The following is a 122,998-nucleotide window of genomic DNA, read 5'->3' as shown; positions in this document are numbered from 1 at the left end:
CCTAGTGCACGCATGCATAGAGCTGCCAGTAGGCAAGAGCAGCTAAAGCAAAAAGGACGACTCGGGAGTAAGGCCAGGAGATGATTGGCCCCTCCCATAAGGCTTACAAGAGCACCAAAGGCTCTTGGGCTCTTTGTAGGAAAGCAATGCTGCTAAATCTGTTTTCCAGTCGGCGTCTCTTGTTTCTGAACTTGGTGGGGCTTTGCCAAGAAAGGCCTTTGGCAGGGTGCCAAAGAAGATAAAGTTTGGTGATAAGCCCGAAGGACTTTTTCTGAAGGACTTGTTTTGGAATTAATTTGGACTGAGCTGGGAATGAAGTAATTCTTAGCTGTTATAATAAAATAATTTTGTTTGAGACTAATTGTGTCCTGTAATGACTAAGTGAGCCTAGGTCACAACAAACAGCACCCCCCCCCCAAATATAAGGATGGCATCCTCTCTCCTAGGGTTCTGGAAAGCTTTGAAAACCTGACTCTGAGGGGTGATGTTTATTATCTGTTTAAAGTCCCTGCTTTATTCTGTTGGTTTTGGTTTTTTTTTTTCATATTTAATTGTTTTAGTCTAGGCTGTCCATCTAATTTAATGTTCTTGGCTGTTTTTGTGAGGGTTTTTTTTCTAGTTTGACACGTTGTGCTAAGTCCACTGAAGTTGGGAAGCTGGTATATTTAAATAAATAAATAATAAATTAATAAATGATAAGCACAACATTCCAAGGAAAAATCATAAAATCACAGAAATGGAGAGTTGAAGGCACATGGATCATCCAGCCTAACTCCCTGCAATTAAACCATCCATGAAAGGTGGCTATCCAATCTCTTTAAAAAAATAAATTAAAAAAAATTGAAGAATAAAGATAAAGTCCTAGTGCAGTGATGACTAATGTTTTCTGGACCGAGTGCCCAAAGTGAACCCCCAAAATGCAATGTGCGCGTGGCGCCATACATGCACCCCAGCCCCCGCACATGCGCGCATGGCCTCTTGCATGCACCCCAGGCTCCACACATGTGCACGTGCCCCCGCACGTGCCCCACACCCCCGTGCATGCATGCACGCCCCTGTGCATGCACCCTGCCCCTGCACATGTGTGGCAGAGATCTGAAGACCAGCTCGCTGGTGGGAGGTGTGCGCATAGGTGCAGCGGAGCTGAACTGGGATGACGGCTCATGTGCCATCAGAGAGGGCGCTGAGTGCCACCTCTGGCATGCGTGTCATAGGTTCACTATCAAGGTCCTAGTGCATTTAGGAGAGGTGTATTGTTTTCAAACACCTTGGGAAAAATACAGCTTTCAAAACTTTCAAGTGATGAAATCCAAGAAGCAGATTAATATTCAGAAGAGTTATAAACTATAATTATTGTAGCAGCACTCTACACGCCACTTCAGCAGTTCTAAATTGGAATGCAGGTAAGGGTTTGGCTGTTCATACTTGCAGACAAACATGTGATATTTGATTCTTTTTATTGATACGTCTTGCAGCAATTTGATAAGCAATCCTCATTAGCTTTGACCCAAAGAACAGCTAAATTTTCTGAATTCCTTTGAGTAGAGTCCTCTAGTCTGTGCTTTGCTCAAAGATGGGACATGAAGAATCAGGAAAAATGACCACAATTGAAAAAGATGACCAGTTTGTTTATCAAGAACTGCCATTTTCTTTTTTCTTTTTGTGAGATATTTTGCCATTCATTTTGAAACCAAGACGTTTCTTTCCTTCTCCAGACCCGTCTTCCTACACACTGCAGGTTTCCAGACGGGCAGCTTTGGAATGGAGCTAGGTGGCACAATGGGGAAGGCTGAAGCAGATACACACCTTCTGTGAAGCTTTGCCAGCATGCACACCCAGGCATTAATGGAATGACAGCCAACCCACTCTAAAATCTGCTGGTCCAGTTCCAAGATCAGCAGCTGCTGAATAACCAGAGAAGACATGCTTAGGATTGTATTCAACTGCGCTAATGTGGTCATAGACCTGCAACCACAAACCTGTGTAGGCAAATCCACCAACCCGGTCAAAAGTTGGCTATGTCTCCACTCAAGAAATTAACTTTCTCTGGAGCAACGATTCCTCAGGGTTTCAAGATTTATTAATTAACCAGAGCCTGAGAAAATTGATTAATGTTAAAAAATATCTTCAATAGTTAAGCAGAGACTTTGAATGCATATGGAAGATGCAGACACAAAGGGTGCTCAAATAGCTGAATTGTGGGACGGTCTTGAAAATTCCAAATAGCGAGGTAAAATTAAGTATTCCTTCTTTCCAGAGAAGTAAGTAAGAAGTAACTATTCCCTTTTTTCCCCAGAAAGCACAAATCCCTTGGAAGAATGTTTCTGATGTTTCTGTTCATGGAGATCAGTGCAGGGTGTGGTAAAGGGCTGAACAGCTCTTGTTTCATGATAAGATGCAACTTTGGTTGGGTGCCAATACCATCTAATTATGAACTACATTGTAGTTTTAGTGCCAAACTCCATATTTTTTATATTTCTCTGATAAGCAAGTCTATCCCACTTGAAAAATCTAGTTTATTAACCCAGTTTCCCAGATTATTTCATTCCCTGCTCTTTTTTAAATAAATGTTTATGAACAACCTTAAGTGAAATAATAAAAGAAAGTGCAAACTAAAAATAAGAAAACTGGAATAAAAAGCTCAAGAAAGCAAAAAGCAAAAAAAAAAAAAAAGAAAAATAGAAAGAGGAAAAAAGAAAGGGAAAAAACTACGAAAGCAACTTCCCACCCTTATTACAAGAAGTATAAACAATGTCCCTATTTCTTCACCTCCTCTTAGTCTTACAATTAACAGTTATCCAGCTTAGTCTGCATAGGCTCTTTAGAGTCAAATGAGAAGGGAGATGAAAAGCATTAAACTATTGCTTGCATGTGATACTTCTAGGAATGATAAAAAGAAACAGCAAAGAGGGAAGAGCTTTTCATGAAAAAACTCTTGAACAGGAAAAGAGAAAAGATTTAAGAAGCCAATCCTTGTACTCATTTTCCACTTCAAAATTACAACTTCCAGAAGTGCATTGTGGGAAAGATGGTAAAAAAAAAAATTAAAAGAAATATCACAGAACAAAAATTAAGCTAGAATCAGCAAGCAGTTTGGGCAAGGAATTGTATTTTAAGTTAGAAGTAGGAGGAATTCTTACAAATGGATACAATGGCATTGGAAAGGGTGAGGGGTTGCTATAAAAATTGAAACTGGCAAAGTAACACCCAGAGGTTCCCAGGCTAGGAAGAACCATTATGTAATGCTGTCTCAGTCTTTCTACTTCGTAGTAGGCAATCAACTGTTGCATTTAGGGCTTTAGTTTTGTTTCCAATAAAGATTCTAGTCTGGTTGGTCATGTCTGAATTTTCTGCCAAGTCAAGCCCAGCTGGATTAAGTGTCTGGAGAGCAGTGATTTACTATCAAGCTCTAGTGTGAAGCCCAATTATGGCCTAGGCAAAATGGTTCCCAGAGTAGCCCCAATCCATACTAAAATACCCATTTACAGAAGATAACTAGAGAAATTGCTCGTACTTCACAATTAGATTTGTTTTTCTAACTAATTCCTATTTTAAAAAATAGGAATAACTATCAGATATCTTTGGGATATCTGTTTCTGGGCAAAATTTGGCACGTTCCTCATACAACGAAGTATTTATTTCAATTTATTTTATTGGTTAAATGCCACCCATCTCCCCTGCAAGGTGACTCTGGGTGTCTTATTTCAATTGATTTCCCATTTGGTCAGGAGGGGGTACAATGGCCAACAACAGGAGACAAATGGGAGATCATGAGTACAAATCCCACTTTAGCCATGAAAGCCATGAGTGACTTTGTGCCAGCCATTCTCTCTAAGTCCAACTCACCTCACAAGATTTGTGTTGTAGGGAAAATAGGAGGAAGAAGGTCTGTTTGCTGCCCTGAGTTACTTGTAAAACTAACAAAGGTAGGATAGAAATTAATAAATAAAATAAAATATGGCTGTGCAAACGCTGTTATCGTCATAGCAGTGCAACCTCATCCAGAACTAAAGATGGCAAATTCCCAGTATCAGGAAGTTCTTTCCCACACAGCAACACAGTCTTGTTAGGTTGAAACCTATTCTTCTCCATCCAGACTTCCGCAGCCTTTGGAGGCATCACTTGGTCAGCACGGAGCAAAGTATCTGAGTATCATCAGCACACTGATGTTACTAAGTGTTAAATAGGAGCTGGGATAATATTGAGCATTGAGAAACCCCATAGAAAAGTTTGTTATTTTTGACAGTCTCTTTTCACATTCATTCATCCTTAATGGTTTCTTTAAATTTGTTCTATAATTCCACTGATTCCACTGATAGCAATGATATTCAGGATTTCAAAGCCATTTCTGAAGTTCTCCTTGAAAATGGGAGTAGATATTCAAGGTCATGGCATGGAAACTGGGTCCCTTTCAGTGGTGGGTTGCCCCCGGTTTGGACCGGTTTGCAAGAACTGGTAGTAAAACTGGCAGGAGGCCCCGCCCACCACCCTGGATGTCGTCATCGGCGATCTGCGCATGCGCAGAAGCTTCGCAACATGATCCAGGTTCGCAATGCGATCCCGTTGCGAACAGGTAATAAAGATAAGTAGAACCCACCCCTGGTCTCTTTCTTCTTTAGCTTAACTTGGACCTTGCAGTTGAGCAAGCTCATGATCTGTTCTGCAGGCAGTGCCTGGCTCTGTACTGTATGTCTTTGATGCTACTATTTTGCTCCTCCTCCTCATTTTTGCTGTTCTACTTAACTAGAGCCTGTGCTGGTGTTGCTTATTACAGGAGGGCATGGCTCCTCGTGAGGAACCTTGCAGAACACCTTTACCCTGCTCTCTTCTCTACCTGGCGAGCCCTTTTGCTGGGTGGAGGCTGCAGTTCAGACTCCTCATCTTCGAAGACTGAAAGTAGCTACTCCTGTTGATTACTGGATGGCCCCACCTCAACTGCCTCCAAGTCCTCAGGCGGCGGTTCATCTGGTAACTCTAGAGCAGGCTGCTCCGTTGTCAATCTCCTCATCTGAGTCTGAGCTTGCCATGACAATAATAATAAAACCTTGGAAACCTGTCAGTTTCGAAGCGGCTGACAGTTTCTCTCCCCTCCATCTGAACCCAAACAAAGTTAAGTTTCTTTGAGTTTCTTTCTAGTGCTATAATTTTTCCTCAGGCCTGAGAATTTTTTTTTCTGAACCTCCTCCCCCTTAATAATTTACTCATCCTTTTTCTATTCCCAAGCTTTGGTTTACATTGCCATCATTGGCTTGGAACTGTCACACATTAATTAATTAGTTAATTAGTTAGTTAATACAGGCAACACCACTTATCAGCCTCATTGCTGAGGCCCGCTAAAGCAGAGGCCTCAGTGAGAGCACAATTTATATCAATGTACTTTTCAGCCAACTCAGGAACAGGAGGAATACAGAGTATAGAATAACAGAATAACCTTGGAGGTTTTCTAGTCCAATCCCCTGCTCAAGCAGGAGACCCTATACCATTCCAGACAAATGGCTGTCCAAGCTCTTCTTAAAATCTTCCAGCGTTGGAGCATCCCCAAACCATTTTACTGATTAATTGTTCTTATTGATAGGAAATTTCTCCTTAATTCTAGGTTGGATCTCTATTTGTGAAGCTTTCATCTGTTACTTCTTGTCTTGCCCTCAGGTGCTTTGGAGAATAGGTTGACCCCTCTCCTCTCTGTCACAGCCCTTAAATAGTGGAAGATTGCTATCATGCCACTTCTTTTCATTAGACTAGATATTTCCAGTTTCTACAAACGTTGATCATATGGCTTAGCTTCCAGTCCCCTAATCATTTTCACTGCTCTTCTCTGCACTCTTTCTAGCATCTCAACATCTTTTGTTGTATCATGGTAATTAAAACTGGACTCAGTGGTCCAAGTGTGGTCTTATCAGCGCAGTTCAAGTAGTCCTCAACTTACGACCACAACCGAGTCCAAAATTTCTGTTGTTAAGTGAAACATTTGTTAAATGAATATTGCCCCATTTAACGACCTTTCTTGCCGCAGCTGTTAAGGGAATCACTACAGTTGTTTATTTATTTATTTATTATTATTTATTAATTCAATTTGTATGCCGCCCCTCTCCGAAGACTCAGGGCATCTCACAATGCATTTAAAATCATTATAAAAAACATTTAAGAATTAAAAACATTAAAAACATTAAAACTCATTCACACCATTCATGGCCGGATCTCGCTGGATCGCAAGGGCGAGATCAACGGTCCCATGCCTGCCGGAAAAGCCAGGTCTTCACCGCTTTTTGCAAGGCCAATAGGGTGGGGATGGTCCGGACCTCAGGAGGTAACTGGTTCCAGAGAGCTGGGGCAGCCACAGAGAAGGCCCTCCCCCGCGGGCCCGCCAGCTGGCATTGTTTAGCTGACGGGACCTGGAGGAGACCAACTCTATGGGATCTTACCGGTCATTGGGAGTTATGCGATAGAAGGCGGTCTCAAAGATACCCTGGCCTTGAGCCATGTAGGGCTTTAAAGGTAATAACCAACACCTTGAATTGTGACCGGAGACCAATAGGGAGCCAGTGCAGCTCGCGGAGAATTGGTGTAATGTGGGTGTACCTAGGTGCATCCACGACAGCTTGCGCGGCTGCATTCTGGACCAACTGTAGTCTCTGAACACTTTTCAAGGGTAGCCCCATGTAGAACGGGTTGCAATAATCTAACCGTGAGGTGACAAGGGCATGAGTGACTGTGAAGAGAACCTCCTGATCCAAGTAGGGTTGCAATTGGTGCACCAGGCAATCCTGTGCAAAGGTCCCCTTAGCCACAGCTGTCAGATGTTGCTCTAATCTTAGCTATGAGTCTAAGAGGACACCCAAATTGTGAACCTGTTCTGAGGGGGCCAATTTCTCCCCCGCCTAGAACCAAGGATGGACAGTCAACATAGTCTTTAGGAGGCAATACCCACAGCCACTCAATCTTGTCTGGGTTAAGTCTGAGCCTGTTGACTCCCATCCAGACCCTCACCGCCTCCAGGCACCAGCCCATCACATCCACCGCATCACTGAATTGATGTGGGGTAGAGATATACAGCTGGGTATCATCAGCGTATTGCTGATACCTCACCCTGTATCGTCGGATGATCTCACCCAGCGGCTTCATGTAGATGTTAAATAGGAGGGGAGAGAGGACCGAGCCCTGAGGCACCCCACAAATGAGGGGCCTAGGGGTCGACCTCTGTCCTCCTACCAACACCGACTGTGATCGAGCAGAGAGATAGGAGGAGAACCACCGTAACATAGTGCCTCCCACTCCCAGCTCCCTTAGTCGTCCCAGAAGGATACCATGGTCAATGGTATCGAAAGCCCTGAGAGGTCAAGTAGCACCAAGATGGAGGAGTGACCCCCCATCTCGGGCTTGCCAGAGATCATCCATCATTGTGACCAAAGCAGTTTCCATGCTGTAGCCTGAAACTACAGGCCTGAAACTGAGGCCTGAAGCCAGACTGAAAAGGGTCTAGATAATCTGTTTCCTCCAATGACCGCAGGAGCTGAAGTGCCATCATTTCTCTACAACCTTTCCCATAAAGGGTAGTTGGAGACCTATGGATGAAAGTTCTTTAATTCTGCTGGATCCAGGGAAGGCCACTTGAGGAGGGGACATACAACCGCCTCCTTTAATGGTTGCGGGAAGGCCCCTTCCCTCAAGGACACATTAACTAAAGCCTGGAGCCAGCCTCGTGTCACCTCCCTGCTGGCCAAAACCAGCCAGGAGGGGCACGGGTCCAACAAACAAGTGGAGGAACTCATTGCTCCTACAGCATTGTCCACTTCCTCAGGAGTCACAGGCTCAAACTCATCCCACACAATAGGACTAAGACCTGCCCCCGTCATCTCGGTCGGAATTGCCCAATCAGAGTCCAGGTCCATCCAAATCTGAGCGACTTTATCCGACAGGAACTGCACAAACTCCTCAGCTCTACCCTGCAAGGGCTTCTCCACTCCCCCTAAATTAAGGAGGGAGTGAGTCACCCTGAATAGGGCGGCTGGGCACGAATCCGCGGATGCAATAAGTGCGGAAAAATGCTGATCCCGACGACGAGGAGGCTGGTGTGGTGTCGCTCCAGCAGCCTGTACAGCCAGCGCTCGAGTCGGACAGCGAGGAGGCTGAAGAGATGTAGTGCCAGAGGCAGGGATTCAACCAGGGCCTTCAGAACCTCCAGAGGATGAAATGGAGGAGCCTCTTCTCAATGCACAGGCACGCAGAGCTGCCAAAAGGCAGGAGTGGTTACTCAGGAGGAGGTCTCCTCGAGAGTAAGGCTTGGGGCTAATTGGCCACTCCCTTAGCCTATTTAAATTTGCACACAGCTTGTAAAAAGCTGCAGAAAACAACGTTCATTCATTCGCTGATCATTGAGTTTGGATTTTCTCTGCAAACCTGGCTTCTGGGCTTTCTGCCAACTCTTGTAAGACTCTATCTTATCTGTGGAATTTCTGGCAGGTTGTTAAGAACGTTTTATTAAGAGCCTGCATTTGCAAAAGACTGTGTTTTGAAGTAAACTGAGTTTTGTTCGGAGTTTGTGTGTGCTACATTCTTTGGGATCCGTAGCTGGGGCAGAACAGATTGATGTCACCCGAAGGGTGGAGGTTCCTAGGGATTTATGTTTAGGGTTTTATTTCTGTAAGCTGCCTGGAATCACCATGGCAGAGTTGGATGGCCATATACAGTTCCTTCATAAATAAATAAAATAAAAATTATTTATGTCACATTCCATGTGGACTCATGGAGCACATTTAAAATGTGAACGCACTTTGAATGCTGAGTTACTTCATTTCAAGCTGGTTCATTATCTTTAGTTTTTTTAATATTTCCAGCTGTGGCACAGTGCCCTGAAATCCTGGGAGATGTAAAGGTAATTAAATAAAACCCTCCAATGGAAGGATTTAATGCATACTGCCCTACTTCTGATCCCTGTTTTTCTTATTCTTTTCTCTTTCCCCACTTGAAACTGGTGCCTAGGAGTACAGCACAGGCCTCTGATTATATGAGCGGGCCACACCCTGCTTGCTCCCATGGGGGCTGTGATGGCAGAATATTTGGGGGAATCCAGCTGTTTGTTCTTCTTTGATGCCATTTGTTCCTGGAAATTAGAGCAAGATTTCTTTTGCCTTCTAAATTAGTTCCATTTTATAGCACTCTTTAACTACTTCCTGAGGAAATTTCAACAGGCATCTTGGCAGGCATTGATTCCAGGCAGAACCTCATCTCATCAGGAAGCTTAAAAGGTAAGGAAGCATTGTAATTATCTCTCTAGTGAGTTGGCAAGCTGGTGAGAGGCACGCCACCATCTAAACGGCACACTGAAGTTGTAATAACAGCTAATGCTCTAATTGATGCAGTTACGGGTTTTAAAACATTTTCATTGCAATTAGGAGTCTGGGGCCCAAAGATGTTTCTATAGCATTTGCGAAACACACGATCAAGGGGAGCAGCCATTAAATGCCCTGTTCACCCCAGTGCTCTCAGCAATGGAATTAGGCAATTAAATGTTGAAGTTGGATTCCTCTAAGCTTAGGTTTATGAAGCATGGCGTATGCTAGCAGAATTTTACAGTGTAGAAAGAAAATGTTTAAAGAATACATTTTCCTTATTTTTATTAAAACATAAAAGCAAAGCAATGTATATTGTGACTATCAATAAAAAAGAAAAGGGAGACTTACAAATTACCTTTCCACTTGTGCCTCCTTTTTATAGTTCCAGGCTTGATTTTTCTCCAAAACGCTCTGGTTTTTTCTTAATATACCCACTTTTCCCTCTCCAATTCAACATTATTTAAACTGAGGTTGGTCAATCATTATGGAACTTTTTGGAAAAGATGGATTAGTAATACAATTTCTGCATGTGTGATGCTGCTCTCTCATCTCTCTTAGTGGCCTGTTTCAGTTTCAGTTCTCTTGATGTTCACTGTTATTATATTGATGTGGATAAGTAAAGAATTCTCTTTCAAATATAGAGAAAATCAAGGGTGCAATACAATTCTATGTGTAAAGTGAATTAATATCACCATCAACCTTAAGAAAAACGAATTGCTTGAACTATTTTAACTTCCTTTTCCTCCTGTCATAATTTAAGATTTGGGTGAAAAAGTGTTTTCAGAATTTCATGGTTTGTTTCCTTACTAGCAATGTGATCTTTTTTTAAAAAAAAAAAACACCTTATACTTTGGACATCTGGATTCAGTAATATTTCTGATTAAGCTTTTCTAAACTAAAACATAAGCATATAAATATTTTGAAAAATTCCTTCAAATTTTTACAGTAATATTGGTTTATCAGTAGCAATTTGGTGGTAAAATTATTTACTCTATATTGGAATTAAATATAGAAAACTAATTACGTTTCTAATGTTTGAACCAGATCAGACTTACCAGGCACTACTGAGACTATATGGCTTCACCCATCCTTCTCCACAATTCATCCATAGCAGCCATACGGTGATGAGCAGGAGGCCTTTTCAAACTATATTTGACATAGCGGCCTGCCTACCGGTCTCCATTTTAGTTTCCACCAATGCAGAGCCTGATAACATTGTCAAGGATTGAATTTCAGATAAACTAACACATAGCAGGCAACCAAAGCATTGCTTTTGGACTTCTTTCAAAAGATTCCTTTTCTCCACAAGAACTGCAGTGAAGTTGAGGTGGCAGGCCAGGTGGTGGTTGATGGAGTGATGTAAGAGAATATGGGGGTAATACCTGATAGGGACAGCTTAATCAGCACCATACTGGAATTGTAATATAGGCTGTGTCAGACTTAAATTGGACGTACCAACGTGGAATGTCCACGTGCCTGATTCCAGCTTTGCCCAATCTCAATTTGCTTCGGTTTGGAAGCTCCAATGGAAGAATGCCACCCAGTTTTCACTATCTGTTTGCAACATATGACGGATTTCAGGTTTCAATCTGGGTGTTCATTTAATGGGCATTAGCATTTTAAAGTTTGCACGCTGATTCTTCAGCATTCACAGCCCATCAGCCTGCCAAGATCAAACACATCGTAAAAAGTCATATGAGATTACTCTCTTGTTTAAATATGAGAGCTAGGTATAGACTAGGTCAGCTTTATTACAGCCATAGGCCAGTGGCTAGATATAAGCTGAAAGACATCTCCCTGCATTTAATCATTAACATTAAATTTACTGAGGAATATTCATTATTTATCTTTTGGAAACTTTTGGCATATATGCACCAAAGAAAAGGCTTGCAAATAGGATTTGAAGCTGCAGTGTCAACAGAAACACAAATCCAACAATATTTATGAATATTTTGCTTTTTGTCCTATAAAGCCTAACAATATTTTCCAAGCAGTGTCCTGATAAATAAGGCTTTGGAAACAAGACAAGAACAACGAGTACCTTAATTTGCTGTCCCTTGGTCCCTGAGAAAAAGAGAAAAAAAATAGGATGTGATGCAATCTGGATGCCATTTTGGTATTTTCTCCCTCTTTACAGAAACTCCCGTCACCTTGTACTCCGTGTTAGTTATGATACCAAGTGGAAGTGTGCACGGCGTTCTCCTTGGGATACAAGAGATTACTGTAGGCTGCCATATAGTCCTCCTTTGCATTTTGTTTTGTTTTGGGTTTTTTGTTTCACTTTCCTTATCTCAGGAGAGTGACAACTGTTGCTCATTAAAAAGGAAGAAAAAAAATAAGTAGGGGCTGGTGATTACCAGCAGAAGACTATTTATAAACTCTTGAACAATAGCTGACCTTGGCAGCTTCAAATGCTTGGACAGCCTAGCATTCTCACTGCCTTGGAGTATCGTGTTCCCACCCAACTGCCTGGGGCTGGCTTTCCCACTTGTGGTTGCCAAGATGCTGCCTGTGGGTGGAGGCACAAGAAGAAAGCATAAACCATACAAGGAGGTTAAGGCAAGGAGCTTGTGTTTTCTGTAGTGAGTTCAGGAAACATTTTATTTGCCTTCTCCCTGGAGTGTAAAAATATTGGCCACTGCTCTTTTTCAGATCCTTAATTGTTAGTGTTGGGCTCTTTGTTCCTATTTAAAGTAATAAATGCATGGTTTCTACTTTTGACCTAGTCTGTTTTCTGTTTATGCATTTCGTTTTGCTACTTTCAGTTTAAAGCCACTACCACCACCACATGTGCAACAAATCATAAAGGTATTAGCACTGCTTTTTCTTCTCTCTTCCTCCCTCTTGTGTGCTCATGACCCACACCCATCCGCACACACTTTTAACTCTCAAAAAAGCAGGAGACAAATTATGCAAAATTTGTTTGTCGCAGCTTCTAGTTACATTACACTTGTTTATTTGTTGCACATATCACGCACAAACATGTACGGGCATATTTCTACATATATTCTTAAATGCATAAGGAATGCATGTGGTAACGTTAGAACTGTTGCTTTGGGGAGGCTGATGTCTGTTTCTTTTAATGATGATGCTGTGTCGTTGGCCAAAAATCTTAATGATTTGCAGTTAGGAAAGGAGCATGTGGAAATGATTTGTTCTTTTAGAGAGAATGGGAAGAATTGAATCGTGAAACAAAACAATATATGAAGGAAAAGTGAATGGGATCCAGAGGAAGAGAAAGACTGAAAAACAAACTGTGATTGGAAGGACTGGATGAAATCCTAAAAAGAAAGAGATGAAAAGTTTAAGGAACAAAAGACAATGAATTGGTGAATAAAGGTGTAGAAAAAGTACAGAAAGATATGACTGCTATTTATATAAATTAGATTTAGCTATATTTTCTTTTTTTTCTTGTTTATTTAATTAATGTATATATCGAACTTCTTAACAGCCTATCTCCCTCATAGAGGGACTCCGGCTGATGGACAATTTAATCAATATAATAAAATATTAAAAATGGGATAATTTAAAATAATTAGTAATTTTATATAAGAGTAGTGTAATAGCTGTGTATATATATCTCACATTTCCTTCAGGCTATATGAATATCCCAAAAGAAAACCTTACTCCTTTTCTCTGACTTCTCACTCTGATATCGCTTACATTGGTTAATCCAATCTATTGATAATCTAAATCTATTGGTAATGCTGATTCCTTCAGTGACCACTAGATGGATTCCTTGGTTTTTGCTGTAGAAAATAGACAAATAAGGTAGTAAGAATTTCATTTTATCTGGGAGTATCTATATCTGCTGTTTTAATGGCACACTTCTTTTTTGCTGGGAAGGGTCTGAGAAGTGTTCACCAATTATAAAAAGAATGGGTTAACATGTTTGTACTAAGATGTTTTAAGAAACATATTTAAAAACAATGCTCAGTTCAGTTTCCATTTTCTTTCCATTCGCAGCTGTTCTGATCATTTGGCTTCCATGAGGCCCAAGTAGAATCATAATATATTATGTATGTTTTCAACCAATTATCTAATCATTGTAGATGCTGTTGCAAATGATCCCCTAAGCCACAGTGGAAAGAAGTGTGTGAGAGTGAGAAATTGTATTCAAAGGAGAGTCTGTGAAATGGAAGAAGCCACTTTTATCGATAAAAAAATTGTTTCAGTGCTCACATCATATTGTTTTTGCAAGGGAATAGCCCAAATATTAGTAAATTATTAATTAATTAATTTAATTAATTAAATTAGTAAACTCTATGAATACTTTAGGTTTAATATATAAGAAAAATTTACAGAGTGGCATATGTAACAATAGTTTTAAATTACATCTGAATTTAATCTTGTGGTAGGTATGGTAATTTCTTTTTTCCTAACTCATGATCCTGAAAGATGGGTTTAGCCATTGTAGCTCAGTAGAATTTGATATTTATTTCTTTGTTTTGTTGTTCATATTATTGGTGTAGGCTGTTACATATGCAACTCTGTAAATTATTCTTTTGATCTAATAGAATAGAATGTAACCTAAACTTATAGCCACATTTATAAATAACAGGAAATCTATGCTTAGGTATTTTAACACTGTGACATCTTAACATGTATACTATGTAAATGTATTTCAAATTCAGATGATAATGTGTTGTTTTTAGTTTTGTTTCTAAATTCAAAAATATGATCTTCCATGTCAAAAGAGCCCAATTCTCTACCCACTTTGAGGCTCAGCTGAGAATATTTCTTTCAGCACTGCTCTATGAAGTAAGGCTGGTTCTCCATTCCAATCTTCTCTATGTGATCATCTAGTTAGTTACTGTAGTTGCATGCCTGCATGAAGACTGTTGGTGTAAATCAATCTTTCTGTATTCTAGAATGTGGAGATGGCATCACAATTGATAGAAATGGAGATTTTTTTTGTTTCTTCACTGGTGGTTCCTCCAGGACTTCCATTAGTCATCTACTGTTCAGGTTGATTTATATTTTTAACTAAATAGTTAACTGTACCTTAATGTTACTTTTATCTTTATCCTGCTGATTGTGTATCAACAATGTAGGCATTGTTTTTCCCCCCCATACAGATAATAATAGAGCAGAGAGGAATGGAATGGAATGGAATGGAATGGAATGGAATAGAATAGAATAGAATAGAATAGAATAGAATAGAATAGAATAGAATAGAATAGAATAGAATAGAATAGAATAGAATAGTTGGAAGGGACCTTGGAGGTCTTCAACCCCCTGCTCAGGCAGGAAACTCTATACCAATCTTTTCTTAAAAACTTCCTCAGCTAATAATCATTCATTTAGTGACTGTTTGAAGTTACAATGATGTTATAAAAAGTGACTTACCACCAACTTATGATTGTTGCAGCATCCCAGGATTACATGATCACCATTTATGATTTTCCCATCCAAGCAAAGATAATGGGAGGAGTTGGATTTCCTTAGCAATGTGATTCACTTAGAACTGCAGCAAAAATTGGGAGCGATTCATTTAATGACCTCATTGCTTAGAAGTGAAGTTCCAATCCTAACTATGGACATACTGTAAATTGAGGACTACCTGTAATTTATTATCTGTGAAGTCCTACTGTTCCAGAAGATTATGTGAAAAAAAGAGCAATGGTTGTCAAAATTACCTTTTTTTTCATCTTCTCATGATCAGTTACATTAGTTGGCATCCCTTCTTATACCCATCTATTGACATTACTAAAGTCTTGTGTTCATTTGTATCTCCTCCTGGGGCTACTCTGTCAAAAGGGGAGGGTAGAAACCAAAGTGGAAAGATGCAATTACTAGTTTAAAAGAAGGAAACAATTATCTATTTAAGAGAATAGTCTTAAGAAGAGCCTGCCTGCCCTCAAAATTAAACCTATAAATATAGATGATTTGGCAGATATAAACATCTCTCATTTTCTCAGCTTATGTAGTGAGGAAAAACTTAAGGAAAAACTTCAAGGATATATTAACTTGGAAAATAACATCAATGTGAGTTTGAATTTATATTCATAATAACTGTGTTTTCACAATAAAAGAAAGGGAAGAGATGGTTCCCTTTGCTTTGTGTTTAGATAAACTTCCTGTTCATTTCAGACATTTTGAAACAAGAAGAACAAATGCATTTGAATTCTGGTTTGGACATGGAAATTGGCTGCCTGAGAGCAAGCAGAGAAGATACCCTACTTCCCAATCCAGTTGTATAGAACCCAAAAACAGGTTTGGCACACAAGGTAGAAATTTGCACAAAAACAGCAACAGATGAAATGTTATAACTTTTCTTTGCCCGTTCATGATATTCAGCCCAGAGTCTAGACATTCAATGTGGATGTATGTGCAGTCAAGGATGGTCCATTTCAGTAGCTTTCAGTGGTATCATATAAATGATATCACTCTTAAGTTCTATTCTTATTCATGTTATTAGAATATAGGTAGACGTTGAGTTACAAATGTAATGGAAACTGCCCATTATAGTCGGAAGTTGAAATGGTTGTAAAGTGGGTTGGTCACACGATCAACCCAGTTTTATGACTTTTTCTTGCAGTGGACATTAATTGAAAACAGTGGTCATTAAGCAAACCCATTGTTCGCTATGGTACAGTTTTGCTGAATATTGGAAATAAGTACCAGTTTTGGGTAAACCAACGTAAAACAGAGTCACATGACTGCCGGACGCTCAAAACAGCCATAAATGTGATTGTATTGCTGAGTGCCCAAAGGGCAGTCACATGACCATGGAGTGGGGTGACTATCAGAACTTCAGAACTTGGTCATAAGTCCCCTTTTTCAGGTAGGTCATAACTTTGACTGGTTGCTAAGTGAATGGTCATAATTAAAGAACTACTTATAAGGCTGATATTGAAAATGCTACTCTTAAGAGGCTGATCACTGAAGATGGTAAGAAAAGCTATTGAATTGATGGAAATCTTGCCCATAGAGAAGGGGTGTCAAACTCAAGGCCTGTGGGCCAGATTTGGCCTGTGGGGTGCTTAGATCTGGCCCGCTGGGCCACCCTGGAAATAGCGAAGGATCGGCCCACAGTGCCTCTGCCAGCAAAAACAGAGATTGGGAGCAGAGTCTTAGCACTGCTCTAGCCCTCAATGTATTTCCAGATGAATATTAGAAAGAATTGAGAGTAATTAATACAAAGATATATTGAAGGAGTTAGAGACTAAAATGTTGATATTTTAATAATTAAAATTGGGACTTATTTTTCTCATTAAAACAAATGCTACTATGTCTAAAATCAGATTGCATTTGTGATACAATTGCTTTGTGGTTGAAACTGGAGGTACCCTTGTTGTTTCTTCTGGGAAACATCTTGTAATTGCATTTAGAACATTCAATGTACAATTCATCATGAACTTTATTTTGCTTGATTGTTTTTGCAGGAACATAGATTTTTAGCCCTGTGATTACCGCAGCTTTTTTTTTTTTAGATAAATAAGCTTTTAGACCTTGTATAATGTTTTTGTTGATTTTTTTAAAAAAATACAGCCTGCAGTGCAGTGTGCAGCTTAAAAACCGAGATATAAAATCAGAGTTAGAAAAAACCATTGAGGCGATCATGTCCAGCACCCTGCTTGGTTCAGGAATCAAAATCACAGCATCCCAGGCAGATGTCTGTCTAGCCTCTGCTTGATAGCATACAACCAAGTAGAACCTACCAAGTTTTATGGGGTAACTCATTTCATTGTAGAACAGTGGTTCTCAACCTTCCTAATGCCGCGACCCTTTAATACAGTTCCTCATGTTGTGATGACCCCCAACCAGGGATGGGTTCTAAATTTTTTTACTACCGGTTCTGTGGGCGTGGCTTATTTTGTGGGCGTGGCTTGGAGGTCATGTGACTGGGTGGGCATGGCTATGTGTATAGGGACTACTCAGAGGGCTGAAAAAAGTCATTTCTGACAAGTCCTCGGACTTTTGACTGGTCCTCACACTTATGACCATCCTCACATTTATGCCTGTGCAGCATTCTTAACAACCATGTCACTCATTTCACAACTGCTTCTCTTCAACATGGTATAAGATAGGGCAAAAAATGTAAAATGTGAGGACAGTCGTAAATTCGAGGACTGGTCAAAAGTGCGAGGACCAGTCAAAAATAACTTTTTCAGCCCTCTGAGTAGTCCCTGTGCACAAAAGGACTAACCAGAGGGCTGAAAAATGTGATTTCTGGCAGGTCGTCGCACTTTTGACCGGTCTTCGCAGTTATGACTGGTCATCATTTATGCCCATTGTACCATTCTTAACAACCGTGTCACTCATTTCACAACTGCTTCTCTTCACCATGGTGACAAGATAGCGCAAAAACGTAAATTGTGAGGACAGTCGTAAGTTCGAGGACTGGTCAAAAGTGCGAGGACCAGTCAAAAATAACTTTCAGCACTCTGAGTAGTCCATATGCATAAAAGGATACAGCAATAGAGAGAGATGAAGGAAGGGAAGGGAAATTAGAGTAGGAGTGAAGGTAAGAGAGGGAGGAAGAGAGGAGGAGAAAGAGAAAGAAAGAGGAAGTAGGGAGAAGAAGAAGAGGGGGGAAGAGAAAGTAAGAAAGAAAGAAAAGACAGAGGTGGTAGGTTTGAGGAGAAAGATTGCTGTACAATAAAAAAGATGAAAGGGAAGAAAGCCAACCCCAAACAAATATTAAGATATTAAGATAAAGAATGAATTGTTAAACTTTAAAGAATAAAAGAGAACAAATAGCAATAAATAGCAATAATTAGAAACACACATACAAACATACAACGTATTTTCTTTGAACAGAGTATTTGGCCGGTTCACAAATTTAAACAGTTGTAGGAGGTTAGCACCCACCCCTTTCCTAGAAGAATGAAATATTTTGGGAAATATTAAAAAGGCAGAATATTATATTTCCCTACCTGGATGAGAAATGGAGAAGCATATTTTACAGACAAAGCAGCTCCCACCTTCCTGCCCCCCACCCTTTGTTAATTGGCCAGAGGTAGAAAGTCAATCCTTTGTCAAAGGACATTTGCAACACAATAGCAACAGAAACTAACACAATGGGCCCCATCAAGCCATGTGATCCTGTCCACCATTAAACCATCTTTCCAAGCAGTCTCCATGTTTCCAGTGTCTTTTTCCCCACTTGGAGCAGAACCCAGAAGGATATTTCTTCCAACACAGTATTTAGTCATTTCAATTAAATTTACAATTTCTATATTTCCTTTTTACCATATTTATTCCTCATCTATTTTTTTAAAAAAACAATATTACCCTTCATCCTCATCTCTAATCTTAATCAAATTCAATTTTTCCCTTCTATTCTATATTATACCCCTTCGCATTGTCATCTATTTTTATATCCATCTTCACATTGGTTAATTATGTAATTATGTAATACAGTTGTTTAATACAAATTCAACATTTTAATATAAATCAATTAGTTATATAACTATCTTTTTTGAATATTAATCAATATGAACATGAATATTCCAATTATTTCCATGCAATCCAATTTCTTACAAATCAATTAATTATATTTACCAATAATAATAATAAACCAAATAATTTCTCCCATATATTCCTCCAAACCACAACTTAACCAATTAATAGTATCTCAATTATTACAATTCCCTAGTTAAATAGAGCTTTTTTTCTTTTGTGTTTTAAAATCTTGAACTCTCCTCTTTTGCCCTAAATTTCCCATGTTTGCACCTACCTTTTTTGGTGAGGAAAAAGAAAAAGAAATCTGTCTCTGCCTCATTTTGTCACGTTGCAGCAAAGACCCTTCTTTACTTTCAATTTCACTTTTTCAGCATAGCTAGGGGGAAAAAATTTGCTCCAGGAATTTACCTCTTTGCAGCTAGCTCTTTGAAGCCCCGCGGCAAGAATTTAAACAGTTTTTTTCCCTCTAGCCATCAGCTGGGACTCCGGAGGCAGCAACAGATTGGGAGTGGGCGGGGTAAGCGAACGGTGACAGGGCGATCCAACAGAGGCAGAGAGTGAGGGTGAGTGAAGGCGTGGGGGGGGCGAGAGAGGGCTTTGGCGACCCCTGTGAAATGGCCATTCGACCCCAAAAGGGGTCGCGACCCCCAGGTTGAGAACCGCTGTTGTAGAATGTCTCTTACTGTTAGAGGTTTTTCCTAGCATTCAACCAAAACCTGCCTTGTATTATTTAAAACAGTTTTATATGAACATTCTGAAGATATCTTCTGAACGTAGGCACCTGGCTAAAAACTGGAAGACCGTGCATTTTAGTCCTGCTTAGCCATGAAAAACAGCAGGGTAACTTTGGGCCATCTCAACAGGGGATTCTGTTCAACAAGAATCTTGTGCGAATGTTCCAGGGACCTTCCTTCAGGAAAAGAGCTGCCGAGGTGTTGTTCAACAATGGAAAGAGTGTGACTCAGCTGTACTCATGCCATTGATTCTGCTTGTGAAGCAGCCATGGAAACTTCCAGCCATGGAACAAATGAGTGTTCAAGCTTATTGTAAGGTAAATTGTATTTGACCCTTCTTTTCACTTGGCCTCCAGGTATATTTCTTGCCTGAATGATGGCAAGAAAGTTGCCTTTAAATCAAGAATCTGAACCGTTTTTCCATCAGCATATTACCTATATTGCACTGCAATATTATTGCAGTAAATGGCTCTTGCTTTCTGATGGTTCTTCAGCGTTTTGGTATCAGAGAAATGTTGATCTTCACAGAGACTTGACAAAGAATGACTTCCTCCAATTTTTCTGCCCAGGCAGCTTTGAACTGCTTGTATTTTGTTAAAAAAATCCTTTATAGTTCCAATCTAAATTAACCAGCTATAGAACCTGCAGAGAAACAATCTCACTGAAATTAGGGCATAATCAATATAATCATAAAACAGAAACATAAAAGTACCAATACCATAGCCTTGTCTCCCTACCAGTTGTGTATTCGCAGTCAATATGGTCAATCTTTACAATAGATCTCATACAGAAGCTATGTAAAAAGCAAGGTTTGCTCCAAAGATGCTCATTAAGTCAAACATAGTTTAATGACCAGACCAGTAGATCATTAGCAGCAAACTGTAGCAAGTTAACTGTCCAAAGCCAAAGAACAAAAAAAGGTTAAGAACAAGTCACAGATACGACTAAAGATACAGTTATAAGCCAAAAGTTAGATAAGCCTCATTAGGCATGCCAAGTCAACCAGTATTCAAAATAGCAATCCTGGATAGCCCAAGTAAATTCATGATCTGTAATTGCTTTATTAACGAGACTGCCACTTGTTCAATGGGTCACCATTTAGTCCAAATACATTTAATCAGATGGATTTACAATGTCAGTCAGAAACCCACCTCCACAAACAACCAAGCTTCCAGCAACTCCAGTCACGCTAGTAAAAGTGACAATTGAGATTTGGAGATCACCATTCACCTGGAGAACAAAAGATTCCCCATCCTTAATTTAAAATGAACTCAAATCCCTATTCAGCCTTGGCTTCATTGGATAGTCTGGTATATTGCTGCCTTTTTACCTTACCAACACACTAGATCAGGGGTGTCAAACTCATGTCTTCATGGCGGCATCATGTGACGTATCGGGACTTTTTCCCCTTTTGCTAAACCGAGTGGGGGCAGGGCCAGCATGTGACGCATCTGGCACACAGGCCGCAAGTTTGACACCCTTGCACTAGATGATGATATGATTTGTGTGATTCTACTTACTGTTAAATCAACCATTTAGGTTTCTTCAACAAAGCATGATTATTACAAGCAACATTATGAATCAGAGTAAATCTAGCTAGTAATTTATGGGAGCAGATATACTGGAGAGAGCTTTGGACTTTATATGTAAAAGAAATCTTCATTGATATCCATGGGATTATTTCAAAGCACCATAACATATAGTCTAGAGACAATGTGATGACCTGACATTAAAAATGGATTAGGAAGATAATAATTTAAATCTAGTATGACATGAAACTCATTGGGTGACTTTCAGCTAGTCCTTCTTTTTTACCCTAATCAATGTCATTGTTATTATCTTGTATTACCATTAAGAAAGAGTAGGATTCAAATGTTAAACTTATGTGTTGTTCCCTTATTTCTATAAACATTCTCAGGACAAAACCAAAATGGGCCACTCAGAATTTCTACTGCAGCTATAATCAAAATTCCAGAACCCATTGTGCTTAGTTCTCTCAGCTTTCAATCTTTTTCCAGCAGTAAGGAAAAAATAAATATTTACTCAAGAATTACTCACACATGTGCTAGTTTCCCAGGTGGAAAAAATAGTTTCTCAGAATTGAACATAATGTGCAATACTGCTGAACCCATGTCACTTCTTGACATTATATACAAATTACAGCAATGATTCCCAAAAGGAAGGGGTGAAATTGAGCTGATAGCTTCTGAGTCAAATTTAGCCGGTTTTAGAATTAAGAGTGTTCAAGGGTTTTGTTTTTTTTAGCTTAATGTGAAACATCCCTTGTTCAGGAAATAAATTCAAGAAATAATGACCACATTAAAAAAAGATGCAAATGGGAACAAACTGCAAAGGAAGAGACTGGAATCTTTGATTTGTAGTAAATGGGAGGAAATTGTTTCTAAAATTACTAAGCTGAGCTCTGATGGCATTTCTAAGAAAAGTACCCCTATGATAATGGATAGATTTTAATAAACTTAGTAGGCCTCTATTAGATACTAGTTTAAACAAGCATGTTTTAACAAAGCCTTCCACAATTAACTCAAATATTTAAAATAAAGGAAGAGAGAAAGAGCCTTTAAGACTTCAAGAGTCTTTTGAAATTTGCCATGCACTAACCTTGCAGTTCAACGTCTGTTTATGTGGATTAGTTATCCATGTCGTACACAAAACCTCATGATAAATAATATCAAACAAATAAAGTAAATTAATGGAACAAATCAGAAATCTGTGCTTAAATCAAGATTTTAATTACATTTTTCTGAGACATACAAATCAGTTTCAGAAATTCATGAAATAGAGATAGAGGAGTCTCTGAAATGCTCCAGGAATATCTCCTTGGCATTTCAAAACTATCTTGCACTCTGAAATAAGGAAAACATATATACAGTGCAGGACTGATTTTTTTTCTTAACTAGCCTTGCCCTCAGTATTTAGTGCTTATTTACCCATCACCATCCAAAATAGTTTTGAAGCTGGGTGAAATGAATAAATAGAATTATCAGAGTTTTAAATGGCCTTAAAAATCATTCGGTGAAGACCTGCCCTCCAAGACCTCCACACAAAAATCATTCAAGTCCAGCAGAGTGTGATTTGATTCCAAAAAGATGGAAGATGTCATAAGCTGCTATAAACCTCATTGCTCTTAATGAGATGTTACAAATCCCATCCTCCAGTCATCCTACTTTCTCCATTAATACATTATCAGGCTTTAACTGAGCTAACATTTGTTAACCAGATTCCATTGAGGTAGACATCAAGGACTCTGGATACACTTTTTGTCATATACCAATAATACCCATCAGAAGGCCCCGAGAGCACAATTTACTGGCATTATAAGAATCTGATTTACTTGAAATAATCTCTCCCTCTGCACAATTCATCAAGCACATATCGATACACATGAAAGAAAAAGTAAAACTGGCCTGCTTGATCTTCAGGAATGATAGTGATGAAATTGTTCCTGTGGATATCTATACAGTACATACAAAATACAGGTAAAATTGATTTCTTCAATCCATTTTATAGCATTTCCAGTTTCAAACAGAAATCAAAATAAACTTACATCCCACAACAGGAACTTTAGACTTATAATTTTTAAAGTGATTAACACTGAATTAAATAGAAAGATAATATTTCATAGATATAAAGTTCAAAGGGGAAAGTTAATAGATTTGTCAGATTTCGCACATTGTAACACACATGAGCACTAGTTTAAACAGATGAGATCAAGACCAATGTCTCTGCTCCTTTTCATGACCTTCGTTTAACTTCCCAAAATAATCCAAGAGAATACACATTATCCCAATGAGTCAATTGTTAAAAAAATTATTTAAAGTGAATCATTCTGCCATCCAACATACATATTTTATCCCTTAGCCATTTTCTACCTCATCATTTCAGAAAATGGCAGGCCTGGCCCATTTCATTTTACAAGCTACTTCTTGCATTCGAACAAGAATGATTATCTACAGATGTGATGAGCCTGTCCAGAGGTAAATAATTTTACATTATGTAATTTAACATTATGTGTTTAAATGTTATTTAATATGCATTCATGACAAACATGGGAACTTGATTTATTTTTCTTTCAAAGGACTAAACTACCTACTTATTTTGCACACAGTTTTCTTAGCAACAACATTAAATGTACTTTCTTTTGGAAATCAATTTTGAAACTCATATTTTTGCATGGAAATAAAAGTGTTTTGTATAATAAACCTCTAACCACCAACGTCATAAATCATTGCAAGCCAGTCGAACAAAATGGCTGTTTTCATTCCTGAAAATAAGCTTTTAGGCTCTTGTCCACTGTGACAATTTACTAAAGAGGGTTTAGCAAACAAATGGTTGTAGGAGGAGGGTTAATTCCTCTCCCAAGAATTTTAAATTTATTATGACAACTGTTGTTCACATTTTGTTCTTGGATCTAATTGTGGGTTCTGCCACTGCTTTGAGTATAAAACAGTGAACTTTGTACCCTAGATAGCTTTTCTTCTAAGCTGAATAAGATCCTCCACAAAATATTGCCATTTCTCAGGTAAAATAAAAGTAGATTATAAATTTTTACAATCCATTGCAAGGATGGCTAGTCTTACTCTATGTTTGAACTCCAGCTTTTACTATTGTACACCTCTGGACATGTCAGTTAGGCTAATTTGGGGGGGACTTCAGCAAAACCTGGAGAATGCATATTTTCCAGCCATTGAACAAACAGAATCAGGGTCATGGTTTAAGCAGTGTAAACTATTTGACTTAATGGTGCAAGTTATCCAAAAAACCTACTCATAGACTCCACTTTTACTCCATTAACTACAAGCTTTGCTATATGAGGTTCATGAAATCTGGAGCTCAGTCATATTTGGAGAGTCCCAAAGATGCTTTTTTTCCAAGAGGCAACAGGACTTTCTTGTTTTTCTTTGAAGACATTTCGCTTCTCATCCAAGAAGCTTCTTCAGCTCTGACTGTATGATGAAGAATGGAAGGATTTATACTCCTTGCAGACAGCTGGTCATTTGCATTCTTTTAGGAGTTGTTAAGGCCACCTGGAGGTTTATCTATGTTGTCAAGGTCACCTGAGTGGTGCAAATGGATGGGGGGTCTTCTTGGAACTGTTGAAAGGACTATGTTGTAGACTGGAGATAGATTATGTCATATTTCTCCCCACCCTCTGTTGAGAGAGGGCTGTTCAATTTTGATATAGATGGCTTCTTTGACCCCTATTTCAAACCAGCAGTCCTCTCTGTGCAAAATGTGGACATTTTGCTGTCTTCAAAAGAGTGGCAGTTGTCTTTTAAATGCAGATAGACTGCTGAATCTAGCCCTGATGGATTTGTTCTCCTATGTTTTTGTTTTTGTTTTGTAATTTTTTTTTATTTTTTCAAACATAAATATAAATCCCCCCCCCAAAGAACTAAGTTGTGGTCTGGTCACAAATAGGTATACTAGTTTAACAACTAAAGACAAATATTTTTAATATAAATTCCAACATCTTAATTTAAATCTTTCTATTATCTCATCATACATCATAATTTCCTACTAAAGCAAAGCTCATTTTTATATTCAATTATAAATTCAATTATAAATCAAAATTCAATACCGCTCTATCTAAATTTTTCTCCATTGCTCCTTTTACACATCAACATTAAACACAAAAACAGTCTAATCTGTTAATCTATATATTTACCTTACAATCTTAAGTTCCAAATGTATACAACTCAATTTTTATTTCAATTTATTAATCAAAATTTCTTTCTATTTTTCTCATTTTCTAGACCCAATTCATCCAATCTTTTAATCTTAAACTTTTACACAGACATCTCAAAGTTTTTCATTTCATTTCAGTTATCGCCCAACATTTTCTTTTTCACCCCTTATTAATAATTATTCTTCAATGTATTCTCCTCTATACCTCCAATTATTATTTTGCTAATTTCCAGCATAGTTTATTTTAGCTAATTTCAGCATTCTCCTCCATCACTCCACCTATTGTTTGGCTGATTTCCAGCATAACATATTTTGGCTGAGTTTTCAGCATATTCTCTATAACTCCAACTATTATTTGGCTGGTTTCCAGCATTTTCTCTTATTTTGGCTGATTTCCAGCATGCTTTATTTTGGCTGATTTCCAGCATTCTCCTCCATAACTCCACCTATTATTTGGCTGATTTCCAGCATTACTTATTTTAGTTGAGTTTTCAGCATATTCTCCTCCATAACTCCAACTATTATTTGGCTGATTTCCAGCATTTTCCATTGTTTTGGCTGATTTCCAGCATGCTTTATTTTGGCTGATTACCAGCATTCTCCTCCATAACTCCACCTATTATTTGGCTGATTTCCAGCATTACGTTATTTTGGCTGAGTTTTCAGCATGTTCTCCTCCATAACTCCAACTATTATTCTGCTAAATTATTTTTAAATTTTCTTTTTCAGTATGTTGTCTATTAATCCACTGTTTCCAGCTATACTCTTCCAGGGTGTATCCCCATCTATTTCTTAATATTAATCATTTCCAACATGTGTTAAATTCAATCTCAGTTATTACTTCTATCTGTGTACCTTATTATATCATCTATAAACATTAACAATTGATCATAATTATCATCCACCACTTTGTTATCAAATTAAAACTAAAACATGTTACATCAAATTATGCTTTTATGAAGATATCACTTTTAATCACCTTAACTTCCCACTTCTATTTTAATTATCTTTTATCTTTTATTTTCTATTTTTATTATATCATAAGCACTTCTTGTTTTTATTTAAAGCTCACTTAAACTTTGAACCATTTAAACAATTAAGCATTCAAACATTGCTATCTGATTTATCTATTTTGCTTCTTCATTTGCTTATCTATCCATAAGCATTTCAATTCAAAGTCAATACTTCCATGCTTAAAACTCTGCATATCCTTTTTAAGGATTTCAATTGTAAAGACTTTCTATTGTAAAGTCTATTTCCAGTAAAATCCATCAGCTTCTCCACTTCTGTTCCTGCGCCAGACCTTTTGTTGCTGCGCCAGTTAGTTAAAAGTTTATTAGTTCCATTGTATTTCTTCTTTCTTTGTAAAGCCATTAGAAGACAGAATAGGAATCTCCAAAGTTCAAAAAACCATAGTTCTTTTCAAAGTAATCCACAATAACAAGTCAAATAGGTTCTTTTCAGGAAAAAACAAGTTTCCACAATCAACACTTTCACTTAGTCACAGCTTCAATCGCCATTTTGAAACATTTATGTAGCTGTCTGTTTAATCTCTTTGTCTGGCTTTTAAAGATGCCAAATCCTTAATTATTGCTTTTCTCTTTTCCAAAAGTCAAATCCATTTCAGTTTTAACAAGAAAGTTCGAATATCCAGCTCTATTTGGTTAATAAGCAACTCATTCCAATCAATCAGTGCTAAAGTAAATTTCTTAAAGGGTCTTTAACTCCTTTACTTATTTTGCAAAATCTTCAAGCCCCTCAGATCTTCAGCCACTAGGTAAGGCTGGAGGTCTTGTTTGTAAATATCCTTATTCACACATTGTTTCTCGCCTGGGTTGGTGTCACTCACCCGGCTCCGGAACACATCGTCCTTTCTTCCTTCCTCCTGCACATTTCTTGTCCCGATTTGTCGCGGCTTCGTGGCAGCCGCCATGGCTGTCGTCCCCCGCCGCTGACTCAGAGGGTTGCCTCCGGCCTCCGAGGAACTTGCCTGTTCCTCTTGGCTGCCCAAGGGGTCCCTCTCTTTCCCCTGTCCCTTCAGGACAGGATCGGTCTGCAGACCTGTCAACGGCGGTTTGCCAGTCGGGGTTTTTGCGGGGCTCATCAGAGCCCCGCTATTTTCCCGACTGCATTGTCGCGATGCCAAATCGGAAGTCCGATTTGTTCTCCTATGTTGTGCCATGCGTTTATGAAGTGGTTGTTTTGTTTCCTGAATGTACAAATCAGCACATGACTCACTGCATTGTACTGCATATTCCACGTTGCTCAGTTTGTGTCTGGGTGTTTTATCTTTGGAGTGGACAAGCTTCTGCCTTAGTGTATTCTTGGGTTTGAAGTGTGCACATATGTTGTATTGGCTGAAGATCCTCTTGAGTGTTTCCGATATTCCTATAATGTATGAAATGACAACGTTGCTTCATTTATTGTTCTCTTTGTGGTTTGTTATGGAGGAGTTCCCGTAGGGTCTTTTTTTTTAGATTTGATGAAGGCCCACTTGGGATAGGCATATATTCTGAGGGCTTCCTTGATGTGTTTTAGTTCTTTTTCTTTCTCATCTTTGTTGGTAGGCAGGCCTTCAGCTCAGTGGTGTAGGGTTCTGATGACTCCCATTTTTGCTCCAGTGGGTGATGGGAATCAAAATCCAAATATTGATCAGTGTGTGTGGGTTTTCTGTAAACTTCAGTGTTAAGACTTCTGTCTTCCTTAATGTGTACTGCACAGTCCAGGAAGGCTAGACTATTTTCCTTAACATCTTCCTGTGTGAATTTGATGTATCAGTCCACGGAGTTGATATGTTTGGTGAACACTTCCATTTCCTGTGTTTGGATCTTGACCCAAGTATCGTCCACATGCCTATACCAGTTAGTGGGTGAAATTCCTGTGAAGAAGTCTAGGGTTTTGGTTTCTACTTCTTCCATGTAGAGATCTCCCACAATGGGAGAAACAGGTGAACCCATGGCACAGCTGTGTTTTTGTCTGCAGAAACTTTCATTGTATTTAAAATAGGTAGTGGTCAAGCAGAGGTCCAACATGGCACATATGTGGTCTGGGCTGAGGTTGGTTCTGTCACCTAAGGTGCTATCTTGTAGCAGTTGTTTTTTTCACTACCATGACAGCTTCGGTTGAAGGCTCTCATTAGTGTGAGTATATCTAAACCAGATTATCATCAGGTCATTTTACTCCTGCCAAGAAAAATGTAATAAATGCTACAAATGACATGCCCATCCCATTCAGCCATAAAAGCAATGATGACATACTCACATTTTCTATCTTCAGGCTCCATACTTATTTTCCACAAACTAGGAAAATAAATAGCATATAACGCATGCTGTAAACTGTGTTCCCAATTTCTTATAGACAGACAGCACTTTTTTTTCCAGAAAAAGTGAAAGTGGAAACAGTTTACTTCCTTACTTCTGTCAGCACGTCAAGATGCTTTTATTTGAAGACAGCCTGAAAACCTGACAATTTCCTTTAATTGTTTCCTAACATAATCACAGCACAAAGAGGGATTGGGGACAGGGACATTTCAAGCACAGCCACTTTAAATTCATAACAATGAAATTAAAGAATATTCTAATATGAGCAGCAAAATGTGAAAAAGTTTGGGAGGCAATCTGTTCACATTGTTTTCTTACTTGGCCTCCCCGAGTTGGAGGATAATGGTCCATAGCCTTCTTTACAAAACAGTCAAGAAAACTGATTGTTGAGACTAGGAAAGATGACCTTGGCAGAAATATGCAGAAACAATTACATAGGCAAAAGGAGTTGAAGCACAAAAGTCCAGAGTTATGAGATAACATTCAGAGGTGGCTCGAGAAGGTGTCTCCCAAATTCACTGAATCATAAAAACCTCCATTTTATGACCCTGTAACTATAAAAAAGAACTAAAATATATACACTTTTATTGACATTTGAAAGAATCTATGATAAAGTGGAAATTTTGATTTTAATAAACAGATGGAACAATGTGGTTGAAATGATTGAAATTTACATTATGTTATAAACTTAAAAGAAAATTCTTATATGATAACATATAATTGGTATATGGCAATAGCACGTAGACTTATATACCACCCCATACTGCTTTACAGCCCTCTCTAAATGGTCTCCAAATGTCAGCATATTGCCCTCAATAATCTGTTACCAGATTATCTACAAAAGTACTTCGAATTTATGTAGAAAATGTGAACGAGAGGGTCATGCTTGCGGATGTGTAAAACTTCTGGATTCAAATGTACACACTGATTCAGAGTATTTTTAAAATTAATATACAATTGAGACCAAAGGTTATTCTTTAGGGATTGGTGAAGAAACAATTAGGAAAAAAAGTCATGGAATTTTGTTTTTGCACATGAAAACTGCAGCAAGATTATTGTATGCATAAAGATGGAAAGAATTGTCACTACCCACAATTGTTGAGTGGTTCATGAACCACTGTAAATATAGCTAACCAAAGCAAAGAACATTACAGAATATTATAAAGGTAAAAGATCCCAGAAACTAAGCTTGATTCCTGGTAAGTAAATGGGACCTGTGTTATTTTCTTGGCAGCCATATGGAAACAGTAATTCATTAGCCTTGCTCTGGTATCTTTTCTGACTTCCCAATTTGGCCCAGAGCTGTAAACATTTCAGGTGGGTCTTTTATCCAGGAACTTGTCCAATGCAATTTAGCTTTATCCAAGTTTAGCTAGCTGCTGCCATCTGCTGTGACAGTGAGTATTTTTATAATGCTATAATAAAATGCTGTCTGAATTCCCCAGTTTAATTCAAGTTCTTATAGAAAAGCAGTATTACAATCTCATGAAACAATCATAGTCTGAAATCAACTTGTATTGGGAACTGGCTTCCCTAGATAATGAAAAATATCCATGAACTGTCTAGTCAAGAATAATCTCTGTATATTTTATTTTTAATATTCAGAAGGTGAGCTTCTCAGCTTAAAAGAGTACAGTTAGGTGCTAAGTTATCTTTTGGAACAAGACTTTATTCTTCCTAACAATCAGTTGGTATACCTCAGATGTTCTGAACTGACCCCTTGCCAGAAATGTGAGATGATTGGAAATGGCCTGAAGTGACCACTCACTTTTCCTTTGAGCTTGACATTCTTCAGAAACTAGATTCTTATTATCTGCCTCCATTTCTATCATAAGAAAACTGCTGTTCATCAAAACACATCAGTCATATATTGATTATTCACAATCAAATACCAAATTTGGTATTTGGGGCCTGGTGGCGCAGCTGGCTAATAGCCTGTTATTAACATTCAGCTGCCTGCAGTTACTGCAAGTTCGAATCTCCCCAGGCTCAAGGTTGACTCAGCCTTCCATCCTTTCTAAGGTAGGTAAATTGAGGATCCAGTTTGTGGGGGCAATAAGCTGACTTTGTATAAATATACAAATGTATGAAGGCTATTGCTTAACGCATTGTAAGCCGCCCTGAGTCTCCGGAGAAGGATATAAATCAAATCAAATAAAAAAATATTCTAGGCATGTAAACGATTTGTGTCTTTTTCAGCAGAATGTATGTATGAATGACTAGTTTTACCTTTGCTTGACCTTTACTTTTTGTACTTTGAGGTCTTTCTTTCTTTCTTTCTTTCTTTCTTTCTTTCTTTCTTTCTTTCTTTTCCTTTCTTTCTTTCTTTTCCTTCCTTCCTTCCTTCCTTCCTTCCTTCCTTCCTTCCTTCCTTCCTTCCTTCCTTCCTTCCTTCCTCTCTGTTACATTGGGTGGCTTTTTTAAAAAGAATTTGGCTGCTCCTATAATTGCATGTTTAGTTACCAAGGGCTAAGACACCTTATGTACATATTCACCGATCATCTGCTGGACAATTTGAGACCCAGTCAAATCATACAAAGATGCTTTGCAAACTAGGGAAACAATATGCTGTGGTTGCTAGCCTTCATCGCTGATTTGTTGTCTATGGAATTTCAGTTAAAAGAGATTCCAGGCTTATTTGCTCACAAAAAACAACACTCAAACATAAAAGGAAGAAGAGGTCCTTAAAAACAATTTAAACATAAAATGAGAGCACCTACTAGAACACTTAAATATACAATGATATCAAGTTTAACAAATTGCAATTAAATGTTGACCATATGGATTTTATTTTTCTTCTTTATATTTCTAATATTTTTCTGCCTTATTTTCTGTTATTTTCAGGTGTGGTTTTTTTGTATTATTATTTATTTTTGGATGTTTATGAAAAATAAATGCATGTTACTGATAATACATAAATATTTTTAAATAAAAGAGTTCACCTAATGCTGTTTTGTCTATTATTATTTCTAGCTGCTTTTACTATGAATTTTTGTTGTCTGAATTTTGTGCCACCTCAGTCTAAATTACTGTAATACTTATGATACAAATATTGAAAATAGATGCTATCTTAAGGAAATAGAGTATTCTATATTTAGATAACAAATAAACGCAGTCTGCATATCTAAAAAAAAATCAATTTTTAATTTTAAAGCTTTGAAAATTGACTTTTAAAATATTTGAAATTTTACTGGCAACAATCTGGACAGTACAAAATAGTATTTCTAGCCATGCAAATCTTGTAAGGGGTAAGCAATATCAGATGTGTCATGATTTATGATGGAGAGTGTTGGTCTTTTAGGATCAGCTATCAACAGCTGTTAAGAAAAACACTATAGACTAGCACTAGAGTAAAAATAAGAAAGTAATGGCAAAAAAAGAGAAGAAGCCTGTGAATGGATTGGCTCCTTGGAACCAATGTCCCCAGTCATTTAACTAAAGTTCTCATCAAGCATCTTATTTATACTGTATATGTATATCTTACTGATATAGTTTGATACATCACATCACATCATACAGTACAGTACAGTACAGTATGATTCCTCGCCTCTTACAGTAAACTTAATCTTTCAAGTTGGGAAAGGATCAATCTATAACAGCCATTTAGGAAAAACAAGGAATTTCTCAGAAGAAGTGAAAATTGATTAGTAAGAACCTCAGCTGCAATGTATGAAACCCACAGTTCAATTTTCTCCCACATTTGAATGTCAACTTTTTGTTCAATTTAAAAAGAAGTGTGCAAATCTGAGTAAATTCTTATCTAGCAAATAAACAACATAGAGGCCCCTTAGGTAGCACTGAAAATTCATTATTGCTGCCTGGTCTGGGCTGGAGTTTTTAATTATTATTCTAATCAAGCTGGAGAAGATCTCAATATTTTACTGTGGGAACAGTGAAGCTATTGCAACTCACTAAGCAAGGTTGTGAGCAGTCTAGTTTGACAGCTCATAGTTTCTATGTTGTAATAGCCTGAGGCTAAAGTTCACTTGCCAATTCAGACTTGGTGTATATTTAAAACTTTCTCATCCTATTGTCCAGGGCATCTAATCACACTATGTGTGACGGGGAAATATTTGTAATGGACATTGGCACTCCGACCAAAGTAGAACTTATGATGGCCTATTTGTCTTTTCCAGGTTGAACCACTTCTTTCTAGGTTCCACCCTTCCCTCAGATTAGGAAGCCATCAAGTAGCAGCTTCTGAAGTCTAGTACCCCTACAGTTCTCTAATATCTCCTTTGTGCGGCTCACATGTCTCAACGTGCAAGTTAAATAGGAGCATAGGATTTTCATTTAGTTGTTTAATTAATGAATTTATACCCTGCCTTTCTATTGATATAAACATGTAAGTCAAACAAATGAAAAAGCCCAGAATATAACCCATAACAATTAAAATAACACAATTAAAATCAGTGAGTGAATTTGGGGTAGTGGTTAAAGCACAAGGCTAAAAACCAGGAGAGCATGAGTTTTAATCCTGCTTTGGCACAAAACCAACTGGGTCACGTTGGGCCAGTGAGCCTCTCTCAACCCTAAGACAGTGGCAAGGGTAAGCCACGTTGGAAAACGCTGCCACGAAATGTTGTCCTGGCAATTGCCAGGAGTCAAAAATTCACCCGAAAGCATAAATACATAAACAAACTAATAAAAGAAAAACACAGATTTAATTATGATACCATTATATTGATTCCTCACAAAAACCTGGGTGAAGGAGAATTTTGCCATTTTTCCAAAATAGACAGTGGAGACCAAACATATCTATCAATTTGCTTATTTGTTTATTAGATTTATTATTTCAAGGGCTGCCCCAAGACAGTAGAAGGCATTTCTTTTTCTAGGTAAAGTCATAATTACCATAATTGGCTGGTCATGGCTAAGTCTCTAATGGCCAAATGTCTGCCTATTTTTTCTGCAGGGCCATGGGTTCAGGAAGACTTTAAAATTACTGCTGTCCTTGGGGAGCACTGCCATATCAAGAGCCAAAGATGGTATAACCTGAGATTCACTGAGCTTCTGAATGAATCTGAGTCTGACCATGTTTTTCCCTAACAGCTTCAAGACATGAGGTCAGTACTTCCATTGCTTTTCTCATTCAGCTCAAAATAAAGAGATAAAGTTGAATGTCATCAGCCTGTTGATTGTTTGGTGAGATGATCTCTCTAAATGGCTTTAGATAGTTAAGTTCAAGTTCCTAAATCTTTATCTATTTGTATCCATTTCTATATTTTTATTTCTTATTGATAAATCTATACCAATAATCTATACATACTGTAGAGTCCTCTTATGAATTACTATATTTTGCGGAGTAAATAAGTGGGTGGAAAAATCTGTGCGTCTTATATAGCGAATATTGTGGAGGGGTGGAGGAGGGTTGGTGCGGCGCCGATCAGCTGTTCTAGAATGGGCCATGGTGGTGAATGGGTGGTGGTGATGAACAGGCTGTGGCGAACAGGCCATGGCGGCGGTGAATGGGCCACAGTGAATGGGCCACGGTGAATGGGCCATGGCGAACGAGCCATGGTGGTGAATGGGCCACAGTGAATGGGCGGCGGTGAACGGGCCGCAGTAAATGTGCTGTGGTGAACCGGCCTCATGAATACCGGATGGATGCTGGGAGGCAGAGGCAGATTTTTTTTCTTGTTTTCCTCCCCAAAAGCTAGGTATATCTTATTCTCAGGAGCATCTTATAGTTCGAAAAATACACTAGTTCCTTATTCCCTATTCCTTTTTCCAGCACATCTTTGCACTGCCCTTTCCTGAAACCCTCTAAACTTTAGACATAATGAGTAACTGAGTTAAAAGGTCATTTTCTGGCCATTTTAACTGCTGGATCTACTCTTGTGTTTCACCTCAACCATAACTTGTAAGCTAACGTTTTCATTGGTAGCAGCAGTGCTCTTAATAGAACTAGGTATCTACTTTACAAAATGACTTCCTTCTTTCCACATTAACCCCACACATATAATGTTTTTGCAGTAGATAAGACAAGATGTAACTAAGGAAGAAATAACTATTGGCTCAGGAAATATTGTTCATGTGTTCCTTGCTACTATCACCACCTCTGAATACAACACTACCTTGAGGAGCTTAAATTGAAAAAGTGTGATGGGTTTTGGAGAGTAGAAACTTTATTCATTCAACTGTTTCCTTACCATCAGCATTTAATTTCAGTTTCTTCTCCCTCATCATCCCATTAATGAGATTAAGCAGTATTTAAGAGCACAATATGCGATTAGATGATAAGGAGTGGTAGAATGTTTGTCAGCAGTATACATTGTATATCTAAACCTCCAAATGATCTCCCCCAGGAATTTCATCAAATTTGAAACCACATAAGAGACATCACAAATCAACAACATAGGAGTTGAACAGTATCTACCAGCATTACAGACATTACATATACTTTATGTTCTGACAGAAAGGACTGAAACCACCATAGTAGTAGTAGTATGTATCAACAACAGAATGTCAGATGAGATGGAATTTTTCTAGACTAATGCTACAAGAAACTGGGAGATATTTGCCACTGCTACAAGTTTTGTTTCTCTTTTCTGGCCTCTTCAGACCTAAAAGACAAATCAAGCTAAATCTAGGTATCTGCTAAAAATTGAAATATGTGAAAAATTTGTCTCACTTCAGTGGATTGGATTCCGATTTATTCTTCAAGAACCAAGAATAGAACTTAAAATAGTCCCATCTAACCTATCTCATTGATTTCAGTTGGTCTCACTAACTGTTAGTGCCAATTTATTATTATTATTATTTTATTCAATTTATATCCCGCCCTTCTCCAAGTGGACTCACATTATTATTATCCATTATTAAATGGATTTGTTTTCAGAGTACTATTATGCTTATTTTAAACTAGTTGAGAAACAATCCTAACTCTAATCAGAGAGACAGCTTGGGGTAGTGGTTAAGGCGCCAGGAGACCATGAGTACTAGTCCTGCCCTGGTCACAAATCTAACTAGGTGACCTTGGGCCAGTCACTATCTCTCATTCCAAGGAAACCCAGGGGTGCTTTTTTTTTCCCAAGAGGCAACTGGATTTTCTAGTTTTTCTTTGAAGAAGTTTTGCTTCTCATCCAAGAAGCTTCTTCAGCTTTGTAGGACCTGGATGACTGAGAATCTCCATAAACACCCCAAGGAAAGCAGCAAGAGCAAACTACTTCTGAAATCTTGCCAAGAACACTGCAGGGACTTGTCCAGGCAATCACTATGAGTCAACACTGACTTCAAAGCACACCCATAGATACACCCAAAAGCTGCTATACTAATTCCAGCCATAGTCTTAGACTCTGTTACCTGGTGGGCAGAGCTGGGGGAAGTTGACTCTCCCCTTTTCAGCTTCTCCATTATATATGTCAGGGAAGCACTTTGCATCCTGGATAAGTAGCAATTTATCTGACATTTTTAAAAGCCAGACCTTTAGTTTATAGGGGACAGCTAAGCTATCATCTATGTTTCTTTTATTAAACTGCAACTGAAAGAAAAAAAAGACCAGACATTATTGTATCATCTCCCAATTTGATTGTTTCTAAACTGCACATAGATATGGAGAATGGGACAACTTATAGCTTCACTACCTCTTTCTGCATGTTTGAGGAAACATGCATTGTGGCACAAAACTTTCTCCTTACATTCTTGAATGAGGTAGAAAAGGGCGTGACATCACAATGCACTTTTCAGGATTGGCAGGATCATTCAGAGGTTAAACGTAGGCATTAGCACAATGGGTTAAGGCTATCACAATAGCTTGCTGAATCAGATCAGTCAAGATTCTTTTCTCATCCTGACCAGCCAGCTGCTTGTAAATATGCAAAACCACTGTCCTACTTATGTCCCCAGAAACTTGCCTCACAAGATACATTGCTTCTTTTGACTAGCATTTAAATCACTTGATGAGCTAACCGAATGCTGGTTCTTTCTATACACAATGTACTGAATGTGTGTTGGTGTGTGTTTATATAAGAATTCCTTCTTTCCTTCCTTGTCTTTTGCACTGCTTACAGGCCAGGCAACAAATTATTTCCACTTAAAAGGACAGAATAGACAACTGATTCACCAAGTTTATTTTTGGAAAGTGAATACTTGATGACCCAATGTGGGTTTTCACTTGAGTCTTCTCATGGCCAAGAAGCGAAAGGAAATTGATTAGCATCAGACCTTGTTATGGAATGTGTTAACTCTCCCAACTGGCCATATTTCAACCATTTCCACTATTTGTACCTGGTGTCTCTTCCATGAACTCAAAACAGCATACACAGAACTTCCTCTGGCCCAAAGTCACCCAGAAAACATCTATGCTCCCAGAGTGGATTAAATAGTCTTACTTTATTGAAAAGGAGCGCAATGATTTCATGATCAGTAGTCACAAAGATGATTGTATTCTGAGCTGATAGAAGAATAAAGTTTAAGGCTTATTTCAAATATATAAATACTTGTTCCTTTTTCAAAAGTCCTTCTTTCAGTTCCCCATTTGCCTCCATAATAGCTGTGCACTGAATTTTGTCCTGCTAGATCTTTTTGTGGTTTCTTCAATCTGGATGAGGCAACAAGGCTTTTCATTCCAATTGTACAGCAAAGGGCTTTGGCAATCCTGCTTTTGGACAATAACCTTACCCAACTGGCTATTGCTATCCTGACATTCTTTGGCTCTTTAAAGGTCTATTTACCCATTTGTGCGTTTGTTTTCTCAATTACTTAATTGCACATCTGTTTCCGTTTCTTGGATTGCATAGAAAAAAAAATAGTCTCTAGTTCACTTATTTTTTGTGGAAGAAAGCTTAAGTAATTAAAACATGTAGAAGTAGCCGTAGAGTTCACAGTTTACCTTTATCTGTAATGAAAGAAATTTTGCTATACATTTTAGCTTAAGCTGACTGGTGTTAAAACTTCAGCTGAGGAGAAAGGTGTTTGAGTGTTTTCCAGGGGATGAAGAAGGAATTGGTGCATGGCTCAAATTACATGTCAAGATGAAGGATTCACTTTTACATATAGATAATGCCGGTTCATTTTCAATCAAGGAAAAGCAATTGGATATCACCGGATATTGGTATGCCACGGGGCTGCAATAATAAAGAAATGAGTCATCCTTCTATATTAGGTAAGGAAATCATTGTCCTGATCCATTCCTCTCTGGAGTTAAGAAAAAGTAATGTCAAACTGCACCTGGGGCTGGTTAGACAAGACTCAGGAGGACAGCATTCATATTTAGCAAGACAATAATTTTATTGCCTTAAAAAGGTTAAAAAAAAACTATTTGAGCCAAGCATTAGAAGAGATGCTGAAATTTGGGCCAAGGGACCTAAATATAAAAATGGGGCCACTGGCATTTATTTTGAGAAAATATGTCCCTCATGGTTACTATTTTTCACTCCGATTCATCTCATAAAGCTGTTGTTAGTGTAATATAAAGGGAAAATCTTGAGCTCTTTGTGATATAATTGTGATACTAATGAAATTATTTGACAAACCAGTAATTTTATTTCATGCTATAATTCCAAAGTTTCCCCCCAAAGTACAGAATGAATAATTCTCTAGATTTCTTTGAATTCTAATCACTATCAACCTCAAAGAGGGCCAGCCATTTATTAGAGATACAGGAACTTTGGAGCTAAACAATAACTGTAGAATCCGCAGATGTTTCCCCCTTATTCTAAATATATCAATACACCAAAATGAAGAGTGTGAAGTCTGTATGTGGAGTTTCTTCCCCTCACCAACCTCTTACTTTCCTAGTTTTCACATGTAAATTTACTTGCTTGAATTTGTCTACAGGTGAGCATGACTTCTGTGGGCCAAAACTTTCATAAGTACAAATTCAATTTCTTTTACTTGGATCAAGGTCTCCTGGTGATTTAGAGAAGAAAGTAATGGCTGTAGCTTCATTATTATAAAGACAATGGGGGTTGTCACATACCTCTAAGATAAAAATCTTTATGTCCTCAAACATGCTGGAATCATCTGTAATAATTATGAAGCATGCAACCAACCACATCCACATTGCCAAGAAAATTACATGGCTGTGTCCAAAGATCAAGTTTGACTTGCAAGAAATTTTACCTTATCTATCTATTTAAGTTTAAACTCAAATTTTATTACAGATTGATTGTTTACTCCAAGGTTTTTATGAAGGAGAACTCCATGGTTTCTTTCTTTCTTTTTTTAATGTGAGGGTGTATTTTTACATGTGGGAAGAACAAAGGGTATTAAAGTTAGAACCATATGTGTAAACCAAAGCTAATCAGCAGCACTGATCAAACTGTGGCTTGCATCATGCAAAGTTCCTAATTGTAACAGGAGAGAATATGTAGCTCAGAGTTGAACTGTGGAATCCTTGATGATCTCTGAGCTTGGTTGTTTTGCTTGCACTGATTATGTTAGTTTGGTTGTCTGCAGGCAAACAACCAAGTTCAGAGAGCGCTAAAAATTCCCTGATATCAACAATGAAGGATTAAAAAAAAAAAGTTAAAATGCAGAATTGCATGGAAGATTTTCAAAGCACCAGGAAGAAATTAAAAACCACAGATTCTTGCTTAAGAACTTGCTTATGGTTATCATACAGTATAAGATTATAGACCATCTTTCAGAAAGCTCATGTCAATATATGCAATACCTTGTACCTGCCAAAATGGCTTTGGACAACAGCCTCTCATATGACATTGCAAAAGCCTTTTGAATTCTAAATTTTAAAAAGGGTTGTTGTTTTTTTTTATCAGATCTGGAGATGGCACGCTATGAGAGAGAGCAGAAAGAAACCCAGATTTGGATTGTCACTGACAGAGCCACATTCAATTGACAAAATTCAAGTTTACTTTGCATAAAATATGTATATACAAATGTAATTCCAAGTTATTGCAATTGAGAAGAAAAGGGTATGATTATCATGATGAAGTTTCAGGCTTTCTTTTCATAACATAACTAGAGCTGAAAATTCAAACAATCCCTTGGAACTGCACAAAAAGGGTCATTGACATCCTCTACTACAGTCAATGGCAAAACTGTTATGAAACGTGTGTAAGATATGTAAGACGAAACCCATGAGTTGTGCATCATCATGTCATAATGCACATTCTGTCATTTTTCCCCTCTTGCCGCCCCTCCCCTCTCCAGACACCTATGAGAAAGGTCAAATTGTAGGAATGTGAAGATTGTGAGCCTCAAATCAGAAATAGAGATAGAATCTTAAACCCGGAGTTTATTCTACAGTATTTTTTTTTTTAAAAAAGAGTGCAATTTTAAAAAGAGCATTACAATTTAAAGAATCCTAATATGTAAAGATAAAGTAATAATTCTGCCAGTATACAGTAAACGTACATGAATGGGTCTCTTGACTCTATCCAAAAATATTCTTTGATAAAACTATATAGAAGCAAAATCCTATTGTTTGAACCTTACAAAAAATTGACCCTTCATTCCATTGGACTTGAGAACATTAAAATAGTTTAGGCTCTTGATCTCTAGCAATTGTTTTAGAAGTGAATATGAAAGCATAGTTTAAAGAATTGCAATTTGGTCTACAGAGAGATTATAGACAAACAAAATGGAAGCCAACCTGAGAATTATTTAGACTAAGAGTGCTCAATGTCTTCATATTCTACAGCTAAAGTCCAAATAAATCGTAGAAACCACTGAAAAAAAATAATTTATGGAAGAAATCTATTCACTGGAACAGAGCAAGGTTATATACATAAGATCTAAGGCACTGACACTAGCTAACAAGTTCCATCAGAAAACGCAAGAAAGCTGTTCCTTTGAGAACTAGGGCAACTTTTGTCCAGTGAAGTAGAAAGCATTGGGCTAAACAATTTAATGGGTGAGCTTAGCATATGACACCTGATTCTCTTCTTGATAGCACCTACAAATATTTGGGTTTTTTCTTTGCTTAAGCTCATATGACTTAAATAATTTTGGAATAAGTATTTCCTAAATTATCCGCTATTGAGGACAAAGTAATCTTATAAAGTGATGGGTGTGTCTGGCTGGGTCTTGGTATATGGCTTTTATTTTCTTTCTTTTATTTCACTTCAAAAAGAAGATAACCTCTGTATTAAGATACATTCCACCTACATGGTGGTGTTGTGTTCTGTTTAAATTTAGGCTTTGCTTTCCACAGTAAAAATTAACTGAACCCTTGATTGTGCTTGACATGTAGATTTGTTGTCACTTTACTGTTTCATCCTGGCTAACAATCTGGAATACACAGGAGCTGAAAAAAGAGAGGGGGGGGAAGCAGAAGCAGATTTAAAACACAAACCATGTTATTTGATCTCTGCACAGAAATTTGCACAAAAATTAAAATCAGTATTCAGCTATTGTCTCTGTTCCAGGCAAATTGATATTCCTGATGCAATAGATTGAAGCTCCCATAATTCTCTAACCGTAGACTATGTTGTTAAGAGCATGTAATGGGCTATGAAGATAACCTTGAGGGAGACAGGAGGAATTGCCCTGAGCCTAGACAACAGCCTGATAAACAAAATCTGAGTGAAAAGGAAAGCTGAAGATAGAATAAGTATGCTAGAAAGGACAACCCAACCCTCCCCCAGCCTAGCTATCTGGAATTTAAAAGGCAGGGAGGAAAGTACAGTCAGACTTACAAGATTCTGTTACTATAACCTTATAACAAAAGTAGTATTAGTATTTATAATGTGAGTTTCCTTGTCTGGACTACCTTGAAGAGTTAACAGGGTATATGGAGGTTGTAGGCTTGCAATAATTTGTTTTCTTTTAGTCTAGTTTGTCAACCGTCTACTTATTTGGAAAACTATTCAACTCTAATAACGTCCAATGATCAACAGAATGTTCACCGATCCACATCTTAGATCAGGTTTAGACATGGAGCAGAATTAGGAAGGAATAAAATGACAGAATCAATTATACTCACTACAAGTGCAAGTGGGGGAAATATGTTTTTTTAAAAAAAAGAAAATCTAAATGAGTTTAGAGTTGATTTCCTTGATGTGGTAGCTTTTAAACAGATTTTTAAATAGCAATGTCAGAATAATATACATGCTAAAGCATCTTGTCAATGCCTTTTTTTCAAACTAGGATGTTTATTTTATTTAATTATTGATAGTATTTATAATCTGCCCCAATCCCAAGACTCTGGGCAATGTTCTACAATGTCACAGGACAAGGTATCAAGTCAATAGGTATGATAAGAGCAATGGAAGCTTTGCTAAAATAATATAGCTTTTGTTTGTTTACTGAAAGCTTGTTTACTGATGCTTGGAAAGCAGAAAAGAGGTTTCCAAGAATGAGAGGCTGCTATCCTCTATGCTGCCTGTGAAGGTTGCTGTCCAATCCATCTTCTGTGTCCTTGTGGGCATGGGGAAGACATTGTGTGTGTGTTTATGTAAGAGAGAGAGTGTCTGTGGAGATTTTCCATTGCGCTGCTCCTCCAATCCATGGACGGGTAGCTTCTCCTTAGTTGCTGGGCAGAACTGAGTGCTAAACCTTCCCATTGTTAGGCCACGCCCACCTCAACCAATCAGCTTCAGTCTTTCTCACTCAGTTGCTGTGAGAACTTGGCAATTTGAGTGCTCTCTAATTAATTTACCTTCCTTGCTAATTAATTTATTTTAACTTATTATTTTCACATCTTTACTTTTACTAAGGAGCTGCCACGTGGGATTACTAATTGGCTGTGTGCCTTCGGCGTGCTTGGGGCTCCAAGCCGCCTGGCCTAGCCTCTTATCGATCGGGGCTGCAGCAGACCGGATTCCAACCCGGCTGGGTGGATCCGCGCTTCCGTTGGCCGCTGGCGAGGGACTAGCCTTTTGCTGAGGCGTTAGAGCTGCCCTCGCCTCAGCTCCGTCCTTCGAGCGGCTCCGGAGTGCCGGCCCTGTCATCGGGCGGCCTCCGATGTTGTAAATCAGCTGGCGAGCACTCAGAACGAGCGGGGATAGCGGAGACAAGCGCTATTTGGCGGACACCTCCCGCGCTGTTTTCTTCCAGCCTACATCGAGGCGCACATCGACCGGATCGTTGGGATTCGTCTCCTGAAGCACCTCTCCCAATCGGATACAGCAAGTATTCAGCCCTTGTGACGGCCGCCATTTTGTTTCGGGACTCTGTCAGCGTGGCGGCCGCCATTTTGGAGAGACAAAATTAAAAAAAAAAAAAGGATCTGGAGGCTTTTGCCGGCTAGCGCCTGGGTTGCCTTCGTTTATTAACCACCCTTACTGACTTTGGACCCTGATTTCTGACCAAGGCTTTATCCCTTCCTTGCCTGGTTTAGTTGGCTTTCTTTGTATTGGGGATTTGAGCTCAGCAGTTTCTGAGCCTAATTTGCCCCCTCCCCTGCTCATCTGGATCTGCACTGTGGGCAATTTTTTCCTTGGGGGAAAGCCTCGGTGCTGCTCTTTAGTGGACTTGGCCTACTATTTGCCCTCTTCTGCCTCATTCAGCATGGCAGACATTGCCTTATCTTCTGATTCAGAGGGCACCTGTGATTACCCTGCCACTCAGCATAAATCAGGCAGTAAGAAAGCTAAATCCAAGCCTCGCAAATCCAAGGCAACCTCTAGGCCCTCCACTACCAACAAGGCGGAGCAGAGGCGCCATGAAGCCTTAGAAAAGCAATTTGAGAGGGCCCAGCAACAACAGGCCTCCCTGTCCAGACAGATTACTGCTTCTGAGGACTGGGCCGACCATTCTGGTAATTTGCAAGCCGAATCTTCCACTGCAACCAGGCTCACTGCTTCCAACTTGCAACGCTCCAAAGGAGTGTCAATGTCATTGCCGGATGTGTCCAGCCAATCAGATGCTCCATTGGGCCGTAGACGTGTGCTGGAGGCTACCTTCACACCTACTGCGGCGGGGCTCCGCCCAGAGGTGCCTGACACTCCTGTGAGTTTCCAATCTATGTTGTCACATGCGCTAGCAAAGATCTTAGCTGCTGGCATACAACAGGAGGTGGCCCGGCCAGTTAACACCTGTCAACTTTCTTCAGCTCCGGCCCCCGTTGATGATGCAGTTCCGAGCACCAGTAGGCAACGTCCTGTAGTGTCTTCTTCTGAGGAGTCTGAGGAAGGAGAAATTTGTCCAGAGGATGTCGAATTCTCGGAGGATGAGGATCTCCCTCCCGAGAAGCCCTCCTTCACAAATTTGTTCAGACCTTCTGTCTTCAAATCTTTGCTTCATAAAGCCAAGGTCGCTACTAAGTTTGGTATTGCAGATGGGGCCGCTGAAAAGTCTTCTGATTCTCAACACCCACACGAGGCCCTATTCCACGTTTCTAAACAAGATCAGGACGTGATTCCTTGTCCTCCCTTGTTTTCCAATATCATCACATCTGCCTTTGGCCAACCGGGCTCACTGACTGCTCCGAGTGGCCTGGACAAACGTCTTTATTCTGCTGAGTCACACCTGGAGGAACTTCTTGCCGTCCCTTCAGTGGACTCCCCAGTCGCTGCTTTGTCAACTTCTTCAATGCTGACTTCGGATGTGGTAGATGGCCTCAAGGCGGAGGACCGCAGGATGGAACTGGGGTTCCGGAAAGCGCACCAAGCTGTGGCCTGGGCTATTAAGGCAGCCACTGCCACGTCGTTTTTCAACAGGGCTTCTCTAATCTGGCTCCGCCAGCTTCAGGAGAGGTTGCCCCCCACCGATACCAGGCTGCACCAGGACATTAATAAACTTGTGGCAGCAACGGAATACTCCGCGGATGCCTCCTTGACGGCGACAAAATTTGCTTCTCGAGCAATGGCGGCAACGGTGACCAACAGACGTCTTTTCTGGCTTCGGAACTGGCGCGCAGACAACAAGGCTAAGTGGAAATTGGCATCAGCACCATTTTCGGCCCTAGCACTATTTGGTCCTTGTCTGGAGCCAATCTTGATAGAAGATAAAGACAAGCGCAAAGTGCTACCGTCCTCCTTCCGTCGTGCAGAGCGGAGATATACGCCTTATACACAGCGCCAGTCCTTTCGGTCCTCCTCGATGCCGAGCGGGCAATACTACCAACGCTCTTATTCACAGATGTCTGACCGGACATCGGACAGACAGCCATTTCGTGACAGATCTAGAAACCAATACCAATCAAAGCGCCCCTTCAGAGGCTCCTCTTACCGTCCTCCACGCAGAGGAAAGTGACTTGTTGCTCCCAGGCCCTATCGGAGGTCGACTCCAGCAATTCTACCTCCAGTGGGACCTTGCGATGACCGACGCTTGGATCCGCATGACTATCCAACACGGGCTTCGCCTCGAGTTCCACACACTACCACCCAACACCTTTCGTCGCTGCCCCATCCCTCGGTGCAGAGTCCAGAGGAAGCTCATGGAAGCAGAGATCTCACACCTCCTCTCCATCAACGCCGTGGAGCCGGTGCCCCAAGGCCAGGAGAGAACTGGATTCTACGCTACCTTATTTCTGGTGCCCAAGTCATCGGGGGACCACAGGGGCATCTTGAACCTAAAGCGCCTCAATCAATATATCCTGTATCGCAGGTTCAAGATGCACTCCCTCAGGACAGTTTTGGCATCTATCAGGCAGGGGGACTATCTTCAATCTGTAGACCTCCGCGAGGCATACCTGCATGTCCCTATCCACCCGTTGCATCGTCGCTATCTTCGCTTCGAATACAACAACATGCATTTTCAATACCGGGCGATGCCTTTCGGTCTGTCCTCGGCTCCCAGGACCTTCACGAAGTTGGTGACGGTAGTCGCAGCTTCCATCCAATCGAGCTCTGTACGTCTCAGCTGCTATCTCGACGATTTGCTAGTGATGTCAACGTCCCTGTCGCAGGCGCGGAAAGACATAGATGTGGTCCTCCAGGCATTCCAGAACCACGGTTTCTCTATCAACTGGCAAAAGAGCCATCTGACGCCTACGACTCGGCTCCAACACCTGGGCGCAGTGATCGATTCCCAGCTGGGTCAGGTGTTTCTCTCCCCAGATCGCGTTCGCGACATCAGGTCTATGGTGAGGCGAGTCCAGTCCCAGAGGAAAGTGTCGCTGCTCCTGTTGAATCAATTGTTGGGGAAGTTAATATCCTGCATCCATGTTGTTCCGTGGGCACACAGACACTCCCGCCCACTTCAGTGGCTGTTGCTTCCCTTCCAGAGAGAGAAACACAGCTTGTCATCCCATCAGATTGTCTTAACCCCACAAGCTCGACTGTCACTCACGTGGTGGAGGTCCCCCGCACTGCAGAAAGGATGTGTCTTTCTCGAACCGGACCGAGTGGTTCTGGTTACCGATGCCAGCCTGTCGGGCTGGGGAGCCCATCTACAGAATGCAGTGATTCAAGGTCAGTGGTCTCCGGCGGAGCGGACGAACAGCATCAATTTGCTGGAGTTGAGAGCTGTTCGTCTCGCCTTGCGCCATTTTGTTCACACCTTGGAGGGACAACATGTGCTGGTCCGGACGGACAACATCACCACCAAGGCACACATAAATCGGGAGGGAGGCACACGCTCCAGGTCCCTGATGATGGAGTCGGAGAGTTTGTTGGCGTGGGCGGAAAAGCACACAGCATCTCTGGTGGCAGACCACATCTCGGGGCAGGACAACATCATGGCGGACTGGCTGAGCAGGGAGCACTTGGACCCTGCAGAGTGGTCTCTCAATCCTGCCCTCTTCGATCAGGTAGTACAACAATTTGGCCGTCCTCTAGTGGACCTCTTCGCCAGGCCCCAGAACGCCCAACTAACGAGGTTCTACACGCGTTACCCTACCATCGGTGCAGAGGGTTACGATGCTCTAAGCTGTCACTGGCCCCCAGGGCTTCTCTATGCCTTCCCTCCCTTGCCACTGATTCCAAGACTGATTCAGAAGGTGTTGTTGGAGAGGGCCGAGTTAATTCTGATAGCACCTCAGTGGCCTCGCCGGCCCTGGTATGCAGACCTAGTGGGATTGTCCGTTTCTCCTCCGTGGGTAATACCACTGGGGGAGGAGATGCTCAGCCAGGGGGCCATCTTCCATCCCGATCCAGGGTGGCTCCGATTGGCCGCTTGGCGCTTGAGCGGCTCCAGCTACAGAAGGACAGACTGTCTTCCGACGTCATAAAGGTGATACAAGCGGCCAGATGCCCTTCCACCACTAGGATTTATGAGTCTACGTGGCGTACATTTTCTTCCTGGTGTGTGGCCCATCACGAGGACCCGACCTCTGCAGATATCCCGGACGTTCTGGACTTCTTACATGATGGTTTGGCCAAAGGTCTTGCTCCTGCAACGCTTCGTCGCCAAGTAGCCGCCTTGTCCACGGTCATTCGGTGCGAAGAACACCGTATTCTTTTGCATAATCCTAGGATTAAGAGTTTCCTTCATGGTGCCACCAACATCTCACCTCCGGTGGTACATAGATACCCATCCTGGGATCTTCCGTTAGTCCTTCAAGCGCTTACAACATCGCCATTTGAGCCCTTGGCTTCAGTGTCTCTAAAATTTCTGACGCTTAAAGTCACCTTTCTTTTAGCCATTACGTCAGCTCGACGCGTATCGGAGCTCACTGCACTATCAGTCCACAAGGACCTTTGTATCTTTCATAGTGACAGAGTGATCCTGCGCTTGGATCCATCTTTCCTACCTAAGATAAACTCACGATTTCACCGCACTCAAGAGTTGGTGCTGCCTAACTTTTGTCCGAACCCTCGCCATCAGACTGAGTCCTTATGGCATACTTTGGATGTTAGACGAGCTCTCCAGCGTTATATCAAACGTACTGAGTCTTTTCGACAGACTGAATCTTTGTTTGTGTCTTTCACACCTTCCTCGATGGGGAAGAAGGTCTCATCTACCACAATTGCCAGGTGGATTAAAGCGTGCATCACAATGGCCTACGACGTACGGAAACGTCCCCGTCCAGCTAAGATCTACGCACATTCAACACGCAGTGCGGCCGCATCTGCAGCTTGGTCTACAAATGCCTCAGTGTCCGAAATCTGTAGAGCAGCCTCATGGGCTTCTGACTCTTCCTTTATCCGGCACTACAAAATTGATCAGTACGCCTCGTCCGATGCAGCGTTTGGACGTAGAGTTTTACAACAAGTGGCCACGCCTCAGGCTGAGGTTTCCAGTCAGCCTCCCGCCCTGAGCTCCTGAACTTGGGTATATCCCCGTCCATGGATTGGAGGAGCAGTGCAATGGAAAACGGACGTTGTGTTCCTGAACGTCCATTTTCGGGGCGCTGCGACTCCAATCCATACCCACCCATTCGGCTTCCTGTTTCTGTTGTTTCTCTTGATTAAAATTGTTGTGTTTTTCATAGTTGGCCTGGTTCCTGCGCCTTCGTGAGGAAAGACTGAAGCTGATTGGTTGAGGTGGGCGTGGCCTAACAATGGGAAGGTTTAGCACTCAGTTCTGCCCAGCAACTAAGGAGAAGCTACCCGTCCATGGATTGGAGTCGCAGCGCCCCGAAAATGGACGTTCAGGAACACAACGTCCGTTCTAAGTCATCCAGGTCATGGCTGTCCCAAAGGTGCTTTTTCAAGAGGCAATTGGACTTTCTGGTTTTTTCTTTTGAAGACATTTCACTTCTCATCCAGCTCTGAGCTGAAGAAGCTTCTTGGATGAGAAGTGAAACTTCTTCAAAAGAAAAAACCAGGAAGTCCAATTGCCTCTTGAAAAAGCACTTTTGGGTAAGAGAGAAAGGAGAAGAGTCCTTTAAGAAGAGCATTATATTAGCTTAGCTTTTATGGTTGTATTGCGTTTTCTGATTTAACAAAATTCTGAGCAGACTGAAGACTGCTAAACTCTTCCAAATAATAGTTTAAGAAAGATGTCAAGTAGCCATAGTCTGAAATAACATAATGCATTTTGCTATTTAACAATTCTACCCTTTCATTCAGGTGCATCGCTAAATCAAGTTTACTCTTAGGCTCTGGCAGACAAAAGAAACAAATTTGTTAAGAGTTTGGATAGGGAGAATCTCATCACTGAATGACAATGAAGATTACGACTAATGATTGAGTCATATAGACAATTGATTTATAGATATGATATTTGGCCTCAGGCAGTTATTTTCATTCTTTTCTTCATGATGGGGGATTCAAATTTTATTAGGAATCCTTTTATTCTTTCATCAGATGCTGTCTAACTAATCAGAGCAGGATTTTGGAAACAGCAGTGAATGAAAACCTGTCAGGTTATGTAATGTGGAGCTAATCGGTAGAGGTGAGAGAGGAAAGGATACTTAAATATAAACAAGTCTATTTTTATAAATTATGACAAACAACTCTTTTGAAACGTGGGTAATGCACTCTATATCTGCTGTCTTGGCACACTACAATCATTTGCAGTTTGGCTCAGATATTCATGCCAGTGTGATATGATCATGACTCATCTTTGCCTCATTTTCCCTTTGGGTATATTTGCCAAGTTGTATTTGACAAAAAGAGAATTAATAGTATATTGGCTCCTTAAAGCAGTTATACAACATAAGGTAATGCCGAGATTCTTAACAACTTTACTTCTTGCTGATTGCACCAGAGGCAAAAGTGTGTATGTATTCCTGTGTGTGTAAAGATTATGCAAGACTGTAAAGAAGATCCATGTTGAACCAGACTGAAGGTGAGTTTAGTCCAGCTTCTGTCTTCACAATGGCCAATTAAATAGCAATAGCAATATCACATAGACTTATATACCGTTTCACAGTGCTTTACAGCCCTTTTTAAGCTGCTTACAGAGTCAGCATATTGCCCCCAACAATCTGGGTCCTCATTTTACTGACCTCAGAAGGATGGAAGGCTGAGTCAACCTTGAGCCAATGAGAATCAAACTGCTGAACTGCTGGCAGCCAGCAGTCAGCAGAAGTAGCTTGCAGTACTTCATTCTAACCACTGCACCACCACGGCTCTTTCATGCAAAATAATGCCTCTGGCAAGAACATAAGTTGCATAAAATAGTACCGTCCTACTTATGTTTCCTAGCACATGAATTTGAGACCATTCAGCTCTGATAGAGTTATTGTTTTGCTTAGGCATCCATTCATTATCTTCCATCAGTTTACAAATTGAAATATAAAATCATCTCAATCAGTGCCCCTTCCTTCCTATATACACTCTTTATAAATACAGCTGAACTTTAGGCTACCGTGTGCCAATATGTCTCAGAAATTATTGCATATCTCAGTCTAAGGCTAATGAGGATTCAGTGAATGCTCTGGTGCTGTATACAGAAGGATTTATGCTGTTGCAGAGATAGCAACTTCGTAACACAGTGTTTCTCAGTGAGTTTTGTGAGCTAAAACCCATTCCAGTCATTTCTTAGAAGATTTCCATCTGGCTGCACAGTTAATGGCTATAAACATTGTTGTACAAATGATTGTAATACAAACTGTGATTATTTTTTAAAAAATGATAAAATGTGTGTTGAGGTATTGTGACATGTACCCCATTATAGCCATAAGTTTTTGTTTTGTTTTCACTTCAAAAACATAGATCCCCCCCCCCATTCCTCTGGGGATGCCTGTGCTTGTATATCCAAGAAGAAAATCCATAATCTTATTTCATATTATAAAAGTACATTTAAAGAAGCCAGAATATGTCACGTACCGAGCCGAGCATCCCTTAGCGAAATCTGTCAGGAACAAAAGAGAAAAACATCAGTGAAGAAATAAAGGTCCAAACCCAGAGAAAGCCAGGCAGCATCTGTGTGCCTTTCAAAGACATCATTTCTTGCTGTCCTCTTCACTCAACTCCAAAATAATTTCAGACTGTTAGGAAAATTTTCAGAGATGATCTGAGCTACACAGAGCTTCCATTAGAAAAGAATTCTTGCAGAAGCACAGAGCATCCAGGGGGATATTTTGGATTACAGGCTCCGTAGCTCTTGCAAGTGAGGTTGGAAAATATTTAATTGAAATTGTAGCCTGCTACAATCCAGCAATTCTCAGAAGTGTACTAACATAAAACATCCATGGCACAGTGAGTAATCAGTATATAATAAAGCAATTAAAAGGATTACAGGTTATCTCTAAAACCAGTTCCTGTAATATTCTTCAACCAACAAAGCTCTCTGAAATAATTTGCCTTAACTGGCCTCTGAAGGGCAGGAAATGGCCCAGTCAATCTGATTGCCCAAGGAAGACTTGGACACTACAAAGGCTCCACTCGACAAAAGTCCTTCCTCTCAGCCTCAGTCCCCCAATGTTGCAGGGGGGGGGATAGAAGCTGTCTCTCACGCCCAATTCATATCTTGGGGTTGTCACGGGGAAGACAGAAGGAGAAAGCATTATTGAGCCTGTGAAAAGTGAGATATAAATCTAGCAAAAGAGATGAATAGGCTGGATGGTTTTGTCAACAGCTACAGTGACCTTCTGATCTAATGAAGCCAGTTCACTTACAAGTTTAAGACTGAGATTGTAGGTAAAGACTAAAGCAGATAGGCACCAGGCTATATCTTAAACATGAAAGTTGACTGGATGTCTTTGGGCCAGTTGCTCTCTCCCAGCTCAGCCTACCTCATAGGTTTGTTGTTGTGGGGAAAACAAAAGGAGAAAGGATCATTTAGATATACTGAAGAATAATAATAAAGGTGGGAAATAAATAAATAAATAATCTCATTATAATTATAAATGTTAAGCCTGTTCAAGCAATCCTTTCTAGCCTAATTTTCTATATGCAGAAAGATTAAAACTAAATCTGGATTTTGCACAACTGTCTCTGATTCCCTCACAATGCATATGTGTTTGTGGGTTTGAGGGTGTATGTGTGGACACACAGAAGAGGGAATTGCATTTATTGGTTTTATCAAAAAACATGCCTTGATCAAATAACTATAACATCAAATGACAATTTTAGAAAAATGGCTATATGATGATTTAATCGCATTATATATACCTTGGATAATGCAGAAGCATGTTTGAAGATTTCCAGAGAAGGATCTGCAGGTTCATCACTTCTTTCATTATGCTTAGAAGCTGAAAGGACAACATTCAAATATATTTAGTTTAAAAAAAACCCTGTATTCTCTAATTCACAAAATAGAACTCTTTATTTTATTTTAATATTTTTGTTTGGAATTTGTGCAATATGCAGTGTTGACCAATACGTATTTTTACAATAAAATTAATGGAATCCAGCCAAAAAAAAATTTCAACAGTGCTGCTGGATTAGTACCCTGTCGGGGTTAGCAAATGCCGGGTTAGCAAAATTCTCCACACAGATTACATACTAGCTGCACCCTGATGTCCTCCTTTTAACAGTATTTCTGAGTCAGTCACTGGTCCACTCAGCAAGGCCTACCATAATAACAACTTGTTCCCAGGGTTTTAACTGGAAGTCTTATCCAGATGTATCCTGCCGATTTGGGACAGATAGAAAAGGCAGATAACTATTTCCTAACCTGATGCCTATGCTTCAGAGGAAGCTACAATTCCTTTAGTGTCAGCCTGCTAGCTGCAGAAAGTTGTAATCCCAATACCATAAAGTTGATTTTCATTAGTGCACATAAATATGATCACTCTCTGTTCAAGAATTTGCATTTTTTAGTCTACTTTTTCAACCAAATGAAAGGTTTGCAGCTGTACCCTCCAGCTTGATGAAGTATCAAAAGGTGCTGACAATTTTGAGGGCAGGAAAAGGGATTGTCACAAAGTAGATAAGAGTAACATTAGAGTTTGAATAGCAAATGATATTCTTTAGAAATTAACCTCTGATCTTTTGTTGCCCCTCTCCTCCATCGAACATGTACAGGACCCCAAATCAGTAGAGGTACATAACTAAAGCTACATTAGAATCCATCTAGAATAAGCTTCAAGCCAAGCAGAGAGCTTTCAAGAGAGAGTTGGTTAAAGGCCATTATCAAAACAGACGAAGTGTATAAAAGTGCTTTGGTAGAGAGGAGAATCACAGATAAACTGCATGGAATTGCTTTGTGTGATTCCCAGTAAAAGTGCCTGATCAAAGGAAAGGTTGCTCTTCCTTTTTATAATCAACTAATTTCTGTCTGGCAAGATTCTTTGTTTCAAATAAGGCTACAGGAATGGGTGCAGATAATGCATGTAACCAACTTAAGCAAATTGCTTGCTTGTAAACTTTGTATACACCCTGTGATCACAGTTCCATTCAAACAGTTTTAAAGCCCACTTCAGCTGTTGTTTTGCAGTTCATTGGTCTTAAGAAAAGGTTCCCTATGGTTGATTGTCCTTTTTGAAGAACAGTGGATGTAGCCAGTGGTGGGATTCTACTGGTTCGCAGTTTGGGCGAAACATTAATTCTGACTTTCAGCCATGAGCGGTTCACTCCGACTTTGAAGTGGGCCCATCCGCCCACCCCTGTGTTATACTCACCTATATTTCCATTTCTGAAGCCCAGTTGATCGGGGCGGCAGATTCGATTGCCACACTTCAGCTGTTTTTCTCGCCGGCTGCAATGTGGAAGGTGAATTTTCTCGAAATTGTACACGTGCTCAGTGAACCGGTTGTTAAATGAGTAGGATCCCACCACTGGAAATAGCTTCTGAGCAACTTTTGCGTGGGATTCTAGGCTCACGAGCTTCTGAATTTTGAAAGTCTTGTACTAGTCTCAACCTTACCACCCAACATATGACAGCAGAGACAGAATTCCATGAGTAAGGATGTTATTGTGAATTGCCACTCCGATTTTGGCATATTGTACTTCTGCCAGTGCCAAGTGCTGAATGGAAAAATGAAATAATTTCTGAACTATATGTAGAATCACTTTTTCCTCCTAAATATGTTCTTCTGATCCACATGAAAGAGATTCCAAGAAGCAGATACAACCTGCCCACATTCCACCATATCCAGCCTCTCCATCCAGTACTGACCTGGAGAATACCTCTGCACATCCACGGAAGAATGTACAATTGTTGTCAAAGGAAATGATTCACCATATTTTGTGAACCCGGTGTTCCCTTTTTCTTCCCAAAGCACCAAGAAGTTATTTATTATCTTGCTCTGAGAAAGCCAGCACACACTTTAAAATGCATATGCTTTATTTGCACGCCTTAAAAAAAAAAACACAGAAGCGCTAATGTTTCTCTGGAAGATGAGGAACACCTGCTTGTTTCCTTCTGCGCAGGAAGTGAACTTCCTTTCTACATAGAAATTCACTGGTGTTCTGTAATAATAGCGTGCCTTTAACTACTTATGGAAGAGAAGCAAATTTAGGGCAAAATGTGTTATGCTTGAACTCAAGCTGACCTACCTGGGGGTTGTAAGATATTATTGACTGCATAAATCACACCATTGGTGGCCATAATATCAGCTTCGGCAACAGGCATCTTGTTGACGTTTATTATGTGGTTTCTCTGAAGCAGAAAAAGTAGAGATAAATTGTCAAAACGTATGAAGAACTGAGATGAGAGAAGATAAACTAATTTGCAAAAATCTAATATAATATAGAAGTAAAGATTCTAATATTCATATGGGCAGGTTTTAAAAAAAATAAGGCTGCTTATGCTATTGACTGGTTTCAGATATTTTGGTCTCACAAATAAAAAATGTTTCAAAGACGTACAGTGTAAATTATATACGTGTTTTTTCTTTGCACAGATGCTGGGTGGGGCTGTGGAAGCTTGGCCGGAAGTAGGCACTCAGTAACAGAGCTCTCTGCGTAATTCTGGGCCAATCACAATCTACCATAGAGGAGAATATTTGTAGCTAGGAGTTGAAATGAGCTTCGTTGTTTTCTAGCAGATGTTTCACTACCCAGTCTTACCCATCAGTGCACTGGTAATGTTACTTAATTTGAGTAATGAAATGTCTGCAAGAAAACAATCACTTCAGAGAGCACCAGTGGTGGGATTCAGCCAGTTCGCACCACTTCGGGAGAACCGGTTGTTAACTTTCAGAGCAGTTTGGCAAACTGGTTTTTGGAAGAAATCATTCGGGCAGAGAACCGGTTGTTAAATTACTTGAATCCCACCAGTGGAGAGCACCAAGGACCTCTCAATGACAGTCTCTTAACCCAACTTAAGAAAATGAAAGAAAAATTTCACAGTTTTTGCCTTGAGCTCTAAAGGGAAAGATAAGGTAAAATACAGTAATAACACTGTCTCAAGAAAAGTTCTGCTTTGCCATACCATTATAAACCCATTCTGAAGCCCTAGCGTGAACTGAGAAATGGAGTAAATAGTGTTTATATAATGTGCATGCGCATGCGCGCGCACACACACACACACACACACACACACACACACACAAACCTTTACTGAGCTGTGGTACATGCTAATTATAACTCGTGGGTCTTTCTCTGTAAGGCAGATTCTGGCTTTCAAGCCTCTGTCTTTGGCTAGTCTGATGAACTAATTACATTTTTCAAGTAACACTATACCTTGATGTGTTTTCAGGCAAGGTTTTTATTGTTGTACTGCTCTTTCTCAAACACAGAATTTACAGAAACATTAAAAAGTGCAGCGCTGCTTAACGTCTTTGGATTAGTAGCACTAAAACTCAATTATCTGGAACTGTGTGGGAGAGTCTTATTGTTGTTCCATTCTCCATAACATACAAATAAAAGTTTGCCTAAACCTTAAGTAATTAATACAATACAAAAAATAGTTGTCATTCCCAACCATCCAGCAGGACTTGCTTTGAGACTATATGGCAGGAAGAATGAAACAGTGGAAGGGTAAATCAATGCTAATCTTCAATAATAAAGACAATGTCCACTGGGGAAAGAAAACAGATTTTCCCCTAACATTAGACTTTAATAGTTTTACTTCCTGAGGCTCCATCTGGCAACCTCCAGTCTGCTAAATCCTAGTGGCCTTTTAAAAAAAAAATTAAAGGTGATATAAATTTAGTAGCTGTTCTTTGAACTGCATTAGGACAGATTGAGCTACAATTTAAAAAAAAAAACTTTTTTATAAAAGGAAGGGAGAGATCATAAACTTACAGAGCTGACTTCCAGTTTATCACCCTGCAGAGACTTGATTCTTACAGCAGCACCAACTGCTCCACTCACTAAAATTTCATCCCCAATGTGGTAGTTCAGGATGTTGGCAAGTTCTTGTGCATTACCTAGGACAGGAAGGAAAGGCAAGAGGAGACCAATAATATTTCAGGGTTATAGCTTATTTTCCCATGTTCCATGGTAATTAAGAAAGAAAACAAAATATTATGCTGGCACTGTTCATAAGGAGAAGGGAAAAAAAAAAGATCAAAAGTGTTCCCTTTACATTAAACCAAGCAGCTGTTTCCCCATCTAGTATTTCTATCAAGATTCCCTAGACAATCATAGCAATTCCTTCCACCTAATAAACTGTTTCACACTCTGCAGCTGGAGCACTTTGTACAACAGCAGGAGGGATACAGCGTGAGTGCCCCAAACAGAAAGAAACACATTTCTTCATGTTAGCTGCAAAAAGTGCAAAAAGACTTGAATTTTGGGAAACCTATAAAAGGCCAAATTGTGCTCTCTTTTTTAAATTGAATGATGGCTTGCGTAGCACCTGCCTTGCCATTTTGTTTTTGTCACATTGAAATCACTGGCTGCTCTTTCCTGTTCCTTATATATTTTTTAAATAAAAGAGAATGGCAGCACATATTGACACTGAGTCCTTACATCTGGTGTATAAAATTGCTTTCTGGCAAAAGTTTCTAAATGTGGCCAAAAATAGCTGGAAGATTGAGAGCAAACACTATTCTTTTTTTTTTTAAGGTAAAACTGAATCTCAAATGGAAGTTGATAAAGTCAACTGGTAGACATGGAATTATATTTAGCATGAAAGAGCAGTATTCATCTTTGATCTCTGGGAAAATGTTGGACTCAGAAGTAATGATTGAATTATCTAATGTATAATTATTGAATTATTTGGGCACTGTGAATTTGAAGATATTGATGGTTCAGCTTTCCTGAAGATAAAATTTTGAGATCTTTAGATACAGAAGCAATAAGAGGCAGGTATTTTACAATACCATCTATATCACATTTACATTGCTAATATGTTTAGCTATGATTATCAAATTTTTGATACAGCCATACAAGTCAGTCAAAATCCAGTGGCCCCAACTCCACTCAAAGTATCACATGGACAGTCAGAAATCTGACATTCTATGGACCAGCTTGTTTCACAGAAACCTAACTGAATGTATAGGTAATTTGATCACTGATCTTATGTAGAATTATATAGGTAATCCTCGACTTACAATCACAATTAGCCCAAAATTTCTGTTACTAAGTGAGACAGTTGTTAAGTGAATTTTGCCCCATTTTACAACCTTTCTTGACACAGTTGTTAAGTGATTCACTGCAATTGTTAAGTTAGTAAGATGGTTGTTAAGTGAGTCTGGCTTCCCCCACTGACTTTGTTCATCAAAAGGTCGCAAAACGTGATGACATGACCTCAGGACACTGCAACTGTCATAAATATGAGTCAGTTGCCAAGCATCTGAATTTTGTTCATGTGATCATAGGGATGCTGCACTGGTAGTGAGTGTGAAAAATGATCATAAGTCACATTTTTCAGTGCTGTTGTAACTTCAAACAGTCACTGTAACTTTTCTCCCTCTTATACAAGTCTGTTTGTCTTCTGTATTTTCCTACCTATGACTGATCACTTTCAGAAAGAGTAAGCTAAACATTTGCTTATAAAGCACAAGAACATTTTGACTGTTCCTGGGATGTTTCAGCATCACAACTGCTTATAGTAGCTACAAATCAATTATAAAGTATTCTAAACAACAGAACAAATATGCAGAATGCTGTGCTAGGAATTTACAAGGGATAATCAGCGCTCATAAATTGATATCTGCTTTACTACGATGTCTCAAAACTAGTTTCAATAAATAAAGTATAAATTCATATTATTTCAAAGCCATATATTAGATATTCTCTGTACAAGCCTGAATGCTCCATTACTTGCGCAAAAGATGACGGCTTCATATTGATTATTTTCAAGTGACCATTTCAGCTAATATGTATGATATTACTATATTGAACATACATGTTTTTGACCATATTATTATTTCTGGAAAATATCTGGATAGTGACTAGAATTTTGGATGACTTCACAATCAGCTGGGCACGTATAGTCTATGCTTCAGTGGGTGAATCAGTTCTATTAATGGATGTGGACTGGTTGCAGGAAAATCTTACTAAATATATTCATGAGTAATCATAAAAATATAACTTTTCTAGGTCATTATTTTAGTGGAGTTAGTAAAAGTGCACTCTTTTCTTGTGAGAAAAAGATTTTATAAACTTAAATAAATAATAATGAAACAAAGACTAACAGAGTACCTTAACTTGTAAAAGCCTCTGCCTATGTTTTAGTCTAATAATATTTGTGAACACTATTTTTTCACTAGTATATCAAAGGGAAGCTGCGTATTTTTGAGGCTGAAACAAAATAAAATATTGGAAACTTACTGGAAGGCTAAGAATAGGTAGCATAAATATAATTGATCAATAAGATCTTGGGAAGTTACCCATAAGTCTGTTCAGCTCCCTCTGAGGCATGGCTAGAAAAGCTTCATTTGTCGGTGCAAACACTGTGAAGGATCTTGGCCTATTCAGTGTTTCGGTTAGGCCTGCAGATTGGATGGCAGCCACCAGGGTACTGTAAAAAAAACAAAACCACAAATGAACAGAAATCCTTGGTTAAGAATTACAAGTTTCCAAAGGCAGTATAAAATATCACAACTACAATTCAGTGGTCCCAATCTCTACATGAAGTTCCTGAGCAAGTGACTTCTTCATTCATTTTATTGTCAGAGTTCACAAACCTATAATAAATTGATGAACTGGACTTAAGCACTTAAACAAAGTGCTTAAGAAAAATTAGCAATGACTTTTAAGCTAAGACTTCCCTGCAGATTGGTTCTTTTATTTTTTGAGAAGCCTGATCTACAGAGACTTTTAGCTTTGCAGTTCCCAAACTACTTTCATTAGAACAAAAGCATCTAAGTGGCCTATCTAGCAAATTTGCTGGAGATGTCAGAGATTCAAAAAGTATTCAGTGAACATTCTTGGTTAACTCCAGGGAAATCTGTGTGAGGTTTCAATAATAATAATAATAATAATAATAATAATAATAATAATAATAATAATAATAAGGCAGTTGTGACTCCAATATCAAAGTCCTGTCTTTTTTTATGTACTGTATGTTGACGTACATAAAAAAATGATGGCTTTAGATCTTGTGGTTCTAACCACTATCTTGACTTCTTGACCGCTCTTAAAGATGTCACTGGTTGACTTCCTGTCTAAACACTGTGAAAATAGTTTTTTTTAAGGCTGAATGTAAATCTGTAAAACCACCAAATGTATTTTAAAAAGCAAAGTTTAAAAAGCAAAAAAGGAACCTCTAAGAGCCCCAACTTCTATGGATCTTCCCTTAGCATGGGTCTATGAACAGCTGATAGCACAACAGGGAGAAAGGAAAGGGGGAGTTATTGTATGTTTCATATTTCTATCCAGCTGCCCCCCGCCCCGCATGCATGCGTGCTCATGTATACACACTCACTCACACACAGACACTTATGAAAGCTAACTCCAGGGTCAAAGCTTCTTTATGTTAATCAGCTTGAAGAGGTGAGGCATAGGAAGATGTAGGAACTGTACACAGATATCCTATTCTCCTTTGCTGTCATAGGACACGGCTTGTATGTAAGTTTTAACAGGTAGCAACAGGCTTGGTAAGCTTACAGTTATCTTTCTGTAAATATCCGTCCTCAAATAAAGAAGGATTACAACTTTTGGTTGTAAGTTGTGTGCCAATATTTTAACACAACAAATGTCATTTAGGACTGCATTAGGTGCATTAGAAGAGATGAAACAGATTCCTCTCAGAAACTTTGGCGCGCCACTACCAGTCAATAGAGGCAATAATGAATCAGATGAGCCAGTAATCTTACACAGTTAAAAATAACTTATGTGGCCTGCTTTTTTTTTTTTTTAAATATATAAAAGGAACACACACAGGTAGTCCTCACCTTACAATTGTAATTGAGCCCAAAATTTCTATTGCTAAGTGAGACATTTTTTAAGTGAATTTTTCCCCATTTTACAACCTTCCTTGCCACATTTGTTAAGTGAATCACTGCAGTTGTTAAGTTAGTAACATGGTATTCAATGAATCTGGCTTCCCCATTAATTTTGCTTGTCCAAAGGTTGCAAAAGGTGATCACATGATCCCGGGACTTTGCAATTGTCATAAATATGAGTCAGTTGCCAAGCATCTGAATTTTGATCATGTGACCATGGGGATGCCGCAACAGTTGTAAGTGTGAAAAATGGTCATAAATCACTTTTTTCAGTGCCATTGTAATTTTGAACTATCACTAAATCGACTGTAAGTCAAGGACTATCTGTATTTAAAACATAAGTTATATGTTTTTACCAGAGGTGGATTTCAGCAGGTTCTGACCAGTTCTGGAGAACCGGTAGCGGAAATTTTGAGTAGTTTGGAGAACCGGTAGTAAAAAGAATAGATGCCCCTGCCCCCTTCTATTCTCTGCCTCCCAAGTCCCAGCTGATCAAGATGAAATGGGGATTTTGCAGTAACCTTCCCCTGGAGTGGGGAAGGAATGGAGATTTTGTAGTATCCTTCCCCTGCCATGCCCACCAAGCCACGCCCACCAAGCCATGCCACACCCATCAAGCCACGCCCACAGAACCGGTAGTAAAAAGATTTGAAACCCACCACTGGTTTGTACATACATATACATTTGTATGTTTTAAAATATAGAAACACTTAGCTTCTCTAAACAATCCTTACAGAAGCAAAACTGTTTTTCCTACTCTACTGCTTGTATAATAATAGTAAGAAGGAAAACTACTACCTGAAGCGATCATCTGCTTTGAGCACATCCATAACAGTTCCCATAGGGGGACTTAGCATCTTGTCCATCACAAATAAGGTACCAAATCTTCCTCTCTTGTCATGAGCAGCGATGCAGGCATTTTCTATGCAGAGATTCTACAAGAGAGATTGCATCATAATAAATGTGGAATTTGTGACATTTTACTAAGTTTGGTCCCTAATCAGGATCAAACACAACTGCCCCCTATTATTTATCTAAATCATATGAATACATGAAGATAAACATGCCCCCTCTACTTGCACTTTCACAATTTGCTGTGAGGAAGCCACAAACTTCTAGAAAAAATGACGAATGCTCCCCAAAAGTTACCATGAAACAATCAAAAGGAAGTGCGGTTAAGTCTCCTTAAGAAAGAGGTTTGATATACATTTGCTCCTGATTGCATTCTGCTGATCAATTCTACATTGTTTGAAATCCAATGAAAAGGAAAGATAAAAATAAGTAGCTCTTCTTTTCTGAATCAGGAACAGAATGTGTCTTCTACTACAGATAAATTATTGAAACTGGAATAAAGGTTGATATCAAAATCCTTGCTCTGCTACAAAATCCCTAGATGAAACCAATCTTTGAGAATTGTTGAGAAGATAAACAAAGAATATCTTTATATATGCTGCTAAGAGTTATTTGGGGGAAAGTTGTAATCTGTAGGCTGCAGACATATTATAGCATGAAACATAATAGTGATCTCTCAGTTGGGTATTGTATATGTTTAAAAAATATTGTAAAATATATGACTTAAATATCAAACTAGCAGTAATTATTAAAGAGAAACATACATTGCGGTACACAAATACTCTCAGTTCTTTGCCACCCAAAGTTTCTAGCTTCTGTCCATGGAAAAGGTATTTAGAAGAAAGATGCTCTTTGATTATATGATTTTGGAGCAAATTTCTGTTTGCTGAAGGACTATGATCTGCCGAAAAAAAAATAAAACCATTATTCATACATTCAGATCAGCACACAGTCAATTGCTTTCATTTTAAAATACTTCCAGGCAGAAGCATCTGTAGGAGATGACAAAGGGAGCAAATCATAAAACCCATGCTACAATGTAAACTCTGCCCTTTTGCACATGCATCGAGATTTTGCACACACATATCAAAGGGCATATGTTGTGACATTGCAATAATGCTTTCATCATTTTGACCAATCCTGTGGATGCCACTGCATGAAAAGGTCATAGAAACAGAATCAGCATTTCCTCCAACTTTCTCTCTCCCTCCTTTTCTGCAATATTCTAAGCAATGAACAACAGTTGCATTTTTCAGCCTATTTACAGCAGAAATCTCACAATTTTCCATCTTCTCCTCCCCACCCACTTTCAGTTTCTCCTATGCTATTACCAGATAGATATTCTAAAAAAAGAAAAAGAAAAATTACTCTGGGTTTTGGTGGGCGTGGTGATGGTGGTATGAAAATCCAAATACTAGAGGACTTTCCATTATGATGATCTCCAGATATGTTGAACTGACATTCTCCAATCTACCACTCAATTTATTTACTATATTTATTGTTTACTTATAGTACTTTGATACTACTCAATTTGATCATGAAAGCTTACAGTTTATGCTAATAGCTTAGAACATATCTATTCTATCTGGAAGTGTTTGCCATCATGTAAATTTGCATGCACTCAAACCCACTTTGATATGATATAATTATATGCTGAGGATATTTAGCATGCTGTATACACTATTTTATCCTCTTTCCCCCAGTTTTCTGCCCCACTGCTCCAACAATTGATCAGCAATCTGTTTTTAGCATGATAGATCTATACTGGGTCATTTTTAAATCTTTAACAATTTAAGTTTAATATTTTGACTCTCTTATGGATATATGACCTCGTTTTAGCTAGCTAAGACTCAGCTTTAGGAAAATGTGTGTGTATGTGATTTAGAACTATTATAAATCCTGAATTCCAGCAAAGAAGAGTGGGATTGAATATGGTTTTGTAATGCAATCCTACTAATTAAAAATTATTCTTAGCAGTTAATTCAAGCAGAAGGCACATCCAACGGCACAATTCCAGGCACAGGCAGGGGGGATGTGCTTTCCTCCTCTCCCTCCATTTCAGCTTGTTGATTGGACATGAGGCACTAATGACAAACAGATCCCACTGTATAAGAGTTCAAGTATACAAACCTTTGTAGAAAGAATTGATGGGAGCCAGGACTGTCAAACGCTCATTCCCAGTAAGATGTGAACCAAGACCAACTTGTCTAAAAAGGTCAATAGATGTTGAAACATCGGATTCCTTCCCCAACTCCAGCAGAGTTTTAGCTTCAATTAAAATAACAACAACAGATGTCAAAGTGGATTTCATAATTATTATACATATTAAAAGAGCACCTGATAAAGGAGCAGAATTGTATTTGTTAAAACTAAAAAAAATTAATCATACTTAAACGCGCTTAGTGAATTCAACAGGGCATTGCTTTTCATTTATTTGTTTGTTTATTCAATTTCTATGGCTGCCCCTCTCAATCAATGAGTCTGGATAGCTTACAATTCAGAAAATACTACATTACAATTAAAAATTCTAAAAAAAAATTAAAGCACTAAAAATATCCCAATACATGGGAGCAAGATATTTGGCCAGTTAGCAATACAGACAAGAAACACACATTCAGCAATCCAGGCAAGGGGACATAGCCAGGTTTTTAGGGCCTTATAAAAGACTAAGGTTGGGGCCACTCTAATCTCCAAAGGGGAGATATTCCATAGAGCAGGTGTCACTATGGAAAAAGCTCATTTTTTGGTCCCTGTCAGCTGACCCTCTTTGGCTGACAATATTTGCAACATGCCCATTCTACTTGATCTCGTTGGGTGGGTAGAGATTCTTGGAAAAAGGCAATCCCTCAAGGGCTCCCATGACTAATTTGTCATGACTAATTCCACTGGTTTCAATGAGTGTAATCTAGGCTTAATTAAATTTAGATCAAAACAGTTTCAAAATTATTCAAAGGCAAATAATTCTTCACTTTTGTAGTTTCTTCCATGTTTCGTTTAAACAGAAAGAATTACCTTTGCTATTCCCTATTTTCCCGATTTTTAACTTCATTTTAGAAGTTGAAAATGATTTTTGTTTTAATGAAGAAAAACATCTTCCTAATCATACACAACTCTTGTCAGAGATAAAATATCTAGTTTTAGCCTGATTGTCTCTTGCCCATTTTCATAGTTGTGTCTGCCTAAAAGGTAATTTGCAATTTTTTTAAACAATACCAATCACTTCTCAAAAGTAGTAAGGATGTAAGGATCAAAAGAACATGTAAGGATCAGAATCCCTATGAACAAGGAAGCATACATTATAGCATGGGCATGGGCTATGTGCAATTTCCATTTTCCCATTTCACACATTGATTTTAAATGGGCAAAAATGACTAGTTCCATAAACCATGTTGGAGGAGGAGGAGGAGGAGGAGGAGGAGGAGGAGATTGTTGTTGTTGTTTACCAGAGTCTGGGATGAGAAGCTCATTGACCATGTGTATCACTCCATTTGTGGCCATTACATCCTTGTCAGCAATGATGGACTTTCCATTGAGAATCATCTGATTGCCAACACAGCTTACTTCCAACATATTACCCTCTAGGGTTTCCATGGATAAACCGGCAATAATAGCTTCAGCACACATAGCTGTTTTTAAGATGTGGTTGTTCAATAGTGCTATAGGGGGAATAGAAGACAGTAAGTGGAATTTTTTTTAAGTAGCTTGTACATCTTTTCTAGTGATTCATAAGCCATGGAGTGAAAATTAAATAGTATTTCAGAACAATGGCAAGCTGACGTGCGTAACACTTTTGTCTATAAATAGGCAAAATAGTCAAGCTAAAACAAATCCTGCAAATTGCTCAGTGCAGCTTTCTCCAATCTGATGCCCTCCTGATATGTTGAGTCTACAACTCCTAGAATTATATCTGGAGGATAGGCTGAGGAAGGTGGGCTCATTGTTTTAGTTCATTGAATATATAAAAAAAGAGATGCTTGTAGCCTCCAGCCTGCCTGGTCATATAGGCAAATCAATTGTAAATACAATACTTAAGGATAAGGAAGGAGTTATACCAGTCTGAGCAAAGAGGAATCAGTTGCTTGTTCCAAGCCCAACCTTCTTATCATCATCATCATCATCATCATCATCATCATCATCAATCATCCATAAATGGGGGATTATTATTTGCAGAGAATAGTCATATTCTGTAGCCATATGTCTAAGAGAACCCTGCCCAGTAGAGGTGAAATTCCATTGTTGGAACAATTACTGGGACTATTGGAACAAGAATAGTGAGGGACAGAAACTTGTATATTGTAATAATATCATTATGTAGCCAGAGGCTCCAATACAGGCAGTCTCCAAGTTAAGAACATCTGACTTATGAACAACCCATACTTACTAATGGGCTGCCTATCACTAAAAATGGCAGACAGTGTTGTCCTTCCTTGAGTCAATGAACCATTGACGCTGCACAATGTTTTTATAAACTCCTGTAGCTGTGCATTTTTTAATATGCTGCCTGTTTTCATGAGTTTTCAGCATTTCATGTAAACGCTGCATAGCATCAGCAGTTTGTCGGCTGAAGGAAGGAAAACGCCATCTGTCATTTTTAGTAATAGACAGTCTATTCATAAATATGAGTTCCAACTTACATACAATTTCAAATTAAAGACAGGCTTAGGAACAGAACCCATTCTTAACCCAGGAACTGCCTGTAGTCTTCCAATTCATTCTAAGCCTTCCTTACAATTTACAAAAATATTTGCTAAAAAAGTGCTTCTATAGTATAGTATAGTTTATTATTTATTATTTATTTATTAATCAAGTTTCTATACCGCCCTACTCCCGAAGGACTCAGGGCGGTGAACAGCCAAGATAAAATACAGATAATACAAATATTAAAAAATCCCTTAAAATTATTAAATATATCGGCCAAAACACAGATTAAAACACCCAATTTGAAAAATCACGAATTAAAAAATTTAAAAATTTAAAAGATGGGAGTTAGGCCAGGCCAGCTTGCTGAAATAGAAAAGTTTTGAGAGCACGGCGAAATGTGCGCAGGTCCGGGATCTTCCGTATCTCTGGGGGGAGCTCGTTCCAGATGGTAGGTGCCCCCACAGAGAAGGCTCTCCCCCTGGGGGCCGCCAGTCGACACTGTTTGGCCGACGGCACCCTGAGGAGCCCTCTCTATGGGAGCATACTGGTCGGTGAGAGGCTATTGGTAGCAGAAGGCGGTCTCGTAGATACCCCGGTCCGATGCCATGGAGCGCTCTAAAGGTGGTAACCAAAACCTTGAAGCGCACCCGGAAGACCACCGGGAGCCAGTGCAGCTCGCGCAGGAGGGGGGTCACATGGGAGTGCCACGTCGCTCCCATAACCACCCGCGCGGCTGCATTCTGGACCAGCTGGAGCCTCCGGGTGCTCCTCAAGGGGAGCCCCATGTAGAAAGCATTGCAGTAGTCCAAGCGGGAAGTAACGAGAGCATGAGTGACCGTATTTAATGAGTCCCGATCCAGAAAGGGACGCAACTGGTGAATCAGGCAGACCTGATAAAAAGTCCCCCTGGCCACGGCCGTCATGTGCTCTTCTAAAGACAGCCGTGAGTCCAGGAGGACACCCAAGTTGCGAACCCTCTCCGTGGGGGCCAGTGACTCGCCCCCAATAGTCAGTGATGGCACCAACTGACTATATCGGGATGTCGGAAACCACAGCCACTCGGTCTTGGATGGGTTGAGCCTGAGTCTGTTTCTCCCCATCCAGATCCGCACGGCCTCCAGGCACCGGGACATCACTTCAAGGGCATCATTGGGGTGGTCCGGGGTGGAGATGTACAGCTGAGTATCATTAGCGTACTGGTGGTACTTCACCCCGAAACCACGGATGATCTCACCCAGCGGCTTCACATAAATGTTGAACAGAAGGGGCGAGAGGACCGACCCTTGTGGCACCCCACATACAAGGGGCCTCAGGGTCGACCTCTGCCCCCCTGTCAACACAGACTGCGACCGGTCAGAGAGAAAGGAGGAGAACCACCGTAGGACAGTGCCCCCCACCCCTAACTCCTCTAGCCGGTGCAGTATGATACCATGGTCGATGGTATCAAAAGCCGCTGAGAGGTCTAATAGGACCAGGACAGAGGAACAACCCCTGTCCCGAGCCCTCCAGAGATCATCAACCAACGCGACCAATGCCGTTTCCGTGCTGTACCCAGGCCTGAAGCCCGACTGGAACGGATCCAGATACGACGATTCATCCAGGTACTGGGGGAGCTGTCGCGCTACCACACTCTCAACAACCAAAGTTTACATATACAAAATCAGGTACATTTATTTCCTAAAGATAAGATGCTTCTCAACTCTGACTGAACGCATATGTTCAGATCCTTGGCAAAACTGAGGATTGTTTCCCCATTTAAAAGCACAGACAACTGGTCTAACTATACTGTGCTTTGGCTTTAGAAATGAATGAGTATTGTTTATTTTAAAAAATATATAAAAAGAACACAACTTGCTATCACAGAGGTTTATGAGGCCCATCTAGTGTCATCAAATACATCATTCAACATGCTGATTGCTATTGTTCATCTCCACACACATCCCACCCCCCATAGAAAATGCTGACCAGCTTGCCCAGTTCCCCCTGCATCTGCCTTCTTGGTAATGAGTCAATGCTGACACAGCTTTCTCATGGTTTCCTCTCTCCATTTCTGCCTTAAAGTCAGCACAAGGTTGAAGAAAGCTCATCGCCAAAGCAGTGACTCATGTAAACACCGTATACCAAAACAGGAAAAAGAGTTTGGAAGAGCCACCACTGTAGTAAGGAGATATGCAAACACGGCAAACTATTACTCCAGTCAGCTTCCCTTCTATTCATATATAATTTGTTAATACAGCAATCGAACAGAGAGAAAAAGGGGCAACATTATCAAAACTTTTTGCCTTTATTAGCTCTAGATGGTGAGAACAGACATCATGATTAGAGTTTTATTAGATTTCAAAATAGGTGGCCCAATTCTTTATTTAGAACCACTAGTTAAAACCCAAAGGCAGTTTCATTTGTCTGAATGAGTAAAAAGCCTAGTGATTAGGTTCAGACCATTTTTAAATAGGGAATGTTGCCTTAGGTTATAGGTGATATGCACATATGTGTGTTTACATTCCCATATACTATGTATACCCAAGTATACATTGCTTTCACAAAGTAGAAATAAAATGCAATTTCATTAAAAGTTTAAATAAGGTTTTCACCACAAAATAATGATAAAAAAAAAAACTTTGGATTTCATAACTGAGAAAGATCAACATTCTCCATGAATGGTACATCAGATAAACTGATCTCAGACTATACATGTCTTTATAAGATAATATTAATGCTTGTAACATTTAAAAACTTGACTAATTCTCCCATACAAGTATGTATTTCTTTTGAAAATAAGGACATCTTAAAAGAACATGATTCAAAGGGAGATTCAGTTTTGCCACGAGAATATTAAAATGTGATTTCTATATTTCTGAAAGGATGAATTATAATGAAAGCTAAATGGCCATTCATAATCCTCAGGATAGTGCGCTATACCTCACAGTACAGTTCCTATAACTTGTAACCATCATTTACTGCCTCACTATAACTCACGAGAATAAAGAAGATTGAATAGTAATAAATTTCAAAAATACATTTAGCTTCCATATAGACTCGAATCTCTGGTGAAAGCAATAGATTTTCTATTATTATTATTATTATTATTATTATTATTATTATTATTATTATTATTATTATTATTATGGATAGATTATGTTTATTTACCTTTCAGAGCTTCTGGGTCTCCCAGGATCCTGTTAAACATTTCTTTCGGAATCTTCTCAAAAGCTTCATTGGTTGGCGCTAATAATGTAAATTGACCTTCACTGTCTAAAAGATTATTGAGACCAGCCGCTGCCACAGCAGCCTTTAAATAAATGGAAAAGAAAGAGAATCGGTTATGTTAGAATAAATCTACCAGTAATAAAGTTGCTGATTACACAAATTTTCAAGAAAGTGGTCTCACTTTCCACTGGTGCAAGGAAATAAGACTGAGATCATTTGAGATGAACTTACCCTAAGAGTTTCAAGACTTTCTTCAATCTCTACAACTTGTAGGATACTGTTGGAAGTTGTAGAAATGACTTTGTCTATCAGATGGACTACTCCATTGGTAGCATGATGGTCAGCCTTCAGTAATCTAGCACAGTTCACAGTCACAATCTGGAATGGGCAGGACAGGAATAAGTGGAATAAGTGGAGTATATTGTTGGCATTAAATGTCCTTGTTGATTTGAAGGATGACACAACAAACGAGGGCGTATCATTAAGAGAGAATGAATCTAGTGATTGCTTGTGTAGATCTGACAGAATATTTTGAAGAGTCCTATAGATTTTACAAATAGCTATTTTAAAATGAATAATTTTACTTTAATAAAAACTCATAATTCAAAGAATGTCTTTTTACTCAAACTTTTTTTACTCGAACACAAATATCTAAACACAAGGCACTGTAAAAACTGATGCATACATAGTTCACTGCTTTTCCTTCATATAATTTGTATTATATTCACTCTATACCAATCAGGGGTGGGCTTCAAGAATTTTAGTAAGGGGTTCTCTGCCCTGTTTCTGGGTGGGCTTGGCCACAGTGGGCATGGCATAGTTGGCCTCCTGCAGCATGGCGCAGGGGGTGTTTTTGCCCTTCCCGGGCTCCGGAGGCTTTCCTTGAGCCTCCAGGAGGGCGAAAGCAGCCTCCCCAGTCTCCAGAGACCCTCTGGGGGCTGGAAACAGGCCCATTTGTCACCCTCCCCAAGCCTCCGGGTGCGCCCTGCATTTATCTGCATCCAAAATGGGCCACATGGGACTCATGGGAGGGGCAGGGTGGGATGGGAGGGGCCAGCCAGGAGTGGGATTTGGGGGTTCTCCGAACTGCACAGAATCTTAGCTAGAGGTTCTCTAGCGAACCCCCAGCAGCCCACCCCGACACCAATGTACATTAGAAGTTTTCCCCCCTTCTCTTTCAATATAATTTAAGTATTCTTTTAAATTATATATTATAATGAAAATATATGGCTGCAGAGAGATATGAATAAAGGCAGCTGTGCTCAGCTTTTTTAATCTTTGCATTCCTAAAAACATCCTAAATGCTGTATATATTTATCATAATGGATATGAGAAAATCTCTTTAAAGCATTTCTTCATTGTAGAAACTCCAGATAAAGACAATAAAAAAACCTAGTCTTCTTATCTGGTCTACATTTTTTTGGCTATCATACTATAGAAAGCTAATTTATAGTAATAATTGGCTACATTATTAAGACATCCAAAGTAGGAATGAAATAATCTTATCTTCGTCCAAACAAAGTCTGTGCCCAGCTGTATTTGTAAATTTATCAGATACTTACTCCATTTGGGTAATGATGAATCTTGATGTCAATATTCTGGTACATTGAAGGGAGAGAAAGTCCGTGTTTTAGCTCATCAGTTAGGACTCGTTTATTCACCATGTGATATCGCAGAGCATTTAGCAGCTCAATATTGACATTGCTCACCAACGAATCCAACACTTCCTAAGATCAAGAAATCATATTAAAGAGCTGGCTGTTCTGAGCATCCTATCCCAGATGTGAGCCTATGTATTTTACGTGACTATTTCTATCTGCTTTCTGCCTGGTAGGGGGTGGGGAACTGTACTAGTTTCCCTAGAGTGGAAATTGAGAGCTTTGCCAGAAAAACAGAAGTTGCTATCTCAACATTTTTCTTAACAGAAATTTTCCTTACTTCTGCTTCCTTTTCCAACCCGATGTATTAAAGTACAACTACCCTAATCCTCAGTTGTCGTGGCTAGTAACAAAATGATTTGGAGGCAGTATGTTGAGGTGGCTTACCCTTGAGAAAAGACATTTTGCCTTTCCAAGTAGGAAACCAAGCTAATGAAGAGGTACAGTAATAACTACATATTCAGCTCAGTGCAACAATATCCACAGAATTTTGTTGCTTTCGTTAGATTGATGAAAGCACTGAATAGCAGCATTATGCCACAAGTTCTTTCATTGTGAAGCAGATGTGCAACACTGCAACTGGTGTAGGAAAGGGGATACCATAACACTCCTTTAATTAGTCTGATGTCCTTGACTCCCTGTAGAAGAAACTGGGTCAAAGTAAAGAAAAGGAACTGACTTTTTGATTGCCAATCTGATATTCATCTCCTAACTTCTAACAATCTAACTTGTTTTTAGCTTTCATGAGCCTGGAGTGGATATAGTTTGCTGCACACATCTTACATAATTCCACCTAATCTCATATTTTTAAAAATATGTCAAGCATATTTAAATAATATTTCTGATAAAGACAAGGCAAATGTTTCATTTTACAGGCATAACTCTGGATCCAACTTCTTCCCATTCTATTGATTCTTGGTTGTATTCATCATGATTGGTTAAAACCAAGCTTAGAGATCTATCACATCAGGAATTCCACCCACGTTGAGCAAAATGTAGCTGCCCTAGACTTACAGCAGGCAATGACGCCCAGGCCTCATTGGTGGGGGCAAAGATTGTGTAGCTGCCAGGCCTTGTGATTTCAGCACTCAGGTTAGAGCTGGCAGAATAGAGCTGAGTGGTGGTGGCTCCGACAACTCCAAGTGTCTCATAAAGATTGACAAGTGGCAAAGCTGTTAAAAATAAAGGCATTTCTCTTTAGCAAAGTCATAGTCAATTCAGAACAAAGTCTATTCTCCCTCCCTCTCCCTCTCCCCCTCCCCCTCCCCCTCCCTCTCCGTTTCCTTCTTTCGCTCTCTCTCTCTCTCTCTCTCTCTCTCTCTCTCTCTCTCTCTCTCTCCCTCCCCCCTCCCTCCCTCCCTCTCTCTCTTTTGTCTCTTTCTCTTCTATGGTGCAATCAAATCAGTATTGACTCCTGATGACCACCTAGACAAGTCCTTGTAGTTTTCCTGACAAATTTCAGAAGTGGCTTAGCACTGCCTCCTTCCTAAGACTGAGAGGGACTGACTGGGCCAAAGTCATCCAGCTCTGGCTTTGTGCCTAAGGTGGAACTAGAACTCTCAGTTTCTATCTCATGCCTTAACCACTATATCAAACTGGCTCTCTGGTTAGGGTTAGAGTTATTTCTCAATTAGAATAAAATAATTAAGCCATAATTAAGCCATAACATGGTGCTGAGAGTTAGTGAGGCCAATTGAAATCAATGAGATAGATTAGACAGAATTATTTAAATCCTGTTCTTAGTTCTTGAAAAATAAGTAAGTCTAAATCCAACCCATTGAATCGACACAATTTTTTCACATATTACTGTTCTTAGTGCAGACCTAGAATTAGCTTGATTGGTATTTTAAATCTGTAGCAAACAGAAAAGAGAAACGAAAGTGGCAAATGGTATTTTGCATGCACATGGATATAATAATAATAATAATAATAATAATAATAATAATAATAATAATAATAATAATAATGGGTATAACCAATTTCGTTGTATACATGATGTACAATGACAATAAAAGCTATACTATGCATATATAATTGCATAGACATACCATACCTGCTGTGCAGAAATCCAGATAACCATTAAGAGGACAATACAGAAATCTCTCTTCTTCTGTCTAATGGTTATCTGGATTTTTGCGAACCAGATATTAAGTTAAAATATTACTTTGTGGGCGGAGAAGCAGCAAGGAAAATGAGACTTCACTGTTTCTCATTCCATCATTTTCCTACAATTTATTACTCTTTAAGCATCCATTTGCAATGGCAGACACATCTGAAATTCTACAGAGAAGAAGAAAACATAGGGTGGGAGGTGGGGAAGAGTAATTTATAGAAAGCAATTTGCAGGTTTCATTTTTTCACTCCAGGCTGCTCTTCTGTGCCATCTACTCAGAACTGATGTTAAGAAATAATATTACATAGATAGATGATATAGATAGATAGATAGATAGATAGATAGATAGATAGATAGATAGATAGATAAGATAGAGATAAATAGATATCAGATATGTATTATATATTAAAGAATATGTAGGTTTTATCTAACCCACTACATATGCCTTGTGTGTGTGTTTGTTGTACAGAACCCATGAATGTGATGGTGCTGAATAGGCAGGTTAAGGAGATAAGGTGAAGTGAGACTGGTTTATGAACATTTTTCTAGGGAACGGAAAGGAAGGAAAGGAGGTTTGAAAAATTTTAAGGAAAGGAAATCTGCTCTACTTATAGGAGAAAGCAACAAAATGGAAACTCAAGAAAAAGGTAACTGAAGAAGATAAGCTTTGGTAGCATTGTGGCATCAGACAAAAAGTGTTTAGTTCAGTCTTCTGTTTCTAAAAAATGCCTGCTAAGTACTTCTTTGTCATATTTCCTAAGGCAGCTTATTTCTCCTTACATTTCCCCCCCCCTCCAGACACATTACTCTTGAAACGTAAGTTTCCTTTAACCATCATAATTAATAGCCATTGACAGACAAAAATAGCATGGTTTATGGAAATGCTGAGGAAAGAAAATTCACTATAATCTCCCATTTGCCTGTGTAACAAAAGCCAAAATATGTGGCAGAAAATAGGGATAAAATAAAATTAGGACTGAAAGGTTTTACTCTGAGATGCCAGATGAGAACCTGCTTCCTCTGTATATGTGTTAACTAATTAAATCCCACACATAGGCAATACTGTACTTGTCTTGCTAGCTATTTAACATTGTTTATATTTTGAAAACAGAAAGCATAATTGGTTTTAAACGTTAAAAAAAAGGTGCCACTTTTTATATCACTCTGTTTAGAACAGATACTAGAAAACTTTTCCTTATTATAACTTGCTTTTTTACTTATTGATTTAGTGCTCATTGGTCAAATCAAGAGATACGCATCAATACATTGATCACTACAAATTTATATGGTTCAAACTGGGGAACCTGTAAGTGTCACTTAATAATCTTATTTACCAGCTGGGCAGCCTTTTTCTCCAGGAACTTCTTCATATCCAGGACAACATTCATAAGCAACCACTCTGTAGTGAGAAATATACACAGCATAATAAGATAAATCAACCAAAATGTCAGTTACCATCTGGCATAATTGGTACAGTGAAAGTTGACTGAAATTAAGTCTAGTTAGATCAGTCTGCATTGACCTATCATTCTGTAATTTGTGACCATCAACTTCCTGAAAAGTCATATAGAACAACTGGAAAGATGACTGGCAAGTTGAGAAATATCCCCATGGTGAAGCTAATTGAAAAATTATAGACTACTCAGGGGAGGCATTTTAAAGATGAACTGGAAAATCAATGTGTTTCACTATAAAAGGAGTGGCAGAACCAGAGGGCAGAGTCAAAAGAGGAATCAGCTGTTGTGGTCCACCAGCAACCTGTGGAGCTGGCAGCGGAGTCAGACAACGATGAGGCTGAGGAAGAACATGGGCCAGTCCTGGAGGCTGGGGAAGGCCCGGATGAGGGTTCTGTGTCAGAGGCAGAGATGGGGCCAGGGCCATCGGGGAGTGAGGTGTGGACTCCAGAGCCTCCAGAGACTGATAGGAGTGAGGCAGAGGAATAGGAGGAGCCTGTTCCTAATGCACACATGAGAAGAGCTGCCAGAAGGCAAGAGCAGCTCAAGCAAAGAGGACAACTCAGGAGTAGGGCCAAGAGATGATTGGCCCCTCCCATAAGGCTTAAAACAGACCAGCAACGGCGTTTGGGCTTTGTGAAAAACAATGTTGGTAGCTTCGTCTACGTCTTGTATTTATTTTTGTATCTGTGACTTCTGAACGTTTGCCAAGAAAGGCCTTTGGCAGGTTGCCTAATTGGACCAAGATTTGTGATAGGACTGAGGAATTTGTGTTGGAAGGAATTTGCTTTAATTTAATTGAACGATGCTGGGAATGAAGTAATTCTCAGCTGTTCGAATAAAGTTTGTTTGTTTTTTCACTGACTGATTTTCCTACTACTTACTTGGGCCTGGGTCACAACATCAGCCTAGAGCCGTGATGGTGAACCTATGGCACACGTGCTTGAAGTGGCATGCAGAGCCATCTCTCTGGGCAAGCAAGCCATCACCTGTTGCTCTTCCGGGTTCTGGCCTGCTGGTCAGCTGGTCTTTACGTGCATGTGGACACCAGAAACTGGAAGATCAGGTGGCTGGTGCATGCATGCGCACTGGCCACCTGATCTTCCGGTTTTTGGCATGCACGCGAGCACTCGCACGCACTCCTTTTTCAGCATTTGGTACCAAAAAGGTTTGCCAACACTGCCCTAGAATCTCTATGAAGCCACAAATGGACTAAGTCCAACTTCTCTTGAATTTCATTTACTAGGGTTGCCAGGTCTGCTTCCAAAAAATAGTGGACAAGCTGGGGGGGGGAGGTGTTAAATAGTAAAAAAATAAAAAAAAATTACAATTAAATTATATATTTTCTTACAAACATTTTAACACACCATTTTAGGTCAGTCAACACAAGCTACAATACATTTTAAAAATGTGAATTGTACATAATTTTATAATATATTTTTATTTTAATCTCATCATTAATTTTTTCGGAGAATCGAGATCAATGGATATTCAATCTTTGTCTCATTCTAACTTATGGAAAAAAAAGACAAAACACGATTCTCCTATCCTTAGCTGTACAGCTTTAGATTATGTACCATTTCATCATAAAGCTTTTGAATAAAAAAAAGTCCACTATTTTGTGAAAAAAAATAGTGAACATAATGTGAAAAAAGTGGATTGTCCGCTCAAATAGTGGACACCTCGCAACCCTATCATTTACCCTTATCTAATGCCAAGATAGTGCTAACCATTAATGAGTAGTTTTCTGTGCATAGGGATGATTAGCAATAAATCAGTTTAATTGGAGTTTCATGTGTAGTCCTGCTCTTTTGCGCCTGATATTCACTTACTATATTGGGGAGCAAGATCTACTAAGGGGCTATCACTTTAGCAAAATGTGCATAAAATATATGCATTGAAGCCAATATCATATGTTGTTTTCTAACTGTTAAACATGTATCCATTCTCTGCATCTTTCTAAAGCTTAAAAAGTTTTAATTCATCTATGTATATCAGGGTGATCAACTGTAATCTACTTTAAAAGTAATGAAGTTATTTATTTTTTTTAGCAGATTAAGCTATTTTGGTATCTGCTGGGCTCCTACACTGTATTTAATCACTGTTTGGATGATATCCATAATTCCATTATGTTTATTATTTTAACACGCTATCTAATGTTTTCTCTCATTAAGCCCTAATACTAGAATAATACTTCTCTCCTTGGGAGATAATTTTTGCTTTCTTTGACCAGCCTACTTGGTCAAAGGAATTGATTTAAATATTTTTTTTTTCATTCTCTTATACCAATTTATATGAACTCATGGCTATCCCAAATGTATTATGAGCAATCAGGTAAATAAATCAGTCAATGAATGTACCTCGGTGTTGTAAATAAATAGCCAGGCCAATTAGTTATGTTCTAAGGTTTATTTTTTAAAAAATTGATCAGTGATCAAATTAATGAGTTGCCTTTAACATATTTAACAGCTGCTGGTGAGTTGTCTTTTCTCTGCCTTCTAGCAGAAGATAATATATAGAAATAAAAGTCAGTATTTTTTTTAAAAAAACTCCATTTTATTATTGTTTTTAAAAAACAACAAAATAAAAGCTATGCTTTCCTTTTTCATAAGGGAAAAAAAGCTTCATCTTTCCCCAATATTGGTTAATTTCTAAATCTGCAATGTTTAGAAAAGCAGACAATGTAATCTCAGTGTCAAAACTGCAAAGAGAATAATGTATTTCCTGTGGATTTAACCTATAGAATTGACTCAGAAGCAAGTAAGCCATGTTTGATTAAAATGTTATGAAATATATAGGAATGTATCTGTATATGAAATAGGGGAGAGTCATTGGATGGCAGCAAGTTACAACTATTTGGCATTTTATGATTTGATCTTTAGCGTGTTACAGGATGAAAAAAATTCTTTAAAATGATTAAATTTTAAACTGTGCAACAAAAACAAATACATTTATAGAAACAGATTCTGTTCTGCAATTTCCAGGAAATGTTACCTAGGAAAATCCTGACTCATTGTCTAGACTTTATATATATATATGCCATATGGGAAATGTTTTGCTTAAAATAATTTGCTTTCTTTTATGCTTGAAACTCTCAATACCCCACTGGTACACTTTTCAGTCTCACACTAACTTTTTCTTTAGTACAGATATACACATTTATATGCCCAATTTGGCAACCAAATAAACTCACCCTTAATAGTCTAGACAGATTTTTAGTTCAAACCAGAATTAAACACAAAAAAAATGATTAATGGAGAATTCAGCCACAGTTCAGCATCAAGAATTCCCAAGATAGAATGTTGTTTCTCAAAGGCTTATTTATAGAGAAATGGGTGTTAATGAGCTGCTACTAACTGGTCAGAAACCTAATGTATACAAACTTAGAAGGGCAGTCTGTTTGCTTGATTTGGTGGATCAACTGCAAATTAACGAGCACAGAGCCTAAGGGAATAAATGACTAAAAAGAAATTGCTTGTCTTTAAGTTGATGTCAGCAGGGTTTCCCATATTATGGAGAAATAAATCTGAGGCAAATATACACAAAATAGACAGTTGTAGCTCAACATTATTATTCTATACCATCTTTATGAGTCACTACTTAGCCTAGGTAAATATCTCTCACTGAAAAACAGAGGTAGTAGAAAGGAAAATGTTGACTTTGAAGAGCCTCATATGTGTCGATTAACACTCAAAATGTAGCAGATTTATGTATGACATCTAATTATTTGTTCCACCACTGCTTGAACCATTATCCTAGTTATATCACTGGCTGGATGAATCGTAACCAGAAGCCATTCCCAAGATTTGCTTCTCAAAGTGGTATTATCTAGTGGTTAATATTTTTATTAAGTTTGTTTCCTATGAAATTAAAAAAAACATGTCCTTTTCAACAGTAAGAACTGTCAAATGAGAGGGCTGTAAAGCATTATGTAAGTCTAATTAATATTGCTATTGCTATTATTGTTCAGTTGCAGAATAAGTAGCCTGCAAAAATTAAGACACTGCCCATCTCTATGCTAAGCTGCAATTAAAAACTAAGAAGGTTTTTGGATTCCTGATTCTAGTTATGTTACACAGAGATAGAAGAGGAATTTTTATGAGCTAAGTTCTTAGCTTAGCTTCTATGGTAAATCCCTCATGTCAAATCAAAACTGAATTTCACATACTTTGTTCCTGAAGAAGGAACTGAAGAAGGATGTGATGGCACACATACTACATACTTGGGTCAGAATCAACTGGCTTCCTGCTTCATTTTCCTGTTTGATTTTTCTGTTGGAATGGTATGTGGGAATGACCTTGCGAGAAGAGAGGAAGTGATGTGTCTGAGGGAACAATCACACAAGAGAGGGAGGAGCCCACAGTTGCTTAATGGTCAGAGAAAGAAACCTAGGAAGGACCCACCCTAATTGATCAGACTAATAAGAGACAGCAGGAAATCTGCAGTTTCAGACTTGCCAGATTCTGTTAATGTAGTCTTACAATAAAATAAAGTTAGCTTAACTCAGTGGTTCTCAACCTGTGGATCGCGACCCCTTTGGGGGTCAAACAACCCTTTCACAGGGGTCACCTAAGACCATCAGAAAACACATATTTTCAATGGTTTTAGGAATAATTTTATGGTTGGGGATCACCACAACATGAGGAACTGTATTAAAGGGTTGCAGCATTAGGAAGGTTGAGAACCACTGGCTTAACTGATCATGTTTCCTTTCTGGTTTACTTTGGAGGGTTGATACCTGCTTTCTTTCTCAGTTTGTAACTAAACAATGATGTTCTGAATTCTGATTCTCCTGGCTTCCAATGTTCTGTATGCATTAGTAATATAACTCAGATTCAAGTGTTGTCTATGATTATCCTTATTAATGCTTAAATTATTGACCAGCCCTCCCTTACCAAACACAAACCAGAGAAATGTATGAGATTAGATAAAATTGGATGAAATAGAATACAGATAGTCATGGCAACTATCCTGTACACTGGAAGTATGAAATATTGTGTCCAGCAATTGTTTTAGAATTCAAGCCCATAATCTGTTGCTAATGGGCATGCTGGCTGAAGCTGTCACAACTTGACATTCAAAACCTCTAGAAGTTTCTTAATAGTTTACCTGCTACTTTACTCCCCAAATTCATTACTTTTTAAAGTCTCTTTTATACCCTGTTTTCCCAATAATAAGACATCCCCTGATAATAAACCCAATCCGGCTTTTGAGTGCATGGCAATAAGGCCAAGCGTTTATTTCAGGGTTCAAAAAAAAATATAAGATAGGGTCTTATTTTCGGGGAAACATGGTAGTGACCTAGGAGTAAAGGTATTCTTGTTTGCATTCATTATGGGATGGAATTCTTACAGACTTATGTCATTCCTGAGAAACTAAATCATTCTGTTACAGCCATGAGTAAAATCTAAAAGAATGTAAGGATGCTATCAGGGAAAATAATTCCTTCTTTGCTTCAACATCTAGCTTTGAAAAACTAGCTAATTAACTAAACAGAGTTCTTTCACTGTGCAGTTAATAAAATATTGTGATATCACTTTAGTTGCCATTGCTCTTAAACCAACATCTTATCCAAACACATACTGACAGTTATACAAACCTACAAACCTACTTCTCCACGCAGTCTAATTCCAAATAAAACATACATTCTAAAACTGGGAATATCCCAGGAATCCCCTGTTCTTTATGAAAGTAACAGGGCTACGCTAATCCTCACTTTTTATGTATATTTTCACATCAGATTCTGATGCTGCCCTGATCCACATAGGCCTTGGAAACTGTTTTTTTTTTAAAAACAAACAAACAAACAACCAAAAAAACCAAAAACAGCCCCTGAGTAAAAATAATTGCTATGTCCCCCCCCCCCCATATCAGTCTAATCCATTGAATTCATAAAACTCAAGGATTCCTTTTCAAACTGATTTAGCATAACTTCAGGCATAATAACAACCAGCGCAAGGAAAGAGTTGTTCAGGCAAGAAAGAAGGAATGTGGAACAAAGGAAAGCTCAATTATTTTCCATTACTGATGGCATTTATACGAGCACAAGACTACAGCAACTAGTAGACCTTTATCAGTGAAAGACAAATGATGGCTGAGCATCAAAGAACTCTGAGAAAACCTTCAAATAGCAAAATCATTGCTCACCTTACAAAATCAAAACACACCAGAGATAACTCTGAACTGTCAAGTGAACCAGAGGACACATAGGTTTGTGGGAAATTTTATAATCAGACAGTATCATGACATTTACCCCTCAGGTTTCCTCAGGTCTATGGGCTAAAGAAAAAGCACAACATCTGGTAATAGAAGGGAGAAATGCAATGACATTATCGTCCAGCAAATCAAAGGTTTGGAAGAAGAACAAAATCAGCTCATCTTCCTTTGATGTTATGAACGAACATTATAGTTCTATCTTTGCCTTGGAAACACAATATTTTGGGAAATGGCCTAAAGGCCATTTGTACATTTACTGTAGCTTCCTTTTCTATCACAGTCCAAGAACATTTTGTAAATAATATCCCTTATTTTATTATTGTGGCAGTTCTTCAAGCTAGGTTAACTAATGGCAGTTAAAGTGCTTTGTGGCAGAAGAGATTTGAACCCACTTTTCTTATATGTAACTTATTATATGGCCTATGCTTTAATCTTCACCATAAATATAAATTCTCCTTTGCAGAGGTTAAAACTGCTTCTATGTTAACATTTTATAATCAGATTTAGTTTTCCCTCATACAAAACTGGGAAGGTAGCCTCATGGTGGCAAACATTTCTAATTATATCAGTTATATTTGTGCCAATGAAGCAGCACTTGACTCAACGGGGACTTAAACAGAAGACCACATATTTTAATCTCTGGATACTGAAGTCAGCTTTTTGTATTAGAGCAAAATGAAGGTAGTGAAAGACTATATTTCAGAAATGAGGATTGCAATTTTTAGGTAAAAACAAATACATCACCTACCAAATAATTAATTACATTCTAATATTTGGGATAAGGTTTCTTCCTTTTTGTTTTGAAGAATTAGTTCACTAAAAACAAAGCAATCAAGCAGCATTAACTGGACCCTAATTTTTAAATCCGAAGTGCTCTACTTTTTTCAAAGAGTGACTTTGGATTTTCAATCCTTCCTGAGGGACCCATACATGATTTATGCCTTTTCAAAAACCAAGTGAGTTAAATTCTATTTGAATTAAGCTAAGAGAATTACCAGTCACTGCAAATACAGCAAGGAAGTGGAATTTAGTAGGGATTTAGATATCAGTAAATCAAATGTCAGAAGCTTTGAAATTTCTAGAAACCTGATGCCAGAAGCTTGACAAATGTAGGATTAAAAATATCTCTCCATCTGACACCCTAAAAACACTAAGAAGAAAACCAGAACAATTCTAACAGCATAATATTCACATCCTCTCCCATTAAGTCCCTTGGTACACTTTTGCTATTGGCAATTCCTATTAATAATTATTAATATAATACTTTACTTTTTTATAACATTGTGTTCCATTGTAGTTGAAAAAGTCATAGAGATGGAAAAAATTATCTCTGTAAAATTCAGGAAGAAAGAAATCAATCTAATATTTTGAGACTGGAAATCCACAATCAGATTTTTTTTACAATCAGGAAAGAATCTTTTTTGGGCAATAGTAGGTTCAAATGGCCATGCATGGCCTTCTCCAATTCGAAGAGACACTTGTTCAGCAGGCTGAGGCAAAGAGGCAGTCCCGGAACCAGCGAAATCTGGGGGCTGGGCAGGGGACAGGATGTATCTGCCCTCAGTGTGGAAGGGATTGCCACTCTCGAATTGGGCATTTTAGTCACACTAGATGCTGTTTTAGGACCTCTTCCCAGAGCACGATACCATAGTCTCTTGAGACTGAAGGATGTCAATGGAAAGGTTCAAATGATAAGGAATAATTAGCATACTTTTAAAGGGATCATGAGGAGAGTCAGTTTGTTGTAATGGTTAAGGCATCGGCTAGAAATCCCAGAAGACAGTGAGTTCTAGCCTTGCCTTTGGCACAAAACCAGCCGGGTGATTTTTGGCCGGTCATTCTCCCTTAGCCCCAGGAAAGAGGCAATGGCAAACCACTTCCAAAAATCCTTCCTAAATTTGCGACCAATTTTAAAAAGGAATTATAGTAACTATTGTCATAGTAGTCTGAAAAATGGTTTATGACATAATATAGGAATGAGTTAGAAAAGCTTCCTTTGCTTTTTCTATTGCCTTTATTTCTACCTGTTCCTTCCAGATGGTGAGTTATATCTCCTTTTTGGGAGATATCAAGGACCTTCAGAGACTTTTGTACAATGTCCTTTTGTTGTTGAAATCAGAGAATGGTTTGTACTCCTCGCACAAATGTGGTTTTCTAGTAAAGATGAGCACAAGGAAGTAAGAAAAACCTACATCTGTGCTTAAAATAGAATAACAATCCAATCGCTTCTATATATTGTTTACATGTTTTATCATGTATGTATTCTTTTCAACATATATATTTTAATTATAGATATCATGAATGTAGAATATGAAAATCTATCTTGCAAAACTTGCTTTAATCTGAGTCTGCTAGCCTGTTACAAGTGTCATAAGCTAGTCATGTTTGGACTTGCTTTAGATAGGATTGAAAGCTGTGGATCTTACAGCTATTTTGTCCTTTGATAACTTGGCATGAGTATTTTTACTAATTTCTCAGGACTTTATTTATTGTACATTGTCTATGAATGTTGAAAGATTTATTTGATCTTGATACAGTAGTACATGCATAAGACAGAAAGACCTCAGGAAAGGAGCAATTGCACATAGCATTATAGCTTCTATGGAAGGAGCTGTTTCAGCCAACAATATGGAAGACTACAAAATAAAGCATCCCTAATAGATGGTAGTCCATGTCCATCTTAAAATAAAAGATGAACCCATCATTCTTCTGAATAATTAGTTCTATTTAAGTATCTCCCATTTCAGTGCCCAAAGCTTTTAGCTGTCTGTCATCTCTGTCTGTATGTCCAAACTTAGTATATTACTACCACTGAAGTCTCCCAATGGTTTACAGCAGTGTTTCTCAACCTTCACAATTTGAAGATGGGTGGATTTACCCAGCATGCTGGCTGGGGAATTCTGGGAGTTGAAGTCCACACATCTTCAGGCTGTCAAGGTTGAGAAACACTGGTTTACAGTCATCTTCATCTTCGGTTAAAAAGTTTTTACCATTCATAAACCATATATAATGAGCTATGGTGGCACAGTGGTTAGAATGCAGTGTTGCAGGCTAATTCTGCTCACTTTGTCAGGCTTTCAGTCCTGACTGGTTTAAGGTTGACTCAGCCTTCCATCCTTCTGAGGTTGGTAAAATTAGGGTCCAGATTGCTGGGAGCAATATGGTCACTCTGTAAACCGCCTAGAGAGGGCTGTAAAACACTGAGTATATAAGTCTAAGTGCTATTGTTATGGCTATATATCATATGTATCAATTCTTAATACTTAACTAAAACTCATAACTAGTTATTTTTTTAAAAAAAAAATCCTTACATTTTTGTTCTGTAAGAGAAAGATTTCTTGCCTAGGAGATCAGTATATATAAATGGAAACTAAAACTCTGCTAGAGGGTAGCAATTTTGATTAACAACTGCTTAAAATTGGTGGTGGAACAAGAAATAAGTGGTCCAGAAATGTTTTTTAATATATTGGTGATTAAGTGCTTTAATAAATGTACTGTTATTATTAACTGTTATGGCCCAAGTAAGGATTTTCCAGACATATAGATTTTTTAATATCTTTTTACGTTGGCTGTGGATCATGTTGAATTGGTTAATAATTGGAAAAAAGATGCTGCTGCTGAATTTGGTCATGTTCCAGTAACATTATCAATTACAAGAGTTATTCCATTTTTTCAAGATGGTATTTAAATACAACATTCTTGAATGTCTACTTTTTATAAAACAGATGTATCAAAAAAAATTTATTCTTAGAATAAAACATTCTGTGAATGTCTCAGTTGTTTAGGATGTCTTTATATTTGTGTCATTCGTGTCATTGCTGGTGTTTCACAGGGAAAAAAACCCCATCAAATCGTGAAGCAAAAAAATGGAAAGGGGGGGGGGATAAGGAGTGAATGCAAAGAGATTGACACTAGAATTACATAAATCTCTGCCATCCAGTTGGTTCCATCTTTTGCATAAAATATGCAAGCCACCCCTTATTAATATTTTCTTCAGGCCAAAGATACCAAGGTTCCTTCAGTCACTCTTTACAGCAACTTCCCTGAACATTACCAATTTTTCATTGTACTTTTTCAAATGTAATATCTATGATCAGTTAAGTACTCAAGGTAAGGGTTTGACAATGTAACTAAAAGCTGAGAATCTACTTCTCATGATCTCACCAGTCTTACTCTGTTCCTATAGCCTATGATTGCATTTGCTTTTTTTTTTTTTTTTACCATGCTGGCTCACATTCAAGGTACAACAAGGCACTCAAATCCTTTTCACGTATACTTTTGCCAAGTTTGCTCTCACCCATCCCACCTGCTTTTTATCCTTTTGTTGCTGAATGTTGGACTTAAAATTTATTTCTGTTGAATTTCATCTTGTTAGTTTAGACCTGTCAAGATCATTTGAATTTTGATTATGTATTGCCTAGTACTGATAACCCTTGCCAACTTTCTGTCCGCTACCAATTTGATAAGCCAACCATCTCTCTTGCTTTCAAATTCTGTGCTCAAATAATGGAAAGGCAGGACCTAACTTAAGTCCATGGGACATCTTTTCAAAATCTCCTTGCAGGTTGGCACAAAGCCATAAATAAGCACTTGTGGGGTCATTGTTTAATCAATTATGATCCACCGAATAACAGTCCTTTCCAAGCTACATCTGGACATTTTGTCAAGCCTCGCTTTACATTTTTGGCAAACCATTTCTGAGTGACAGCCTCACCGCGAAGACCAGACCATGGCTAGGAAGGTTAACACTTCTTTTATTGAGAGTAGCTATAATAACAGAATCTGGTAAGTTTGATTGTGCCTCTACCTCCTTCTCATCTAATACCCATATGAATTAGGGAGATGTCTAGCTGAGACATTTCTGTGTACTTTCTGCTTGTTTTGAATTCAGGTTTTTCTCCCTTGTTGCTTTGGTAATGGATCTCATTTATCTATTATACATTAAGATTATGCCCCTTAGTCTCTACACTGAAAATTGGAAATCATAAGACTGTCAATTTTTTAAACATTCTTTGATAGTGTATGTTCCCAATCAAACTCCTCTTGTAGCTCTTCTGATCTAGAAAAAAAATAAAAAGGAATAGGGTTGCTATTTCTTTCCAGAGAAAAGTACTCTATTTTGGGATTCAAAACCCCCATAATGCCATGGTGCTGAGGCTTCATTATGAAAGTCCATCTCAAATGCAGAAGGGCATAATCAAAAGCTTCAAACCTTTCAGAGTTGTCAATATAGTCTATACAACTCTCCAAACACTGCCAGCAGCAAACTGTAAATGTTCAATTGATTAATAGAGATTATTAAATCAGTGCAGAATTGGTATCACTAAACTGACTTTACTGAACTGCAATTAATTTTACATACATATATACATACATACATACATACATACATACATACATACATACATATGCATATATATATATGCAAAATTTTATCCTGGGCACACTGCTTTGCCAGCCCTACTTACTTGCAACCATTGATGTAAAAACACATATATGTTTTTGCTCTAAGACACCAGTTCCCTTAAGACATATTTTCCCTTTTCTAACTTCTGTTGATTTCATCTTACGTAGAAACATATTTATCATCATAGATGATCAACCTATAAATTATTCAGGCCAAGTTAGCTCTCTGGATCTTTCATGATACTTATATTTATCTCATCCCTCAAATTCCAAATTTATCTGACCTTGGGGAGGATACACCTTTCTCAGAAGACTAGAAGACTTTAGCAGAAGACTGGCAGTCAGCCAGCCTGTATAAATTCCTAACTGAGTGCAGATTGCTTCTTCCTTCCAAGAGTATGCATCAAGGCCATTTTTTTCCCCAGGAAGCTTTAGGCTACGCTTGTTGGATTTGCCAGGGCAGACCTCAGATTGATTTGCAGATATCCCTCATGGGGCTGAAGAAGTTGGGAAGAAAACCTTACTTCATTATTCACTTGCATGCCTGTTGAGCACAAAAAGAAAAACTTTTTCTTAAACCTTACTTACGTTGATTTTCCACATATTTTCTTCTGGTACCACAGTTTGCAACTTGGCATGTATTTCTTGTTGGTTCCAATGAGTTTCAGCACAGCACATACATTGGGGCTACAAATCAAAGGAGAAATATTATTTTGCGTTTCTCCATTCACAGCTTGGCATTCAAACATGTCTTGAGAATACATCAGAAATAAACACTGCAAAGATTAAGAAACAATAAAGAAATTATTGTTGTCGTTGTTGAACTTCCAGGAGGTAGAATATAAAATAACTATTGTAAACTCAGCCGGGACTTGACATTAAAGCAAGATCAGGGCTTGTCTTCCTCTGAATTAATAATAATAATAATAATAATAAAATACATTTTCCCCTCTGACAGTCATAACAATAATTTTAAATGCTTAAGTTAGAACAGTATATTTTCTATCAAGGCAGCTAGACAGTGTACCACCAAATATCATTGGCTATACTGCCTGAACACTCTTACAACCAGGGATGAAATCCAGCAGGTTCTGACAGGTTCTGGAGAACTGGTAGTGGAAATTTTGAGCAGTTTGGAGAACCGGCAAACAACCTCTGGCTGGCCCCAGAGTGGGGTGAAAATGGAGATTTTGCAGTATCCTTCCCCTGCCATGCCCACCAAGCCCCACCACGCCCACCAAGCCACCCCCACAGAACCGGTAGTAAAAAAAATGGATTTCACCACTGCTTACAACCATGATTCAAGATGTCTCATGTGTGCATGGTTGGGAAAGCTATTTCAAGTCATGTCTTGATGATAAGGCTTCATGGTTTGATGATAAGGCTGGTTGTTTGATTTACGGTATATAGCCTCTTCTCTCAAATTCATGACTCTGGACAAGTTACAGCAGTTAAAAGCAATACAAATATATAAAACCATGTAACAAATCATATAATGTAATCTGCATTCAAGCAAGATATTAAAAACTATCAATACTCCACACAACAACTATGCAGACTTTATTGAACATCTGGTCCCCGATTCTGGGTGGCAATGTCATGTCTCTAAAGCCTTGCAAAAGATTTTAGGTTTGGAGCCAATCTGATCTTTAGGAGAATGTTGTCGCAAAGGGTGGATGTCACAATAGAAAATGCTTTCTTCTTTGATCCCACCAGTTGACATTTCCTAACAGACAGGATTCTCCTGTGAGACCTAACACAATGTCAAAGTCTTCACCCATATTTTTGCACACGTTATCATGCTGTAACAGCGCAATGCATACTGATATGCTACTCTGCCAATATTCCTTGAAATGTTTTGGGTATAAATATAAAAGTATATAAAGCTGAATTCATAGTTAGCTCCCATTGTGGTAGCACCAAGAGAAAACAATATATTAAGTAGTATAGAAGAAGAAATAAAGGAAATGTCGAGATGGTAATGAGTTATGGCCAACAACCTCTACTTTTGAAAGAAAAACAATAATATATTTCTCACAGTCTGTTTCAGCTTACACTAAATAATAAGACAGGTAGGCATGGAGAGAACTATAGAAAAGAATAGAATAGGAATAGGAAACTATCAATTCTCTTTCAGCTCCAACATTATCTTTTTATCTAGTTCTACTATTAAACAGTGAAAATGAACTCATGAGAAACTCAACTAACTCAATATTTAATAATAAGAATAAGCAAAAATATAAAGATCTGCAAAAAGAAACAGAATGCTTCTGGCAAAAGAAAGCAAAAATATTGTCAATATTAATAAGTGCCTTGAGTGTAATTCCATCTGAACACTATCGGAATTGACAAAATCAGCATCAGTCAATTGCAAAAGGCAGCTTTGCTTGGAACAGCTTACAGCCTGAGATGGTTAAACAACATCTGCCTGTCCTACAGTAGGTCCTTGGGAAGCACTTGATAGGGGAACAAAAATATCAATTCCAATCTAAAAATCTGGTTGACTGTGAAATGGGAATGTAAATCAAATGCTGCTGGAAATGTACAGTATTTTATGTGATCTCCCAATGAAGATCAACCGATGGTGTGGATACTCCGTAGAGTTGGATTTGGATGTGGGAGTCCCCAATTAAATGATCACTTAGCAGCCAAGCTCTTTCATTAGCCTTGGGCAATCATTTTTCCCAAGATGCCTTCCATCAAAAGGTAAGGTTGAGAAAGATAACAGGCTACCCTCAACTTCTTTAAAAAATTTCAAGAAATTAACCATACCCAGGAACAAACCCATGAACTACTCTGTGCAACTGATATTCCAGTTACTAATATTGTCATTATACTAATTTTGCTTTTAAAAAAATACTAGTGGACATTCCAGATCTTGTAGCAGTCAATCTAAATTAGCTAAACAGCATAGAAATTGGCATATTCATTTCTTATGAATCTGGTCCTATATTTAACTGGAAATGCTACAGAGATTGACGCGAGCCACCATTGAGTTAGAATGGTTTTTATAAGCTAAATAAGGGGAGGGGGGACTTAGTTTCCATTTGCAAGGAGATAATATCACAACAGTAGACCAATAAATTTGTTGGGCAGCCTTCCACAATCTAATACACTCTGGGAGGTTGGAGTATAACTCACATCATCTCAACACTTCCATTGTTTGGAAGAGTGAGAATTATGATCCAGCAACTCTGTCTACAGTTCACTAGATAAAAATCTCAATGCAATTCTTAGATAAACAGGCCATTGAAAGGATTAACATAATTTGCTTGAATTACATTCCAAGCCTTCTAAATGCCTTTTATCTTTGGCATATATCAACTTGATTTGTTTCATCTTTGAGTTCAACATGCATCTTGAACTTCAATGCTATCTGTTCCATTTGATTCACAAGAACACACATTTCAGAGGGAGGGGGGAATGAAACCAGAGATTCTTTCCTATGTAGGGTAGGCCAGCTGATAAAATTAGATAGAATGGCTGCTTCAAACAGCTGGTTCTGGGTGGCAAGGAAGAGCAACCTAGAATTATTGTGGTTGTATAATATTGTTACACTGTGATGGGTGACACAGTTGTTTTGAGACTTTGTCCCTTAGATGCCAAAATAATTTAAGTGACTAAGAGATCTGGATTTCACTTACTGCTTTGCCACAGGAAACAAACATATCTTGTGTCAGGCCTGTTTACAAGCCAAGTAACACAGATACACATGTATAGTTTGATGGACCTTTGGTTTGTTTGATTTCATTTTCTCTCTGGCATCAAATAAAAGCTTTATACCTTTGACTTTAAAGTATAAAATCAATAAACTCCAAGTCTTCAAGCTCTGTCTCAGAACAGCACCTCTCAGCAATGAGCAGAAACTCACATAATTTGGGCAGATGATACAAGCCTATGAATGGACAAATAATCACTAAGGTTATCAAAGTTAAGAGGACTAGAAGAGAAAGAGAAATAGAGAAGGTGGATGAATTAAAAAAGATATCTGAATTATCTTTGGAAGAGCCATGAGCTTTTTGAAAGGCCTGTCAAAACTGTTGATATAGTTACCCGAAGACAAACTCAATTGGATGGTATATTCCTAACTATTAAGTTCTACTTCCCACCTAAATGGTATATCTTGAGTGACTGAGAATAATTTAATACCATGTGGTCAATTATCCAGAGAAAAGGAAGCAACTCATACTAAAATAGGAAACTTGGCAAAAATTAATGATAAAGATGACAGTGAGGATTATGTGTACACATACAAATGTATACATACACGATGTTTGTGTTAAATATCTGGTTTGACAAGCAAGTGCCTGTTTAAGTTGAAGAAAGGTTACTGAGCTCCGAAATCCCACTGAAAGGGAACACCCTTCTGGGAAAGCCAAGTCAGTGGTTTGGCCAGACTTGCAAATTTGGATAATAATAATTGGAAAAACCCAAGAAATGCTGTACAATTCTGATAGTGCAGAAATATACAAATGATAAAATGGATTAGCTGGATCCATCTGACTTCCTAGAAAGAAAATATAGTAGCCCAAATAGTTAAACACTGGCAGGTTAAAGAACACATTCTCTAGTTTAACATAGAGGCTACTATCACATAGACACTGAAGTTCTGCTCCGATTTTTATTATTATAGAGGCAAAATCCTTGGAGTAAATCTGGAAATATTTGTGACAATGGCCCACCTTGGCGAATACTTTTTGTCTCTGCAATATTGTAAGAGTCTAGAAATGAAGGAATTAGAGTAGTGATGCCTAATGATTAAGAACTACTTTTGGAAGCCATTCTTCCAGTGGTGGGTTTCAAATTTTTTTAGTACCAGTTCTGTGAGTGTGGCTTGGTGGGTGTGGCATGGCTTGGTGGGCGTTGCAGGGGAAAGATACTGCAAAATCCTCATTTCCTCTCGATCAGCTGGGACTCAGGAGGCAGAAAATAGATGGTGGTGGGGCCAGTCAGAGGTGGCATTTACCAGTTCTCCGAACTACTCAAAATTTCTGCTACTGATTCTCCAGAACTGGTCAGAACCTGCTGAAACCCACCTCTGCATTATTCTTGAAAAAAAAGGTGGATGAAGATAGGCAGATAAACCTGTATATAATGAATTTCTTTAGCCATAATCCAAATACCTGGAAAGTAAGGCAAGAGTGTTTACTCCTTATGTAATGCTAACTGATGTCTTGCAGACTGTGAGTTTTCTATTTTAAGGTATTTTAAATCCATCTCATGGATTCAAAGGTGATTATCATCATAACGTAAATGAATATGGGGATTTTGAATCTATAGACAGGAAATGGACTGGAAAATGTAAGGGGGAAGCATACAAAGTACAAGAACTCCTAATTATTACCAGAGATTAAGTGCAGAGATTCACTACATTCCATGATGGGACCAGAATGTAAAGGTTAGCCATCAGCAGTCTCAACCATAGTGCCAGAATTTATGTTCCTGCAGTACACATCATATCTCAAAGTCAACATACTTTCAGGCCACACAGGAATTTCATCTGGACAATCTAAGGTCTCTGATTTGAAAACTTTTTTTAAAAAAAATTGATTTATATGCCACCCTTCTCCGGAGACTCAGGGCGGCTTACAATGCGTTAAGCAATAGCCTTCATACTTTTGTATATTTATACAAAGTCAGCTTATTGCCCCACAAACTGGATCCTCAATTTACTACCTTAGAAAGGATGGAAGGCTGAGTCAACCTTGAGCCTGGCAAGATTTGAACTTGCAGTAATTGCAGGCAGCAGATGTAAGTGGATGTTAATTAGTCTGCTGAGCCACCAGAGCTCTGTCTTTCCAATCTAACTAACTATCTTAAACTTCTTAATATCTATCGAGATTCTCAGTCATCCAGGTCATGGTTGTCACAAAGGTGCTTTTTCAAAAGGCAACTGGACTTTCTTTGTTTTTACTTGAAGATGTTTTTCTTCTCATCCAAGAAGCTTCTTCAGTTCCGAGAAAGCTTCTTGGATGAGAAGCAAAACACCTTCAAAGAAAAACAAAGAAAGTCCAGTTGCCTCTTGAGAAAGGACCTGTGAGTTAAACTTCTTGAGTTTATCTGCAATAAAAGATACCATCTGACCGGTCACGTGCAACCTTTGCGATCAGGTTCAAAAAGAAGGAATGGTAATGATTTGAGACCTTATCTGTGGCCAGAGCAACTGCTTCTGAAGTGACAAGGTTTGACTGTCTATGTTTTAAGCAGGGCTAAAGAGACAAGCTAGGGCTCCTGCTGATATACCTATGTTACACATCAGGGTCCCTCTCTGGACTACTAAACCAATAAGGGCCAGAAGACAATGAGATTGTCTCATTATTATGGGCAGACATATGTTAGACCTTCTCCTTGCTATTGAAGACTTGTTGTATGATCTGAATAGCAGGAGTATTACCATCACCTCATTGCCATATTCATATCATTTGCTAGTTGACCTATGCCGTGTTGGACCTATTTGAATGGTGCAATTTGAATTGTGGATCTGTAGGGCACTTCTCCAATCAGCTGTTGGGCAAAGCTGCTGAGGGCCTGGTTCACTGCTGACAATGGTAACTTGGGCCATTGATAAAAATAATCCATAAGTGTGCTCTTTGACTAATTCCAAGTAGCTTCTTGGTTAAGCATGGGCCTCTAGGAGATGAAACAGCATCATCTGGCTGGGAAATTCTGGTAGTTGAAGTCTACACATCTTAAGGTTGTCAAGATTGGGAAACCCTAGAGCAGGGATGTCAAATTCACGGCCCGCAGCCCGGATGCATCATGCACTGGCCACCCCCACCCCCATTTTAGCGAAGGGGGGAGGATTTGTGATACATCATGTGATGACGTGTTGTCGCGAGTTTGACACCTTTGCCCTAGCGCATTGATAGTAGAAGACAGAAAGCGAATAGGCTCAAGCATGGGCAAATGCAATAAGAGAGGCAAAATTCTTTCTTATTGTTTTGAGCAGTTTGTGCCTAATTTAGGTTGTTTAACTTCCCATTAAGGGAGAACCAGCATCAAGAGTTCTGCCTGAGTGCTTGATCAGTGAGTTTCACATTTTGCTGATAATATGTGGGCATCCAAGCATCAGGAGAGGTGAGGGGGTTCAAAGTTCTTCGAATACCTCCCTCCCCCAGTGGAAATCATATTATTATCTCAATTTAACTACCTTCTAAAAGTAGATTAAAATCTACTTTTCTTCTGGAAGGAGTTCTTCCGGAAGGAATTTGGTTGAGGTTTCTAGTTTGCTGCTTGTTGAAGTGTTCATGTTTTACATGTACACACATTATGCTTTAAAATTTAATCTGACCATGCCTGGTTTAATTGTATTGTATATCTGTGAATCATGAAGAGTTCTTTGGCATTGTGGCAGGATATAAATAAATGCATGCATACATACATACGTACTTACATACATACATATATACATACATGTTGTGCAGGAGCAGTATTGGGTAAAAGAAAGAGTTAGTTTTGTGAGGAAGCTGTCATCTGCCCAATTGCATTCTTCGTACCATGAGCCAAACATTTGTCTCATAAGGCAACCTTGTGGAAATCACTGTCACCTTATCTCCAATGTTTTTCCCATTGCTCAGAGAAAGATAAGGGAGGCAATCAAGCACATTTGAACCATAACCATGTTTGGCTTTTGATTTAAGGATTCCTGTGTCCTCTCCAAAAGGCCAAGGCCAAGACTTGCTCTTCTGAGACTGCTCCTTCTTGTTTCTGCCTTTTCGAACAGACACGGTACTTTAAAAGGAAGAAGAGGGGAGGAAAACCTGCTTTCTTTTTATTATGGGGCAAAAGACGCCTTCTATTGAACAAGGACCTCACTCGGCCATACAGATTCTCTTAAAGCTTTCTCAAGGCTTTGTTTTAAACATTAACCCTCTCACAGGACTTGTGGAATTAAAAAAGAGTCAGTTATTAATATACTCTGTGGATAATGGAAAAACATTGAGCCAAGTCACCTCTGAAATTGGCATTAAATTCAGTAATCCATCGGGAAAGTATAAACAAAGACTTTCCATCCTATAGTGTTGGAAGATGAGCTCCAGCCACAGAATGCTTCCATCCAGCCATGAGTCACCTCCAGGAAATCCTTTCACACCTTTGTACGGATGTCCTAACACTTTGTGCCGCTACCCATCCTCCTCCTCCTCCTATTCACTGAGCTAGTGCTTCCTATGGTTAGTCAATGGGAGGGCACAAACATTGGTAGCCAGTTAGAAAACTGTGCCTTTATCCAATTTTTTCCAGTGTGTGATTTTTGCACTGATAAATCAAATGGGAAGGAATCCAACTGGGGGGTGGAGGAGGGGGAGGAGAGAGGTATTGTCAAAGCACAGAAAATCAAAATACACCATTAGTCTGACTGGGAGAAAGGAACAATGGTGGTAGAGTATTCGAGGAAGAAGTGGATAAAAAAGAAATTGTAGCATTTGGGAAGAAATGACAAGTATGCTAGTGTAACACCAACAGGAAATACCCATCTCTCAGTTCCAGAAGCTACACTACAAATATTGGCAGCCTTGTCTCTGGAACAGAAGCCAAGATAGTAGTTATTTGGCTCCATTTCCCAAGATCTGTCCATGTCCCATGGCATCATTGAACACGGAAGGGACATACCGGTAATTCTCCCTCTGGGTTTTCCAGATAGGAACTCTGCAGGCATGATAGATTTACAGTTACCAGCATCTGCAGTCAAAGACATCCAGGTTATATGAATTGCAATCAAATAGTTCTCCAGGAGATCAGGCAGTTCTCTATTTATGGTAGAGGGATGAGAGCTTTCAAAAGCACGTTAGCAATTGGAAAACAGACTGCAAATGCACAAGTGTTACACACACACCCTGTCACTGTTCTTAGTGGGATCAGTATGTAGAGGGTTGCATGAAGTTATAGAAGAAAGACTTAAACGAATAGAAGTGCTTTCCATTACTGCAAATGCATAATCAGGATGTTGCCATCCTACTACCATTTTTTTCTGGCAGGATAGTCGATCTGTTAGACAAGTTCAGTTGGTGAATCTTTTCTCATCCCTACACCTATTACTGAACTATGCAATGAAAAGAAAAGAGCCTTGGGCAAAATGTTGAAATTCAAGCCTGTTTTGACACTAGAACATCATCCCCGGGGATCCATGTTAGGGATCTGGCAGTGATTTATTCTTACTAACATTTTGAATCTTTGCATTGGGAAGAAAAGGAAAAGGAATGTAGAAAACATCATCTTTATTCTTACTTATCCACGTACATGCATTAGGAGATGAGTGAAGAGATCCTTTCATCAGGACCAAACCATTTGACATATTTTACACGAAGAACTGTGTTTTCATATAAATCAAAGATAGACGACCTTCTACACTTTTTTGAATTACAAGTTTCATGAGCCTTTGCTGCTAACTAGTTACTAAATCTACTTTACTATTAATCTTCTCATCGTTCCTATCACCCATCTCCTCCCACTTATGACTGTATGACTGTAACTTTGTTGCTTGTATCCTTATGATTTATATTGATATTGTTTCCTGATTGCTTATTTGTACCCCATGATTATCATTAAGTGTTGTACCTTATGATTCTTGACAATGTATCTTTTCTTTTATGTACACTGAAAGCATATGCCCCAAGACAAATTCCTTGTGTGTCCAATCACACTTGGCCAATAAAGAATTCTATTCTATTCTATTCTAACTCATAGTCTTCAAAAAAAATATTTGAAGGACTTCAAGTTGACCAGGATGTCTGTCCCTGAGATAGGCTTTTGTGATTCACAGTGCATAGATTTGAACAAAGATCCATTCATCACATCTAGGGAAAACAAAACCAGTGCTGTATTCTGAGAAAAGTTTTTAAAAGTGACAGGAATAGGAAAAGCCCTGGAATCATTGTGCTATAAGCAACCTTTGGTGCAAGACAAATCTTACTTCCAAGTCTGACTGGTTGTGTTACTTAGAACACAAGAATACCTTTAAAAAAAAAAAAAGATCACAGGCTCAGACAATGAGACATCCATGGGACAGCATTTACTTTCTTACTGTTAAGCACTATGTCTCAAAATCAGCACACTTTCAAAGCCACACTGGACTTTCATTCTGGGCAGGATCAGCTCTTTGACACTAATTTTTTCCCCCACTTCTATCCATGTTACCAGGTTGGTTCAATAAAGGATATCATCATTTGAGTGATTTTGGGGCATGTCTGTTGGGGAAGGGACAGTATTTGAGAAAGAAAAAGTCTTTGTTTCCTCAGTGACCTTTGACTTCTCCAAACAATCAAGCCCCTTTGCTAGCTTTTCTCTCATTGGCAAAAAAAAAAAAAAAAAAAGACAGTGTGTGGAGAGATCGAGCATTTTTGAACTACTGAAGGATTTGGCTGCTTGAACTGGAGGAACAAGGCGATCGGGGATGCCTGGTTCCCTAAAAAGCTTCCTCTTTCCTCTAGGAAATCAATGGCAACTAAACCTAGAAAAATCTCTCTCTCTCTTTCTCTGTGTGTCTCTGTCTCTGTCTCTCTCTGTCTCTCTCTCCCCCCCCCGAAACTCTGGCTTCTGAGCCCCCCGTCCATCCCATCCATTCCAAGAGAGCCGTCCTGAGCCTCTTTCCAAGTCCGCCCCCCCCCACCCCCAAAGAAAGCAAGAGGCATGAGTTGGACCGAATGTCTCGCCCCACGGCCAGAGCACTCCCGGTCCCTTCGTTGTCTCCCTACTCGGTAGCCTTACCCTTGATGCCTGCCCCGGATTCGGCTGTGCTGCAAGATCTGTTGGTAAGGAGCTCGGCTGGCCGCCCAGGCATTGGTGAGCCACAGAGACAGCGCCAAGGAGAAAAGCAGCCCGGTGCGCATCGCGAAGGAGTCCCGAAGCTGAGAGAGAGAGAGAGAGAGAGAGATCGGCGACTGGACTCTACAAGTCCCAGGCGAGCAATGGGGCAGCGCCGGACGGGGAAACAGCAGGCTCTAAGCACGGAAAGAGCCGCCGTTAAATAAGAGCGTGAGCGAGGAGGCTGGACCGGGTTGAGAGGGGTGGGTGGGAAACAGGCCCTATTTGGGCGGCACGGGGCTGGACTGGGCGCGGCTGACTTCCCGACCCAACTGACTAACCTTGCCCGCCAGGCAAAGTAAGGAATGAAGAGGGAGACGGAGAAAGCAGGACTTGCGCCTTCACCTGAAGCTATCCGAGGGGTTGAAGCTGAACAGGGAGTTGGGAAACAAGAACGGGAAGACCGGAGGGAGGCGGGTGGGAGGAAATCCATACATGGATACCATGCTCTTTGTACCACTTCTCTGGCAGGAGAATTGATCTGTCCGGGAAGTTCAGCTGGTGACTCTTGCCCCCCCCTCCCCCACTCCCTACATCGGGCATTAAAAGAACATGAGTCTGCAACCCAAATGAGATGGTGACTGCAAGACCAAATTAAAAAAAAAAAAATACTGTTAATCCATAAGGAAGTCACTATTCCCATTTTAGGGAAGGGGAACTGAAGACACAATAGTGACTCATTCGATCGGTCCATGAGATCATAATTCAGTCTGGGTCTTCCTAATACAATTCTGATGATTCTACTGTACATCCTAGTCAATGCCTTTGTTTCTGGCTTTACAGTTCCCTGGGACTGCAAATGAGATTACACAACTGTAATGAAATAAAGAAGGCAGTTGTTACAACAAAATGAAGCGTATTCCTAAAAAATCAATATGCTTTAAACTGCAACTCAAACAGAATAACCACCGGGGCAAACTTGGGACGGCTAGATGATAAGAGAATGAAAAGCTGCATTAAAGGAATATAAGGAGAAAGCAGAAGGCGATGAATGAAAACACTGCAGGCATCTTCAGAGTAGAAAGAGTTTCCATTTGTGTAAATTGAGTTCAGCTCCTGATGACTTCATTTGATATGCCCATGTTGTCTTATTGACAACAATATGGTAGCAGTTTGCCATGATCTTCTAGCCAATGTCTGTTACTGTTCTGCCCCAGCTATGGACCCCAAAGAACACAGCACACACAAACTCTATACAAAGCTTTTACTCAAAATAATGTAGTCTTTATCATTCAAAGGCTGTTAATGAACTGTCTTAACAGCCTACCAGAATTCTAAGATAAGGTAATCACAGTCTTACTAGAGTTGGCAGAAAGCCCAGAAGCAGTTTTGCAGACACGAAGGAGAGTGAACTAAAGTTGTTCTCTACAGCTTGTTGCAAGTGGTGTTCCTTCTTAAATAGGCTAAGGGAGTGGCCAATTAGCCCCAAGCCTTACTCTCAAGGAGACCTCCTCCTGAGGAGCCACTCCTGCCTTTTGGCAGCTCAGCACGGAGGAGCCATTGAGAAGAGGCTCCTCCTCTTCATCCTCTTCACTTAAAGGAGCTTCTGGAGGTTCTGAATGCCCTGGCTGAATCCCTGCCTCTGGCACCACATCTTCTCCAGCCTCCTCACTGTCCGACTCGAGCACCAGCTGCACAGGCTGCTGGCGCAGCACACCAGCCTCCTCGTTGTCAGAATGAGCTACAATCTGCACAGTCCACTGATGGGCCATCACAGTTACATATTATCAAGTGCATAAAAGAATAAGTCTTTGCTGTAAAAGTTTATGCATGGCACCTCAATAGGCCTGAACTGATAGTGACTGCAATATGTGTGAACTAGTCAAAGTGTGGCAAAGATCAACCTGTTGAGGAACATCTGGGAGAAAGATTAATTTCATATTCTCCAATGATAGGAAAGGAACTGAAAATAAATCCCTTTGGAGCAACTTTTCAAAACGCTTCTGAATCGGGGGAGGGGGACACAACCATTTGCCTTCCTCTTTTCCTGCAGGAGAACCCCATGAATGGAATTCAATTCAGGAAGTCCAGGGCAAGGCGATGAATATTGTCCCATAGTCCCGTATCTAAATGACTTTAACATGAAATAAAAAATAACTGCAATTCAGATAAGGATAGACAAGGGGTAAAAGTACAGTTTAGTCATTATGCTGTATAATGACACAAAGTCACAACAAGGATTAAGATTCACAAACTGCAAATGTCTAACCCTATAAATTGGCCAGTTGCTCAGTGAGTTGGGTTTGTTTGCTTAAAAAAAAACAATTAAAACCACAAAGGATCTTATGGCATTTAAAGACTGACATTTATTATTTCATGGGTATATGAGGTAATGTGTTAGTCTTTAAGGTGCAATAAGATTCTTGTTTTTGCTACAAAAGATTTTTAAAAATCTTTTTGTTCTATTAAATAATAACTGTTCAAATGGTTTGCAGAAATATACCTTGTTCAATATTTTCTGTCTGCAAATGTACTGGAAATATTGACTATAACACATCAACACAAAAATGCATTTATACTTCTTTTCAAACTAAGCAGCCAAGAAATGACAGCTGCTGTACTATAAATCAGGAAATGAATTTCTCCCAAAGGTATCACAGAACCTAACAGAAGAAGTCTTTAACTTGACAGAGATGTGAGTTTGTAAAATGTAACCACAGGCTTCTCATGCATAACCCATATTTCCTGATGATGAAATAATTATAGTTCACAGTATTATTGCAAACTTTATCTACTGAAAACTTACTGCAACCAGTAAATACTATAGCAGAGGGCTTGTAAACAGATAAATGTCCTTCTTGTAAAAAGCGAACTTTTCATGTGCAAGTTGAGGAGACACAGGATCTTTGGTAGAGTTTTATGATATAAAAACCATTACATCAACCTATGTCTGGACAATATAAAATAACTTACAGACTGGCTGAGTTGCTTACTTATTTAAATACAATATTTCTCTAGATTTTGAAATGGGGATTTATCATTATTCTAGGGCAATCCCACCCTATTCAGCTTAATAAATGTCCATGCTAGTCAACCAGTATGATAAACTAAATCCGTGATGGCAAACCTATGGCACGCGTGCCCAAAGTGGCATGTGGAGCATGTTGCCTGGCATGTGCGGCATCGCCCGTTCTTCTTCTGGGTTTCAGCAGGTTCTGACCGGTTCTGGAGAACCGGTAGCAGAAATTTTGAGTAGTTCAGAGAACTGGTAAATACCGCCTCTGACTGGCCCCATCCCCATCTATTCTCTGCCTCCCAAGTCCCAGCTGATTGGGAGGAAATGGGGATTTTGCAGTAACCTTAACCTGTAATGGGGAGGGAATGGAGATTTTACAGTATCCTTCCCCTGCCATGCCCACCAAGCCATGCCACGCCCACCAAGCCACACCCACAGAACCAATAGTAAAAATTTTTGAAACCCACCACTGATGTGCACATGACAATCAGTTGGCATTTTTGCATGCAGCACTGCTGGAAACTAGAAGAGCTGGTCTTCGGTTTTCCTGCGTGAGCATGCGCGCCGGCCAGCTGATCATCGCATGTGCATGCACACCAGAAACCCAGAAGAGTAGCTGGCTGAAACCAGAAGTTCAGTAGCTGAAACCGGAAGTTCATTTTCAGGTGTGCACATGCGCCCTGGGCAGCTCTTCCAGGTTGCAGCCCCGACAAGTGCACGCACACACTCCCTTTTCGGCACTTGGTGCCGAAAAGGTTTGCCATCACTGAACTAGATTAACTAATGGTTAAATTCATCTCAAAATAATCACTTTTTAAAGGTATATTCTCAAAAATGGAAAAAAATAAATGCAAATTCCTTGTGTGAGACAAATTCCTTGTGTTTCCAATCACACCTGGTCAATAAAAAATAAAGAATAAAGAATAAACAGAAAAATTTTAACTATATTTTTACTACAGCTAATGTTCAGACAGTGAGAAAGTAAGTATGCCTATTCTATTGAATGACTGCCTTTTCTAGTCAAAATTGGTTTACTTAATCGATTAAATTATTTGTTTCATTAAAAACTTTTTAAAATGCTTCTGGTTTCATTCTCATTTTTTAAAATCTGCATTTACCTTGTCGAATGTTACTATCTTTATCTTCTGAGTGAGGAATATACTATGTATCCGAGTAATTTTATTCCATTTACAATCCTATAAAGAATACATTCAGATAGGAAACATCATCCTGTAGTTTTTTGATCTAGAAAGATGCCCTTTTTATAAAAAAAAAAGTGAAGCAAACCATCAAGCAACTGTTTTTAGATCATAATGTTTCATGTGACAGTTTATCCTAAGAAAACAGTTTTAGGTAATCGTAGTTTGTGAAAGACACGGACACACGTATGCTACATAATAATGACTGACTGCACATATCTTACAGATGTTTACACCCAAATGTGAAGACTGACTGCTTTCATGTGGCTGGTCTTCCTTGGATGCTTCTTAGCAAATTGCCATAGTAGATGCCCTAGACAACATTAAATGATCTGGGAAAAAGTTAAGCAGAATTGGACTTGATTAGTACTTGGGTGGGAGACCACAAGGAAACCCCAGAATTGTAGGCTTGGCTGCAATCAGTTGAGAGGAAAGAGTGCATCATCTACCATGACTCAGGACTTGTTCCTGACCAGATTACAGGTAGCCCTTGATTTATGACCACAATTGAGCCCAAAATTTCTGTTGCTAAGTGACACATTTGTTAAGTGAGTTTTGCCCCCATTTTATGACCTTTCTGGTCACATTTGTTAAATGAATCACTGCAGTTGTTAAATCAGTCACCCAGTTGTTAAGTGAATCTGACTTTCCCATTGACTTTGCTTGTCAGAGAGTCACAAAAGGTGGTCTTGTAACCATCCTAAATACCAATCAGTTGCCAAGCATCTGAATTTTGATCACATGACCATGGGGATGTTACAATGGTCATAAGTATGAAAAACAGTTCTGAGTCACTTTTTTCACAGCTTGTATTCAGATTCTGTTAAATAGCTCTGTCCTATTAGCCTCATTATACCATAGAAATCACATTGTAACTGGCTCATTACACTAGAAGTGGGACTCACTATTCAAGGGTGAGCAACATTGGCTTCATGCAGTCTCATGTTGCCTGAAGGACTTTCCAGGGTCTCCTCATTGTCCATCCTCCAAGACATGGAAACCAGGATGCCCAGCAGCTATTTACGGAGAGTAGCAATATCACTTTGATAGGCTTCTATGAGAAGCCTGTTAAAATCAGATGATATAGAAACTTTTAATGTGCTTACGTTAGTATTCTTTGTGATGTTATTAAGGAACGTGTAGATCAAATAAACTGTGAAATATTAAAAACTGATCAGAGCAGGTAAATGGATAGGAAATTTACTCAGATCTTTGCTTCAGAATTCTTTTTTCAGCATTTTAAAAAGTTGATTACCAAAGAGTTTGTAACAAGGAAATTAGACAAAAGAGTGGGGATTATACCACCATCATTTTAAGGGGCACATGGCAGGAGGTATTGCCATGAATTCTATCCCAGTTATGGGGAAAGAGCCCATCTCAACCTTTAGCCTCCACGTTTAATATCTCAGTTAGGGAAGAATTTGCTGAGTTCCGAATAACTTTCATTCCTGATGTGTCGATGATGTAAGTCTTTTCAACCTCACTGTTTGAGTTTGGGGAGCCAAATGGCTATTTATTTATTTAATTTACATTTGGGAAGCCGAGACTAATAGAGTTCTTTCCTTGTCTCCATTACATCATGATGTTAGATTTTTCTAAGGCTTGTCCAGGCGCAGAGAATGGAAAAATGGCAAGTAGCCATTGCTTTCTCTTCACCCTTGGGCCTTACGGATAGAACACTTAAGCTGGCCAAGGAACCTAGCCTATATATGTCACACATACATACTTTTATGAAATACATATGGTTTACTTTAACTGGAGTGATTTTATAGATTACAGTTAAGCAGATAATTGGGAAAAGATGCTGTTTATAGAAAAAAGAAATAAAGAAAGAGCCAGTTCAGGAGGATTGTAAACATTTCTTGATACAGAATTTTAAGATAAAAGAACATTTGATCCACTCCTTTGCAGCCCACTTAAATAAGTGATGTTTTAATAAATCATGTTACATTTGGTATAACTTGCACATGAAGAAAGTTTAGCTGTCAAGCAAGTTTATCTTCAAGTCAGCAGTAAGTGATGTTTATAAAAGTTTCTTGCAGCATGTTTTCAGAGTCTCCACATCGTTATTATGGTGCCTGCAGGCTAAATAGCAAGTGAACTTGTCATTGGTGGTAATTGCTTAGCAAGCAAGCAAACCAACCCAAGAAAATGAGGTTCAAGAGGCTGCAATTTGCACTGAACCACAATAGTGGGAGAAACTCCTTAGCTCTTTCTCCTATGATGACTTTTCTGCTTGAATTAAAATGGATTCTTGTCTTTTGGATCTGGAAAAGAAAGTGACAAGGATATATATACACACACACACACACACACACACACACACACACACACACACACACACATATATATATATATATATATATATATATATATATATATATATATATATATATATATAAAATATTATATTATTTCTATGAAGAAAAATCAGGAGACATTCTTCAGTGGAAATGCGCATATTATACATTCCTGAGATCATGGATTTCTTTGTCTGAAACAGGTAGGAACCAATTTCAGAAAATGGATGAAGGGGCAGCTAACACTGTAATTTGGAAACAGGACAACATCTCACATTATACTACAACTGAGGAACTTAAGTTGCTGCAAACTTCCTGATGAAAAACTCTTATCATCAAATAAGCCTGTTGACTATCCTATCTCTAGCATAACCAGCTTGAACAGACTGTCTCATTTACCTCACTGTAGGATCTGCCATGTCTGAGGGACAAAATTTAAGAAACTTATTTCCGTGATTTTTTTTCTGCTGTAAGTTGCTGCCCCTTTTATTATTAGAACTATGTGCAGTTGAAATCAAATGCATTTTAAATAGAGATAATGCACAGTGGATTATAAAATTTTGAGGTCATTTCTTTGAGAAACAGTTCCAATTTACAAGAGTATTGTTTGAAAAGTCCACTACTTTTGACAGAGTAATGGTAAACCTAAATCTCTATACAGCCAATTGATTTTGATTGTACAAATCAGCCCAGCCACTGGCTCCATAGTATAACTTTGTCATGTATTGGCTAAATGTAAACAACAGTATCCAAAATCTATTTATAATTAGGTCATCATTTAAGAAAAAAATATCAGAAATTATTATCGCAGGCTTGTTCTGTTAAAGCAAGACAGATTTAGGAGTCTTCCTAGCCGCTTTTATTCATCTATACAATTAAGCAAGAAAAGCCAACTGTATAAGTACAAAGTAGGTGAGACTTAGTTTAATACCAATAATTGTATGAGGCATCTTGGAGTCCTAGTGGACAATCATTTAAATATGAGCTAACTGGGACAGCAACCAAAATGTCAATGCAAACCTGGGTTGCATTAATAGAGGGATAGAATCAAGATCACATGAAGTTCTAGTACCGCTTTACAAAGCCATAGTAAGACCACACGTGTAGTACTGCATCCAGTTCTGGTCACCATAATATTAAAAAATGTTGAGATTCTAGAAAGAGTGCAGAAAAAACAACACAAATGATTAAGGAGATGGAGGCTAAAACACACAAAGAACATTTCACGAATTGGGTATGTCTAAGACTAGGGGAAGGACTAGGGGAGATATGATAGCAGTGTTCCAATATTTGAGGGACTCCTACAAAGATGAAGGAGTCAAACTATTTCTAAAGCACCAAAAGACATGACAAGAAACAATGGATGGAAACTAATCAAGGAGACAACAAGCTAGAACTAAGGAGAAATTTCCAAACGGTGAGAAACTATCAAGCAACAGAATAGACTGCCTTCAGAATTGTGGGTGTTCCATCACTGGAGGCCTTCAAAAGACTGGGCAATAATTTCTCAGCTGTTTGCTGGTATAGCGTGTCCTGCATGAGCAGGGGATTGGATTAGAACACCTCCATGGTCCCTTCCAACTCTATACTCTATGTTCTGTGTACTATTCTACTTGAATAATTTGAATTTATATGTCAATCAAAAACACTAATTTTGCCAGTAACTTTCTTTTATTAAGTATTATGCTGGTCCATAACTATAAGACAGAATTTGTTTTGATTAAGAACTATTCATTTGGGATAACCCCTCCCCCATGATTAAAAAAAATAAGTATTTACAATACTTAGCCTATTATATTGGATAATAGTCCTCTTTCTTGCAGCCTGGTGATACATTTTCCATAACTGTGTTATTATGTCTACTAGCAATGAGAAGCTGTATCTTTTAATGAAATATATTTGGCTGATCTTTTTAGCTAACTGAAGTCCTACAAACAATAGTATAGCAGGCTATTATATTGATTTCCAAGAAAAACATCTATTTTTTTTAACATAATCATTAGCGTTATGCATAGTACATGGTTAACATGATTTCATCTGTATAAAATTCCAGGAGGATTTCTCTACATTCTGTAGTGTGATCAAGATGGACAGTTTTGGTATTTATTAATTTTATCCATCAGTTTTCAAGTTAGATGTCTTGGGCATGTTCCACAAATCTGTCTTTGAATCATAAGTAAAACAGACTTTTTTTTAATCCTATGGGTTATTATTCCTCTAGAATGTCCTAATTAAAGCTCTTTGTGTCTGTTAAACTGTAAAATAAACAAGAGTCTGCTTTTCTTGTCTGACAGTGTACCAAGAGACTATGGAGTTCAAAGTCATATGGTTTTAATCCTCCAGTTTGTATGGGCAGTTTAAGTCATTCTTGGCTGCTTCCTCCTTTGCAGTACTTTCCTAGACAGTTAAAAAAAAAAGAAGAAGGTAGAGCCACCTCAGCCAACATGCTTTGATCTTTTTAGTACTTTTGTCTCTGTTGAAAGAACCTCACAAACAGCTTAGTGTACTCTAAGTGACTGCCCAATAACATGTAATGGCTTGTGATACAAACACGTAGTCACCTCTCAGGAGGCATTGAATCTTCATCTAAACACATGCTAAAGCTATTACAAGACTGATTGGATGCCTAAAGCACACTGAAAAGATCCACTTGAATTGGCGTAAATGGACCAATGAGCATCTGTCCAATGTAAAGATGCTAGCAGCCTTAGGTCATATGGTCCTAAGCATCTACAGTTTACTGCATCACACATGAGTCTCAAAGTAAAAATAAAATGTTTTCAACCAGTTCTTGATAAATACAGGTGTTGAAGAAGAGATAATATTACTTAGACTATGGATTTCAGTCTAACACTTCTAGAGTAAAAAAAATATTTCTGGTACAGCTTGTAGTTTATGGAAATGAATGGGTATTTCTCTCTCTGCCTCTAGCATGGTTACTTAGCCAGATTTTAGTTTTAAAAAAATGGAAATCTTGAGTTCTGATCTTTAGTGATAAAATGAATATCTAGAGTACAAAGATTATTCTGAAATATGATCCCCCCAAAAAATCAGCCAGGTGTTCCTTAGTATGATTTATGTTTTGATGTGTTTAAATAAAAAGGTGCTAGTCAAGGGTATTCAGAATGCTGTCTGACCAATAAAATGTCTTGTGTGAAATGAACTGGCTGCTGTTTATATAAATTGCAACAGGCAGACCTAAGCCACACTTAATGCATCTGAAATGAAAGTGCAATCACTCCTTGGTCACTTTCAGTTCTCATGTAATGGTATGACAAATGTCTGTATTGCTTTACATATGAAAGCTAAGCTATGTTGGTGACAACAAAAAAAAAGATCTGTTCCCAAACCTGGAAAAGAAACATGGATCCCAGGTTCCAGAACATTTCTTTGCGTTATTATTCTCATGGAAAAATTAATTATATACTTCTGGGGATGGCCATGGTATTTCAAAATTTCATATTGTAAATCATTGTCGTAAAAAGGCAGGAAGGAATCTCTGGTAAAAAAACATTTGGATAATTTATTTCGGCCATTCGGAAACTGTTTCCTTTCCTCATTATAAATTTTGTGTTTCCTATTCTCATTCTTAAGTGGAACATTTTTTAAATTAAAATAAGTAGGACATATAGCTCCTCACTCATAAATCTGTGTCAGACCAAGCCTTATTTTGTTTTCCCCTGATTTCCTCATCAATTTCTGTTAAAATTCTTTCCTTTTCTTCCATTGGGCAAAATCACAGCTGCAATGCTCTTATTTCTCAATTGTTGAGGCAATATGTATCTAAGTCATTCTCTCTCTCTCTCTCTCTCCCTCCCTCCCTCCCTCCCTCCGATGCACATCATTTTCCACTACACCTTTCAGTTTAAATATGCAATCTTTGCTCAAGGTGCATATTCAGCTGCCACTGAATTTAAATGTTCTTTCCTTTGAATAAAGACAAAAATGCTATAAAACAAGATTTGACAAGGCAGATTCCTTGCATCAAACATAAGATATTTAGGAGAACTCCAAGGTCAGTAGTTTTCTCTTGAAACACTCTTTTTTTTCCTTACTGCTGCTGCTCCCTTTGACAGCAATGGAGTTGCTCAAAGAAAGAAGAAAAGAAACAGAGCAGTTCTGTTCTGGATTCCTTTCACAGGAACCACATTTATATACTTTTTGTATACAGACTGAGGTGTACATGTCCAAACAAAACAAATGGTGTTTGCAACAGTGACATGCAAATTTTAAAAAATCACTAGATTGTCTTTGGAAATTTAGGCACCCCGTTTTTCTTTCATAAATTGTTAATCTTCATGCTAACATCAGTACAAAAAAAAATCTCACTTGGAAGGGGTTTGATCGAAAAATGTTCTACATTTTTTTCTCAAGGGTTAGCAGCAGTTCTTTTATGAGCCATTCTATTCTTTCTGACAAAATCATCTGAGAGGTATTTTTCCACCTATCCCAATGTCTTAATCTGTTTACTTTCCTTCCAATTTCTTGATTAACTGCTGCACTGTGGTTTTTTTTTTTTTTTCATGCTTAGCATCTCTAGTAGAACTGATATTGCTTGTGCTGTTCCTTTCCACACTGCTGACACAGCATCTGGTGAAAAGTCTGGAAATTGGGGAGAAATGAAGTCGATCAGCCTCATCACAGGGACCAAAGACTTGATGAGACGTTTCTCAAAAACAATTTCCAGATGTTTACAGCCAGGGGTCTGTCACACAGAGATGTGACATCATGACAAGTGGCTCCTTCTCTACTAATGACAGCTATGGATTCTCAGGAGGGCAATAGGACATCTCTCTGCTTTTCCATTGCAGGCTGCAAAGTGCTTTTGCAGAAGCCTTTATTTTAACCGTGACAAGCAAATCAATCTAACACTTAGCAAACTAACTCCTGCTGGAATCCTAAAGGTCTGCTGCAAAGCTTATATCATATTCAGAAGAGAGAGAGAGAGAGAATTATGCAATGGTGGATGAATACCACTATGATCCACATCATTCATCATGCTGCTTTTTTCCTGCCTCTCTATGCATTTCAGTTCTCTTCACAGGCTTGTTGTTATGGGGAAAATAGGAGAAAGGTGTGTTGAAAATAGACTAGACTAGGTAGAGTAGAGTGGAGTGGAGCGGAGTGGAGTGGAGTGGAGCAGAATAGAATAGAATAGAATAGAATAGAATAGAATAGAATAGAATAGAATGGAATGGAATGGAATGGAATGGAATGGAATGGAATGGAATGGAATGGAATAGAATGGACCTGCTCAGGTAGGAAACCCTGTACCATTTCAGACAAATGGTTGTCAAAACTCTTCTTAAAAATTTCCAGTGTTGCAACATTCTGGAGGCAAGTGGTTCCACTAATTAATTGTTCTAACTGTCAGGAAATTTATTCTTAGTTCTAGGTTGCTTCTCTCCTTGATTAGTTTCCAACCATTGATTCTTGTCCTGCCTTCATATGTTTTGGAGAATAGTTTGACTCCCTCTTCTTTGTGGCAACCCTTGAGATATTGGAACACTGCTATCATATCACCCCTAGTCCTTCTTTTAATTAAACTAGACATGCCCAATTCCAGCAACTGTTCTTTATACGTTTCAGCCTCCTGTCCCCTAATCAACTTTGTTGCTCTTCTCTGCACTCTTTCTAGAATCTCAACATTTTTTTTACATTGTAAAAACTGGATGCAGTATTCCAAGGGTGGTCTTACCAAGGGCCTATAAAGTGGTATAAAGTGGTATTAACACTTCATGTGATCTTGATTCTATCCTTCTACGTTCTCCACCTTGAGTTATTTGTAAAAATAATAAAGATGGGAAATGATAGATAGATAGATAGATAGATAGATAGATAGATAGATAGATAGATAGAGACAGACAGACAGACAGACAGACAGACAGACAAATTTTATTGAAGATTCAGAAATTCTTTATGAAGAATTTGCAGAACAGATACCAAAGAACAAAAAATATGAGTCAGCTACAGGACAGGACAGGGTTAGAGTCATGAGTTAGTTTTACCTGATTTTGAGAAAGTTTTGCACTATTTTCAACCTTACCTTTAAGAAAGTGTCAGTTTGCTTCTAGTTGAGTTCGAAAACTTTATTTGGAAGCAAGCAGATGGACAGATGCTATCAATTCAAACTAGTATATCTAATTACTTAAAATACAATTCTCATCATTATTTCAATGTTTTGGATTTTCCCATACATTCCTGCCTCTGGCAACTGACATAAACCAACAAAAAGAAACCAACAAAAAGAAAGAGAATATACACAATATATACAGCACACTCTCAGTTGAACATGGAGGAGAACGCTCAACTTAACATTTAATTCCCAGGCCTCACGAAATCTTAAAAAGCCCCTAGCAGCTAAGAAAGAAAATCCATTCCCCTCTTTGATTCGAGGTCTCCTCATTTAAAAACTATACTCCTTTCTTCTTTGAGAAATCTCAAAACTCTAAAACTCTAAAGTCAAGTTCCAAGGAAGTATCAAAAGAAGGCCTGTTTAGTTGATTCAGTTAACTTCCTTATGTATTTGACTCAATAAAATAGTGCCCAATAATTTATTTTCTCTTGGCAGTAATTTCAGTTTGAAAGGCCAAGGTCTTTCCTCCTATGATCTTTGACATTTTTCATTAAATTCCTGGTGCTTAATCATTTGTAGCCAACAGTCATTTGAGTCTTTCGAGTTTTGAGTTTTGAGTTTCAAAACCACTTGCGTCTTTGGGTCCTTGTACATTCAGACATTGTGTCAGCTTTTTAAAACACAGTTTTGAGAAGTATGCTCAGACTGCATTCTTCACATTCTGCTCTATACATTTTCTCAGTGCAGCTTCTCTGCATAGTATTTTCTTTTTCATAAATATATTTTTGCGATCCCCTCTGAAATACAGAAGTGGAAGTTGTAACAAAAAAAAAATCATACAGTCCCTCTACCTCCTTCTCATAATATAACTTTTTCTTATTTTGAATCTGTAAACAATTGTGCATAAAAAGTATGTATCAAAATGCTAATGAATAAGTGTATCAGCTTTGGTTCACTTTGAGAATAATTGAAATATACAATTCAATCAGAGTTTTATAATCTTTTGCATGCAACTGTATAAAGATGTTATTTTTTTACAGATTTCTAGATAAAGATACATCACAAGCTTATTGCCTTATTCCTCTTTGATGAGTTGCTATTCTACCCACCTCACTTTACGTGCAGAAAATGTCCATACAATATCAATAGGTGATATCAATTTATAAACCATCTAGATCTCCCAGATCACTGCTGCATGGTGACTTCTGCTAGTTTGGATGAAATCTCAGTTTGTGACCCTACAATACTTAGATACATGAGTGATTCCATCTGTTGCTACAGCACAATAAACATTTTAATGAGTTGGCAACAGACAGTCATGAAATGGTCCATCAAATAGGAAGTAACGACATTTAAGAGCCTCCCAGATCTATTATGGTGGCTGAGAAGAGGTTACTTCCTGATAATGCTTAAAAAAACAAAGCATTAAGTAGAAGAATCCAAAATAATTTTCAGTGACATTAATTGGTGTCACTAGGTATAAAACTGGAAGTAATTTAACCATCCCATCTTCTTCTTCAGACTAAGCCTCTCCATGTTAAAAGGTAAAGGTAATATGTGCTAGTCATTCCCGACTCTAGAGGGCAGTGCTCACCTCCATTTCAAAGCCGAAGAGCCAGTGCTGTCCAAAGACGTCTCCATGGTCATGTGGCCGGCATGACTAAATGACAAAGGCGCACAGAACGCTGTTACCTTCCCACCAAAGGTGGTCCCTATTTTTCTACTTGCATTTTTTATGTACTTTCAAACTGCTAGGTTGGCAGAAGCTGGGACAAATTTTGGGAGTTAACTCTGTTATGCGGCACTAGGGATTCAAACCGCTGAACTGCCGACCTTTCGATCGACAAGCTCAGTGTCTTAGCCACTGAGCCACTGTGTCCCACATCTCTCCATGTTACTGGAGAATTAAAAATTAAATACAATGGGTGGTCCCATTTGGACTGATCTAGAATTTGTTTGTATACCAGAAATACAGAGGTGGGTTTCAGCAGGTTCTTACCAGTTTCGGTAGCGAAAATTTTGAGTAGTTCAGAGAACCGGTAGTAAAAATTCTGACTGGCCCCACCCCCATCTATTCATTTTCATTTTCATTTCATTTTCATTTTATTAGATTTATATACTGCTCTATTCCCAAAGGACTCAGGGTGGTGAACAGCCAGAAAGATAAAACACACAAACTACAAAATTTAAAAGACAATATAAAAACCCATTAAATAATTTGGCCCAAAACAATTTAAAATGTCCCTAATGTTTTAAAACCAATTTTAAAAGTTACAATTAAAAGGGAAGTTAGGCCAGGCCAGCCTGTTGAAATAAATAGGTCTTGAGGGCACGGCGGAAGGTACGTAAATCCGGGATCCTCCATATCTCCGGGGGGAGCTCATTCCAGATAGCAGGTGCCCCCTCAGAGAAGGCTCTCCCCCTGGGGGCCGCCAGTCGACACTGTTTGGCCGACGGCACCCTGAGGAGCCCCTCTCTATGAGAACGTACTGGCCGGTGAGAGGCTATTAGTGGCAGAAGGCGGTCCTGTAAGTACCCTGGTCCTAAGCCATATTCTCTGCCTCTTGAGTCCCAGCTGATCGGGAGGAAATGGAGATTTTACTGTAACCTTCCCCTGGGTTGGGGAGGGAATGGAGATTTTACAGTATCCTTCCCTTGCCACGCCTACCAAGGCACACCCACCAAGCCATGCCACGCCCACCAAGCAAAGCCCACAGAACCGGTAGTAAAAAATTTTTGAAACCCACCACTGCAGAAATAGGAAGACACAGCTGTCTGTTATAAGGACATCCGCCGGGGGATTGGCTGGTCCACTGGCGGGAGATTTAAACAGCTGTCATTGGGCGGCTGAGCCTGCCGGAGCGTATAAAAAGAGCCCCGGCAGCACAGCCGCTTGTTCGATTTCGGAGCTGAATAAAAGGGTCTGAAGGAACCATTGCTGGTCGCGTCTTTCTTTCCCTGCGCCGATCTAACAACAGCTATAGGAACTATCTCATCCATGACATGGCTAACTAAGGCTAAAATTATCTTCTTTTACCCATACTGCTGAATGAGTTAGGATGGTTGCCTGACATATCCATGCATCCATGCAAAGCAGGATCACCTTCTGGGTACAGCCAATCAGATAAGACAACTACAGTAAAATATTCCAAAAAGTTAAAACAGTATAATACTGATTTATAACACTTTTCGCACATTTATATTATCTGTTATTACAGGATTCCCTTCCCTTTAATTTCACTTTCTTTTCTTTTTTTCTTTTTGCAGCTTTTATGCCAAGAATCTCTCCAGTTTATTTGTAAATTCAAAATGTCTTTGTTTTGCCTAATTCAACTTTATTTCCACTTCTCTTGAAGTTAACACAGATAATTGCTTCTGTAAATGCTTAATTTGATGGGTTATAGTTAGGGTGACAAATTCTGCACACGTCCGTTTTCTAAGAATGTAATATTGGTTTTTCTTCCTCTTTTGCAGAAAGCAAAATGCATTGGGTAAGCAGAAGTGGCTGGGCTTACTTTGCTAAATGCTCAAGATGACTAAAGGATCTTTCTTCGAATTTTTTGCAGAAAAAGAAAAATTATCAGGAACGATCATATGCAAGTTTCCTTCTTTGTCAGATCATTTTCTATTTTTGTTTAATCCAATAGGATCATTACAGTTATTATTTCTGGTCATGTTTCGTGGACTTTTGCTGATATCAGGAATGAAATAATGAGGTTTTATGGATTTGCGGGATATGTAAAGAAGAGATAATTTGCTCTATTTTCTGTGATATACTTGTGATGAAGATGAGAAGTTATTTCTTTATATTTTTTTATGTTTCTGTACTCTCTTTTTATTTTCTTTATTTTCTATTTCTCTTTTTTCCTTTTTTCCCCGCAGTTTTTATTTTTTTCTGATTGTTATATTAGGGTATTTTTTTTTAGTTTGCATTAATTCTTACTGATATAATTATGATTCTTTATAAAAATTGCTATTAAAAGGATATGCTAAATGTCTGATAACCCCTTCATTCATTGTCTCCCTCTCAGTGGAGCCCATCTTTTTCCTCTATTCCTCTGCTGCAGCTGGTTGGAATGTAGACTAGGGCAGTGGTCCCCAACATTTTTGGCATCAGGGCCCAGTTTTGTGGAGGACAATTTTTCCATGGACTGAGGGGGGGGATGGTTTTTGTTTCACTCATTTGCCTGCCACTCACCTCCAGCTGTGTGGCCTGGTTCCTAACAAACCATGGACCGGTACCAGTCTGTGGCCCTGGGATTGAGGACTGAAAATACGGCTCCCTTACTACAATCAACAACTGTTGCTAAACTATACAAAGTACAAATAGCCTGTACGATTATACAATACACAGTTGTAAATTCCCCAGAATCACTTAAGTGGGTAGTGTAGAAATTTAATAAATAAATAAAATAAAAATAAGTAACATCTTCCTCTCTTATTATAGTTTTTAATGATGATTGTTTTTATATATTTATTGGCTTTTCTTTTTAATACGCTGTTGTACACTGCCCAGAGTCATATTTCCGTGAGATGGGTGTCCATATAAATATGATGCATTAATACATTCATTCAGTACAGCTTTTCAAGTTAGTCACTTTTTCCTGTAATTTCTAGCAGGATGCAATTTCTAGCAAATGCCTTGCAGTTTCTCCTGACTTTTCTCCATTCAATCGAGAGCCATTTTATCATGTTCGTGACTGACAGGGTGAACTGTAATCAGTCTACAAGAGAAGCTTGTCCTGTTAGTGAGGCCAATTAGGGCAACCAGGAGGCAACATCTCTGGACACTGCAGCTATTTTATTGCTCTTACCCAAGTCATAAATGTACAAGGAATTATGAGGAACGGAGCCCCAAACATATTTCAAGCAGAGATATGGTGCAGGGTTCCTTCTTTAGCAGTTTTCCCATCTTCACTCTGAGAACATTGAAATGGTAGCCACTTCCATCGGTAACCCTTGGCCCATCTCTGATCCTGCTGATCCTGCTACCATTTCACCCTTTGCCCCTGAGGATTGCAAGGAAGGGACTGCCGCAGAGATGAGATATGGGATGGAAGAATCAGAGGCACTGTCTGAAGATGTTGTAGTTGCTTCATTGTTTCAGTGGTGAAAATGCAGAAAAGAATAGGACAGTTTATAGAAGCAGCTGTTCCTCAGGTACTGGTCTGTTATTTTGGGTGCAGAGTCTGCAGACCCTCCTTCTGTCAGATGCAAGGTCTACAGACCTATGGATGAAGAATTCCATGGAAGAGTTGCCATTTCTCTTCCAACCATCAGTGACCATTCTCTGTGCTTCAGAAAACTACATTAATTGATAATCTTCAAACTGCCCTTTGCTGGAAAAATTGCTGCCCAGTTTGTGTTTTCTAGTGAGAGAGATGATTGTGACCATGCTGGATCTCCTCCTGAGCACTAAGAGAGCCCACTACTCCCATGTGTGTATGGGGCAGTGGTAGGTTTCAAATTTTTTTTACTACCGGTTCTGTGGGTGTGGCTTGGTGGGCATGACAGGGGAAGGATACTGTAAAATCTCCATTCCCACCCCACTCCAGGGGAAGGATACTGTAAAATCTCCATTTCCTCCCGATCAGTTGGGACTCAGGAGGCAGAGAATAGATGGGGGCAGGGCCAGTCAGAGGCAGTATTTACCGATTCTCTGAACTACTCAAAATTTCTGCTACCGGTTCTCCAGAACTGGTCAGAACCTGCTGAAACCCACCTCTGTGTGTGGACAAATGTTGGAAAATGAGATGCCCCAGATCATGAAGCAAATTTGGAGATACTTAAAAGACTGGTCTTGCCTGTAGTTTGCAATGTCTGCTTTCTATTCATAGGCATCCAATCTAATTGGCCTTGGCTGATCTTCAAAAAGCCAAGCAGAGTCACACCTGGGAGGCCATTAGACAATATCAGAAACATCTACAGATGTGCCTACGGAATCATCGGAAATCAAGTTCAATTTTAGAATTTTTTATCATTTTCTAGACCAATCAGCAAATCCCAGATTTTCTTGGAAAGAAATGATGATAGATAAACTATTTGGAAAATAGAAAGTGAATCTGAATGATAGAGACTTGGGAACTGATAGGGACCTGCATTTTAACTGTCTTTTTAGGAAGTTAATACGTCATTGCACTGAATGAACTATAGCCTTAGCAATAACAATGGTCAAAATATGATGCCTGTTTGTTTTACATCAAAAGCTTGACATAGAAACATGCAATAACACGTGGGTGAAACCTACATAGTACAGATGGACAATCTTTAACACAGTAGGATTTTTTCCATTTTCTACTTTCTTTTGGAGCTTTTTCAACCATATTGAGCAGATTGGGGGGGATCCTTGAAGGAGCAGTCATAAAAAGGTCACCCTTTCTCTGTGCTACTTATGAAAACAGTTCCTTCCATGGAAAGTCATCTTTGGATTTCACCCACAATTACTTACAATTATCATAAGCCAAGAAAAACAAACTCCACTGTAAATAGATGCAACATATGTACTTGCCCTAGGTGTCAAATACAGAGAATTCAGTTCAATTAGGTTTTGGTTCGCATGAGGCTAGGACTATAACCTTTATATAATTCATAACACATTAATATAAATGAAATGAAAATTGAGAGCAAATGTCACATAGTGGAACAGTAGCTGGGATTATCACACTTAGGATGTATTTTCATGGAAAATTCAGCAAGCTTTGAAACGTGCTTTACAGATAGAGTAATGTGGCTACTACCAAACAAGAATACTTTTTTTATTACAGAGGTAAGTCATTTTGTTAGCTTCATTTTACAAGAGTCAGCCTAAATTTACAGATGCTTTGGCAAGAGAAAGAGGAATACTTTCCAGTAACTGATCATTTGTAATTTGTCCATGTCTCCACATCATGAACTTTGCACACAGACACCCGCACATCACGTTACAGATGTCACTCCCACTCAGTTCACTGATAGTCTTCAATGTCTTTTGCATATGAAAGAATCTTTTCTTTAAACAAGGAAATAGTTCTCTGCATAACCCTTACATTACCAATAAAGGGGAATATTAGTAATTCAGGGTTGACACGAGGGGTCCTTGGTGTTCTCTGAGCTTGCTTGTTTTCTTGCAGATGTTTCATTACCCAAACATCATCAGTGCTGTAAGGAGTGGGGTTTGGTCTTAGTTTATATTCTACTAGCTTGCCCTGTCAGTATTGGTGGGGGTAGTTTTAGAGATTCTTCGGTTGAGCTATTTACTTTTGGCTTGTTTGGCTGTTCCTTGATTGGGATATTGTTTACTTGATTGTTGATCTGATGTTAATCTTGGAGCTAGTTTATGTTCATCTGGATGCTGACTGCTGGTGGAGAGGTGCTTGGGTCTTTTTGTTCCTTGAATGAGTTGGCTCATTCATCTACGCGTTCATTTTCATTGGTACTCGAAAATGATAGGCTCCTCCCAGGGACTTAGCTCTCCTATCCTTTTTGCATTGGGTGATAGTCTTTTTTTGCATAGTATTATAGATATTGTTTATGTTTATGTGTCTATTGATGGCTAATTTGTCAGAGTGCCAGACTTTTAGAAATTCCCTAGTGGTTTTGGACTTGGCTTGGTCTAGGATTGTCACATTTTCCCAATTGAAAATATGGTTAAGTTAGTCCAAATGTTGTGAAATTAAAGGGTTTTCATCATGTCTTCTGACTGCTAGTTAGTGTTCACAGATGATCAATTTCTTCCCTGATTGTTGGTTATATAACATTCACTACAATATTAGCTGAATCTCTGAGAAAAAAACATGTTCAAAATAATATATAAGATCAAACTGGTTACTACGTTCTCATGAGGAACATAAAGAACAACAGCAAATTTATAATAAATGCATTAGAGTAAATCAACTTTTTAGAAAGGTGATAGTAATATAAAAATGGTTGATAATGGTTGAACTTTCTCAGTAAAGGTTTTAAACAAAATAAATCCAGGAATAACCTTTTAAATTTGGACACAGAGTATATATTAAATTCAAAGAGCAATGATTAAAGCAAGTGGATTATTCCCCAGAAGCTTTTCAGTAAGAACAAGGCAAGGGTGTCTACTTTCTTCTATTGGTAATTACCGTGGACTTTTTGGCAGATAAGATCTAAACAGACAAACACATATGTCAAAATTCAGTCAGAAAGGACAGGAGTATAAAATGAAATGCTATGCAGATGGTGTAGCATTAATAATTATGTAACTACAGTTCCCTACGACAGTTGATAAAAATAATCAAAGGCTTCAGCCCATTCCATGGATACAGAATTAATGAAAAGAAAACAAAGGTAATAATAAGATATGTTCTCGGGGGAAAAAAATAAGAAGGCGACTGTGAAAAAAGAGACTAGTTGTGGGGAAAAACAGGGACATATCTGGGTCTCTATTCGATAGGATGTAATAAAGACATATGTCAAAAAAATTACAATAAATTATGGAAAGAAAAGAAGAGCTTAATGGGTGGAGAAACCTAAATCTTTCTTGGTTAGGACTTATTTCAATAGTAACAATGGATATATTCCTAAAATAAACTTCTTATGCCAAAATTGCATCAGTTCCAATCTCAAACAAAAGCTTGCAGGACTGGCAAAAAAGCAATCAAAATATTTAGATGAAGCAGGAAAAACAATTAAAGTGGGGTTCAACTTTTTCAAGTCTCAAAAGGAAGAGATAAATTTGCATTACATTATCAAGCTAGTTGTCTATCATGAATAACAGAATGGATAAAATCCCCAAATAGCAGAATATCAATTATAGAAGGAGCTGGCTCAGTCAAAAGACTTCATAAATCTCAGCCTGACTAAATAGACCAGCCCAGAAAATCAACTCCACAGGAAGGTTAAAACCACTTTTTATTGAGATGGATTATAATAATAGCAGAATCTTTCAAGAATTGATTGCATTGCATTTCCACCTCCCCTTCTTAAACTATTGTGAATTAGGGTAGCCTTTCCTAGATCCATTTCCACTTAATCCACTTCCAGTTGTTGCTGTGTACTTAAGAAAAAAATTTAGCCCCTTTTGCCTAGATAAGAGTTTTTGTATATTTCTGTCAAAATCATCTCCCTTACTCTCTACAATAGGCATGCGTGAAATAAAGAAACAAAAGAAAATAAATAAATTATTGTAAGGCAAAGTTTATTAAAAATATTGACCCATCCAAAAATGAGGATAAGTCTAGCAACCACGGCATTAATGTTACTATCAAAGGCTTTTTATTTCAAGGACAACTACAGTATTATACAGTTTAATTACTTTTGCCAATATAGTATAGCCAGACTCAGCAAACCAGCTAAAGCAGTTGTTCTCAACCTGTGGCCTGCGGACCCCTGGGGGACTGTGATGTCATCACAGAGGGTCTACAAAGACTTGAAGAAACATTATGATCTTGAGTTAAGTCTTGGGAATTTGTGGGCGTGGACCATGGCCATAAAAGGTATGAAAAGAGGGTCCATGGTGAAGAAAAGGTTGAGAACCACTGGGCTTAAAGACACAGTAGGAATCGTTTGTTGAAAGAAGGAGTTTACCATGGTTGTTGTCTTTACAACTTGCTGTAAGAATAAAAAGAAAGAAAGAAAGAAAGAAAGAAAGAAAGAAAGAAAGAAAGAAAGAAAGAAAGAAAGAAATTTAAGAAAAAAAGAGAGCCCTTAAGAAAGATAACAGAATTATCTCATACAATAGAGTATTGTCTTATACAAAACCTATATCATCTGTTAAAATGCATAATTTATTATCATAATATGACATGGAGACGGAAGAAATTAAAAATTGCACTATATAATAGATGTAAAGCTTCAAAAGAGTAGTCATGGTAGAACAATGAGAAAAGCTATGGAAAAAAATCAATAATATTTATTCTGAGCTATAATTTGAAGGAAAACTTGGTATAGGATATTTTACAGGTGATTTATATTTCCATCAATGGTTAACGACTTATACCACAATAAATATTAGAAATGCTACAACAAAGGAAGAACATTTTAACACATGTGGTGGAAGGGAAGGGAAATCAAAAGTATTGGAAGAAAATATGTTAAAACATTCAAAAATATGAAACATAAAATTTGAATCGAAACTACAATTATTTTTATGAAGCATAATTCCAGAAAACATATTAAATGAAAAGTATCACAATTTACTGAAAAATATGTTGACGGCTGCAAAAACAAATCTGGCACAATATTGGAAAAATAAAACTTTTGCTGATAATACAAGATTGGAAGACCAGAATTAGAGAAAATGAAGCAATGATAAACTGACAGTATTTATAAATTTAGTTAGGATTTTAAGCAGGAATGGCTCCCTTATGTATGACACATTACACAGCAAGGCAAACTCAGGCGTTTAGAATATTATTTTTTTTAGGAAAAGAGTTAAAATTTAAGCATCTAGTCAAAAAGAATAGATGAAATGACTTAAGAAGGCACTAGCAACAATCTCCCTGTTTAATGGTCAGAGTTCAGTACAAATATTTAGGTTGTGATCTGCAGTTGGGAAAATAAATGGAAGATAGGAGGAAATGTGCTACCAGTTGTTTAAATAATGTTTTTGCTTATGTTTTATTAGTACTTGTTTATCGTCTACTTTGCTTTTTGTATCTTCATCCTTTGGCAATTTCTGTTTACACAATCTGTTAGAAATTATGCAGTTACAAAAAAAAAAGAAGAAGAGGCGAAATGTGACATGCAATGAAGTATCAGAACAGCAATTACTAATAGAATTAGTGGGAAGATGTAAAGTTTAAAAAAATAATCAGAGGAAACCATTGGATTAGCTACAGCTTGAATTTCTACCAAGCTAAATCCTATCCTCTCACTGTTACCATAGGCAGTTATTTAAAGTCCTCTAGCTCAGTGGCAGTTTGAATTATAACAATGCTAAATGAAGGCTACTTAATAATGCGTCCTTGTAGATGTCACCATCATGGCATCAATGCAGGTCACACGATTATGATTTGGGCACTCAGTGACTAGCTCACAATTATGATGTCCTAGCATCCAGCATTCACAATTTCTGACCTTCATTTTAAGTGTGCCAATTAATCTACATTCAAAGTGACAATAAAGTTATTCTAAGTCTATCAAATCCTATTACCAGTGGCTGACCAGGCACTTAATAGAATGCCTGAAATGTTGCTGGAAAAGCCACAAAAGACACACTGAAGTTCATCAGGATCCATCAGGTGTCTGGAACATCAGCCTCCTCTGAACCAGGAAGGGAATCTCACCACAGTAAAGGGCAGATCAAAATGTCTTCCTTATCCAGTTTGCTACATCTGCTCCTAGGCAAAAATAAGGTCCAATGTATGGCAATCTCTTTGAGTTAGGCCCAAGATTACAACTCTGCCTGAATTGGATTCTGGAGTATGGAAAGTCACAAGACACCAAGAGAAATGGGATCTCCAACACCTGCCTCAAGATCAGATTAAATAGTTTAGCTAGAGATCCTGTCCGGTTATAAGGTAGTGGTACTAGAGTAAGATTCTCATCTTGTCCTATGACCCATTTTGAAGACAAAAAGAGACCATTTAAATGAGGCTAATTTTTAATCTGATCTAGCATTCCCCATTAGGAAGAATGCATTTGGGAAGCAGGACTAGGTGGCATCTTTTTTTGCATTGTTGCCCCTTTGCAACTAATATTTAAAGAATGCTGCCAATGACTGACAAAGTTCTGCTCGGATCTTTTCTTTTCCATGAATGTCTCTAGACTGTTGTATCACTGTATCTGAACTAAAATCCTAGACACACTTCGTCTGAAATAAATTGTATTATATATACTAGGGGGTTCAAACTCAATTTCATTGAGGGCCGCATCAGAGTTATGTTTGACTTCAGAGGGCCGTGGGGGTGGCCAGGGTGGGCATGATCATGGTGGGTGTGGCTAAAGTGGCTGTGGTCACGGTGGGCGTTTGACACAGGCTCAAGATGCATTTTTTCCCTTCTCTTCTTTCTTTCCACAGTACTCCCTGGCCTCCAGCAGCACACTGCCAGCCAAAAACGGGCCCTGCAGAGCCCCCGCAAGGTCCCTGTGTGGCCCGTTTTCAGCCTCCCCAGCCTCCAGCAGCACTCTGCCGGCCAAAGACGGGCCACTCCTTTGATATTTCCAGGCCAGCCCCATGGTCCAGATTTAAGAACCCCACAGGCCGGATCCAGCCCGCAGGCCTTGAGTTTGACACTCCTGATATATACCATAAATTGCTTAAAAGAGCAGCAGGGAATCAGTCTGAAGAGATGGCAACTGAATGCTAATTTATCTTTGGCTTTAAAGCTCATGAATGCATGTTGTTGAACAGAATCAGTAAGCCAGGAATTTTGCATCTCACTTTGGGCTTCTGATGGATAAAGAAAAAGCTTAAACCAGTGGTGAAATCTGAACCGATTTGCTACTGGTTCGCTGGCCGTGCATGTGCGCTGTGCACCAAGCGCCTGCTGCACACACTGGATGTGTGCATGCACAATGCGCACCAAACATGTGCTACACGCGCATGCGCAGTACACACCAAAAGGAGGCTTGGGAAGGTAAGTAGAACAGCAAGGGGGGAATCAGCTGTGGCGCACGATCTTGAGAACCTTTTTAAAAACTTTTTTAAAGCATTTTTTACTACCGGTTTGCGCAAATAGGTAGTAAAAAAATGCTTTAAAAAAGTAAGAAAAACGTTCCGACGATCACAGCTGTGCCACGCTATCGTCGGAACCTTTTTTAAAAAACTTTTTTAAAGCATTTTTTTTACTACCTATTCGCCCGAACCAGTAGTAAAAAAAATGCTTAAAAAGTAAAAAAAAAAAGTTCTGAAGATCAGCTAAGCAACATGCAATCGTCGGAACTTTTTTTTTTACTTTTTAAAACATTTTTAACTACCGGTTCTCTGGCACCAGTAGTAAAAAAATGCTTAAAAAGTTTTTTAAAAAAGTTCCAAAGATCAGCTGAGCGACGCACAATCGTCGGAATTTTTTTTTTACATTTTTTTACTACCGGTCTGGCGAACCAGTAGCATTTTTTACTACTGGTTCGGGCAAACCGACTCAAACTGGTAGCATTTCACCCCTGGCTTAAACTCTTCTACAGCATTATTATTATTTTTTATATATTATTCTGCTTCAGAATCTTGACCTGATCTATTTTATTGCTTTAGATTGTTTGGATTGTTTATAACTTATTAAAACCCATAAACTCTTCACTTTCTGAATCCAGACTGTTTAATGTAGTGGCTTCTAATAACATAAACATGCAAGGGAAACGTGCTGTATAACATAAATACAGAAAAGTAAAACAGAGGTAGAGCAAAATGTTCACTCAGAGCAAAGCAGGCCCGACGCAAGCACTTGGGTCACAAATGTTACTTAAGATGGTTGTCGTAGAAACTATTTAAGGATTGGCTTAGTTTAACTCAATAGAACATCAATCTGAGCAGACATGTAATATAAAGATTGTGTTTCAGCTAGAAACCAGGCATGCAATGGAGCAATTTGGGATACAGGTGTTTACTTCTTTCAACCTCACTCAAGTTGCAGCATATCTTTCCCTGCTAAAAATGCTTGTTATACATTGCTCAGAGGTTCAGCCTACAGGTAGTCCTTGACTTGCAATTGGTTGTTTTACAATCATTCAAAGTTATGCCGATCATTGAAAGGGTGATTTACAGACTGTTAAGCACCCCTTGATCATCATAAATGATCATGTTGCCCTCCCCGCAGTCACACATGTTCAGCAGGACAGCTTTACAATAGTTGTGGCATTCCAAAGTCACGTGACCATGAATTTGTGGGGTCTGTTTGCCGATTTCCAACAAAAATGACCATTCAAATGAATGGGTTTGTTTAATGACCACCACATTGACTTAACAACCATCACGTTTGCTTAGTGACCACTGTAAAAAGGCTGGAAAATTTCTTTCAGTCATGTGGATGCTTCAACTTACAACCACAATCATTTATAAATAAATTCCTGGTCCCAAATATGGCCCTAAGTTAAGGACTACCTGTATTCTGAGGCCAGCCTTTACACCAAAAAGATAGATATTGCATATTGTTGTTTTTAAACGACTAGGTGGCTCAGTGGCTAAGACACTGAGCTTGTCGATCAGAAAGGTTGGCAGTTCGGCGGTTCGAATCCCTAGTACAGGTCTCCTGCATGAGCAAGGGGTTGGACTGGATGACCTCCAAGGTCCCTTCCAACTCTGTTACTGTTACTATTAATGGAAAGCAGAGACACTAGATGCAGAGATCAATAAATCAATCTTCAAATCAGAGTAATCTTTGCAGTTTATGATCTCAGCCTTTGCAATGGTTGGCAAGATATGGGGACTGGAGAAAGTGGGAGAGTGATGAATAAATTCACTACAGGCAGAATCTCATTTCAGTGTAATCTCTCTCTATGACAGTTGGAGTTTTTAATAATTTAAAGAAAGTAGTGATGAGGCTGTCAGGGTTCCAGAATGACCCAACTCCAATAGGAAACTCCGAGACAAGCATCATCTCAAAACTTTCATTTATTGTAATAGGTATACTAGCATATCTGGGAAGACCCGAATCTGAGAGTTCCGGGTTTGCCCTCAGTAGATCAAAACCCCAAATCCAGCCCCTGCACCCATCAGTCCGTCACATGGCCCAATCATCATCTGTCCCACCTTGAGCCATCACTGCAACCAATCCTCCTCCAGATGCAGGAACACCATGACCTTGACCGAAGGGAAGAATGCTATTAT

General features: G+C 38.8%; 2 protein-coding genes and 2 long non-coding RNA genes across 4 annotated transcripts; 2 read left to right on the top strand and 2 right to left on the bottom strand.

Moving 5' to 3' along the window:
- Nucleotides 1-12,271: 12,271 nt before the first annotated feature.
- LOC117660571 (uncharacterized) lies at nucleotides 12,272-14,141 on the bottom strand. The gene is made up of 2 exons (XR_004589704.3): nucleotides 14,049-14,141; nucleotides 12,272-12,613 (listed from the first exon to the last, which is right to left on the bottom strand). It is a non-coding gene; the product is annotated as an uncharacterized LOC117660571 (long non-coding RNA).
- A 22-nt stretch (nucleotides 14,142-14,163) lies between these two features.
- Nucleotides 14,164-33,629, top strand: LOC148115472 (uncharacterized). Its single transcript, XM_087885166.1, has 5 exons — nucleotides 14,164-14,300; nucleotides 15,426-15,562; nucleotides 19,607-19,794; nucleotides 23,357-23,472; nucleotides 33,419-33,629. Exons 1-5 carry the CDS (start codon nucleotides 14,164-14,166, stop codon nucleotides 33,441-33,443), a joined length of 603 nt encoding a protein of 200 aa, XP_087741292.1. The 3' UTR covers nucleotides 33,444-33,629.
- A 3,874-nt stretch (nucleotides 33,630-37,503) lies between these two features.
- LOC148115471 (uncharacterized) lies at nucleotides 37,504-39,392 on the top strand. Its single transcript, XR_015732575.1, has 2 exons — nucleotides 37,504-37,609; nucleotides 39,225-39,392. It is a non-coding gene; the product is annotated as an uncharacterized LOC148115471 (long non-coding RNA).
- On the bottom strand, nucleotides 39,296-96,045 carry TGFBI (transforming growth factor beta induced). The gene is made up of 17 exons (XM_034403567.2): nucleotides 95,659-96,045; nucleotides 85,543-85,641; nucleotides 73,213-73,277; nucleotides 70,780-70,937; nucleotides 69,670-69,834; nucleotides 68,339-68,485; nucleotides 68,048-68,189; nucleotides 63,703-63,915; nucleotides 62,390-62,527; nucleotides 61,024-61,160; nucleotides 60,206-60,342; nucleotides 57,851-57,981; nucleotides 55,317-55,441; nucleotides 53,625-53,727; nucleotides 51,297-51,376; nucleotides 50,010-50,034; nucleotides 39,296-40,714 (listed from the first exon to the last, which is right to left on the bottom strand). The coding sequence occupies exons 1-17, from the start codon at nucleotides 95,778-95,780 to the stop codon at nucleotides 40,674-40,676; spliced, it is 2,028 nt and encodes a 675-aa protein (XP_034259458.1). The 5' UTR covers nucleotides 95,781-96,045; the 3' UTR covers nucleotides 39,296-40,673.
- Between the last annotated feature and the right edge of the window lie 26,953 nt (nucleotides 96,046-122,998).

This window comes from Pantherophis guttatus, chromosome 2 (assembly GCF_059756535.1).
Source record: "Pantherophis guttatus breed Tessera chromosome 2, ASM5975653v1, whole genome shotgun sequence".
NCBI classification, from domain to species: domain Eukaryota; kingdom Metazoa; phylum Chordata; class Lepidosauria; order Squamata; family Colubridae; genus Pantherophis; species Pantherophis guttatus.
The sequence above is the reverse complement of the archived record's forward strand: the minus strand, read 5'-3'. Positions and strand labels throughout refer to the sequence as shown.

What these genes read in the sequence shown, in the direction of transcription:
- TGFBI (XM_034403567.2), bottom strand. Translation starts at nt 95,780, where the DNA reads ATGCGCACCGGGCTGCTTTTCTCCTTGGCGCTGTCTCTGTGGCTCACC. An exon ending in ATCCGGGGCAGGCATCAAGG is followed by an intron (nt 85,642 to 95,658) that starts GTAAGGCTACCG and finishes TTTGATTTGTAG; the next exon opens with CCCCAATGTATGTGCTGTGC. An exon ending in CATCAATTCTTTCTACAAAG is followed by an intron (nt 61,161 to 62,389) that starts GTTTGTATACTT and finishes TTTTTTCGGCAG; the next exon opens with ATCATAGTCCTTCAGCAAAC.
- LOC148115472 (XM_087885166.1), top strand. Translation starts at nt 14,164, where the DNA reads ATGAAGACTGTTGGTGTAAATCAATCTTTCTGTATTCTAGAATGTGGA. An exon ending in ATTAGTCATCTACTGTTCAG is followed by an intron (nt 14,301 to 15,425) that starts GTTGATTTATAT and finishes TGTTCATTTCAG; the next exon opens with ACATTTTGAAACAAGAAGAA. An exon ending in TGTGATGAGCCTGTCCAGAG is followed by an intron (nt 23,473 to 33,418) that starts GTAAATAATTTT and finishes TTTTTTCTGCAG; the next exon opens with GGCCATGGGTTCAGGAAGAC.